The sequence below is a fragment of the Onychomys torridus genome, chromosome 1 (genome assembly GCF_903995425.1).
Source record: "Onychomys torridus chromosome 1, mOncTor1.1, whole genome shotgun sequence".
NCBI lineage: Eukaryota > Metazoa > Chordata > Mammalia > Rodentia > Cricetidae > Onychomys > Onychomys torridus.
In genome coordinates, this window is record NC_050443.1 from 123,897,664 (window position 1) to 124,032,250 (window position 134,587).

The window sequence follows — 134,587 nt, forward strand, 5'->3', positions numbered from 1 at the left end:
TCAGCCTACTCTCTCAGTAAATTCTTCAGCTTTGCCATGATCTCTGGCCACCAAATCCAGCACCTGCCCAACCCACAAACAGACAGACCCACAGTTCACTGCTGTCCCCTGTCATAGATCCAGTATTGGTGGCTCCTCTCCGTCCCTCCCCCTTCTTCACTAGGGATGCACCCCACAAGCCAAGCTCATTACCACGTCCTGTTCCCAGCGCCACCTCCCACTGTACTCCTCTTCATGCCAAGGCTCATCTCAGAGCTGGGCTCAGGGCAGCAACTTCAAATACCCAGAGAACTGGGAGAGGCGACACACACCTTGGCAGCCAGATCCCTGAGCCCTGAGTTCGAGGCCTTCCTGGTCTACAGAGCGAGCTCTAGGACAGCCAGGACTACAGAGAGACCCTGTCTCCAAAAATAAAAACAAATCCCCACGGGGAGCTACCTTGTTATGAAATATTAGTTGAAGATGTGTTACATTTGTTTATGCTGAGGAACATTTGTTTAATGATGCAAAGATGTATTGCACTTTTTTTTTTCTAGTTTTTCGAGACAAGGTTTCCCTGTGTAGCTTTGCACCTTTCCTGGAACTCGCTTTGTAGCCCAGGCTGGCCTCCAACTCACAGAGATCCACCTGGCTCTGCCTCCCGAGTGCTGGGATTAAAGGTGTGCGCCACCACTGCCCGGCTTTGTGTTGCATTCTTTTATGTTGCATTTGTTTGACTCTGTGAAGCTGTGTTGCTTTGCCTGCCTAAAACACCTGATTGGTCTAATAAAGAGCTGAACAGCCAATAGCTGGTCAGGAGAGAGAAATAGGTGGGGCTGCCAGGCAGAGAGAATAAATAGGAAGAGAAATTTAGACTCAGGAAAAAAATAAGAGGGAGGAGCGAGAAAAGGAGAGAGGAGGGCGCAGAGGCCAGTCACCCAGCCACAGGGTGAGAAGGGAAGAAAGATACACAGAATAAAGAAAGGTAAAAACCCAGAGGCAAAACATAGTTAAAGAGAACCAGGATAATTTAAGTTAGAAAAGCTGGCTAGAAACAAGCGAAGCTAAGGCCGAGTATTCATAAGTAAGAATACATCTCTATGTGTTTATTTGGGAGCTGGGTGGTAAGCCCCCAAAAAGTAAAAAAAAAAAAACAAACAAAAAACCAACAACACTACCTGGTACTTTGATTCACCTATTATCACCTACTCAGGAAGCTGAGGCTAGAGGACCATTTGAGTCCAGGAGTTCAGCAGCATCTTGGGTAGTACAGAGTTCCAAAACAACAAAACAAAACAAAAATCAGGGGCTTGGGGAGATGGCTTACAAGGTAAAGTGTAAGCACGTGCATTTAGATCCCCAGAACCCATGTAAAAGCTGAGTGTGAGTCCTAGTGTGCCCAAAACACTGGGAAATAGAGACAGGTGTATCCCTGGAGTTCCCAAGCCAATCTAGAGCACCCATACAAAACACACACACACACACACACACACACACACACACACACACACACACACACACACGGAAGATAGGAACAGAAAGACTTAACCTAGAACTCTTCCCTTAGAAAGGATGCAGGGGTGTTGGAATTCACATAATGGACTCCCCCCACTACCCTCTGCTCTCTGCATATGGTGGGCTGCTGGGCAGATAGATATTCACATGCAGATGTTTCTGGACATAGAGCTCTGAGTTGGCTCCATTTGGAAACAAGAGATAAGAAAAAAGCCAATTCCCATAGTGTTAGGTGCAACCAAACAGAAGACCAGACCTTGACCATACAGGGTATAAGGGTAGGAGGACCCAAAGGAGCAGTTCAAGAAAACCCCTAGCAGTCAGGGGGACTTTCCCAGGGATGATTACAGGAACTGGTTTTGAAGTGGGAGGGAGGGTCCTGGCTACAGGAAATGAATGAAAAGTAAGGGCAAGGGGTTGTATATGAGGAGACATTAGCAAGGACCAGGCTCCAAAGGGACATGTAAACAGCCACATTATGCTCCATCCTAATAGTGACCAAGAGCCACAGAAGCGTCAAGTAATGGGTCCTATGGGCCATTAGTACTTAAGAATGAGTTCTCTGGGGCTAGAGGGATGGCTCAGCAGTTAAGAGCACTGATTGCTCTTCTAGAGGACCCAGGTCCCATTCCCAGCACCCATATGGCATCACACAACTGTCTGTAACTTCATTCAGTTCCAGGGGACCTGACACACTCACACACACATATGTGCAGGCAAAACACCAATGCACATAAAATAAAAATAAATAACTTATTCTTTTTTAAAAAAAAAAAAAAAAAAGGAGAAGTGTGAAGTAATGGGTCCTATGGGCCATTTGCACTTAAGAATGAGTTCCCTAAGACTGGAGAGATGGCTGGCTACCATCTTCCAAAGATCCTTTGCTCAATTCTCAGCAACCACATGGTAGCTCACAACCATCTGTAATGAGATCTGGTGCCCTCTTCTGGCCTGCAGGCATACATCATAGTAAATAAATGAATCTTACAAAAAAAAAAAAAAAAAAAAGAGTTCCCTGGCTGGAGTCTAGTTCATGGACAGGAAAAGACAGAGCAGTGGCCAGGATGCAAGTCAGGAGACTGGTAGCAGTTTGGAGAGAGTGCTGTGATTAAAGGTGTGTGCCACTACCTCCCAGCTTAGTCTGGAGCGGCTAAGCCAGGGCAGGGGCCATAGGGCATGGCCAGACAAATGCCACAGACCCCAGGACTGATACCTTGACATCACAGAGGAACTGGGCGATCTCCCCTTCACGCATGGTGCACACGATGGTCTCCCACACAGGCAACTTGAACTTCTTGCCAATGATGAGCTCCATGGGCTTGCCACGTGTTCGGCTGTCGTCTAGAATGGAGCCTTCATCGTCGCTGTGCAGCGTCCGAAAGTGGAATGTGGCCTGTGGGGCCACATGGGATATAAAGCTCAGCAAGGTCAAATCTAGCTTCTAAAGATGTGGCAAGGGACAAAGCAGCTCTTGGGCCACCAGCTGGCTTTACCCCATCTCAGTGAGAGCTGGGCCACAGGCAGAGAAGTGGCCCAGGGCACATGGCTGCTGGGTGACAGGGCTGAGACAAGAGCCTGTTTCCAATCATGCTTTCAACAAGGATTTACTGAGCTCCTACTATATGCCGACACTCTGTGCAGGGCACAAAAACCCAGCAGCCAACCACACGGAAGCCCCAGACCCATCGAGCTCTTGCTGTCTTTCTGGAACACAGGAAGGAAAGTCAGACAAAACCTTATGCTATGATGGACGAAGGTGATTTCCTTCTTTCCTTTTTCTTCTTTTCTTTTTTCTTTTTCTTTTTCTTTCTTTTTTAGCATTTTTAGCAAATTAAATATTAAACAGAACTGGGGGTTTGGTGGGGATGGGGCTCTCCAAGGAAGCAAACTTTAAGCAGAGATCTGAGAGGAATTGAAAGGAATAAAGAAAAGAGTGAACTAGGCAAGGAACTAAGTAGGGACGTTCTAGACCAAAGGAATGACAGGTACAAAAGCCACCCCGTGGGGCAACACGCAGGGTGCCCAAATGCAGCAAGGCCAGTACCACAGGGCGGAGTGAACACTGAGTGCAGACTCCATGGAGTCCCAGGGATGACAGAGATGAACTCCACGGGGCACATAGGCTTTGGTAAGGACCTGAGTTTTTACTCTGAGATGAGAGCCACTGGGCTTCTTCACCTAGCAGAAGTGGAACATGATCCAACTGAGGTTCTGTGGCTGTGATGTGGTCACTTTCAAGAGGGACAAGGCTAGGAGGAGGGGCAAGATGGACGGTTTCTGTAAGTAGTGCTACAGCTGGGCATGGAGGTAAACACCTTTAATCCCAGCACTTGAGAGACAGAGGCAGGGGGATCTCTGTGAGTTCGAGGCCAACCTGGACTACAGAGAGAGTCCCAGGACAGCCAGAGCTACACAGAGAAATCCTGTCTCGAAAAACCAAACCAAACCAACAAACAAAAAGACTGCAACGCCATTCCAACACCACGGTCAGTGGGGCAATGAGATGTGAGCGTAATCTGAGCAAGAGGCCCTTTCAAAAAGCTGACTCTAGATAAGATCATGTCAGAGTGAGGCAGACAGAAAAGGGCTTGACGCTGACATCTCAACAGGATATGGTTCGCTGAGCCCACGCTACAAGGCTGTGCTGCCTCTCTGAAGTCAGTTTCCACATCAGTAAAACTGAATCAACAGTATCTGTCTAACATCGTGGGAGATAAACCTATGAACATGTACCATGCTCACTGCTAGCTGGGCTTTCCCCCCTTTCCTTCTGCTGGGGATGAAATACAAGGCCTCTATGTCTTGGATAAGTACCACTAAGTCACATCCCTAATGTTTCAATTACATTTATTTATTCGTTTGGGGGCACATATGTGCCACAGTGCCCGTATGAGGTCAAGGGACAGCATGCAGAAGTCACTTCTCTCCTTCTACCATCGGGTCCTAGGGACCCAACTCAGGTCATTGCCAGTCTTGGCAGCAAGTGCCTTTACCCGCTGAGCTAACTCACCAGCAGGAGATTGCCCCCACTTCCGAACCCCTCATGACTGTTTAATCCTGCCTGTTCCTGTACTGGGTGCCCCTGCTCACAGATTTCTCCGCCCTTACATTACTTTATCCTAGTCTGTTCCCCTTGTCAGGCTTCTTCCAAAGCCTGCTTTCTACCTCTACCTACTTTTTAAGACAGGTTGCATTGCCCAGGCTGGCCTGGACCTCATGCTGTAGCCCAGGTTGGTCTTCAACTTTCAATCCAGCTACCTGAGCTTCTCAAGTAGCTGAGAGTCTGAGCCTGTGTCACCAGGCCCAGAATAAAGGCCCCTTTTTTATGACCAGCTGATCACTACCACCAAATGCCTGCTAGCATTTATCCCTCACCACACCAGGCTTAACACTACTGGTCAGGGGGCACACATTCATTCACGTAATTCTTGCTTTTGGCTTCACTGCTCTCAACTCACAACAGTGATTAGAGATCTATAGCAACCGAGCAGGGAAGCCTCGGGATATGGAGTGTTTCGTAGAGGGGGGACCTGAATTTGGTGCCTGGATATCAAAGCAATGCGACTACCAGAAAGTCGACAAAGAGGTTTGGTCTGGAAAACTAAATCTCCGGGACCCTTCTCTGGGTTTTCAAGTTCCAGGGCCTGTTTTCTCATCCAAACTACAAGAGTTGCTCTGGATGGTTTCAAAAGGGCCTTCACTCATAAACTGCCTGAACTTTGAACCTCCTGGTCCCAGTAACAGCACTGAGGTCACACCCACCCCCAAACCAGTTTGAGATGACTGACACCCACCCCTGTCCAATGCAGTACTAAAACAAAGCCAAGGGGCGGGGTGGACATATCTGAATTTACTCCCACTTAAATCCAAACCAATCAGCGTCGAGCTCGGCATGCGGGAGGTAGGGTGACTGGCGGCTGCTCTCTGGGCATGCGCAACCTCTCACCTACGGCCTCCTCCCGCCTCGCATGCGCACCGCGCCTCAGAAGAGAGACGGGGGGAAGGGAGGAGAGGATCGACACAAACCTTTGTGCCATCCTGAAAGTCAGGCAACTCTCCTTGGCCCTCCTGTATCACACGCTTTTGGATCCCGTCCTCCCGAAGTCTTGCGATGAGATCCGCCATCCTCCTTCCCCGCTGCTCTCTTTCGGCAACTTCCGGACTCGCTCGGTAGCTTCCGGACCTGCTTCGGCAACTCCTATAACCTCGGCAGCTTCTGAGCAAGCGCCATTTTGGCTGAGGGCAGAAGCCGAAAAGGGAGGAAATGAAGGAAAGAGCCGTGATTGGCTCTCTGTGCAGCGGCTGTAACGCGGCGCCGGGGGCGGGGCCTGAATCTGCCTAGGGGCGGGGCTTGGTTGGCCAGTGGGGCGCGGCCGGGACCTCCCCCAGCAATTGTGCTGTTGCCTTTATTGGCACTGGAACTCCCATGGCTGTGTGCCACTCCATTTAAGTTACATATGCCCTATTAATAGCATTCCAGTTAGGAAAATTAAAATCGAAAAAAGTCATTCACCCGTGTATTCCCTTTTGGCCCTTTTATTTTGCGTACTTAGCATAAATTATGATTTATATAGATTCTGGCCTTTTGTCTTCAGAAAAAGGGCAGGAAGCCTGGTGTGGTGACACACACACTTAAAATCCCAGCGCTCCGAGGATGGCAAGCAGAAGAATCAGGAGTTCAGGGTCATCCTTGGTTATAGGTAGGGGAACATGGGGTATATAAAACCCTGTCTTTAAAAAAAAAAAAAATTAAGAAAAGGACTGGGTTAGGATGTAGCTCAGTGGTAGACCGCTTGCTTGGACATACTTGGCAGTCCCCTCCCCAATCCCACTTCTTTTTTTTTTTGAGCTGAGGATCGAACCCAGAGCCTTGTGCTTGCTAGGCAAGCGCTCTACCACTGAGCTAAATCCACAACCCCAATCCCACTTCTTAAAAGCGAGTTGAGGGTCATGAGGACCCAAACACCTTGGAAGTTGGGTGAGTCTATGGGTGCTTTTGCATAATAGGTGCACGTAAATATCAGGGGAAAGATGGATGATAGGAAAGAGCTACTTTAGGGGAGGAAATGGTTTTTCTCTCCTCCTGGGAGTCTAGCTGTAAACAACAGCTGTGAGACTTTCCTGCTCTCACAAGGTAACAGGAGTCTCCAGGCCTCTGCGGTGCCTTCATCCTGTCCTCATAACCCAGAGGATTATCGTCTTTCCCATGAGTCCCAGGTGCTAAGTGCTTCACATATTCAGACTGGTTTACTTTCCAGTAAGAAGTCCTCAGAGAGGGGCAGGACTTCTGAAGGGAAGGGGAAACATGCTTGGTTTTGTTTTTTACCAACACAGAGAGTTTGCAAGCTATACCTAATTTTAATAAAAAGTACTCTGCTGTACTCATGTTCCAGAAAGTACAGCAGGAGGGAAAGCTGACCAACATGGCTGATTTACTTTGATCCATGAACCAGATATGCCACAGCAGGAAAGAGGAATATAAATTAAAAAAAAATTAATCCAGGGCCTGAGGGTGTAGCTCCATATTAAACACTTGCCTAGCATGTGAGAGGCCCTGGGTTCTTTCTCCAGCATGCATACCCGCAAGTTAAGATAACTAAATACACTACTTTGCATAAACCTATCAGTGATCTCAGTGAAATATCAGTTGTGAAAAAATACTGTATGGGCGGGAGTGATGGCTCAGCAGGTAAGAGTACTGGCTTCTTTTTCAGAGGGCACAGGTTTGATTCTCAGCATCCAGACAGCAGTTCATAACCTGTAAATCCAGTTCCAGAGGATTGGACATGCTCTTCTGGCCTCTGTACACACCAGACATGTGTAATGTGCATACATACATGTAGGCAAACATACACATTTAAAAATACTGTATCACCGGGTGATGGTGGTGGCGGTGGCAGCGGCAGCGGCGGACGTCTTTAATCCCAGCACTCAGGAGGCAGAGCCTGGCGGATCTCTGTGAGTTCGAGGCCAGCCTGGGCTACAGAACGAGATCCAGGAAAGGCGCAAAGCTACACAGAGAAACCCTGTCTCAAAAAACAAAAAAACAACAACAACAATATATATATATATATATATATATATATATATATATATATATATATAGTATGATCAGTATTACTGAGGTGTCTGAATAACCAGTTTGTAGAGACAGAGAGCAGAATTGTGGGATGGGAATGGGGAAGTTGTTTTTTAAATAAGTACTGAGTTTCTATTTTGCAAAATTAAAAAGCTCTAGAGACTTGCTGCACAATAGTGTGAATACACAACAGAATTGTACAGTTTGAAACTATGAGGATGGCAAGTTGATGTTTTATATATATATATATATATATATAGTTTTATATATATACATATATAATACATATATATATATATATACATAAAATACAACATTTTGTTTCATACACAAAACAATGCATGATGATAAATACAAAGTAAAGATCAAGTTGGATTTTCCCCAGCAATGGAAGACTGGATTAACATGAGAGGTATTTATTGCTAAGGCCAGTGAGATACATCAATGGAAAAAGCACTTGAGACAGGAAAAAGAGATGGCTCTGAGGTTAAGAGCACTTGCTGCCTTTCCAGAAGACTGGAGTTTGGTTACCAGCACCTACACGGACACTCACAACCACCGATAACTTCAGTTCCAGGGGATCTGATCCCCTCTACAGACACCATGCACACATGTGATGCACAGGCATACATGCAGGCAAAACACTAATACACATAAATATAAATCCCAAAAAGAAGAAGGGGGAGGGAGAGAAGGGAGGATCAGGGAAAGGCATCTGGAACAGAGCCTGACAATTCAAGTTAGATACCCCCCACCCACCCACACAGTCGACAAAAAATCCTACTCCCATTAAGTTCTCTGACCTACATGTGTGCCAATGCTTGTGTGCACAAGCACAATAAATAAGCAAATAAATGAATAAGGAAGTGTTAGAATATGCCATACACATATTTTTAATCTTACTAGAGATATTGTACTTATACCATTCATTTAACAATGTAATGCAATTTGCTAATCCTTGAATGTTATTATTACCAACTATTAGGATATATAGAAATGAAAGTTAGTGGTTAGACATTACAGTTGAACTTGTAGTCATATTAGGTGTGTTTTCAAGATCGAACAGATATATTTTAGATAGACAGGTCATCTTCAAACCCTTCAGAGAGCTACAGAATATGGCATTTAAAATGTTTTAATAACTTAGGAATTTTTCTTTTTTGCTATGACTATGAGACATGTCGGCTCCTGGCAGTCTACTTCAGAGAAAATATGGGCATTGAAGAAACTGCATATGGAGTTAACTTTCATTGTGGCAAAAGTAAGCCACTGGACAACAAAGTATCCTCGAATCAACTGCTGACAAACAGGACAGACAGGACATGAAACCAAGGACTACCAATTCTTGCAAAAACAAGTGTGCTTGTGGCTTTAACAAAAGGCATCTTCTGAAGCCAGGACAATATGGCACCATCCCTGAAGTGAATGGCCTTTGCAATCTGGAAAAGGTACCATGCCCTTTTCTTCGAAGGCAGCTGAACAGGGAGTGGGCCAATGGCTTCAGTGGAACAGCAGATGAAACAGTTATTCTTGAAGAATAACTAAGCTCACCCCTCTGAATAGTAGACTGGCATTTAACAGAGGGATGTGGAGAAGAACAGGATGCCAAGATGAAGCCACAAATACACAGCCAAGAAAAATAGACAGCTGAAATTAAAAAAAAAAAAATTCAACAATTTCCAGAATTTAAAATCCTGAATCATAACATAACATTAATGGAATTCAGGTGTTTCTGGTACATGGACTGCTCTTACAAAATGTGAGGTCAAACTGTTGACCTTGTATACATCCTACTTCACAAATGAGTCTGTCAGATATGCTAAGCCTATAGGCTGAAGATGATGCCCCAACACTTCAGAGAAACCTAAGGTGACTGTCCAGGCAGCTGGCTGTTTCTGTCAACTCACATTTTTTTTTTTGAAGCTGCTTGCATGCACTTCCTGTTTTTATTTTTTATTAGGTAGTATTATTTCCTTCTTGGGTTTCTGAGGGAGTTGAAGGTCAGTTAGTTATAGTTATAATTATCATTGTTAAGGATTTCAGAAAAACTCACTAAGAGCTGTAAGTGTATAAATTTGAAAGACGTTATAAGACAGTTCCATTAGTAATATAAGTTAGGATAGAAAGTGAATCAGGTACATTTTGGATTTACCAAAATAGGATAGATAATGGAATTATTTTCTCTGAATTTGTCAAATACAAATGGACTAGACATTTTAGTTATAACTTTTTTCCTTTATTAAAATAGAAAAGGGGGGCCAGGCGATGGTGGCGCACGCCTTTAATCCCAGCACTTGGGAGGCAGAGCCAGGCGGATCTCCGTGAGTTCGAGGCCAACCTGGGCTACCACGTGAGCTCCAGAAAAGGCTCAAAGCTACACAGAGAAACCCTGTCTCGAAAAACAACAACAACAACAACAACAAAAAAAAAAAAAATAGAAAAGGGGAAATGTGGTGATACTATATTTGTAAAATGTGATTTTATTTGTATGCTAATAAAGTTGCCAAAGCAGAAGCTGGGCGGTGGTGGCGCATGCCTTTGATCCCAGCACTTGGGAGGCAGAGCTAGGTAGATCTCTGTGTGTTCAAGGACACAGCCAGCATGGCGACACACGCCTTTAATCTCAATACCAACCATAGAAGACCTGGAGGTTTGTACAAACAGGCAGTGACAAGGAGGCCATGTGGCTGGGTTTACAACCAATGAGAAAGCAGAACAGAAAATCTATAAAAAGAAAAAAACACAGAAGTAGCTCTCTTTCGGAGAGGAAAGACAGCAGAAGGAGTGAAGGGTAAGGTTTACAGCTCTTGCTCTGACCTCGTGGCTTTTAACTCTGTAATTGGTTATGTTTCTTATTTAACAAGACAGTTACATCTACAATGAAGAGCAAGAGAGAGGAGAAAAGGGAACAGGAAAGAAGGGTGTGACAGGGAAGGAAGAAAGGAATAAAACGAAGTGTAGTGACGGAGGTCTATAATCCCAGAGAGGCTGAGGCAGGAGCTGCAGCATTGTCCACACAGTAAGCTCTGGCCCAGGGAGGGCTACACAGAAGACACCAGTGTCAAACAAACAACAACAACCGAAGGAACTTATGGGAAGGGGTGAAGTACTGCTTGTACTCATCAGGCCTGCCAGCCCTTAGGACACTAGATGACACCAGGCACTGGACAAAGCCAGAAGCCTCAGGACAGATGCCAATTCTCCACAACTCAGGGGAGCATCTGCAAGCTCTGTGCAGCCACCCGGGTCTATGCCCTACGGCCTGGACATCCACCTGCTGGAAGAGGAGTCCCCCACCTTTTGTGGGAGACAACAGTGATGCGTACACGAGGCCAACCTGAGTGGGCTCCCTGTGGGGCTGAGGGCTGGAAGTCCAACTGGTGTGGTGCCTACAACTAGTAGAAAGAGCATACAAGATGCATGTGGAAACCATTGTCACTGAGTGGAAAAACAGAAAAATGTGAACACCAAAATGAGCTTGATACGTGACACCATGTTTGTAAATTGCAAACACATCCACACAGAAGACAATACCATATGTGGGATGGGACAGGCAGGGTCTGCTGAAGCACAGTAAGGCGAGGTCTCAGGAGTGGAGAGCAGAAAAAGTGGGAGGTGGTGAGGGAAAATGAATCACCATAACTGGATCGGAGCGGAGCCTCTTTCACAGTAGGAAGGTGCCATAAACAGAGAAATGGAGTCGACTAAGTTCCTTATGTGAGATCATAAAATGAGATGTGGGTTCAAATCCCAGATGCACCACTTTGGCAACCTGCCCACTCGGTCCTGCCACAGATATTTACTGAGCATGTATTCAGTTCCAAACACTCCTGGGCACTGAAGAGGGAAGAGTGAGCAAAATAATGCCAAAAACTAGGGCATAGAGAAATGGTTTGGGAAATAAGAACAAGTATGGCTCTTGCAGAGGACCTGTGTTCAATTCCCAGCACCCACATCAAGCAGTTCACAACGCCTATAACTCCAGCTCTAGGGAATCCTGTCTTCTGGAGTATGCTGGTACTCACTTGTGCACATTGCACCACACACATAGCCTCATTAACACAGTGTTGGGAAGATGAGGCAGGAGTATTGAAAGCCTGAGGCCAGCCCGGGATAAACAGTGAAACCCTGGAACACACACACACACACACACACACACACACACACACACACACACGCCTAGGATTCACTGGGCCCTAGGTTCAATTGCCACCATAGAATAAACTAGGCATGTTGGTACAAGGTGGAAGCAGCACCAGGAAAAGTTCCACTACATATTGAGATCAGCTGCACTATTGAAATCTTGTTTTCACACACAAACACACACACACAGAGAGAGGGGGGGGGGAGAAAACAACGAGAGAACAACATGGTGGCTGGTGTATGCCTGTAATCACAGTACTAGAGAAGCTGAGGCTGAAAGATTGAGAGTTTCAGGCCAGTTTGAGCTACATAGACACACCCTCTCCCAAGAAAAATAAAAGACAGAAGGGAGTGCAGACGCGGTGAAGCCATGTAAGGTCTGAGCCTCAGTTTCCATAGCTGCAAAATGACAAGAACACCCCTCCACCGGAAGCCGTGGTGAGTAGGATGGAGTAACAGATCCGAAAGTCTCGATGGCACAGGAGTGCACACTGCTAGTCAGGCCACCTCTTGAGGTCTGAGCCTCTGGGCAAGAGAACTCCTTCTCCCTCCTACTCGCCCCTGCAAGCACGAGCCTAAACTGCGCCTGATCGCAGTCCGGGATGTCGCTCACCAAGGCAGCCTCTTGGTGGCGCCGCGGGACCCGCTACCCGCGAGACGCTGACGCGATCCCGAATCCACTCGGCAATCCGCAGCTCGGGCCTGTGGAGGACGAGCGGACAGGGCGGGGCCGTTGTAGGGGGCAGGACTTCTCTCCTAGGGAGACGGGGCGGGGCCTGCGCGGGGGCGGGACCTGTTTAGTGGGCGGGGCCGTGGCGGGCTCAGATGGCGGCAGCGCTGGGCGCCTAGGCGGGCGGGGGCCATGAGCGCCACCCGACCCCAGTTCAGTATCGATGATGCCTTCGAGCTGACCCTGGAGGACGCAGGGCCTGGGCCTGAGTCCAGCGGGGTCGCCCGCTTCGGGCCGCTGCACTTCGAGCGCCGGGCCAGGTTCGAGGTGGCTGATGAAGACAAGCAATCCCGGCTGCGCTACCAGGTGAACGGCCCGGCCCATCTCACCCTCTTGTCCGGGATAGGGCGGGACCCCAGGCCGGCCCCGGAGAACCCTAATTCCGGAGACTCTGCCTAGAGACCCCAGTAGAGTGGGAAACTTTCCCCCAGACGTGTCTGCTCGCCCAGAATTATATCCTTGCCCTCTGAACTCCGAGTTCGGTCCCCATGCAGCTTTGGAGAGCCGCAAGCCGGGACCAGGAACTCAGACCTCAGCATCAGTGCAGAGCCCACCCATCCTGGATACTGACATCCCATTACCACCCCTCCGGACTTGGAGAGCACTTTGTAACTAAACTAGACCTTGCGGGTCCTTCCAGCATCCCTTGACCCCAGGCCACATGACCTATGGAGAATCTGCATCCTGACTGTTTTGAGAATCACCCTAGCAGTGGAGGTCCCACACACATGTGTTTGCCCATCTCTTGACTCCTCCAACTACGCCATAAATCATTGTCCCAGATAGCCGCCCCCAACCCTAGCGTTCTTTGAGACACAGGAACTAGAGAACTGAGGTCTGCTACACCAAATCCAGAGCCTCTCTATGTTGGGCTCCAGTAAAATCCTAAGAGCCCCATTTGGTTGGTTGGTCACCTGTTCCTGGGATCCATGCTGAGAGCCCGCCACCCACTCCTGCTGACTTCTGTGCCAAAGCCCCCAGTAGCCACCTACTTCCTACCTGGGTTTCAGTTTCTGAATCATCAAACCGGTTGTGCTGGGAGGGCAGGGAGAGCAGAGAGCAGCTGGCAGGCATGCCAGGCAGAAGCCGTCTGGCTGCTTTTCTCCTCTCCCCAGAGGGGAGTAAAAAGGCCCCAAATCCAGCAACCTCTCTGAACCCTGTGTTCTGGAACAGAACCTGGAAAATGATGAGGATGGAGCCCAGGCCTCTCCAGAGCCCGATGGGGGAGTCAGCACCAGGTCAGGGCCAGGTGGGGACCCACCCTGCATCCTAAGACCCACGTCTCCGGCTCCTGTCTGCAGGAACCTGCCCAGTCCCCTCCCTACTGCACTCAGCTGTCCTATAAGGGTCCTAGCCCTCCTTCCCTCCTAGAATCTCCTGTCCAGCTGGGTCGCCTCACCTTAGTTCCCAGTGCCTGCAGCTTACTACTGCGAGGCTTTTTATCTCCTAGGAATCTTCAGTTTAACTCGGCCCCCATCTTCCCTTTTTCATTTCCCTTAACACACACCCCACTCTATAATTTACTCTCTCCCCCAACCTTGCCCCCTTTTGGCGCCCTCTATCCTGTAGGGTTTAGCCTCAGTCCCTACTCGCACCCTCATTTTATCTTGACTCTCCTCTTCCTCTCCCCGTCTCCCCTCACCACCCTTCTGTCCTTCAGGGATTCTGGGCACACGTCCATGCGTAGCTCTCAGTGGTCCTTCAGCACCATCAGCAGCACCACCCAGCGCTCCTACAATGCCTGCTGCAGGTGAGAGCCTCTCACTTGGAGGTCAGCTTCTGTCTGCCAGCTAGCCCTGGCTCCCCATCGCCTCACCTCCTGGACTTGTGTCCATCTCTCTTGCCATCCAGCTGGACCCAACATCCTTTGATCCAGAAAAACAGACGGGTAGTTCTGGCCTCCTTTCTGCTCCTGCTGCTGGGGCTAGGTGAGTGTCCTGATGGCCTATCTTCCCTCCCTCCTATAAGCAGGCTCTGTAGCCACTTGGCATTTTGGGCCTTCCTGTTAAAACTCAGCAACTGGGGCTATGAGAGGGTTAGGTCCTGATCATCTGTCCAGAGAGCACCAACCGTGAGACTGGAACCTGATTCAGTGCTTTTTAAATTACTATTTCCTGTTTTTAAAAACTTTTTTAAAGCCATTTTTATTTTATTTTTTATTTTTTTAGTTTTTCCAGACAGGGTTTCTCTGTGTAGCTTTGCGCCTTTCCTGGAACTTACTTGGTAGCCCAGGCTGGCTTCGAACTCACAGAGATCCGCCTGGCTCTGCCTCCCGAGTGCTGGGATTAAAGGCGTGCGCCACCACTGCCTGGCTAAAGCCATTTTTAATATTTATTATTTATGTATATGGACCATGTGCTTGCAGTCTCCAGTGAAGTCAGAGGAGGGAACTGGATGCCCTGGAACTGGAGTTGTAGAGGGTTGTGAGCCAGTGTGTGGGTGTTAACCAAACCTGGGTCCTCTGCAAGAGCAGTAAGTGCTCTTAACTGAGCCATCTCTCCAGCTCCCCTACCCCTTTTAAGTTTTTTGAGACAGGGTCTCATGTAACCCCAAAGTGAAGTATGTTCTTGAACATTTGATCATGCTGCCCCTACCTCCCATATTCTGGGTTCACAGGTAGGCATCACTACGCCCAGCTTGCTTCATTTTATTTATTTATGTAATTATGTATGTATGTATGCATGTATGTATGTACGTATGTGTGTATCTATCTATTTATCGTGTTTGTTTGTTTGTTTGTTTTTTGAGACAGAGTTTGTCTGTGTAGCCCTGGCTGTACTGGAACTTGCTCTGTAGACCAGGGTGGCCTCAAACTCAGAGATCCTGCCTCTGATTCCTGAGTGCTGGGACTAAAGGCATGCATCACCCCCCTCCCACACCCTACCCCACCTCCTGGCTACTTCTTTCCTTTTTAAATTTAATCTGTTTAATCTACCATAGGATCAGAGAATATAGAGGTAACAGCTTCCATTTACTCTGTGTTGACTACTGGCAGGTCCATCTCCCCCGCCCCCCTTACAGAGGTAGCAAGTAAGAGGCAGGGGCCAGAGCCTGTGTGTGAAGGCAGGTCCAGTGCTCAGGACACCAGTGTCCTGAGGCCAGGTATTGGGCCTGCTGCTTCTTCTCTGGGGTCTGTGATCTGACCAGGACCTTTTTCTACCTCACATTGTTCAGTAGGGAAACTGAGGCCCAGCACAGGCAGGTTTCACAGCCAGATATTTCTGACTCCTTTACGGGACAGAGATGCAAAGTCCCCAGAACATCCAGGGTTGAGATCAACAGGGGGTCATAGGGAAGTACCAACTGTGGCTGCCACCCTAGCTCTCCTTCCCTTCCTTCTCCAGGAAGGTCAAAGGCCCCAGCCAGCTAGGTCTCCTGGCCAGAAATCCAATCTTCACCTCTAGGTGTTTGAGTGCAAGGGACAGAGCTGCCACTTGCCAGCACTACTGCAGGCCAGGCACTGGTGACACCTACTGCCAGCTTCTCCTCAACCCAGCAAGGCCAAGCATTGATAGCGTCCTGGTTTTGGAAGTAAGGACACGGGCTCGGGCTGGAGAGGGCTTCCTCAGGTTGCAGCTGGGAGGAAGATGAGCTGGGATTTAGACCCACACCTGTGACTGCCAAGGCTCAGAGAGATCACTAGAGAGCCACCAAGGGCTCTAGGGAATTAGAAAAAGATGTTTACTCTAACAGCAGAACCTGAAGCAGGGAGTGAGTGTGAACCTCCTTCTGAGGTGCTCTTTGTAAAACATGACATCTACAGAAGTCCTTGGTGGGGGCTGGAGAGATGGCTCAGAGGTTAAGAGCACTGGCTGCTCTTCCAGGGGTCCTGAGTTCAATTCTCAGCAACCACAAGGCTCACAGCCATCTATAATGAGATCTGGTGCCCTCTTCTGGCATTCAGCATACATGAAAGCAGAATACTGTATACATTAAAAAAAAAAAAAAAAAAAAGGCCATGGTGGCCCCGCAGGCCCCCTGGCTCCACCCTACCCCAAGAGCCCTCAAGGACAGATATGAAAAGTGGGTGCAGGTATGACCTGTCCACCAAAGGCCACATCCCTGCTTGAGACAGCAGGCCATCCCAGACTTCTCCAGCCCAGGTTCTTCTGTTCAGTCTCATCAAGTGCTGGTGGCTCTTATAAAGCCTTGGGTTCCCTCCAGACTCTGAGTTCTCTCCTGAATTCTTTCTCTGCCTGGATGGCAGCCACACACCGCTTCTCCTGTGTCCCGCTGGGCCGTGGTTTCGTGTATCAAGGCATTGCATAGAATGCTTAGCTCGGGGGGCCTGGCAGTGCTGTTAACTGCTCCCTGGACTGACTGGAGGCAGCTGCATCAAGCTCCCACAGACCTCTTCCCACACATGGATCATTAGCTTTCAGGATCTTCTTGGCCCCTCCAGTAAGAAGGGCTGTGAGACAAGGATCTTCTGCCTTTCTGTTACATTTATTTTTTCATTTGTGTGTTTGCGGGAGTTGAAGGGGGATGCATGCCACAGCCCAAGTGGGGTCAGAGAATTATGGCAAGATTCAGTTCTCTGCTTCCACCTTGTGGGCACAAGGCGTTGAGGTCAAGCAGCTGGGCTTTATGGCAAGCTCCTTACCCACTGGGCCATCTTGTTGTCATCCCCCATCTGCATTTCTTTTTCTTTTTTCTGGGGGAAACAGGGTCTCTTTTTATAGCCCCAGTTGTCCTGGAACTCACTCCGTAGACCAGCTTGGTCTCACAGAGATCTTTCCGCCTCTCCCTCCTGAGTGCTGGGATTAGAGGTATGCACTGCCATGCCAGGTCCCTATCTGCCTTTTATGGTGGAATTCTTGGTACCAGGCATGCCAGAGGGTGTTCCATAAGTGTCTGTTGAGTGACTGAAAGGTCACACCAAACAGCAGTAAAAACTCCCACTTCATAGCTATTTCCCAGGGCCTGCCGACACAGCTGGATGAGCATCCTGGGGAGGTATGCTGCCCAGTGGACAGCAGTTTAGGTGGCAGATGCATCATCAGGTGGGAGCCAGGCTGAGAGTCAGGTGTGGAATAACCTGCCCTCACTCCGCCTGTCCTCCCCTCCACAACCCCATGTGTGTGCAGTGCTTATCCTGGTCGGCGTGGGACTGGAGGTGGCCCCCTCTCCAGGTGAGCGCCCCTCCTGCCTGGGTCCTCGGCAAACCCTCCCAACTCCCAGCACGAATCAGCCGCCTTCCAGGAGAGAGGGAGGCCTTCCCGGGCAGCCATCGCCCCAGGACCCCCTAGTCCTGAGCTGTCCGTTTCTTCCTATCACAGGTGTCTCCAGCGCCATCTTCTTTGTGCCAGGCGCCCTGCTGTTAGTCCCCGGAGGTGAGAGTGACGTGAAATGGGGCGGGGCATGGGTGGGGAGGGGCCAGGCCCCTTACTGACCGACACCGCCCCGTAGTCTACCACGTGATCTTCATCTACTGTGCTGTCAAGGGCCACCGGGGCTTCCAATTCTTCTACCTGCCCTACTTTGAGAAGTGAGCTGCAGCCGGCCAATGGGATACCAGAGATCCAAGGCCTCAGGCCACCTCCACGTGTCCACAGGGCGGACCTCCAACCTGCGCCCACTTCTGTCCCTTTCACCTGGAAAGAAAAGGCCCTCTGGGACCCTCATGACCACCAGCCCTCTCTGGATTTGCTCAGGAAGTTTGGGGTATGCCAGCCTGGGGATGTTGTGCCTTCACCTGATGTGTGCCTTAGTTTATTCCTGGGCCCTGGAATCCTGGGTTGGTGTAATTTTGTGCTAATAAAAGTGTAATTATTCCCAGCAGGGACAGTCACTTTTCTGTCCCACAGGCCCGGCCCAGCCCACTAACAAGCACAGCTGTCTTCTACAAAGGTTTAGTAAAGGACTCAGCTGGGGCTGTGGAGGACCACCAACTTCTCCCGGCATCTAGGACAACCTGGTGATCTCAGCTGTACCCAAGGTCACCATCTTGTCGGGGCAGAGCTGGATGAAGAAGTGGTCCCAGCCTCCCCGCCTTCCACTATGAGGAGATTCAACTGTCTTCTCTGTGTAACAGACCAGCACCCGTCCTGGTGGCCTTATCAAAGGGCTCTGAGAGATGACGCAGGCCTGGAGTCTGGAGGCTGGTATCCTGGTTCCAGCCGGGCTCTAGGGCCCTAGGCTGCCAGAGCCATCTCTAAATGTGGGTCGTGTGGGACAGGAGTGCTCCTCCACCCACTGCCCTACTTCCTAGGCCCAGAGATTGGGATCACAGCAGAGCAGAGGGTGGGGGGGGGGCACTTCTCAGCAGAGCAGACTTTAAGAGCCACCAAACATTTGAAACACCATCTTAGACTTTTGGAAAATCTGGGCCTCTAATAATGTCTGAAACTTAAACAAAAACTAAAGAAACAAAAAACCCCAAACTGTAAGGAAACCTGAGTTCACGGTAGTTCTCATGAAACAAGCTGTGCCAGACACTTCCCCAAATCAAGCCTGAGACTCCTTACTGCCTCAGTCCCATTTCATAGGCCCCCAGTTTACAAGTGAGGACCAACTCACCAAGGACAAAACACAACCCAAGCCCCTTCTAAAACTCAGGTAGAGGGGAAAAAAATGGAACAAAGCTGGTGTCCTCTGCAGGCCACCAAAAGACTAGCTGAGTGGGTGTTCTATCTTCCAAACCAAAGCATGAGTGTCCACACAACAGGATGCTGCACACCTGAGTCCATGCCTTTATTGAAGGAGTGGACACCTAGTCTTTTTTTGTTTGTTTGTTTTTCAAGGCAGAGTTTCTCCGTGTAATTTTGGTGCCTCTCCTGGATCTTACTCTGTAGACCAGGCTGGCCTTGAACTCAGAGATCCACCTGGCTCTGCCTCCCGATTAAAGGTGTGTGCCACCACTGCCAGACTTGGACACCTAGTCTTTTGGCCCGCCCCTCTCCTGACCCACCCAGACCTTCCACCCTCAGACCTTCAGTCAGAACACCTTAAGTAACTTGCCACTCTGCAGCTAGGTCTAGTGAGACAGCCAAGCGTTGAGGTACTTGCTGCCGAGCCTGGCAGCCTGAGTTCACTCCCTGAGACCCACGTGATGGAAAGAGGACAAGCTCTTTTCTGACCTCTGCATATGCTCCTTGGGACACAAGGATGCACGCTCGCACACAGTAAACAGAGAACTGAGGGCTGGGAGGTGAGGCAGTAGAGCGAATACTTGCTGTGCGATTGTGAGGATCTGAGTCCGAATCCGGAACACACATAAAGCCAGACACAGCAGTGAATGTGTCACCCCAGCTCCTACAGAGAAGGGATATGGAGGCAGGAGAATGCCTGGAAGATTGCAGGCCTGGTATCTGAAGTTCCAAGACAGCAAGAGCTACACCTTTCTCAAAGTGGAAGGTGAGGACCAGCTGAGGTTTTCTTCTGATCTCCATGTCTGTGCCATGGCATCCTCATGCCCCACGCCCAGATTCTTTTAATTTTAGATTTATTACTTTTTTTTTTTTTTTTTAAATTTTGTGTGACTGAGTGTTTTGCCTGCATGCATGTATGCGTGGTACCCATGGAGGTAGTGAGCCTCCATGTGGAGACTGGGAATTAAACCCAGGTCGTTTGCAAGAACCTCTGCACCAACTCTCCAACCTTATTTGGTTTTTAACTAGCAAAGTGAAAAAGAAAAAATCCAAGCCCACAGTTTGTATTATCAGCACACTCACACAGTTATAGTCCAATAATCACAATGAGAACAAGGACAACAAAGGAAAATTTCAAAACTGCTCACCAAAGCTGGCAAGATGGTTCATTGGGTAAAAGCATTATTACACATTCCTAACAGCCTGAATCCAGTCCCCAGATCTACTGCTGAAGAGAACTGACCCCCTCCCAATTGTCCTCCACATGGGCACCCACTTGTACTCACAAACAATAATAATGGTTTTTTTTAAAGACAGTTTCTCTGTGTACCCTGCCAGCCTGGAGCTTGCTACCACAGAGATCTACCTGCCTCTGTCTCCCCAGGGCTGGGATTAAAGATATGTACCACCATGGCTAAAAAGAATTATTAAGTGAGTAGACTCAATTGCAATTCCATTCTTTGACCCAGTATGCATCACTTAAAATTGTATTGTAACCAGTGAGCTTTCTTCTTTTGTTAAAACTGCATTACTTATTTGGGAGTAGAGGTTTACACATGCAACATGCTGTGTGTGTGTACAGGTCAGAGGACAACTGTGCCTGTCAGTTCTCTCCTTCCGTGTGCGGATCCCAGGGCCTGAACTCCGTCTTCAGACTTGGCACCTTTACCTCCTGAGCCGCCTCACTAAGGCCTTCTTTTTCATTCTTGCCTTTTTTAGTGATGCACTCAAGCCCAGGACCAATGCTAGGCAGGCACTGTGCCATCAAGTCACACTCCAACCCAGAGCTTCCTTTTATTGGTTAACCGATCTAACCCAGAAGGCGCTGGCCACGACACTTCTCAAAGAATGCTGGAGACCTAAACTCTAGACACTATAAACAGTGTTTCTTTATCGTGAAGCACACTGGTAGGAGGCATAAATAATTTCTTAGTGGCTGTGGGTGGCTGGTGCATGCCTTTACTCCCAGCATTTCGGGGCAGGACAGAGGCAAGGGGGTCTCTGTGAGTTCCAGGCCTGCCAGGCTCCCCTGTCTCAAAGGAGAAAGGAAAAACAAACAAACAAACAAACAAACAAACAAAACCAACAAAAAAAAAACCTTTCCCCTAGGCTTCTAGTGTAAATCAAAATTCTTCATTTTCCTCCTTGCCTCCTCTGTTGGATTTTTGAATGGTATATTCTGTGTCTGTTATCTTCCAGGCTAACCTTAAGTTAAGTCCACCATCAATCAGTAACTTTATCCTTCTCTCTGAGCCCTGTAGAAAAGGCCCAAGTCACATCTTCCCTTTGTGTTACTTTTGTCTCTGCAGAAACTTTTTTCCACTCAAGGCCCTGACCACCCTCAGCATGGTGTTTTCTCACACTTGAGTCCTCTTTTCTGGGTTGTAAGTAGGTGGTTCATACCTTCCCCCTTGGACTCACATGAGTGTCCGTCACTGCCGAGTGTGAGAGCCCAGGCCTGCAGGTGTCAGTCCCCCCAAGGCCCCACATATAGCTCCCCAAGCTTTGGAGACCTCAGAGCAGCCCCTCCTTTCCAGTTCTTTCATTGTTGGACCGTCTAACCCTCTTGCCTTGGCCTCCTCTACAGAGATTACTAGCATGTCCTGCCACACCCAAATTCACATTCACTTTTCATTCATGACAGAGGGTGGTGTGGGGGTGGGGGTAGTGGACAGAGCATTCACATGCCAAAGAACAACTTTGTGAACTTGGTTCTCTCCTTCCATCATGTGAATTTATTTGTTTGTTTGTTTGTTTGTTTGTTTGTTTGTTTTACAGGGTTTCTTTGTAGTCCTGGCTGTCCTGAATCTCACTCTGTAGACCAGGCTGGCCTCGAACTCATAGAGATCCACCTGCCTCTGTCTCCCAAATGCTAGGGTTAAAGGAAGGCACCACCACCGTCCAGCCCTCAAGGATCCAATTCAGGCTTGGTGGCAAGAGCTTTTATCTACTGAGCCATTTTACCTGGCCCAAGTTCATTTTTCAAAGTAGCACTTTATACACATAAGTAGTGGGAAATGATCTGGTCACCCTCTCAATCTACCATGTCCTAGGAATTCCCCCACAGCACACTAGGCCTGATTTATTGGAATGCAGCCAGTGCTGGGGAACTCCCTATCTCTCCAGGATCTGGAGAGATTCAAATCTTGTTCTCTGCTGAGAACTGCAACCAGCTGCGATTTTTCCCTTGACAGCTTAGGAGTGGGAGAAAAAGACAACACGCAGACACTGGAGTCAGGTGGGTGTGGTTACAGTAGAAGCAGCCTACAGTTGGGGAGGATCTCTCCATCCTGGGGCAGGGTGTGGTCGTCTGGTTCCTGCTGGTATCTGGGCCTCAGGGGCAGTAGGTTGTCCCTGCAGGTGCCTCAGCCAGTAGACAGCATCATTACAAACTCTGTGGGAGAGACGGGTCAGGAAGGCCAACCCAGGTCAGGGACTGAGGAGGTTCAAAGTGCTCAGGCATGGGAGGGGCGTCTGCGAGGGTGACTCACCATCGAAGTCTATGGTGCCATCCCCGTTGAGGTCCATCTCTCGCAGCATCTCATCCAGCTCAGTGCCCTCTAGTGGCTCCCCCAGCAGAGCTGGTGCTGCCTGCCGCAGCTCTGCCACCGTGATCCGTCCGTCCCTGTCCTTGTCAAACTGTCAAGACAGAGTCTGAGCAGGGCTCCTACCCACGTTGTCTCCATGTATGGCTCTACTCTTGTTTCCTTCCTTTCTTTGTTTATTTGGGGTAGGGTCTCACTATGTCATCCTGCCCAGGCTGGTCTCAAACTCAGTTTCTCTTGCCCCTGCCTCCCAAGTGCTGGGATTAAAAGCGTGGCCCACATACTTGGCCTTCTTGGGTGGGTTTAGTGGTTGGTTTATATAGTTGAGACAATGTTTCATGAAGACCAGGCTGGTCTCAAACTCACTCTGTAGCAGAGTATAGCCTTGAACTCCTTAGCCTCCTGCCTTCGCCATCTCCCAAATCTTTGCATTACGTGTGTACCGCCACACTCTGGTTTTGTTTGTCACTAAGGACTGAACCCAGGGCTTTGTGCATACTAAGTATTCACTTTACCAAATGAACTATACCCTATTCTTGGCTCTGTTCCTGCCACTGCCTGATCCAGGGCAATGATGCTTCCCACCAGGTATCTAACCTTCCCCATGCTCAGGAGTCAGGACTGTCTCCTAGAGGAGGATTCTCTGATCGAAGACCTCATGGGAATAAGCCAAGCCCTCTCTACCGGTCCCCAGACCCTAGTCTTGCCTCTCTGGGTCTTCTCCAATAAGGATGAAGTCCATGCTTGCCGCCATGTGCACCCCTTACCTCTCGGAAGGCGATGCGGAGCTCTCGTATACCCAACATGTGAGCTGTCTCCTCCCTCAGCTTTGGGCTTATCAGCTCCACAAACTCTTCAAAATCCACAAAGCCACCCACTGTGGACCCAAGCAGAGCATCACAATCGGCTCAGTGAGATGCTACGTTCTCTGTCTTCCCACCAGGGCTCTGAGCTCAGGGAGGCTCACCTAGGTCCTTGCTCAAAGAGGGGTTTCTTGGCTATTGTGGGGTCAGGGATGCTCCTGTTCTCCATGAAGCCCTAGTGGTCCAGAAAGAGACCTGGCTTCAGAGAAGGCAGCTCAACTTCAAACCCTGTTGCTGTTTGAGGTCTTGGGTGGCTTACCAACCCTCTTGTTCTCACCCTGGAATGGGCCTTAAGAAGGTACTCCACAGAGCAGTGCTCTAGCTGAGTAGATCTAAGCAGGAAGCTCTAAATTGTTGTGAGATATTTTGTACACTGTGAATAGGTGTCGCTGTGATTGGTTTAATAAAGAGATGAATGGCCAATAGCTAGGCAGGAAGAGGTTAGGCAGGACTTCCAGAGACAGAGAGGACTCTGGGAAAAAGAAAGGCGGAGTCACCCGTCAGACACAGAGGAAGCACCATGGACATGGAGAGATGAGATAGCGAGCCATGTGACAGAACAAAGATTACAATAAATGGGTTAATTTAAGTTATAAGAGCTAGTGGGGCAAGCCTAAGCTAAGACCACACTTTCACAACTAATAAGAAGTCTGCGCCATTATTTAGGGCTGGCAGCAGAAAAGAACATCTACACACCAAATACCTTCTAAAAGCACTGTCCTCCAGTGTCAGAACCTCAGTTCTAAATGTCATTAGGCCCCTGCAACTCCAAGGGACAAGTGAGAACTTCAGGGGGAAAGAGATGCATGGCCCTAGAATGTGCATTGTGCTTTTTGAGGCATGGTCTCTATTCAGTCTTCACTGGCCTAGAGCTCACTCTGTAGACCAGGCTGGCCTTGAACTCACAGAGATCCTCCTGCCTCTGCTTCCCCAGAAGCATTATTAAAGGTATGCGCCACCAAGCCTGGCTCTGGTTAATTTTTTTTGTGTGTGTGTGTGTGTCAACTTGACATAAGCTAGGGTCATTTAGGAAGAAAAATTTCCGTTGAGGAAATGCCTCCATCAGAGTGGCCCATAGGCAAGTCTGTGGGGACATTTGCTTGATTAATGATTGATGTGAGAGGGCCCAGTCCATCATGAGTGGTACCGCTCCTGGGAAGGTGGGCCTGGGAGGTATAAGAAAGGTAACTGAACAGGCGCCTGGAGAGCAAGCCAGTAAGCAGCATTTCTCCATGGTTTCTGTTTCAGTTCCTGCCTCCAGGTTCCTGACTTGAGTTCCTGCTCTGACTTCCCTCAGTGATAGATTGTAAGATGTAATACAAATAAACCCTTTTCTCTCCGAGTTGCTTTTGGTCATGGTATTGATCACCGCAACAGAAAGCAAGACAGGATGTACATCGATGGCAAATCCCATGCTCATTTTGGAAATTGTTGTAAAATGAAAGAAAGAACCAGGTTGGGAATTTAGCTCAGTGGTAGAGCGCTTGCCTAGCAAGTGCAAGGCTCTGGGTTCAATCCTCAGCTAAAAAAAAAAAAAAAAAGAAGAAGAAGAAAAGAAAAGAAAAGAAAGAACCAAGAGCAGCAGATGGCTCCAAGGAATAAAGATGTCTGTCACCAAACCTGATGGCCCGAGTGTGCGTAGCTCTCTGGGACCCACATGGTAGAAGAACTCACTCCCAACAGCTAGCTCTATTCTGACCTCCACATGCACACTATGGCACAGACATCCCCCACTAATAATAACTGAAATTAAAAATAACAGGACTGTGGCCCACCCACCCTCTAGGTAACCAGGCTGGCTCCCAAACCAATCACCCAGCAGGGTTCCATCACTGACTGCGCATCTTCACATGCTGTGACACTTCTAGGAGCTCCATCTCCGTGGGCATGTAGCCCAGCGTCCGCATGCAGTCACCCAGCTCCCGGTAGCCGATGTAGCCATCCCGGTCAGTGTCGAACTCCTCAAAAGCAGCCTGAAGCTCTGTAGGAGTTAGCAGAAGTCAGACCAGGAAGCCAGACCCAGGGTCTCCTTCCACCTCCCAGCAACAGTGAGAGACACTCACCCTCCAACTCCTCAGGGCCCAGTTCACGATCCTGTATAGGAATAAGCCAACATGTCCCCGTTTACACAGCTCCTCCAGCCCCCCCCCCCCCAAGTGCACCAAAGCAGCTGAAAGATGGCCAAAATCGAGCAGCGCAGTGCTGGCACACGCCTTTGATCCCAGCACTTGGGAGGCAGAGGCAGGCGATCTCTCTGAGTCTACAGAGCAAGATCCAGGACAGGCACCAAAACTACAGAGAGAAACCCTGTCTCAAAAAACAACAACAAAACAAACAAAAACCAGCTAAAATCCAAGAGATTTTCCCATGCTCTGGGAGCTTCAAATGAATTCTCCAAGATGCCTGGTGTGAGGTCTTCTGGCCACTATACCAGCAGGCCCAAAGCCAATCTTGTCCTGCATTCCCCATCGCCCCATGTCTGGGGTACAAGAAGCCACAACTCTGCCCTGTCCTGTCTTTCCCAATCTGGCACAAAAAGCAGGAGGCCTGGACATGTAGGGATAAAGATAAGGGAAGTTAGCCTCAATCCCCCACCCCTATACCCCCTGACCTTTCCAAAGATGCGGTTTAGCAGGGGCCCATAAGTCCTTTGGGCAGCGTCCTGCTGGGGGTCAGGTCGATGTCGGTGGGACTGTCGGTGAGAGGCTTGCCCAGGCGGTGCTGAAGATGGCTCATCCTGCCCTGCTTTGGTCTTTGGTGGGTTCTTGCTGCTTCCTGAGGCTTCAGAGCCCTGGCCAGAGGACTGCTTTCCAGAACTGGCCTTCTGGGACCCTGGCAGCCGCCTCTCCTTCTTGCTCCTTCTCCTGGTCAAGGTGGGGCCCTCAGCAGCACTCCCAGGAGATACAACTCCTTCGGGGGTCTTCTGGGGGTCAGGAACCAGCTGTGAGCCATGCTCTGTTGCCATGTAGAGGATAACAGGACTCAGCAATGCAGCTCTCTGGATTGCCCTTGGTTCTCAGGGCCCAGAAAGCTGCTTATAGCCCCCCAGGCTTGAGTGGATCACCTGGGATCCACAGTGAGGGGGATTAGGGTAAATGAGTCAGGCAGGCAGCCTAATCCCTGCCCTCTGCCCCAGAGTGGCCTGGCAGCACCAGACGGGTCTTGAAAACTGTTCTCAGGAGTGAGGGTGCCAGGACACAGCATCTATAGTGAGCTTGTACTTAAGCTCAGCCATTTATCTAGTAGAAGCAGCCGATTCATCCATCCATGTCTCAGTTTATCCATCTGTGAAATGGGGGCACACTGCTGCAGAGTTAAGCACTCATCCCAGAGTGCGACATGGCTGAACTTAGTGTAGCAAAGACCAGCAAAGGCCCCTTTGGCAGGAGGAGCAGTACTGGAAATGGCTGAGTTGTCACCTTGGGTCTCCCATGGAGTGACATCCTAGTTGGGGCAGAGGGCATATGGAACTTTAGAAAAGAGGCCTTGGGTGCTGACAGAGGCGTGGGGATGACACAGCATGCCCTGGGCCTTAGGAGCTCCTGCAAAGGGTCCCCATTATCTAACCGTGTTGGGATGGGGGGCCCTGGCTGGTGACTTAGCCCTACGGGGCCACGGTTAGGGTTTCCCAGAGAGCAGACCCATGAATGATTGATGCTCTCTCAGCTTGGGTTTCCTGCCTGTCTGCCTTCATACTGCCACTGGGCGCCATGCGGCAGGCCCCACCGTGGAGCTGGTTGATGGCTGGACTTTGGGCAAGCAGGCAGCACCCTGCTCCTTCTACCTGGCCTGCACCTCCCAGGTAAGCCAGGGCATGCTACAGGCCCTGAGGGAGGGGCATCCAGGCTCTGAGGCCATCAGAAATAGAACTCATAGAGGAGACTCTGCCAAGAAAGATGTGGGGGTGGGGAGCCGTGGGGATAGTGGCTACAACCATAGGTCCAGGTGTGATCCAGATGTGTTCCATAGGTAGCTGGGAGCCAGGCCCTCTCCACCCTCAAAGGGGTGCTTTCTTCCCTCCACCAGCTGGGGGAGGTAGAGTAAGGGCAGCAGAAGGCGCTTGGGACTCCTGCCTGGGTGTGTGCCTCTTCCCCCACTTCATTGTGACCATCCTGTGGAGCCCACGGCCTCCTCCACACTGCAGCCCACTGCCTCCCCTACACTGCAGCCCACGGCCTCCACTACACTGCAGCCCACTGCCTCCACTACACTGCAGCCCACGGCCTCCCCTACACTGCAGCCCACTGCCTCCACTACACTGCAGCCCACGGCCTCCTCTACACTGCAGCCCACTGCCTCCACTACACTGCAGCCCACGGCCTCCACTACACTGCAGCCCACTGCCTCCACTACACTGCAGCCCACGGCTTCCACTACACTGCAGCCCACTGCCTCCACTACACTGCAGCCCACTGCCTCCACTACACTGCAGCCCACTGCCTCCACTACACTGCAGCCCACGGCCTCCCCTACACTGCAGCCCACGGCCTCCACTACACTGCAGCCCACTGCCTCCACTACACTGCAGCCCACGGCCTCCCCTACACTGCAGCCCACGGCTTCCACTACACTGCAGCCCACGGCCTCCTCTACACTGCAGCCCACTGCCTCCTCTACACTGCAGCCCACGGCCTCCACTACACTGCAGCCCACTGCCTCCACTACACTGCAGCCCACGGCCTCCACTACACTGCAGCCCACTGCCTCCACTACACTGCAGCCCACGGCCTCCACTACACTGCAGCCCACTGCCTCCACTACACTGCAGCCCACGGCCTCCACTACACTGCAGCCCACTGCCTCCACTACACTGCAGCCCACTGCCTCCTCTACACTGCAGCCCACGGCCTCCTCTACACTGCAGCCCACTGCCTCCACTACACTGCAGCCCATGGCCTCTTCTACACTGCAGCCCACTGCCTCCCCTACACAGCAGCTCAAAGGGACAAACGGCTCCTCTGTCAAACTCTGAGCTTCAGGAAAGGAACACAGGTGCCATCGCCAGGCCCAGAAGAGTCCCAGGCTGCTCTCAGGACCCTCCCCCAGCCAGCCTGCCAGGGCCTGGAGGCTCAGACCTCACCTGGCATCCTGAGGAGGGTACTATTGGCACTTTCCCTCCTGGAATTGGAAATCCCAGTGTATCAGGATCTTGTGAAGGGATAATCCTGTAGTTTTCTTTCTTTTTCCTTCTTCCTGTTTTAAGATAATGTCTCATGTATCCCAGGCTGGCTTCAAAAGCCCAGGTATCAAAGGCTAGCCTTGAACTCCTGACCCTCTTGCTGCACTCTCCAATGCTGAAGTTTCAGATGTGCACCAGTTGTTGCTCTTGTTTGAGAGAAGGTTTTAAAACCCTGTGGTCTAGGCTGACCTTGAACCTATGGCAATTCCCCTGCCTCCACCACCCAAGTATTGATATTACCAACATTGCTACTTTTAAATGGTTTTCAACCCTGTCTTCTGGAACACTGTGGAGGGGGGGGGGTGCTCCCACACCTTTAATTCAGAGCACCCCCTCTCCATTCACATAGATGGTCCTATCTAGAACTTTATCTTAAAACAAGACTTGAAACTGCGGGGGGGGGGGGGGGGGGGGGGGGGAGCTGAAGTTGGGCATGATGGTGCACTCCTTATATTTCCCACACTCAGGAAGCAGAGGCAGGAGCATCATTTAAACTTTGAGACCGGCCTGGTCTACATCATGACACTGTCTCAAGGAAACAAAAGGCAGGGGATGTGGCTACATTGGCAGAATGCTTCCTAGGCATGCACCAGGCCTCGGGTTCAATCCTCTCAGTACTGCAGAAGCTGAGTGGTCCACGGCTATAATCCCAGCACTGAGGAGGTGAATATGGGAGGCCCAGGAGTTCAAGGCCATCCTCCTCTCTGTAATGAGCCTGAGGCTAGTTTGAGCTACATGAGATCTTGTCTCAAAAATGTAAAAACCGGGCAGGCTGGAGAGAAGCGATGGCTCGGCTGTGAAAGCATTTGTTGCTCTTGCAGAGGAACCAGGTTCAGGTCCCAGCACCTACACAGTATCTCTCAACTACCATGTACTTCCAGTTCTAGGGGGTCCAACACCCCTTTCTGGGCTCCACAGGTACCAGCACACACAACGTATATATACATGCAGACAAACACTCATACCCATAAAATAATAAATTTTTTTTTGAGACTGTCTCACTATGTAGCCCTTGGCTGGCCTGGAACTTGCTATGTAGACTAGGCTAGCCCCAAACTCAGACTCCTCTGCTTCTGTGTGTTGTAAGTGCCAGAATTAAAGGCATTTGCTACCATGCCTGCCCGCCCCCCCAAAAAAACAACCTTAAAAAAAAAAAAAAAGATACCGAGCAGTGGTGGTACATGCCTTTAATCCCAGCACTCAGGAGGCAGAGCCAGGCGGATCTCTGTGAATTCAAGGCCAGCCTGGTCTACAGAGAGAGATCCAGGCCAGGCACCAAAACTACCCAGAGAAACCTCGTCTCTTGGGCGCGTGGATTCCATGCGGCAGGATGGTTAAGTCTAGTTTGAGTTGCCGACCGTATCTGTAACCTTCACCAAGTCACAGAGTTAGTGGGCAATCCTCTCCAAACTGGTAAAATTGACTATCAGGGGACCACATGAAGTTATCTATTTAAGTGCCTGGCACAGGCTCATCACTGGCCCCAAGAGGAACAGTGACTGGCCAGAGGTGCCATTTCTCTCACACCAAGCCATCACACATTTGTTGATTCAGCAGACTGGCAGTCCATGTCCAGCGCTACTCTGAGGACCCAGGATGGACACTGCCATGGAAGCCAACCTGGGCGCTGCTGGCCACGGTCCCCGCACAGAGCCTGATGACGGGGGCTACTACCCTCAGGGCAGCTGGGACACAGTCTTTCTGGTAGCCTTGCTGCTCCTGGGACTGCCAGCCAATGGGCTGATGGCATGGCTGGCTGGCTCGCAGGCCCGGCATGGGGCTGGCACGAGACTGGCCCTGCTCCTGCTCAGCCTGGCCCTCTCTGACTTCTTATTCCTGGCAGCAGCAACTTTCCAAATCCTGGAGATCCAGCATGGAGGGCACTGGCCGTTGGGCACGGCCGCCTGCCGCTTCTACTACTTCCTGTGGGGCGTGTCCTACTCTTCTGGCCTCTTCCTATTGACAGCCCTCAGCCTGGACCGATGCTTGCTGGCGCTGTGCCCACGCTGGTACCCAGGGCGCCGCCCAGCCCGCCTGCCCCTCTGGGTGTGCTCTGGGGTCTGGGTGCTGGCCACACTCTTCAGTGTGCCCTGGTTGGTCTTCCCCGAGGCTGCTGTCTGGTGGTATGACCTGGTCATCTGTCTGGACTTCTGGGACAGCGAGGAGCTACCTCTGCGGATGCTTGAGATCTTGGGGGGCTTCCTGCCCTTCCTCTTGCTGATGGTCTGCCACGTGCTTACCCAAGCCACTGCTTGCAGGACCTGTTGTGGGCACCAGCCTAGGCCTATGGCCTGCCACGGCTTTGCCCGTGTGGCCAAAACCATTCTGTCAGCCTATGTTGTTCTGAGGCTGCCCTACCAGCTCGCACAGTTGCTCTATCTGGCTTTCTTATGGGATGTCTACCCTGGGTACCTGCTCTGGGAAGCCCTGGTCTATTCTGACTACCTGATCCTGCTCAACAGCTGCCTGAGCCCCTTCCTGTGCCTGGCAGCCAGTGCTGATCTCCGAGCCCTGCTGCGTGCTGTGCTTTCATCCTTTGCAGCTGCTGCCTGTGAGGAACGGCCTGGTAGCTTCACACCAGCTGAGCCACAGACCCAGGTGGCCTCTGTGGGCTTGACTCTGCCAGAACCAACAGCTGAAGGCCAGCCACGGTTGGATCCCTTGGTCCAGCCTCAGATGGATCCCTCTGTCCAGCCACAGTCAGACTCTGTGGTCCAGCCTGAGGTTGACTCCCTGATCCAGTCACCACTGGAGCCTGTAGTTCAGCTTGAGGTGACCCCTTCTACCCGGTCACCATTGGATCCCATGGCACAACCTCAAGTGAACCCTTCAGCTCAACCACAGTCAAATTCTGTGGTCGAGACTCAAGTGGACTCCCTGACCCAGCCACAGATGGATCCTGAGGCCCAGCCACAGTCAAGCACAGAGGCCCAGACCCCTGCCTGTGGGGTTGAGTCAGTCTCTAATCCTGGTGAGGAGAGGTCCCCCAGCCCATCCCCAGATCCCACTCCTGGGGCCCCTGAGAACCTAGATAGACCAGCTGTTCCTGAGGAAGAAAGTCCTAGCAGTGTCCTGCCAAAGGAGGCCGCCAGCACCAGCCCTCCTTGAGTGACTGGGAAGCCCAGGCCTGCCAGGGCAGTAGGAGCGTCAGAGAGAGCCAAGGAAGCAGCTAGGCAGTGTGGTAGTGGCAGAAGAGACAATGGAACAGGAGAAACAACCCCACTGATCCCCTCCAGCCTGCCTGGAGGGCTGGAGAAGTGAAACCAGTCGGCCGAAAGTCCCAGCCAGGCTGCTGTGAGCGTCTCCACCCTGGTCTCACCAGGCTTTTCCGTTTCTACCCCAAACACACACAGCCACCCAACATCCTTGAGCCGCTGAGGATGGTCCTGCTGGGTTCTAGCCCCCAGTGCCCCCAGGGCCCCAGTCCATGCTTTCCCCCTTATTGCCTCCATCCTGGTGGAGGAAGACAGCCGGGGATACTTCCTCTGGGCTTGATCTGATGGCCCTCTGACCTTTCCCTCACTTTCCCCATTCCTGTCTGGGTCTCTGGCTTGGGCACCAAATAGAAAAGTTCCTGTAGAGAGGGGAGGCTTCCAGGAGCCCACAGCCTAAAGCAGGAGGCAGGTGGTCCACGGAGCCAAGCTGTCTGAGACATTCACCTGCACACAGAGCCTGGGACAGGATTTCCCTAGCAAGGTGCAACCAAGAGTCGAGAGCAGCCAGACAAAAGTGAGGAGCAGTCAAGCCTGGATTCAAATCCAGCTCTGCCACACCCTGGCTTGGTAACTGGCCATGCTTTGAGGGGCATTTGAGGATTAAATGAGAAAGTGAGTGTGGCACCTGCAGGAGCTAGGCACACAGTGAAACTCTGGAGCAGACCTTTCCCTTCACTGACCTTTCCCTTCCCTGACATACAATAATGGCCCTTCAGGGGCTGGGACTGGAGGGCAGGAGGACAGCGCCACCCTCTGCCTGGAGCACCTGAGACCCTCTGATTGCTTAGTTTGCAGACAAGCCACGTCTGCGCCTTGAGGGTGGGAGACTCAGAAATCTTCAAGGTCTGACTCACTCCACTCAAGAGCAGAACTAACGTCACCGCCAGCCCTCAGGGAGGGTGGGGCAGGACCTGGGGAAGCTGCAGGTGCAGAGTGCGCTGGAATTTAAACCCCAGGACACAGACAGAAGGCTGCCCGGAGGCAGAGAACCCTGGGCACCATGGTCCCAGGAAGGGCAAAAGCTCCGGAAGTCACAGCGCTGAGCCAGTTCTTCCCCTCCAGCTGCAGATGCTGCAAGGGAAAAACAAAACAGGAAGTGCTGGAAATTGCTTCCCACACACTTCTTCACCCCCTCTTCACCCAAACAAGGGTTCTCCTGCCAGCCTCTGCTGTTCTCGGACCAGGGCTCCCTCCCTTCCCCGAACCATCCTTTCCCGTTTGTGAGTGGCTGAGGGTATGCCCTCAGCAGCAGGGGTCCATGACAGGGGTACTTTATGTGAAGCTTTTGCCTGGGAAACTTGCATCATAAAAAGGCAAGGTGGCAGGCTGTACAGGCAGCTGGGAGGTGTGCAGTCAGATCTGCATGTTTATTGCAAACTCCTTCTTCAAGTCCATTTTTCTGATCTGTGAGATGAGGGTAATGGGCTGGGTGTGGCTAACTCTGTAATCCTAGCACTCCAGATGCCAGGACAGGAGTCACATAAGTTCAAGGTCAGCCTGGGCTATGTAGTGAGACTCTGGGTCAAAAAAGCAAGGGCTGGTGGGACTAGAGAGATGGCTCAGCAGCTAAGAGCATATAATATTCTTGTAAAGGACCAAAGTTGGTTCTCAACACCCGCATGTGGCAACTTACACACATGAAACTCCAGCTCCAGGGGACCCAGTGGCCCCTCTGGTTTCCATGGACACCTATACATATGTGTGCACATAATCACATGCAAACAGATACACATATAAATTGAATTAAATAAATCTAAAGAAAAGAAAAAAAGGAGGGGTTAGAAATATGACTCAATAATAGGGTGCTTGCCTAAAACATTCAAAGTCCTGGGCTCAGTTCCCAGCACTGCAAAATAATGGATGTTATGTTCTCTTGCTGGTGATTATAAGTATGGGGTACACACATGAGAAGGCCACAGAGTGGCCATGGCAGTTTCCGAGCATAATGGTAGCCTGATGGGGTGACAGGCACCGTCTTAGTCACTGTTCTATTTTATGAAGAGACACTATGACCAAGGCAACTCTCAGAAAATAAAATAACTGGGAGCCAAGTGGCAGTGGCACACATCTGTAATCCCAGCACTCGGGAGGCAGAGGCAGGCAGATCTCTGTGAGTTCGAGGCCAGCCTGGGCTACAGAGCGAGATCCAGGACAGGCACCAAAACTACATGGAGCTTGCTTGCAGTTTCAGAGGCTTACTCCAGCATCATCATGGCAGCAGGCATGGCAGGCATGGTGCTGGGGAAGTAGTTGAGAGCTACATCCTGATCTTCAGGCAGAGAGAGTGAACTTGGTTTAGCATGGGCTTTTTAAACCTCAAAGCCCACCCCAGTGACACACTTCTTCCAACAAGACCGTATCTTCAACAAGGCCATACCTCCTAATCCTTCTCATCCCAGAGTTCCTCTCCCTGGTGACCAAGCATTCAAATATCTGAGCCTATGGGGACCAATCTCATTCAAACAGCCACAGGCAGCAAAGCCACTGGGAGAGATATTTCTGAAGTATTTGTTGAATTAATTCCTCTAACAAATTTTATATATATATATATGTGTGTGTGTGTGTGTGTGTGTGTGTGTGTGTGTGTGTATTTGGGTTTTTTTTGAGGCAGGGTTTCTCTGTGTGTAGTCCTGGCTGTCCTGGAACTCATTTTGTGGACCAGGCTGACCTTGAACTCAAGAGATCTGCCAGGGTCTGCCTAAAGGCATGAGTCACCACCACCTGCTCTAACAAATATTTAACGATCATTTACCAGATAGCTTTCTGACCAGCCTTCCATTTTAGAGACACACGTTTAGGGTTCAGAGTGTCTCTACGGGTTATTGGGCTCTGGCTCCCTCCACCATTTATTCACTGAGTAGCCTTCAACGAAGTTCTTAGACTTTTTGGGCCTTGCTTTGCCCATTTGTAAAACAGGTACTGTAATGATTGTCCTCTCCGCTTGGCTCTTTGGTAGAGAGTAAGTCTTCAGTCACCCAACAGCCATGAATATGATATGCTAATGGACACCCTGAGACCAAATGAGGCCTGGGTCAGTCAGAGCCCTCCTGGCAGGTAGCCTGGGCACCCATTATCTGCCTTCTTACACTGCTGTGGTGCCTCCTCCACAGGAAAGGTCCACCTTCCCCTTGTCCCTGCCCATTTGCTGGAGTTCACAGTCTCCAAGGGCAGAGCCTGGATTTCTGTCTCCCTTGGGACACTCCACGGTGACCTTCTCCCTTCTCCTGACAGGGGTCCCAAAGCCTCCTCAACATCAGGTCAGAGAATAAAACCTCTCTGCCATCAACTGTGACCCACCCCACAAGTGCTACCTCTTAGGGAGTGAGCCAGCCCCACCTCCAAGGTCCCTAAGGGGAGTCTCATCCATATGGGAGAATTGCTACTCAGAAGAGCTGCACCCTGGGAAGTTGACAGGATAAAGAGCAGTTTTCCTAGTGGCCCACAGAACAGGTTTGTGTTAGAGAACATGGAGACCTGAGTCCCCAGCATCCAGCTCAGGAACACACCCCAGGGGACTCGTTGCCTTCTGGGGAACTCCATCTTCCAGGTGAGATCCCTGTTTTTGTTTGTTTGTTTGTTTTTTCCAAAGGAACCAGATGTTGGATCTGAGGACTGTGAATATGAATATTTCAAAATTCTATATTCAGGCTTACTGCTCATTTATTCATCCAGGACCAAGTGGCTTTAAGCAGGGTGCTGGGTGGGGTCTCCTTCTGGGCACCAGAAGGACAGGGAGGGTCACGACAAAGTCCCTGTTTGCTGACAGGAATCTTAGCAGGGTGCCAACTAATTACACAGTGTAGCATCTGGGTCTAAGAACAAAGGATGGGAATAAGGAAAACCAGACAGTCACTGGGTGAGAGGGGAGCCTGAAAGGGCCCTCAGAGGAGGTGACACTTGAGCAGGGGTCTGGAGTCACTGAAGGATGAGGCCTTCTCAAGGCCAGGAAGAGCTTCCAGAACGAGAAAGAGGACAGGGTGTGCTAGCCTGAGGTGTCATTAGGACACATGCTGAGGATAGTGGTTGGTGTCCTGGGATGGGTGGCAGGGGTCAGACAGGAATTCTAGGAGCGGAACATGGGAACTGTGGATTTTATTTGAAGTGGGGTGATGTAGGAGGGGGAATATGGAACTGTAGCCACCTGGCCTGATGTGGGCTTCCTAAAGAACCCCTGCTACCCAGTCAAGCTACACTCCTGCCTGCCTGGGTCCAGGGTTTATGAACAGTGAGAAGTCCAAAGTCTTTGGAAATAACAAACTAAGACTGAATCCCAGCTGGGAGGCCTCAATCAAGCACATGTCCCCTCTCGGACAGTTTCTTCAGAGTGTGGTGAGCACTGAAAAGGGACACAAGCCCACCTACCCTCCTACACACAGTGGGGGCTTCATGCCCACTAAACAGAAGCACTTCTTACCTCTGCTCTGGCCTCCTCCCATGTCCCTGTTCTCTTTCTGGGAAAGACATCACCACTGGTCACTCAGGGAGGTGGGCACAGAGGAAGGAATGCTACCTTGTGGGTCCTAAGGGGGCACCTAAGTACTCCAGGATGAAACAAGATAGGGTGAATCTGAGGAGGCAAATCCAGGCTCTGAAAAGACGGAGAAAGAAAGGAAGGTGCATGGGATCCACAGGTCATCTTCTATATCGATTTTTACTAAGCCCAAGCAGGAACCACGGGTGTCCATCAGGATGTATGATGGACTTCCACGTCTTCAATTTATATAGTTGACTGACACCATGCACTCCCAACCTTGAAACTGGAACCTATGGCTGGGTGTGATGGCACTTGCCTTTAATCGCAGCACTTGGGAGGCAAATGCAGGTAGGCAGATCTTTGAGTACTGTGCCAGTTCCAGGCCAGCCAAGTGTGCATAGTAAGATCCTGTCTCAAACACAAAACAAAAAACACGTGAAAATGTTGGAGGCGGAGCGAGAGGATCCTGGCCAGCAGCACTGGGTAGGGAAATGGGAGGGCAATTTCACTCTACCCCAGGAGACTCACGGCTGTACCTGTGCACCTGTGCCGTAGTTCCTACCAGGTCCTCCCGGTGCAACGCTGCTGGCTGAGGGCCGAGCGCCCAGGCCTCGCCCCGTGGGCGGGCCATAACAAACCCCGCCTTCCGCGCGTGACCTGCCCCGCCCCCGCCCCACTCCTCTGTCACTTCCTGATTCCCGCTTCCTGCTTCCCAGAGGCCGGGATCCGGAGCCGCCCGAGGTCGCCGCCGTACTCCCCGGCGCCCCTGGCGAGCGGTGAGCGGTGAGCAATGAGAGCTGCAGGGCCGAAATAGGGGCGCAGACGTGGGCCTGGGGCGGGGGGCGTGATCCCGAAGAGCGCGTTCCCTCTGCGGCGCCCCACCCTCATTCCCAAACACCCCCCCCCCCAGTCGCCTATCTCTCCTTTCCTGGGCAGGAATCTTTGGAAGTTGGGTCCCTGGTTCTCCTTGGACAGTGCTCCGAGGCCACTTTGAGGACCTGGCAGCATCCCCGCGACCCCTGTTCTGCCAGGGTCCCCAGGCCAGACTCCTGCAGCTCTTTGCATATTGCCTGGGACTCAGCTGCGGCCTAGTAGGAAAACCAAGCCCCATTTGCTGCCTCTTCTTCCCATCACTCAGCCTCCAAACTCTTGTCATGTAAAGCTGCTTGGAACCAATTAGGACTTACAGGAGATCTAAGCTCTATCTTCCTTTCAGCAGCGTGTCCCCCCCCCCACACACACACACCCAGAGCCACGGAGGGGCTTGCGGGGAAGAGTCTGTTGGTCTCCCGGTGTCATCATGACCAATTCCTTGGTGACATGGCTCTGTGTGTCTCTTCGGAGGGCCAGAGCTGATCCAGGTGCCTCTGCCTTGCAGACATGTCCTTCCGAAAAGTGGTACGACAGAGCAAATTCCGGCATGTGTTCGGACAGCCAGTCAAGAATGACCAGTGCTATGAGGACATTCGAGTGTCCCGGGTGACCTGGGACAGTACCTTCTGCGCGGTCAACCCCAAGTTCCTGGCGGTGATTGTGGAAGCCAGTGGTGGGGGTGCATTTATGGTGCTCCCTCTAAGCAAGGTGGGCCTCTGTGGGTTAGGGTAGAGAGAGGAATGAGGACATGCTGGCCACACCTGTGGGCAGGGCAGTTTGTGCCATTTCTTGGCCCGTGGCTACTGCTGGACAGGTCATAATCCATATTTACTGCCCAGAAGGTGTTGGTGTTTATTGCCACCAAGTCTGGGTAGGAGGCTGCAGGCGTTTCCTGCACACATTCACATCTGGGCCGCCAGGAACCAGGGGAGTCACATCATGCTTACACCGTGGAGGGGTCACAGACGCTGGGAGGAATAGAGACTGGGGCTTTTGGTTCTCCTCACTGTACCTTAATGCCTACAGACAGGCCGTATTGACAAGGCCTACCCGACAGTGTGTGGGCACACGGGACCTGTCCTGGACATTGACTGGTGTCCCCACAATGATGAAGTCATTGCCAGTGGCTCAGAGGACTGCACAGTCATGGTGAGCATAGGACGCAAATGAGGGTCTTGGGTGGGGCTGACGGATGCTGGCAGCGGGGCAGGCCTGACCCCTTCCTCCCTCTCTGCACCACAGGTATGGCAGATTCCAGAGAATGGGCTGACCTCCCCTCTGACTGAGCCAGTGGTAGTGCTTGAGGGGCACACCAAGCGTGTGGGCATCATCACCTGGCACCCCACAGCCCGAAACGTGCTTCTCAGTGCAGGTCTGCACCACTCCCTGCCCCTTCTTACCCTCTCACAGGCTGAGCTAACAGATGGGGAAACTGAGACCTACAAAGAGGGAGACTCAGTTTCGTGCCAGAGGAGTGGGCAGAGTGGGGCTAGTGGGCTGATGACCCCATCATCATGCATGCCTGGGCCTGGCAGAGCTGATGGTCGCTTGCCCACCAGGTTGTGACAATGTGGTGCTCATCTGGAATGTGGGCACTGCAGAGGAGCTGTACCGTCTAGATAGCTTGCACCCTGACCTCATCTACAACGTGAGCTGGAATCGCAATGGGAGCCTCTTCTGCTCAGCTTGCAAGGACAAGAGTGTCCGCATCATCGATCCCAGGCGGGGCACCCTGGTGGCAGTAGGTATCCCCAGAGGGCAAGGATGGCAATGTATAGGCCTAGGGTCTTCACCTGCACTGCACTGACTACCTGTCCATCCTACAGGAGCGGGAGAAGGCTCATGAAGGGGCCCGGCCCATGCGGGCCATCTTTCTGGCCGATGGCAAGGTGTTCACCACCGGTTTCAGCCGCATGAGTGAACGGCAGCTGGCACTCTGGGACCCAGTGAGTGATGTAGCCAGCCTAAGGCAGGCAGGCTTGAGACCTGGGCCAGGCAGACAGAGATCAGCATGGAGGAGAAGCCTGCACTGCTTAGATCCTCAGCCTGGCCCTTGAGACTTCAGGACCTTGCCAGCCCCTCCCTTCCCTGTCTCCAGCTCTCTGGCACTCCCTGACACTCCTCCAGTGCCTCCCACATTCTTCTCTCTGCTTGCACAAACCATAAAGGTACCCTCCTCCCGGGAGCCCCCAGTCCCTGCCCTGCTACACTCCATCTCTCAGCAAAGTGAACTCCAAGGCCCCTTTGAGGCCTGGGCTGGAACCATCTGGGGCCCTCAGCCTTCCTATAACCAGACTTTCTCAGCACTTGCCTCTCTGTTTGGGAATAGTCTTAAGGCCTGGAGAAGGCTGGGAAGGTGGGACCTAGTAATGGAGAAAACCATTAGCATGTTGGGGAGTGTTGCTGTCTACTGTGTGAGACTGGCTGAGGCCAGTCCTGGAGTGTTTGGAAGGAGAAGATTCTGACTTGGCCCAATTGTCCCCCATGTGCTTAGGAAAATCTTGAGGAACCCATGGCCCTGCAGGAGCTGGATTCCAGCAATGGTGCTCTGCTGCCCTTCTATGACCCAGACACCAGTGTAGTCTATGTCTGTGGCAAGGTAAGGCTGGGTAGGGCAACAGACTGGGGCTGAGAGGCAGGGAAGGGGTCTGGTCAAGTGCTGAACTTCCTTACTCCCACAGGGTGACTCCAGCATCCGGTACTTTGAGATCACAAATGAGCCCCCCTACATCCACTTCCTGAATACATTCACCAGCAAAGAACCCCAGAGGGGTATGGGTAGCATGCCTAAGAGGGGCTTGGAGGTCAGCAAGTGTGAAATTGCCCGGTAAGGAGGTCCTCGGAGGCAGCTGACTATAGGCAGAGTTTATTTGAGGACCCAGCCAGGATGGGGGGTGGGAGGAGTCAGACTGAACAAGGCCAGGCCATCAGCATCCACAGTAAGAGTTGAGATTGTGGAGGCTAAGTTGGGCATGGTGCCATATACCTGTTACCCCAACATTTGGGAGTTAGGACTGCAAGTACAGAGGCCAGCCTGGGCTGCATAGTGAGTTCAGGGTCAGTCTGAGCTATATAGCAAGACCCTGTCTCAAACAAAAACCAAGGAAAGGGCTGGGATGCAGCTCAGTTGGTGGAGTGCCTAACATAAAGCCCAGGGTTTCACCGCAGCTCTGTAACACAAAATCTCTGGCTCATCCCTGTAATTTACTCAGGAGGTGGAGCTGGGAGAAGTTCATAGTCATCCTTAGCTCTATAGTGAGTTCGAGGCCAGCCTGGGGTACAAGAAACCATGTTTCAAAAAATAAAGGGAATAGCACAGGCCTTTAATCCCAGATTCTTGCAGAGGCAGGCTGATCTCCACGAGTTTGAAGACTTCTAAGGCTACACAATGAGACCCTGTCTCCAAAAAAAAAGCAAAGAAAAATCACAATCACAAAGTTGCCTAGGGTCACTCGAGAGGAACCCTTGAAATAGGGAGGCCACAAGCACCAGTCACGTACGTGGGGTGTCAGGCCAGCATGTGGAAATGTCCAGGTGAGGAAACTGGAGAGCTGTAGGGGATTCCACTGTGGCTCTCCTTCCTTTTGCAGGTTTTACAAACTGCATGAGCGCAAGTGTGAACCCATAGTCATGACCGTGCCAAGAAAGGTGAGGCTGCTGAAACCCGTCTACCCACTCTTCCCTAGCACAAGGGCCACACCAGGGCAATGGGAGAGGCTGGTAAATGAGTTGTAGGGATGACACAGGGTGAGCTGAGGCCCTGCAGTGACAGAGGCCAGGCACATAAGAGCAGGGTGCCAGGGATAGAGGGCCTCCCAAAGGAGGCAGGACTACAGTAGGTTTGCGATGGTGCTCTGTGGGGGTGGGGCTAGACGGACAGGGGCCCTGGCCATGAATCTCATGGGAGGGGCCTGGCCACATATGGCTTGGCCTCAGATGCCCAGCCAGGAGCCTGGAACACATTCCCACTGTCCTCCAGTTGCTGTTCACAGACTTAGTGTGCCAGGCATGCCCTGGAATAAAGCCCACAGTCCATCTGAGGGGCACAGATGTGGCTCACAGGACTCACAAAGCCATATAACTGGCCCTTGTGGTCTGCTAGAGAGGGTGCCAGCAAGGGTTGTGCCAAGCAAGATCAGGCAAGACTTCAGTGGGAACATTCAGAAAGTGAAAAGGGAGATTTGAACTCGGAAGATCCCTGGGGATCAGGCCTTTGGAGGATGGGTTGATGGTACACACCTTTAATCCCAGCACTCAGGAGGCAGAGGCAGGCAGATCTCTATGAGTTTGAGGCCAGCCTGGTCTGCAGAGTGTGTTCTAGGACAGCCAGAGCTACACAAAGAGACCCTGTCTCAAAACAAAAACAAGCAAACAAAAGAGTACAAATCAGGAGGATGTGGAGGATGCAGCCACCCAGAGACTAGAGGTGAGACCCCTGGTAGGGCCCTCAACAGATTCTGACCTCCCCTACCTGGTGCGCAGTCTGACCTCTTCCAGGATGATCTGTACCCTGATACAGCCGGACCTGAGGCTGCTCTTGAGGCAGAGGATTGGGTGAGCGGGCAGGATGCTGATCCGATCCTGATCTCACTACGGGAAGCCTATGTGCCCAGTAAACAGCGGGACCTGAAGGTCAGCCGGCGAAATGTGCTATCGGACAGCCGGCCTGCCAGTTCCAGCCGCCCTGGACCCTCCACAGCTACCACAATTACTGATGTTCCCAGTGGCATCTTTGCTGGGGCTGGTGTATGTGTCCTACATTTCGGGGTGCTACCCAATTGCCTGGGCCTCGGGCCTCTACCATAGGGGTGAGTTGTGGTTGGTGGCCCTGACTTCCACGTGTCCTTACAGGAACCTGGGAAACTGGAAGAGGTGATGAGAGAGCTCCGGGCGCTCCGGGTGCTGGTCAAGGAACAGGGGGAGCGCATCAGCCGCCTGGAGGAGCAGCTGGGCCGCATGGAGAATGGGGATACATAGGACCACCGGGGACCTGCTCCCGACACTGCTTCCCCCTCCTCCTCTACCCCTTCCCACCTAGCTTCTGTGGCCAGGCCGCACCAGGCAGTTTGCTGCTCAGTGCCTCTTGGGCAGGTCATGACCAGTTTGCACCTCTCCACAGCCTGGGGCCCGGTGGGAAGCACCACCTGGCTTTTGGAAGATTTTTGTACCAAGGCAAACTCCCAAGTACTTCAAGGGACCATCTTCTTACCTGCCCAGCCCACTGCCCCCTCCTCAGAGAAAGCAGAGATGGTTCTATATTTTCATTCCAAATAAAATGCTCTTTCTAAAGCCAGGTTTGACCTGCTGCTGTGGAGGGTCGGGGGTGGGGTGCTACCAGGAATGGAAGCAGCCAACTGTGGAAAGTAGCCCCGCGTACCTGAACTTCACCACGCAGAGAAACTAAGGCAAAAAGGCTAGGGACGCATGTGAGAGATGGGTTTAGTAGATAAAATTACTCGCTAAGCAAGCCTTATGGCCTGAATTTGATCCCTGGAACCCACAGCAGAGAGGTAGCTGACCCCCATCTATACCCACATGTGCACAGTTGGCTTTTTTTTCTTTTTTTTTTTGGTTTTTTGAGACAGGGTTTCTCTGTAGCTTTGCGCCTTTCCTGGAACTCGATTTGTAGCCCAGGCTGACCTCGAACTCACAGAGATCCGCCTGGCTCTGCCTCTCGAGTGCTGGGATTACAGGCGTGCGCCACCACTGCCCGGCTCCACAGTTGGCTTTTGTTTGAAACACGGTTCCCTCTGTGTAGCCCTGGCCATTCTGGAACTCACTCTAGACCAAGGTGGCCTGAACTCAGAGGTTTACTTGCTTCTGACTCCAGAGTGCTGGGATTAAAGGCGTGCTCCACCACTGCCTGGCTTAGTATTTTGTTTTGGTTTTTGGAGACAAGGTTTGTCTGTGTGACAGCTTTGGCTTGTCCAGGCTGGTCTTGAACTCAGATATCTGCCTGCCTCTGCCTCTTTTTTTTTTTTTGAGTTTTTCGAGGGAGGGTTTCTCTGTGTAGCTTTGCACCTTTCCTGGACTAGCTCTGTAGATCAGGCTGGCCTCGAACTCAGAGATCCACCTGCTTCTGCCTCCTGAGTGCTGGGATTACAGGCATGCGCCACCACCACCCGGCATATATTTTATTTTTATGTGCATTTGTGTTTTGCCATGGGTGTCGGGTTTCCCCTGAAACTGGAGTTAGACAGGTGTGAGCTGCCATGTGGGTGCTGGGAATTGAACTCTGGGTCATCTGGAAGAAGAGTCAGCACTCTTAACCCCTGAGCCGTTTCTCCAGCCCTAGTTTGTTTTTTTAAAGGCTAGCCGGGTACACAGCTTTGGTCCCAGCATTCCAGAGATAGAAACAGGAGGATCTCCTTGAGTTCCAAGCCAGCCAGAGCTCCACAGTACATAGGTGGATGTCCTGCTTTGAGTCAGATGTACACTTCCTCTCTTTGGAGTTGTGGTCCCAGATCCTGTGGCCACCTCACCTAGAGAGGCTTGGGAAGATTTGGTATGGGTCTGGATGACGCTGAGAGGCCAAGACCCCATGAGGGTCCTGTGACAGGCAAGAGTGGGTAGGGTGTTTCTGGCAGGAAACGGAAGTGCCAGTAACTTCTACACTAGTTAGTATACTTGAGAGCTCCGGGGCTCACTTCTCACTCAACACAGCCAGGGTCAGAGGTGGGTGCCTGCGCAAAGGCCGTCCGATCAATGGTAAGCTGTAGAGCCCTCTGGGTTCTTGGGGCACAGTGGGCTGGAGATGGATTATTGAGGTTCCAGGAGCTAAGGAAGGGTCCTGTCACAAGAGACCTGGGGTAGCAAGGCCCAGGACTAACATGGGGCAAAACCTAGCCCTCACCTCAGAGCTGGGCTCTCTGGAATTCAGGGCAGGCCTTGCAGTACCTCACTCCAGGTCTGGCCTTGCTCTAAGAACCTTGGGATGATCCCTCATCTGGTCCCTTCATGAGGTGAGTTTGGGTTAACTCCTTCCCTGGAGTATGGTAGGCTAGGGGAGGCTTGTACCCAGCACCCTTCCCCCACCCCATGCTACCACACCTCCCACCTGCTTTGTTCCAACCGCAGGCTTCCTCTGATAGCTACACATGCTACCCCAAACTGTGTCATGGCCCTGCATGCCTGAGGCCCTCCAGGGCAGAATGGGGAGCTGAACGGAAACCCTGCAGTTGGGGCAGCCCCGTGGTTGGGAGGAGGGGCTTCAAAGATCTCATCCATCCTAGGACCAGCCATCCTCCAAGTTGGTCTAGATATTCCCATCATGGACTCCAGAGAGCCACCTGCCTCTCATGCCCTTCAGCTCCCTCCACTGCCCAGGCAGGCCATTTACCACACCCAGCTAATGCCCGTTGGGCATCTGTGCCATCACGGTTCTGGGTGCTGCCACTTCTCCAGCCCCATCATCCAGGAGCTTATTCTGGTGGGAAAGGCAACGGAACAAATAATAGAGTTTTCTCTGCTGGGATTTGGTGGGAAGAGTAAATAAGGGCCCTGAGTCATGGACCAGGTAGTACAGAGCTCTGGTAGGGCCTCATCAGCAAGGCCTAGGCCATGGCAAGCAGGTAGCCCTGAGGCTGTGAGAGCACAGCATCTGAGCAGAGGGCCAGCCAGGGCACAGGCCTCAGGCGGCGGCAGGCCAGGGCCATGAGAAGTGGATTACAGGGTTGAGATGAAGTGATCTCACTAGGGCAAGGCCTTGACCAAATAAGGGCTGGGGACTTTCTGCTTGACTGTCCCTGTTTTGCCTAAGGCAACTTAGGAGAGTCAGATGAGAGACGCTGGGCTCATGGGTAACAACTCCTCCTACTGTCCCCACAGGCTCTGTCTGGTCCCCTCCGATGTAGGATGCTGTTAGTCCTGCCAGGGGCCTTGGCCTCGGGGGTAGGCACTGAGGACGACGGTGCAGGCTCCAGTGCCGTCACCATCATCCTGCTGTTCCTGCTCCTGCTGCTGCTTGTCACTGCCCTGGCCTTGGCCTGGCACCGCCTCAGCCGGGTCTCAGGGGGCTACTACCACCCAGCTCGCCTGGGCGCTGCGTTGTGGGGCCACACCCGGCGCCTGCTCTGGGCCAGCCCTGCAGGCCGCTGGCTCCGGGCCCGCACTGAGCTGGGATCCTCAGAGGAACCAGAGCAGCGAGAGGATGAACAGGATGCCGAAGAGGATTTCACGATAGATGGTGGCCCCGAGGAGGCTGGTCCCCAGGAAGAGGAGCAGCGGTGTGAGGCGGGAGCTGAAGCAAAGCAGGGCCCAGAAGCACACGACACAGACAGTGAAGGGGGCCTGGACCTCAGCTCTCAAGTTCCTGTGGGCTCAGGCAGCAGCGCTGAGGCTCTTCTCAGCGACCTGCATGCCTTTTCAGGCAGTGCAGCCTGGGATGACAGTGCCAGGAAGGCAGGGGGCCAGGGCCTCCATGTCACCGCACTGTAGGAACCAGCCTGTGGTCCTGTCCCGGCCCCAGCCCCCAACTATCTCTTTTCCCATGCTGTCCTGATGAAACACAAACTGCCCCGACCTTCATCATCCCATCCTCACCTGCAGCTTCTCAGACTGCCACCTGACCGTTTCCCAGAGTGTGCCCCTCCACACACACACCGGGCAGACCCTGAAAATAAAACTTCTCAAGTCCTGAGATCTGTAGTCCTTTAGCATCCCCTCCTCTCCCTAAACAGGTCATTCTTGTGTCCTGGAGTCCGGCGAAAGCCACTGAGCCATGATTCAGTCCTTTAATTCCTTCTATAAGGGCATGGGGAAATCCCTTCTGATGGAATGGCACTGGGATCTGCTGCAGTGGCTGCAAGCTGCAGCCTTCCACATACATGATTGTAGGGCTCAACCACCCCAAAAAAGACACTGTCATCTCCCAAATCTAGCCAGCTTGGAGACAGCCAGGTTCTCACAGCCGGCGGGAACCAGCCTCAGTGCCGCCCTCTTCCTCTAGTCTTAGCGCCCTGGGCGCCCGCGGCCCTTCTTGGATTTCTTGGTCCCTGAGGGGGGACGGATGGGAAGAGGGGCAGTGCTTGTGGGTGGTGGCGGCGACGGTGGTGGCAGGAGTGGAGGTAGAGATGGCTCCATGGGCTCTGGTGGGCCAGGGCTGGGCCGGAACCCCTCAAAGGGAGAGAACTTGAGGGGGCTGCAGGAGAAACCAAGGCAGAGTTTGAGCCTCCTAAGCTTAGTCAGGAACTTGCGGTAGGCCCACACTGCCGCTTTAGCAGCCCTGGTGCAGATGTGCAGGGGTCCCATGGTGGGCTAGCTCTAAAGAAGAGCTTGGCCAGAGTAGCCAAAGGTACTGGTCTATACTAGAGAGCCCCTCCCCGGCCACATGCCCGCCCTCTCACGGGGTACCTGATGGGAGTGCGGGGACTGCTGTTAAGACGCCTGGGGGACCGCAGCTTGGGCTGGAAAGAGAAGCCCTCCTTGATGCTGTCCAGGACAGAAGGTGCCACATATGTGAAGCCCTGTGGGGAAAGGCCAGGCGATGCTTGACATTCCAGCCCCTAGCTATAATCCCTGCTCTGGTCCCCATCACCCCCAGGCCCTCACCAGGAAGGCTTGGTTGGCACTCTCGCTGAGGGCTGTGTCGTCAGGACTATCTACCGGCGTCTGTCGTGTGAAGCGTGTATCAAACTGGCTCACATCCTCTTCTGACTGCTGTGGGAAGATCCATGTGAGGAGTTAGGGGGATCCGAAGTGCAGGGTCTCCACCTGCCATGGAGCCAGAAGGATGCCCAGACACTCACCAGACTCGGCCTGAAGGGGGGGTCCACACGGCGGGCCAAGAGGTCATCCCAATTGATGTGCCGGAAGAAGGGGTGCCTCTGAGGGTAGAGGGTGCCCAGGAACATGTCAGTGATTCACCTTGCCCAGCTCCTTGCTGTAGCCCACTTCATCCTCTGGCCCCAACTCCTTATGATAATCCTAGACTCACCTGCACCTCAGCAGCATCTCCTGGGCCACCCCCAATTCGTTGAATGGGATTCCGCTTCAGAAACTGCAGAAGCAGAGAAAAGGTGAGGATGGGGAGCAATTGATGGTGTGTGCCCAGCCTCCAGAATGGGGAGAAGGCAAGCAGAAAACAAGGTGTAGGCTCTGGAATATGGGCTCTGCCCACTGAATCCTCAATCCTTTCAGAGCTTGGTTGAGTGCCCTCTTCATGAAGCCTTGGCAAACTCCTGCTCACGTCCATCTCTTTAGAGGGCTTAGGATCGATGTGACTCTCCTCCCCCCTTAACAGGCTGCTGCTGGCATTTCTGATGGAACAGGGCTGGTTCACAAGAACACCCTTCTGATGAAGACACAGACCCAGGGCTGCTCAGGCTCTCAGAGCCCAGGCCTGAACTAATAAAGGTCTTGAACCCCAAAGCCAGCATTCCTATCATTCCCAAAGGCAAACTGCACAGGATAGGGGGGCCCCAGCCTTCCCCAGGGCCTAGGGACAGTCAAGCATATGTACAGAATTGCTGACAGGGCTTGGGGGAAAGAGATGGGAGCCTGTCCCTGGACAAGAGGGAGCCCCACCTTTTTGGCAAGATCCCGAGCATCCGGGGTGAGGTAGGGGGGCAGTACCAGCTTCCCTTTCATGATTTTATCCATAGTTTTCTTTCGGTTCTCTGCGGTGAAGGGCGGCTGGAGGAGGCAGAAGGTGAGAGCAGCCTAGGGGGTCTTCCCACCAAGTCCTGCCCCAGCCTGGAAGGGGGGGTTCTCCCCAACACCCACCCTCCTCCCAAGGAGCTGGACTTGCCGATCCAGTGAGCATGTCGTACATCAGGGCCCCCAGGCTCCACCAGTCCACTGCCCGGTTGTGGCCACTGCGCACTAAAATCTCTGGGGCCCTGGGAGGCAGGTGAACTGTCAGGAAGGGCAGGGCCTCTCCAGTTAGTCTCTCAGACCCAGGACCGGCTGGTGCTACTTACATGTACTCAATGGTGCCACAGAAGGTGTGAGTGATAGCTCCCTCATGAATGGACTCTTTGCAGAGTCCGAAGTCTGTCAGTTTGATGTGGCCTGAGGAAGAACGTCAAAGGGTGACATGGGATGAAATATGGCCTAGACACACTTGTGGGCTCCTCAGTCCTGCCGCAGACCCGCCAAGACAGGGGATGCAGGGGTAGGCATGCATGCATGCAACATGCTCACCTTGGCTGTTGAGCATGATGTTCTCAGGCTTGAGATCCCGGTAGATGATGCCTTGGGAATGGAGATGGCCCAGGGCCAGTGTGATCTCAGCCAGGTAGAAACTGCAGACAGGACAAGGTAAAGGCTGGGCAAAGATGGGGGGAAGGCAAGGACAAGCACCCCCAGACACCCACCAGGCTGTGTCTTCCAAGAAGATGCCTTCTCGCTCAAGATGTGTGAAGAGCTCACCACCTGCAACACAAAGCATGTTAGCAGCCAGGGGCTCAGCCCAGCCCGTTGCTGGCCGAGTGTCAGTTTCTTCTAGAGAAAAATGGGACTTGTAGATCCCACCCTACCTGCCTCCCAGAGCTGCCGTGGGGACTCAATTCAATCAGCAAACATCTACCGTCGCCTACTCACTCGGTGCCTGGCCCTGTGCTGGGTGAAGCTGGGACAAAGTTGAGGAGACCCAGCCATTGCCCTCAGGATGCTCAGTCTAATGGGGAGACAGACATGCGCACACTGCTCTAGGATCCAGGTAAGAGCTCTGAGAACTTCACCACAGAGGCCCGTGGTAGAGGCCATAGGAAGCTAATCTCAACACACTGATGGAAAACGGGCAGTGAAGGAAGGTGTGGTGTTCAGGGCGTTGATATAGTGAAGAGGGCTACCGAGCATGCACGTAGAAGCTTGTAGGGCCCAGCAGGTACTGGCGCAGCAGGTAGAAAGCATGGGCCTCAATCACCCCGGTAAGCAGTGGCGTGACCAAAAAGGCCAAGGCTTTCTTTGGGTAGTGAGAGAAGCATGCTCCAGGAGGATGTTTGCAATCAGTGGAGGACATACAAGAAGCCAGGTGAGCTAGACCCTCAAAGCTAGTTTAGAAACAGACCTGCCTGGTGTGGTAGCACACACTTTTAATCCCAGACAGGGGCAGGGGTGTCTTTGAGTTCTGGGTTGTAAGTTCCAGGTCAGCCAGTGCTATATAGTGAGACCCTGTCTCAAAAAAAGACAAAACAAGTAGGTGTAGTGGCACATGCTTTTAACCCCAGCACTCAGCACGCAGAGACAGCCATATTTCCCGGTTTGAGGATCTGGATTCAAGGTGAATCTCCTGAGTTCAGGGCCAGCATGGTCTACATAGTGAGTTCCAGGCAGGCCATGGCTACACATAAGCAGATCCTGTCTCAAAAAAACCAAAAAATTAAGCCGGGTGGTGGTGGCACACGCCTTTAATCCCAGGGCCAGGCGGATCTCTGTGAGTTTGAGGCCAGCCTGGGCTACCAAGTGAGTTCCGGGAAAGGCGCAAAGCTACACAGAGAAACCCTGTCTTGAAAACCCAAAAAAAAAACCCCAAAAAATAAAAAAATAGATCTTATAGAAACAGTAACTATTCATGAGACTTCCAAGATGAAGGATGCAGTTAGATAGGGACCTGACTGGGTGTCTGGCACACAGGTAACAGGCAGAAAAGGTAGCGAAACTGGATGAAATTTCCCTCTGGACATCAGCACAAACTCCCAGCAGCCCCACACACCCCACAAACACTAGGCACTGGATGGATGTTTGCTGAATGAATGAACAAATGAAGGGACAGACAGATGGACATGGCCAGGCATGGTGTGTGAGCCTCTTAGCCGTCCTCTACAACCGTCTCCCTCAGGACTCCCTAATCCCCCCGCGACCCCAGGCTGGCCCTCTGCCACCCACTACTCAGCCTAGCCCACACACCTACCACTGAGGCACTCCAGGATGAGGTAGAGTTTGCCACCTGTCTGGAAAGCGTAGGCCAGTTCCACAATGAAGGGATGCTTCACGGATTCTAGAATGTTCCGCTCAGCCCGGGTATGTGCTGTGTCCTTGGCATTGCGTACAATCTTGGCCTAGAGATGCAGGAGTGGCTTAGAAGGTGAGGTACCCAGAGTGCTTTCCTTTTCACTCGGTGGTTTGATTGTCTTGTATTCAACCATGCAAAAGGGGAGCTAGTGTTCTAGTGAGTACATGAATACAAGTTAAGACTCTTGTTTTTTTGTTTTTGTTTTTCCAGACAGGGTTTCCTTGTGTAGCTTTGGTGCCTGTCCTGGATCTCACTCTGCAGACCGGGCTGGCCTTGAACTCAGAGATCCGCCTGCCTCTGCCTCCCAAGTGCTGGGATTAAAGGCGTGTGCCGCCACTACCACCCAGCTAAGTCAAGACTCTTGTTTCAAAAATATATTGAGCCGGGTGGTGGTGGTGGTGGTGGTGGCAGCGGCGGCGGCGGCGGCGGCTGCTCGCCTTTAATCCCAGCACTCAGCACGCAGAGACAGCCATATCTCCCGAGTTTGAGGATCTGGATTCAAGGTGAATCTCCTGAGTTCAGGGCCAGCATGGTCTACATAGTGAGTTCCAGGCAGGCCAGGGCTACACATAAGCAGATCCTGTCTCAAAAAAACCAAAAAATTAAGCCGGGCGGTGGTGGTGCATGCCTTTAATCCCAGCACTCGTGAGGCATAGCCAGGTGGATCTCTGTGAGTTCAAGGCCAGCCTGGTCTCCAAAGCGAGTTCCAGGAAAGGCGCAAAGCTACACAGAGAAACCCTGTCTCGAAAAACCAAAAAGAAAAATTGAAACACAACTTGGTTATATAAACGTCTAGACTCTAGGTCTGTGTAGACCATGGACACCCAGCGATATCATGATCTCCCGATCAGTAACCAACCCACAGAATCAGGGTGCCAATGGTGGAACATGATCACGATGAACCCTTTTTCTAGAGGCTTCTCCAGTTGCCCTCCACAAGACCTGGTCAGGACAAAGATGATTGGAGGACTGGGAACAAGACTCACATATTGAAAGTGCATGCTACGCAAGCATGGAGATCTGAGTTCAAATCCCCAAGTACCCATATCAAAGCCAAGGATGGCTGAAGTGTGAGTGTGTGCGTGTGAGTTTGTGTATGAGTGTGTGTGAGTGTGTGCACGTGTGCGTGTGAGTATGTACGCATGTGCATGTGTGTGTGAGTGTGTGCACATGTGCATGTGAGTGTGTTTGTGTGTGAGAGTGTGTGTGTGTGTGTGTGTGTGTGTGTGTGTGTGTGTGTGTGCCTGTAACCTCAGCACTGAGGTGGAGACAGAAGGATCACTGGGGCTTGCTGGCCACCAGTGAGAGACCCTGTCACATAAGATAGGAAAATGATAAAGTAGGGAATCCTATACTCTCCCCTGGCCTCTATACATGTATAAATCACCTGATGCCCCCCCCCCAGTTAGTTTAAGATGATTACTTTGTGAAAGATCCTTAGTTAGTTACAGTCGACCCCCACCCCACATCTGTCTTTTTCTAGCTTCTCAGCCATGACCCTTCTGCCATCTTTTGTCATTTGAATTTCTCTGTAATTCTGCTGCTGTGAGCAGTAAACCTTTTCAGGAACTGGTTTATCCTCTCAGTTTCTCAACCCTGACACTTTGTTATTCAAAACAAGGTATCATTATGTAGCCTAGGCTGTCCTAGAACAACTCAGATCCTCCTCCTGCTTCATCCCTTCAAGTTCTGAGACTACAGGTGTATCCTACCAAATTCAGCTGAACTTGACACAACTGACACACCAAGCCAGGCCATTCCTTGTGGGTTCCTGTTTATCTGCACCTCTGCCTTATTATAGTCACTGAATGTCAACACACTCCCCCAACTAGCCCTGACAATCAAAACTGCCCATGTCCCCTAGCAGGCAAGCTGCCTTAAGAACTACTACAAATAGTATATATGACAATAGACACTAAGCTAGCAAGTGCCAAGATAGCGACTGTCCCCATCACATTCACAGTTGTCCTTCCTGGCGCAGGTTGCTGGGGATGGTAGCTACTCGGTATTTGCTGGCTAAGCAAATGACTCACCTTTCTCAAGACTTTCATGGCATATATTTTGCCCAAGTTGGTGCCTTGCACTTTTCTCACCTGGAACACCTGTAGGGCAGGGGAGACAGGATCAACTTCCCTCACCCATCCTATTTTCAAGGCGCCCCACCCTAAAGCTCCAGTACTGGGACCAAAAGGCCTAAGCTCAGCTCAAGGGTGGAGCTGTAAAGATCTCTATCTGCCCTTCCCTCCCTCCGGTTTCCAGCCTTTTGGGTGTGAGGGATGGCATGCTGCCTCAGGCTAGAGCTGGGGTCACAAGGGGAAGGGGTGCTAGTACCTTGCCATAGCCCCCCTTGCCCAGTACACTCAGGAGCTCAAAGCAATGGGGGCCGATGCGTTCAGGGCTCTGGTTCACGCTGCTCTCTGTCAGCTCCACCTCCTCATAGTGTCCCACCGTCCTAAAGACACATTAATGAGGGCAAGGTTCTAGTGTACCCCAAGTCCCATCCCCTACTCCGTGCCCCCATCCCCCAGAGAGACCCTCACTCACTCCAGGCCAGCAGCCCTCAACTCGCCAAGGGGACACACCTCCTGTGAGAAACCGAGGGGTAAGAACCATGGGAGGTACCAGAGTATCTCCTTCCAACCCAGACTGAACTGCTTGGCCCGGTGGAAAGGACTACGGATAGGAGAGAGCAGGGATGGGGAAAGGCTGGGGAAGAGGGACCAAGGACAGAAAAGGGAAGATCGGGTCCAGGGGCTGGAAGAATCGGGGTTTGTAGGGGTCAGAGCCCACTCAGAGTAGGGAGTGCCGTGCCTTTGGTTAACTGGCTAGGCTCCCGGGTCCATTGGCGCCCGGCGGGAAACACTCACCGCAGGGCTGAACTCGGGTTCGCCCTCGCCCTCGCTGCCTTCCTCGGTCTCCAAGTCTATATCAAACACGGCGGCCATAGCTCCGCCGGCCCCGCGGGCCCCTCGGCCCGGACCAGGCGGAGCTCTGACTGACAGGCTCAGGTTTGGGATCTGCGTTATCTCTCCGCGACGGCTGCTGCGCGCGCTACTGACGCAAAGTAGCTTCGCCCACTCTCCGGTAAGCCCTTTAGCCAGGTGGGAAGGAAAGATGGCGGCTGTCGCAAAGCCTCTCGGGAGTTGTAGTTCCCGAGATCTGGACCACTCATCCTGCAGCCTTCTGAACCGAGTTTACCAGACCTCTTCTTTCCAATAGGGCTCTTCTGTGTTCGCACCCGACACGAGCAACGCAGAGCCTCCCGTTTTGGCTCTGGGGCAAATTCGAGATTGAATGGGCAGAATCACAGGTGCATGCAGGTTTGAGTTTGAATGGCAAATCGTCAGCCCTTTTTGGAGCTGTGAGCTGCCAGGCAAGTCATGTCTGTTCGACTGTATTAGGGACACTCCCCACAAATCTCCCTGAAGCTCTTAGACCCTGCAGGTCTGACATTTGCTGGGTGATTGCCTCAGCACACTTTAAGCATATTAAGTATTCCTGCTGCCTGGTTCATAGTAGGTACTTTAATAGAAGGTTTGAAAGGCCGGACGGTGGTGGCCTTTAATCTCAGCACTCGGGAGGTGGAGGCTGGAGAATCTCTGAGTTCGAGGTCAGCCTGGTCTATAGAGCGAGTTCCAGGACAGCCAGGGCAACATAGTGAAATACTATCTGTTCCCTCATCTGTGGCATGGGGACACTAGTGTCTGCCTGGAGGTATGAAGGGAGATGGTTATTCCTACTGCTCATCGCAGGCCAACGGACACAGTGAAGCACTGCTAGGCATTTCCAGCAGGCTTCATGACTATCATGGACTTTGCATAAAGACAGGAACACTGATCTCAGTTTCTATGGCTTTGCCCAAGGCCAGAGGTCCACATAGGTTCCCTTCCCCCACCTCTTTTTTTGTTTGTTTGTTTGTTTGTTTGTTTTTCGAGACAGGGTTTCTCTGTGTAGCTTTGCGCCTTTCCCGGAACTCACTTGGTAGCCCAGGCTGGCCTCGAACTCACAGAGATCCGCTTGGCTTTGCCTCCCAAGTGCTGGGATTAAAGGCATGTGCCACCACCCCCCGGTGGTTCCCTCCTCTTATAGGTGACACAAAGAGACAGATCTGGAGGGGTGGAGGAGGGCCTGGGTTTGGACCCACTCCCATCTGGACTGGGCGTGACAGTACGGAGATGAAGCTACTCTGTTAGTTCCTTAAAGGCCAGTGTGGTGATATATTGTGTACCCTAATAAAGCTTGCCTGAGGATCAGAGGACAGAGCCAGCCACTAGATTAGACAAAGAGGCCAGACAGTGGTGACACACACCCTTAATCCTATCACTCAACAGGCTAAACTGTCCCAGGCTTTTTCTTTTAGGTCACCAACCAGCTCCAAAATCATGACACAAAGTCTTCTTATTAGTTATGAATGCTTGGCCATAGCTTAGGCTTGTTTCTTGCTAGCTCTTATAATTTAACCTTCTCTTCAGCTATGAATTATCTTGGGGCTTTTTACTCTTCTTTCTCTCTCTCTCTCTTTCTTTCTTTCTTTCTTCCTTCCTTCCTTCCTTCCTTTCTTTCTCTCTCTCTTTCTTTCTTTCTTTCTTTCTTCTTTCTTTCTTTCTTCCTTTCTTCCTTTCTTCCTTTCACTGCTACTCATGTCTGGCTGGCTGGCATCTGCCTGGCTTCTGGCCCCAGGTGTGTTCTTCTCGTTCTCCCTTCTTCTCTTCTCCCTCTTCTCTCTCAAGCCTAGAGCTCTCCTCCTACTTACTCTCTCTGCCCACCAGCCCTGCCTATCCCTCTCCTGCCTAGCTATTGGCCATTTGTTTTTTTATTAGACCAATCAGGTGCCTTAGGCAGGCAAGGTGAGACAAATACAGCACAAACAAATGTCACATCTTTACATCATTAACAAGGGCAGCAGAAACAAATGTAACACACCTTCACATAGTTAAAGTAATATTCCACAACATAAATACATGTAACACAGCTTTGCCTAGTTAAAGTGATATTCCACAGCACTAGAGTCCTGGGGATACCTGGGACTAGATGAAGGCTTTTGGGAAGGCAAGAGGACCTAGAAATGTCCAGATACTTATTTTATGGTCCTTGAGTCCAGAAGGCTATGATGTCAAAATGGCTGTACTGCTTTGGAATAGACCTGAGGCAGAGTAGTGTGCTGAACTAGGTTTTGGGCAAGGTGATAGAAAGAGGGAGGGGCGGGAAAACAGAGCTCCACAACCCTCCCCCTAGCACTTAATCCTCGCTATTTGAAATGAGACAGGAAATGGGCAACTGGGTAGTTGGGCCTGTCAATGCCCAAGCCCTGACAAATGCCCAGCAGGCGGAGACGGGCCTCAGCGGGGCTGGACCCAGCACAGGCCACATTGCAGTAAGGCTCCTCATACTGGCCAGGTATCAGGGCCTCCTCCAGCAGGTTGAGTCGCAATAGACCCTGGTCATGGAGGGCCTGCAGAGTCTCTCGACTGCTAGGGGAGCTCAGCAGCTCTATGTGCTGGGACACCAGGCACATGATGCCCACCAGGTAGCCACGGGCACGAGGGTGGGCAGGCAGGGCGGGCTGCAGGCCACAGGCTACCATGGTCGAAGCCAACAGCAAATCCACACCATAGAGCTCCAGGATCCAGTCTCGGAGGTAGAATCCTCCCATTCGAGGGTTGATCTCGATGAGCTTTGGCCCAGCCCCAGTCATCTTGAGCTCCACATTGAAAACCCCATCCAGCAACCCACAGCCTAGACAGCAGCGAAAAGCTGCCTGCACCATCTGGGCCTCCTGCTCTGGTGCTAGCCCAGTGGGCATGCAGGCTGCAGTCTCTGTGAAACCAGGTAGCCTTGTGGGTCCATTATCAGAGACAAAAGCAGCCAGCAACCGTCCACCAAACACCACCAGGTCCACATCATGTTCTGTGCCCTCGACAAATTCCATCAGCAGCATGGCATTGCCCCAGCCCAGTCCAATGCCCGGGTGGTCAGCTTCACCCTGCAAGTCATGGAGGATCCGGGAAAAGTGCTCATGGCACTGTGGCCCATCCTTCACCAGCTGTACGCCCACTGCTCCTGACCCAAATTCCAGTTTCATCACACCTGGCAGGGGGACCTGGTAGATGGCTCTCTCCACATCAGCCTCACTCTCCAATGGACAGCAGGCCACAGCATGGAGGGAAGTTGCAGGCCAGGGTGGGCCCTGGCAACGCAGCAGGTGTAGTTGGGTACGGCTCTTCTGCTTGGCCAGGCACATGGCAGCTGGGGGGCTGCAGGGCAGACCCAGCTCACGGCAGAGCAGAGCAGTAAGCACCAAGCAGTCATCCCAGAAGGAGAAGCAGCCATCTAGCTTCAGGTTGCGTGTCCGTACCAGCTCAGCCAGCAGCTGTGCGTTCTCCTCATCTCTCCGGTGCTCAGTCACATCGAAGTGGATGAAGGTCTGCACCAGCTGGGATGCAAAGTGGTTGGGGTCCGATTCCACCAGGTGCAGCTGCAGAAACATAAGCAAGCAGGAGGGACATCATGTCACAGGTGTTGGGTCATGGAAGAGACAGGATGGTGTCCCACAGGGGACACTGAACCATAAACACCAGGTGCTAAATATATGTGTATTGATGATTTGTTGGATAAATGGGAAGTGCAGAGGTGAGACATCTTCACCCTGGAGGGGAGGGAAGGCAGAAGGAAAAGCTTGCTTCGGGAGGAAAGGGCAGAACACCAGAGGGCTCACTAGGACTTGCTCCCGAGCAGCTTCCCCGCAGGGCTTGGAGACCGGCCATCAGGGCTGGGGCTGGAGACAGGTGGCTTGGTCCATCATTCATTCCGAATATTCTAACACTGTAATGTGATGTGCAGGATTCCTGAGGGGCCCTGTGTCTCCAAAGCTTTGGCTTGCTGGGGGAAGCACAGACACAGGGCAGCTGATACTCGGGACAGAAGGGATGAGGGAGGGGAAGTGGCTGTCTGTAAGGCAACTTGGCATCAGGAGTCTTTCAGAACTTCAACTGGCACACACACTATCAGGTAGGGACTGTGGTGCCAAGGCTGCTGGGAATTCCTCAGGGACCATGCCTGGTGGGGGGAAAGACAAGGAGGCCACTGTGGTGGACTGGGGCCAGCCTGAGAGAGCCTCAGCTTTCCTAGCTGTTTCAAGAGGACTGAGAATGTCTATTCCTGGTTAGCTCCAGATCCTACCATGTGAGCCCCTGCCTCCTTCCAAGAGTAGATTTGACTTGAGATCTGTGAACTGCTCTTTTGTCCCTGGAAGACCCCATGTGCCAAGCTGCAGGAATTCAGCTCCAAAAACCTTTCCCCAAGACAGAGCTAGACTCCTTACCCAGCTGTTCCAGACCTAGGAACGACAAGATTTGGCAGTACATGCTTATAATTCCAGCATTTAGGAGGCTGAAGCCAGGAGAATTGTGTTACAAGAACCAAGTCTGAGCTACATAGTGAAATCATTTCAGAGAGAGAGAGAGAGAGAGAGAGAGAGAAATCCTAGCTAGCATAGGGAGACAGAGGCTGGAGACTCTCAGAAAGATCAAGGCCAGCCTGATTTTCCTATTAAGTTTCAGGCCAGCCTGAGCCACAGAGTTAGACCCCGTCTGACATAAATAAACAACCATTGAAATAAACAAAAATATGAAAATAAAATAACATGTGTGAAATTCCAGAATCTAGAGTTAGAAGTAGGAGGATCAATTCAAAGCCAGCTTCAGCTATATTAGGAGTTTGAGGCCATCAAGAGTTATGTGAGAACCTATCTCAAAGATCCCAAATTATTGAGGGCTGGAGGGATGATGGTTCAGCCATTAAGAGCACTTGCTGCTTTTGCAGAGACCTGGAGTTCAGTGCCTAGCCCCCCACATCAGGTGGCTCTGGGTCTAATGACACCCTTTTCTGGACTCCACTGACGCCTGCACACATTTGCGTGTGTGTGTGTGTGTGTGTGTGTGTGTGTGTGTGTGTGTGTGTGTGTATGTGTGTGTATGTGTGTGTGTGTGTATGTGTGTGTATATTATACATATACATATATACATACATCAGGCCCACACACATATGCAACATATAAAACATAACACACACACACATATATAAAACATAAATTTTTAAAAGTAAAATAAATCAGGGCTGGAGCGATGGATGGCTCAGCAGTGAAGAGCACCAGCTTCTCTTCCACAGGACCAGGTTGATTCTCAGCACCCACATGGCAGCTCACAACTGCCTGTAACTTCGGTTCTAGGGGATTGATGTCCTTTTCTGGTCTCTGAGGGCACCAAGCACCACCTGGTGCACAGACAGACAGACATGCAGGCAAACACCCATACACATAAAATAAAATGAAATCTGGGGCTCTAGCTCAATGATACAGTGCTTGCTCCAATAGAATATGCAAGACCCTGAACTCAATTTCTAAAACAGCAAGGAAAAACAAAGCAAAACAACAAAAACAGCTGGGCATGGCGGTTCAGTTCAGACTTTAATCTCAGCACTAGGGTGGAAGAGGCAGGAGGCAGAGCCAGGCAGATCTCAGTGAGTTCGAGGCCAGCCTGGTCTACAGAGCGAGATCCAGGACAGGCACCAAAACTACACAGAGAAACCCTGTCTCGAAAAACCAAAAAAATAAACTAAAATAAAATAAAGAAAAAAAAAATAGAGATCTGGCTCGGCTGCTGGACCTGAAGTACCGCATGCCTCTGGCACATTCCAACCTCCTCTTTTCCTCCTTTGCCCTCTCGGAGGGGCCACTCACAGCAGCCGGCCCCGCCCCCGCGAGGAGGCCCCGCCCCCGCGAGGAGGCCCCGCCCCCGGAGTGACAGCCTTCGCCTGAAGGACTAGCCCCGCCCATTCAGACCCCTCCTCCGCCAATCAGGCCGCGATTTGGGGCCTCGCCCCGCCCACCTTCAATCCGTAGTCGCGCGCAGCCGCCCACACGAACTTCTTGCTGACGCCGCCGGCGCCGATCACCAGCAGCTGCTTCCCGTCCATGAGGCGGCGCCCCGAGCGCCGTAGCATGGTCTCCACCAGCGGTGCTGCCGCCGCCTCCTCCACTGAGCGTCCCAGGCGCGGTGCGGCCCACAGCCCCTCAAGCGCGCCGCACGCCTCCAGGCACCGGCCACTGTTCAGCTTAAGCACCGTGGGGGTCAGCGTGCGGCCCGCCACTGTGAGAACGAAGTCCACGCCTGGGCCGGGCGAGGATGCACGGACTGAGCATCCCCCAACCCGGTCCCCGCGCCGCCCAGGACGAGCCGCGCCTCCAGTGCTCACCGAGGAAGTCGATGTGCACTTGGCGCCCACCACGCTGCTCAGCACTCAACCCGGCCTCCAGGGCCAGCACTGCGGCCATCGCGGCTTCAGCTGTTCCTTTGATGCGCTGTTCCAGAAGCGCCACCTGCGCCGCCTCTTCGAGGCCGCACTGGGCCAGCGCCACCCCCAGTGTCCTCGGCAGGGTGTTGTGATGCTGCAGGAGCTGGTCCCCACGGCCCACGCCGCACACCACCTGACCACAGTGCAGCTGAGAAGGGGCAGGCCCAGGAGAAGGCCTGCCAGGGCTCACCTTTCTAAGTACCCCTTCGACGCCTGAGCATCTTCCCTGCACCAAGATAGATACAGGCCCCACCTTCCCTGCGCTTCCAGAACCCCCTTCTTCCATCAAGACTTAAACTTTATAAATCACTCTTGGCCTCACTGGCCATCTGGTCCCCAGATCCCTTGGGGTTACGCTGGCTTTCAGGCCCAGCTCGAAGATTCCAAGCATGCTTGCTCCTACATGCTATAGCCACCCTGGTTTTTCCTAGCCTTAGGGTGTCTCTTGAAGAACTTCAGCATCTCCCCTGCAGTTCTGCTGAGTACCCAAGAGGTCCCCCAAGCCTTTCTAGGTTCCCCAGCTTGGAGCCCTTCCTGTGGGATTGACCCTAAATTAGTTTTTTTCTGTGAGGAGGAACATGCTGCAAAAGGAATCAGGCCCCTCGTCCTGAGCATGAGTTGAACACAAGGGTCCGGGGCTCCTGATATAGAAGGTTCAGGAGGGTTAAAGAGGAAGAAGTGTCAACCCCAAGAGTCCCCTCAGAAATAGCCAGAATCCCCCCTCCCCAAAGATCATGTCCTCTGCATTAGGGCCTCATCAGATCAGTGGGGATGGGCAGAGCTGGGGTGGACAGTGCCATGTCCTGTTCCTGGGCCATTCTCACCTTGCTTAGTAGGGGTCTATCACCCTGAATCCGACACACCACTGCACAGATACGCACAGCCAGCTCAGGGCCTGCCGCAGGACTGCCTGGGGGAACATGGAGAAGTTTAAGCCCAGAGAGGTCTAGGAGGCCAGTTTTGCTCCCAATTCCTGGCTAGCACAGACAAGAACCTGGTAAGGGCAGCCGGGCAGGTGGGCACATGGCCTCCACGAGGACACTCTCCTCTTCCTCCAGCTTCTCCAGCAATGCCATCACTGTGTTCACCACTTCAGATGGCTCCACCCGCAGGTGCAGATGCAATGCCTGCTGTCCCCGCCAGCGCCAGCCACTGAGCCTCACAGCCACCTGCAGCAGAAAGGGGAAAGGACCCTCCTCACCACCACCTCATGGGCCTGGAATGTAGGATGCTCATGCTACAGATGCAGTAGGTAAACTGAGGTAGGAAGGCACAGGGCACTGCTATGGAGAAGTGAGACATTGGCAGCTAAGAGTTTGGGGTCGTTTCCCAGCAGGACTTGGAAATCATAGCACAGGTTCCCTCCTTTGGGTACCCGCAGAGACCGCAGTGCACAGAGGGACCTGTCGTTACCTGTGACGCATCACCCAAGGCCTCGGAGTGCACAAAGGCCTCTACTTCCTCCTTCACCAGTGTTTGCTGGCCCTCTTTCCCACTCAGCTCCACTAGCCGTAGTCCAGGGCTGGCATCCCCTCCCTGAAGCAACCCCGGAGGCCTGTACATGAAAGCCAGGGTAGCTGGCACAGCCACGCCACTCTGCTGGGACAGCAACCACCTCATCAACAGCCGGTCCTCCAGCAGTCCTGCCAGCTCTGCTGAGGCTCCTGTGGGGCAAGTGAGGTTCCGAGCCAGCTCTGCTGCCTCCTTGCCATGGCCAGATTCTGGCCCCAGGCCTGCCAGGAAGTAGGTGGCATGCCGAGGGGGAACAAAATCATCCAGGAATGTCAGGCCCCCTGGATAGAAGCTCACAGCCTTGGAGACCAGCAGAGATGCCTCACCCTCTTGGCCTGGATCAGCCACCTTCATCAGCCAGGCGGGGGACAAGCAAAGGAGCATGTTTCCTGTGGGCAAAGAGAAGAGGGTGGCTGGCCAGGGGATGCTTATGTGATGCCCAAACCCTCGGCCTCAGCCTCGGCTTCTGTGTCATGGGGGTCATGATTCCCAGAACCCACCCCTACTCAGAGCAGCTGGTCTTGTGGAATGCAGGCAGCTGCCAAGTTTGGTGGGTATTTTGGGATATAGCTGGGCTAGGGCGGGGCTGCCCTTTCTGTAGGAGAGGGTAGGGAACTTAGGCACACACTCACCAGGGCTCTGGACCCCACCCTCCAGCAACAGAGATAGGAAGGCGCTGGGGGAACCCAGAATGCACAAGGTCACCTCTGCCCCAGGGCAGCCTGGGGGAAGAGAACATGGCCATGTTTACCAAGAGTCCTCTCACTGCCCTTCGGCCCACTGCCCGTGACCTCCCCATTCCCACCCTCACTCTTAGGCCTCCCAGGTCCTTCTTAGGGGTCAGATGAGAAGAAGGTGGAGGACAGAAGGAACTGAACACGAAGGGGGAGATGTCTGCTGTCCTGCCTTGAGACTGCCTCTCTTTTATCTGCATCTGTTCAGAAGGCACTGGAGGATGAGTCTAACCTGAGATTGGATTTTGCTTGTGACCTCAGAAGGGCCACTGTTTCTCTAAGCCTCAGTTTTCCGGTCTGTGTGATGGGCACAAGTCTGTGATTCTCTTGTACTCTAGCTACAGCTCATTTGGTCCACACAAAATGATTCATGACCCACCTGATCTATGAAACAAGGAGGCATCTTGGGATCGCAACTGCTCAGCTGCCTCCATAGCATCTCCTAAGACATTGCTCTAGAAGTTTCAGCTCCACAGAATATGCAAATGATATCGTGGATTTCCAGGGAGCAGGGTGGGGTAGAGTGGGACATGGTGGGGAGCCCTGACCTGATGTCCTTGGAGACAATACCTGCTTGCCTTAGGCCCTCTTTGCCTTTAGAGCCTAGGGGAGGAACCAGCCTGAACAGACAGAGGGAAACAACTGGACTGAAGGTCCCTCCCTGTCTCTGGGAGACCCCTTTGTGGAATCCTGAAGCACCTGTACGAGGTGCCTGGCTGCGATCCTGGGTCTCAGGAAGGCCAGCTTGCTGCAGACAGCTCTGAAGGAGGCCATAGTAGTACACAGTCCAGGCCCGAGCCTCAGGCTCTTCTGGGGAGCCCTTGCAGTCCAGGCTAACATTCTGGCGCCAGGGCCCGGGGAAGCAGCCTGCAGGTGGCAGGCCAGTGCCTCCATTCCATGGTCCTTCCTTTCCATCCAGGTCCTTGGATCCCAGGGGATTGTCCCACTCCGTACTCAGTGGATCCAGGCGGAGCTGAGCAGGGAGCAGAAACAGTACATCTTGGGCAGGGTTGGCAAGGGAGCGTTTTAAGTCACATAATGGAATAAACCCGCTTCCCAACCTTCCCACCTAGCTCAAGTTCAAAGGACCAGAAGAGGAAGGGGTTAGGTGGAGGGAAGGCTTACCCAGTGGGAAGTGGGGCTAGGTGTGGTGTCCTGAGAATGGGAAGGGAAGTCCTCCTGACGGGTCTGATGAGCCCTGTCCCACACTAGGGTCCATTCTAGCTGGGTTTGCAGGGTCCCAGGTTTGGTTCTTTTCAACAATGCAATCCCAGCTGCACACAGTGCCTGACACACAGTAACTGCATCACAGCTGGTTACTGACTGAAATATCTCAACCATTGTCCAGTTCTGTTCTCTCTGGGTCTCAGTGACTCATCTACTGTCACGGACTTTGCTGACACCTATTAGGTGAATTTATTTTCTGTTCCTCACCCCCATGCAGTGCCTCTGGGTGAGGGCTGGTATCCCTTTTACCTTTCTTTTTTTTTTTTTTTTTTTCTGACAGGGTTTCTTCATATAGGTCAGGCTGGCATCAAGCTTGTATGTAGAGGAGGATGGCCTTGAACCTCTGATCCATCTGTCTCTACCTCCTGAGTGCTGGGATTACAGGCATGTGCCACCATGCCAGATTTCCATGACCTCCTGGATACTGAACCAGCCAGCATTCTACCAACTGCCTTGCAACCTCAGTCCCTCCCTACCCTCCTCCTCCTCCTCCTTCACTTTTCCCTTTTCTATTTTAGAGATGGGGTTTTGCTCCTTCTTTTTTTTTTTTAATGTGGAGCTGAGGATTGAACCCAGGGCCTTGCGCTTGCTAGGCAAGCGCTCTACCACTGAGCTAAATCCCCGACCCCGGGTTTTGCTCTTTAGACCAGGCTGAGAACTCAAGGCACTCCACTTCCCAAGTGGAGGGATTACAGATGTGCAGCACTACATCTGGTTTCCTAGGGAGCTGGGGAGTAAACTCAGGGTCCCCACATGCCAGGCAAGCATTTCTCTAAACAAATGACACCTTAACCCTGTTTTGCTCTTGTTTTTGCTATGTGACCCATGCTGGCCTTGAGTTGGCAATCCCACCACACCTAGCTAAACATCTCTACAGGTGTATGGTGTCCTGGCACTGTTTTCTTTGCAGGAAGTCTGACACCCCTGCCCCTTCTCTGAGGCTGGAGGTCTCAACGTGATAGAAATGGAGACATTATTCCTTGCAGTGCCTTGGCCTATCCAAGCCTGGCAGCTGGGCCTGTCTTTCAGGAGACAGGCTGAGCCACCTTGGACAGGTTGGTAGCTCTTTCTGGTTTGGTGGCTGCCTGTGTCTGCCTTATCCCCACCTCATGGGTTCGGAAGTGATATCTGGCCTGGGGGAATCATCTGTTGGCTCAGAAACTGTAAGCGGTGGCCCAGACATCCAAGGTCTTCACTTGCATCTCAGGACACCAGAGCTGAATTCTTTGAGCCCTTTCCTAGGGAAGTACTCTGGTGTCATGGACTGTAGGCTCATTGCTATGTCCCCAGACCCAGACCAGTGCTGGGCACATGGGTGGTAGTCGGTAGGTGCTGTTGGAATGAGCGACTATCACTGGGGTGACAGCATCTACCTCCTGGGGATAATGTGGCAGAGGCGAGTGCCTGGTACACTGGGTAGGGGTCCAGGGGTGGAGTTGGTTATGGGGTGGGAACTGTCAGAAGCAGGACTCTCTGGGTGCCAGTCCTTGCCCTCCCTCTATCCAGGGACTCGGGCCTTTGTGGGAAGGGCCCACAAGAGACTCACCATCGTGGAGGTGGAGAGGCTGAGAGACTAAGGACAGAGAGACAAAGCAGGGATCAGGGCAGCCAGGTCCCTAACTGACCTTTCAGCCCTTAAGACTTCAAAGAGCCCAGACACCCTCTGTCCTATCCCTGCTCCACCCCCACCCTTAAGGAAAAAGAAACTTCTGCTCCATGGACCCCAAGAGCATGCATCTCTAAGTCCTCCAGTCTCCACCCCCATGACCCTAGCTATACTGGGGTGTTGGCTCAGCCCCTGCAGTGGTGATGGTGGGGCTCCCAGGGTCCCCGGGAGTGTGTAAGGTTAGTGTCCAGCTCTACAGGTTTTCAGGGTCCCCAACCTGCATTCCTACTGATTCCTGCTCCCTGGCTCCCCTGGGGGTAGGGCAGGAACCGGGGTACCTGCTGGTAGCAGCAACTGGACCAAGCTGGGCAGTCGAGCAGCTGGGCAAAGACCAAGGGAGTGCTGCAGTGGTGGCGGCACCCTTGCAAGTGGTGTGCCCTTATATAGTGAGCCTGGCCATGCCTGGGGCGGGGCAGCCCGGACTCATGCCAGGGCCCCGCCTCCCGCTTTCCCTTGTGACTCCCCCACTCCGCACCTCAGGCTTCGGAAAGGGACTAGTGGGAAGGAGGGTGTTGGGATCCGATGACTGAAGGAGGCAGTCCACAGAACAAAGGGGTGTCCTCAGACACACAACCCAAGGCCAGGACTATCCAGACACACATAGATCTACAGTGAGGCCCACCGGGAGAAGAGAGGGAGAGCCATAGACAGTGTAGGGAGCCTGAGCCTAGCCTGTTACTGGAGCTGCCCGCCTGGGGTCAGGCGGAGGCTGAAGCCTGTCCTTAGCTGGAGCAGAGCTCCTGGTGCTCCCAGCCAGGCAGCTGTCAATCCTAGTCAGGAGTCCCTGGCCACAGGGCACACTCACTCACAGTGTCTCCTGAGCCAGGGTCTCTGCCTATTAGGTAGCATGAGGACAGCCCAATAAAATGCTGGTGTGAAGCCAGCAATATATACTCCTTGCCATGGCAGGGCCAACAGCCAGGAGTAGAGCTTCCAGAGGCCTGCATACCTGATCCATGTACCTGCAGTTACACCCACAATCTCCCTAAGAACCCACAATTATACCCGAAGGCTCATGCGGTCAATTTGCTGGTATGTATCACACTAATCTTAGCTCTGGGCTGCAAGGATCTGGACATCTACACTTTTAGTACTTGAAGTTCACTTTCCTTCTGCCCCTAGATCTACCATAGGGTCTAGCCCCATATGCCTCTGCTTGCCCCCAAACACTCTGACCCTCTCTCCCCCTGCTTGGCCCCAGGACCTGCATTGTTCTCAAAAGCATCTGGACAAGGGGAGTACTAAGGAACCAGCAGTACTCCTCGAGGACAGAGGTAGCAGTCTTTGTTGTTTCCCAGGAAGTACGTACATAGTAGGCTGACAGGACCACCCTGTCTCTACCACTCAGAAAGGAAGGTGGATTTATCCAGGGCTCCCTAGCCCCCCCCCCCTCCACCATTGGACTTTCCAGACTGCTACGAGATACGCTGCTCTAGGTCCATATGTGTCCCCAGATGTCACCACTCTGATTCCCATGATAGGGGCAGCCACCCCAGGAGCCCCACTTCCTTGCTATGTGCCTAGAGGGGTCCCACTGTGAGGACAAGGTGGAGTACAGATGGGTTATGCAGCCTCTGGAGACTCAATTTCTCACTTTCAAATGGGAGTCACTGTGCATTCTTTACAAGTCTAGCTGAGGAGGGGGCTCTAGATACTAGGTGAGCTTGTGATTTCAGCAAGTGACTCTCTCTCTCTCTCTCTCTCTCTCTCTCTCTCTCTCTCTCTCTCTCCCTCTTATAGTTCTGACTGTCCTGGAACTCACTCTGCAGACCAAGTTGTGAAAGCTGTTATGACCCTGCCCTCATGCATAGGGAAGCAAGGCTCACTCACAGAGAGGTGGTGTGATCTGTCCAAGGTCATTCAGCTAGTAAGAAGCCAGCCAGCTGGGATCTTTCCTGTGATCTAATGCGTACATGCTGCTCAGGGAAGAGCATGGTGCTGTCCCACACCCTGGCAAGCCTGGCTGGGCATCAGGTCACTTGTGTTCGCCTAGCAGGTGGGAAAAGAAATTCTGAGATGTCTTAAATTTATTTACAAATAGTGGAGGAGAGGGACAATAACAGAAGCAAACCAGCTAGCAGCCTCCTAAATGTATGTTGAAAGACTGGTCCACACTCCAGGAGCTGGGCCATGAGGGTGCCATTATTATTACAATCCAACCAGTTTAGAAGCAATATTGCAGCCCGGTGATGGTGGTGCACACCTTTAATCCCAGCACTCAGGAGGCAGAGGCAGATGGATCTCTGCAAGTCTGAGGCCAGCCTGGTCTACAGAATGAGTTCTAGGACAGTCAGGGCTACACAGAGAAACCCCATCTGGAAAAACCTTAAAAACAAAACAAAACAAAAAAAGCAATATTGCCAGGCATGATGCTGCAGCTTATAAATCCAAGCACTAGGAAGGAAGGAAAATTGCTGTGAATTCCAGGCTAACCTTGGCTACTTAGTGAGACACTATCTTAAAAAAAAAAAAAATCGCCGGGCAGTAATCCCAGCACTGGAGGCAGAGGCAGGCAGATCTCTGTGAGTTCGAGGCCAGCCTGGTCTACAGAGCTAGTCCAGGACAGGCTCCAAAGCTACAGAGAAACCCTGTCTCGAAAAACCAAAAAAAAAACCCAAACAAACAAACAACAACAACAAAAAAATACTAAAACTGGGCTGGGTGTCACAGGCCTGTCATCCCAGATACTTGAAAGTTTGAAGCAGGAGGATGACAAGTTTACACCTGACTGGGCTACAAAGCAAGCTCAAGGCCAGCATGGGTCACTTTATAAGACCTTGTTTCAAAATGAAAAATCAGAAGGAAGACTGGGGGTGTGCCTCAATAGCAGAGCTTGCTTGGCAAGAGTGAGGGTGTAGGTTCAACTCTGTCACCTCAAACAAAACAAGACAGCACTTGGGAAGCAGAGGCAGGCAGATCTCTGAGTTCGAGGCCAGCCTGGTCTACATAGTGAGTTCTAGTACAGCCAGGGCTACACAGAGAATTGAAGGCTAGCCTGGGCAACATAGAAAGACATACAGGCAAAACACTCATACACATAAATAAAAATAACTGATAAGATGGTTCTGTGGATGCTGCCAAGGCGGAAACCTGAGTGCAATCCTTGGAAGCCATAGAGCCAGCCCTCTGCAGGCTGTCCTCTGACCTCTATACACATGCTATGGCGCACACATAAACAACAAAAAAACGTGAGCCTATGTCTCTTTGCATTTGACCTCCCTTACCCCAACCTTTGCCCAGTCTGTATAGCCCAGTCCTTTTATCCATGGTCAATGTAAATCATATACTTTCTTTCCCCCGGTTGTCATGATAAAGATGCTCTGGCTTTGTAGACTCTGGAGCCATCTTTCCAGCTGCTACCCAGCCTTGCTGCTGGGCAGCACCAGATCTGCTTGTCTTCTGGCCAGTATCATTGTGATAGTTCAATAAGCCATATTATTTCAGGGAAATCTCTGTCTCAAGAGTTATGAAAGGGGTGACCAATCCAAGTTGGGCAACTTCAGTCTGGTCTTAGGGCACTGAGGGCATGTGGTTCAGGCATGTGGGAGGAGCTGTCTCAATGTCTTTGCCAGGGAAGAGGTGATGTCACCCAAGGCTGAGCTGGGCAGGGTTGGGATAGAGTAAGATAGTGACTCTGCCCAGCTGTCATTATGAGAATAAATGGACAGGGAACCAAGAGGGATGCTGGAATGGGAGTGGTAATCTACCCATTATCTGTAGGGGAAAACTGAGGCTCAGGAAGATCCTGAACGTCTTTCCTATTCAAGAATTTGGCAGGAGGTCTAAATCTCAGCTCTGAATCTGGGAGGCTTCAGGGATGGGAGACTTTTGTAGTGGGTGAAAGTACAAGATGGAGGTCAGGTGACCTCTAGAGTGTGGATTCACTTGGCCTTCCACTCACCTGTGAGCCCTGCTCCTGTCCCAGTCCATATCTTTGTGATGACACAGGTTGGCAGCCCCCTCTGGGTGTCATCCCAGTTCATCTCCACAGCTGAAGACCCCAGGTGTGCTTCCTAACTCAGCCCCTTCCCAGACAGTTATTGGTTTTGTTTTATTTGTCTTTGGGTTTTTGAGACAGGGTCTCTCTGTGTAGCTCTGGCTGTCCTGGAACTCACTCTGTAGACCAGGCTGGCCTCAAACTCACAGAGCTTGCCTGCCTCTGCCTCCCGAGTGCTGGGATTAAAGGCGTGCGCCACCACACCTGGCTTCCAGGCAGTTTGTAAAGGAGCTGCTAGGTTCATAGAAAATGGTTGATCAGGTTGCTCCTTGCATAAAAGCACCTTGCTAAGGAGTCATGGCCACTGTCTCATTCAATATATCCCGACAACACTGCATGGGTCCATGTTGCCTGGAGTACGATGTCTTTTTCCAGCTAGTGAGAAGTGTTGGAAGGGTTGAAACTGCTTTCTGAAGGACACATCAGAATGTGTGAATACAAGTGTTCACGTTAAAGCTGGACATGGTGACACATGCCTTTGATCCCAACAGAGGCAGACCTGAGGATCTCTGTAAGTTCGAGGCCAGCCTGGTCTACATAGTGAGTTTTGAGGCCAGTCTGGTCTACCTAGTGAGTTCCAGGACAGTCAGAGCTACACAGTGAGACTCTGTCTCAAAACAAAACAAACAAAAAAAGTTCACATAAACCAGGCATGATTGTAATCCCAGTGCTTGGGAGGTAGAGTCAGGCAGATCACCACCAGGTTGAGTCCAACCTGGTGTACATAGTGAGCTCGAGGCCAGACAGGGTTGTATAGTGAGAAACTCCCACAAAACAAAACAATGGTGCTTGCTCAAGGAGGAACCTATTTCTCTTCTCCGACTTCTCAGGGCTGCCATTGAGATGGCGGGCAACAGGACCTGCTCAAGTGCTGCCCAGAAGATGCTTCCCAGAGGAGGAAGGACAGTGACGCTGCCCCACCCAGGGCCCTGCTGGAGTATCTCCTACTAGAGTCTGTGTCCAGTAAGCCACTGCAAAGGTTGTCCCCCCGCTTGGTGTCCTAGAGCAGCTGTTCTGCAGACGGGAAGGAGCAGGTGGCCTGCAAGCCTGACAGCCCCACTTCTGCTGTCGTTGTTGTTTTTGGTTTTGAGTCAGGGTTTCCCTGTGTAGCCTTGGCTGTCCTGGAACTCACTCTGTAGCCCAGCTAGCCTCAAACTCAGAGATCCACCTGCCTCTGCCTCCCGAGTGCTGGGATCAAAGGTGTGCGCCGCCACTGCCCGGCCACTCCTGATCCTCTTACCTCCACTTCCTAGGTGCTGGGATTACAGATGTGCATCACCTGGCTCAGCTCACAGGATGCATTTCTATATCCCCGTCACTAGAACAGTCCAGATCCAGATTCTGACAGGGGACCACACCGAAGTCCCAGCACAGCTGGTAGGAAACCTCCTGCCCCTAACCAGTGATCCACACCTATTACCCCTAATAATAACTACCCTAATAAGTGTGTATGCTGGTATGTGGCTTCCCATTTGCACATCTGCTCTTTTCTCATACAAGGAACTGATACCAGGAACTTTGTCATGGCCAGGGTAGTGCCACCATACTTCCAAGGACACACTTTTATCTATCTATCTATCTATCTATCTATCTATCTATCTATCTATCTATTTATTTTAATTTTTATTTATTTGTTTATTTAATTATTATGTATACAGCATGTATGCCTGCAGGCCAGAAGAAGGTACCAGATCTCATTATGGATGGTTGTGAGCCACCATGTGGGTGCTGGGAATTGAACTCAGGACCTCTGGAAGAGCAGTCGGTGCCCTTAACCTCTGAGCCATCTCTCCAGCCCCAACTTTCTTTTTTTTTTTTTCTTTTTAGTTTTTCAAGACAGCTGGATCTCACTCTGTAGACCAGGCTGGCCTTGAACTCACAGAGATCCGCCCGCCTCTGCCTCTTGAGTGCTGGGATTAAAGGCGTGCGCCACCACTGCCACCTGGCACATACTGACTTCTAATCCAAATCTTACACAGGAGAAAAACTCATTTATAAAAACAAAATGGCACACTCCTGAGCCATGAAAGATTATCAGCTCTCAGCCCATTGCCTCCTAAGATTTGTCTCTTCCTTTGTTTGGGGTGGGGTGGATTGCTGGTCTCCCCCTGAATCCACACTGTCGCTCTCTCCTTGAGTGGAACAGGTCTCTCTCTGCTCAGTCTCAATACTGTTGCTCCCACCGCAGCCACAGGATGGTTTCCCATGGGAAGGAGGGTCTCCAAACCCGCCTCCCCAGCTCCTCCTGCCTGGCTCCCACCTTCAGTGTGCTGGGAAGTTGCCCAGGGAGCCAGAGAGCCAGAGCAACTGGGACCAGGCTTTCGTGGAGACAAGAAGCCAGCACCAGAACCAGCCCTGTTGTCTTGACAGTGGCTCATGTCTCAGGCACCCTCGGCACCCACAGGGGCAATTAGTGAGTGTGGGAGAGGGTTTCCATGGCGGCAGTCCCAAGGGGCACACCAGGGCTTAGGGAAGAACAAGGGCTGGCGGGACCTTTCTCCTTTGTCCCAAGCACACTAGGTCTTTGTTCTTGCCTGGCTCTCTTTGACAGATGGGACCAGGAGCGTGGCTGGGGAGGCCAACATGGCTTAGAGTCCCCCACCCAAGGGAGGCCTGAGCCATCTAGGGGGGTGGGCAAAGAGAGGCTGGAGTGCCCCTCTGGGGCCCAGCTGTCATTGGGGACCTTCTTCTTGTGGAGAAGCCTGACCTGTACCCTGGAGGCTGCTGCACACTGGCTCAGTATTGGCTCCTTCCCCCCCCACCGTAAACAACTTACCCAGCAGCCAATGGGCAACCTTGGTGTGTCCCCATGTGGGACTATGACAGAAAGCAGGGACGTGGGCAGGAGGAAACATGGCAATAAGTCCAGAGTGGAGAGTTGAGGAATATCTGATCCAGCTCTATCCAAGTATCTTCTCAGTCAGGCTTTATTTGAGTCCTCCAACAAGAAGCCAATGGGGGTACTCTATCCCAGCCAGACACTTCACCCCCACATTCCTTCAGTGCTGGCTTTGATGCTGGAAATGGCAGGCACCAGATAGCTCCCCACAAGCTACACTCAGTGACCTTCCTTTATCTTTGTGCCTGACACAGTCCTCAAAGTGGGGAGATACTCCCCTCCTTTTGGTGGTCCTTGCTGGGAACAGTGAGTCACACAGCTCAGAAGTAAAGTGCAATACACATTTCTGGGGCTGACATGGCTGCTCAGATGATTGAGATATGACCGCACGAAATGCACTGTACACTCAGAAGCGAGTGTCCAGGAAAGAGGCGGAGCCTCGGTGGGACCTGGAGGAACCCTCAATAGGGGGTCCCCGGGCCCTTGTCAGGAGCCCATGGAAAGTCTTGCCACGGGTCTGTGGCTTGCGCCGTGGTGGCCTTGGCTCCTCTGGGGGCTGCACCACTATTCGGGGTATCTCAGGTTTGGTGCTTCCTCGAACCCCTGCCAGCTGCTGGGACTCAAAAATGGCTTGGGCCCCAGGAAGGCGGGCCTGTGGCAGAGGTGCTGGCCCAGATGATGACTTGGGCAGCTGGGCCAGCTGGATCCTGATTTCCCGTTGCAGATCTCGCTCAGACAGGGCTACACTGTGTACCTGTGAGGAACAGTTGATGCTGACTTTGCCTGGACTGGGATGGCAGGGAGCAGGAAGCCTTGAGGTCCCCATGGGGCAGGCAGTACACCACCCCAGGAAGTGGCTGAGGGCTGAGACACAACTTTGCTGGGGCCCGAAGAAGACAGTAGAGGCCTGGGGTTCTCCCATGTGCTGCAGCTCAGAGCACAGGAACTGTACCTTTCTCTCCCCTGGGCTCAGTCTTCCCAGCATGGGCAAGACCTGTGAGGATGACTAGCTGAGGGAGACACCCACCTGGGACATGAAGGCCTCTTCCTGCAGCTGGGTGGGGGGGATGGCTCGAAGGGCCCCCAGTGTCTCCAAGAGCCCTGGGCATGCTGTGCGCTGCTCCACGGTACCCAGTGCCAGGCGCATCAATGTCAGCCCCACACGGAATAGGACCTTGGCACCTGCAGGGAAGGGAGTTGCTCACCCCCAGGAAAGCAGTCTGCCCCACTCAGTTCTTCGGCTGAATTAGCCCTCAGACATGCGCCTTCTACCTCACTGCAGCTCACTTCACTCAGCTCAGGCCAGGAAAACAGCCAAAGGCTACAGCTGGTTTCTTTGCTGAGACAGGGTCTCGTGGAACCAGGCCTCCGAGATGACCTTGACCTTCTGAGCCTCCTGTCTCTTCCTCTAGAGAGCTGGATTACAGGCTCACCACACAAGTGCTCAGTTTTTTGTCTTGTTTTTTGAGATAGTCTTACTTTGCTGGCTGGAACTTACTATGTAGCCAAGGTTGGCCTCCTCCTCACAATGATCCACAGCCTCTGCTTTCTAATTGCTCAGATTAAAGGTATGTGCTCCCATGATCAATTTGTTTTGTTTTGTTAAGACAGGGTTTCACTGTGTAGCTCAGGCTGGCCTGGAATTCATTATGCAGCCCGGACTTGCCTTGAATTTGCAGCAATTCTCCTTCCTCGGCCTCCTGGATACTGGAATTACAGGTGTGTGCCACCGCACCTGACTATGTATTTGTGTGTGTGTGTGTGTGTGTGTGACTGCCACATCACATGTGTGAAGGTCAAAGAATCCCTTGTAGAAGTCAATTCTTATAAGGCAGTGGTATCGTACACCAATAATCCCAGCACTTGGTAGGCAGAGGCAGGCAGATCTCTGTGAGTTTGAGATCAGCATGATCTACAAAGTGAATTCTAGGACAGCAAACCCTTGAGAAACTCAGAGAAACCCTGTCTTGAAAAAGAAGTCAATTCTTTTCTTCTCGAGTGTGAGACCTGGAGATCAAACTCAAGTCACCAGGTTTGGTGGCAGTCACCCTTACCCACAGAGCCATCTCAGCTCACACATCTGGCTTTTTGTTTTCTTGAGATAAAGTCTCACTCTGTAGGCCATGCTAGCCTAGAACTATGTGACCCAGCCTCACCTTGAACTCACAGCAATCCTCCTGCCTCAGTCTCTGAGCTGGGATTCTAAGTGTGAATTATGATGCCTAAAAGGACGACTACAATTTGAGGACACAGGACCCTGCAGGGAGCAAGCCAGTCTCAGGACACTAGACACTTCCAGGCAGGGCAGCCAGCCAGGAGCCAGGGGCTGCTAACAAGCGCATGCCAAGCCTTTTCAGAGTGTCGGTACCCTGTCTCCTCAAGGAGCAGCTGGGTTGGTGCCTATTAAGGACTTTTCATCTTGAATCTGCCACCTTCTGATTCGAGGAGGGTTCTGGGCAGAACTTCATTTCTTCCTAAATGAAGAACATAGCACTGATGTGTACAGACACACACACACACACACACACACACACACACACACACACACACACGAGAGAGAGAGAGAGAGAGAGAGAGAGAGAGAGAGAGAGAGAAACACTGGCCAGTCCCAGGGCCTCACCATCCCTTTCTTGCACCCTCTGAACCACTCAGAGCTGATAGGATGCCAGGGAGACCTAGTGACAGCTGCTACTTACAAAGGAACAGTTGCTACTGACAACATCATCACTGCTATTAAAGGGACCTGTGCAGTGTTTGTCCCAGGTACAGGGAACAGGGGTCAGTTGAACCACCACGATCAGCCCTGCTTCTTAAGGTTAGAGGCTAGAGGAGAGGTGAGACATGTGTTCTGGGTACCTAGGTCATGATTTTTGTTTGTTTGTTTTTTTAAGATTTGGAGATAAGAGTTTCGTATAACCCAAGTTGGCCTCAAACTCACTTTCCAAGGAGGATCTTGAACTTCTGATTCTCTTGTTACTACCTCCCAAGTGCTGTGATTACAGGCATATGCCACAATGCTGGAAATTGGGCCAGGGGCTTATTAGCATACTAGGCAAGCACTCTACCAACTGAGCTAGCTACATTACCAGCCCAAACTTGAGCCTGACTATGGGAGAAATCTCTAGACAAATGGGGCAGCGTAAAGCAGAGCCCTAAAGACCCAGAGTCCAACTTGGCTCTGCTCCGATGCCCCTTCCACTCTTGGTCCCCAGGCTGTGACTGGGTCTCCCTGCCTGTGGTGTGGCCTTCCTGGCTTCTAACCTCCACCTGCTTGCCTTCCAGTTTACCGCCTTCACAAGAGCAGCCAGAACCATCTTTAAAAACAGCAACCACCTCCTGCTGCTCTCCTGACACCCTGTCACATCCCTGGATTTATTTTCTTCATGGCACTTATGACATTCTATAAATATCTTCTTAATTTGGGTACTGTCACCTCGTAGCCCCACCCCCACCAAAATGAAAGTTTCATAAGCGAGCTGTCAGAACCAGCTTGCCGGGCCACTCAGGAAGAGCTGTGGACACACGGCCCCAAGGAGCATCTCCTGTTGTTGTGAACCGTGACTCAGCCTTGCACATCCTGACCCACTCACATCCCACAACATGTGCCTAACAGACCCCAGGCCCCCATCCCCATCAGAGACGGACCTATCTATCCTTGTACTCAGCCTCCTGCTGTGGTCCTTGTGATGAAGTAGAGGCTCTCATTCATGACTCTGAGATCATGTAAGTGAGGTGGGTTATTTTCTCCACAGACACACTCAGGTCCAAAAGGGATGAGGGTGGGTGGGCGCCACAAGCACAGCAAATTCAGAGACGTGAGATAGCCCCCCAAGGCCCCACTCACCCTCACTAAGGAAGGCATCCCAGATGCGCAGTACCGTGGGGAAGGGCAGCGAGCGGGTGAAGAGGCACAGGAACCACTCAGGCAGGTAGAGCAGGGGCCCAACGCCTACCTGCTGCAGGTGCTTGTACACACGTGGAAGCAGCCGCCGCAGAAGAGCCATGAACACTTCAGCATCCAGCTGCACTGCTTCCTACAGCCGGGCTCCTCATCAGTCTGGCTAGCCAGTGCTACAAACCTCCACACCCAAACCCCAGGCTTCTGATCCCTCACTCCCAGGATCCTCACTTTCCATTTTCATACCCCTTCCCAGCTTCTCACCATGTGGGGCCCATAGTAGCCCGGGAGGTAGACCTCGCAGATCTGCACCAAGCACCAGAAGGCTTCCTGAGGGCAGGGCACAGGCCTGTCAGTCCTCATTAAGGCAGGGTCCACAGAGGGGAAGGAGAGGTAGGGAGCAGGCCCAGGGGCATGGATTCATGCCACTCCTACCCTGCTCAGAGCCTGCCCTGTCCTGGGGGTGAGGGGTTGGAAATCACAGGCCTAGGGTTCTGTATTTGAGGGCCATAGGCCCTTTGGGAAAATTTTGGGAAGTTCTCAGAGTCTATGTCCCAGAATCCTGAGGTCACTGGGGTCCCCCCAGGGCCAAGGTCATGGTGCTCCAGACTCAGTTCAGTTTCACAAATGATAAGCTAGAGAGAGCCAGTGTGAGTGGATGCTCCTGGCAAGCCTGGGCATGGTACAGAATTCAGAATGCCAAAGGGAAGTTTTTCCAGACTCCTAGATCAATAGGATAAAGGTCAGGATCAAAGGTCCCAGGTGTAGAAGTCAAGGTTGATAGACTTAAACCTTCCTGAGACTGGTGGACACAAGGCTTTGGTCACTAGAAGAGGGCCTGGAAGGAAAGGACCACAGGATCCTGAGGTCTGAGTACTGGGGTTGGAGGTTGGAGGTCTAAAAGCTCAGGGTCCCTGGGGGCACAGGTGAGTAGGGATTGGGGGTCTCAGAGCCGGGTCAAGGTCACTCACCTCTGGGGGCAGATGCATAAGCAGTACAGCAGCTACAGGGCCCTGAGCCTGGCAATAGCCCTGTTCCGGCCGGTACAGGGTGTAGGCCTTGAGAACCTGCAGCAGCCCCTGCTGCCTGTGCCAGAAAATCTCATTAGGCCTAGCCTCCTAGGCCTGCATCCCTTCCCTGCCCTCTGTGGCCTCCACCCAGGTCATAGTCTCCCTCAGCCAAGGATGGAAATCTGAAGCAGGGAACTGGCCTGAAGCATCTTGCATGAGGACTTGGGGTCACTGGGTATCCCTGGCCTCGTACCCGTGTCCCTGGGGTGACACAAACATCTCGTGCAGAGGGAACTGGCGGTGCAGGTCCCTGCCAATGGTCTCCATCCACTGCGGGTCTCCAGGGGCCACTGCCAACTCCTACACGTGGTAAAAGGTGGACGTGAGGGTTCGGGGTGGCAAGGAGCTCTGAGAAGAGGAGGTAAAGAGTCTGCCAACTTCCTCACCTGATAGGTGCCAGGGTTGTTCTTCTGGCACATCTGGGCCCCACATAACAGGGGCCAACACCGGGCCCGCAGGGCTGAGGGGATGCCCTTTCGGCACTGTATCTTGACCTGTGGGTGAGGTCCAATTGTCATGTTAGGTCTACTTCTCACAGCTTTTCATTGGCCAAGGGACCACTGGGGTGGCAGAGGCAGGGGGATTAAAAGCCCATGGGGACCAGTATACATGGAGCCCTCTTTCCTCACCTTCTTGTATCGTCGAGACATGGTCTTCTCCCAGTGTGAGGTCATCTCCACCCACTTCATCTCCCGCTGGCGGATGAGGTCTGCAGGGGGGTGACCAGGCCTGGAGGCACAGGACACAGCAGTCCTTGGAACATATATCTTCCCATTCCAGGCTATCAGAGAGACCCCCAGCTCCTGGCCTGGGGATCACTGAGGAGTCCTGGAAGGGGATCTGTGGCCCAGAAACTGCCAATGGTTGTCACAGTTAAAGTGTATGGTGTGTGGGGGGGGGAGATTTGGCCTTAACAGGGAGAGAAGCAGGAGAGACTGAAGGGGTGAGGAGGTGAGTATTGAGGGAGGGTCTGTTTGACTGTCATCCACAACAGAGACACAGACAATTCACTGGGGATGCTGGGTGGACAGTGCCCTGGCCTGGAAGCCAGAAGTCCTGGGTTTGAATCTGCTTCTCTTTATCATCTGCTGTGTGATGTGGGGCAAGTTTCTGTCTGTCTCTGGGCCTGTTTAACTGTGTAAGGTAAACCTGAAGAAGAGAATGAAAGAGGTGCCAATTTCCATCTGGAGTTCTTGGGTTAGAGATTAAAAGGGGAAAGGTGGTGGCACACGCCTTTAATCCTAGCACTTGGGAGGCAGAGCCAGGCCTATCGAGGCCAGCCTGGTCTACAGAGTGAGATCCTGGACAGGTACCAAAACTACACAGAGAAACCCTTAAAAATAAATAAATAAATAAACAAAAGGGGGGGATGCAGCAATAAACAAGGGAGCGTTCATAAAGATAAAAGATAAAAGAGACACAAGAACATTACCTCCACTTCCCTCCTTACCTTAGAATTCCACCTGGGACCTGAGGAGTAACACTGGCTGAGTTCTGGGCTAGTCTCTACAGCCAGAGCCCTGAAACCGGGCCTGACTCCAGAATGCAGTTCTCAGTTTCTGTACCCAATCTCCCTACCCAGGCCTCACTTACCCCGGTTCTGCTGAGTTGCCCCCAATGAAGCCATAGCGGTCGGCCTGGCGATATGGACTAGGCCCACTCAGCTCTGAGTCAGACCCTAGAGAGCTAGAATCATCCTGTAGTTCTGCGGGCAGCACCAGCTCTTCCCCCAGGGCTTGGGCCATTGTGCCCTAGACCCCAGTGTCACAGGCTGCAAGACATACAGGAGTTGTCAAACTGAGGCTGGGGATTCCAGTCACCAGTCCTCAGCCACAGGGGACTAAGCCTCCTCTTTTACTGGGGTACCAGAGGCCAAGCCCCAGGTACAGCCCCAGCCCCAGGCCTGACCCTGGCCCCAGCAGACCAGCTCACCTCCTTGCTGCACCTCACCTCCTCCTCTCACTTCCTCCTCAGTCTCAGCTTCAGCAGCCTGTTGGGGGCCCCTCCCAGGTGGGGGGGGACTCCCCCCTTCCTCTATGAGGCTCTTCCTGCTTGCCCTAGTGCCCGGGCCATGATCTCCTCCCATCCACAGGATGCTGGTGTGATGAGTTCCCTTGGCTTGCCAGAGATGAAGATGACAGGCCACCATCACTTTTGAGGTCACTAGCATGTGAAACCCAATTCAAGGTTCCAATAAATATTATGCTTTACTGTTTTCGTACCCCTGCATCTTTCTTTTTGGGGAGTGAGGGGGTACTGTCTGGGAACAAGGGTCTCATGTAGCCCAGGCAGGAGATGAACTCTCTGTATAGTTGAGCATGACCTTGAACTTCTGATCCTCCTGTCTCCAGACTCCTGAGTGTTGGGATTTCAGACCCTGGAACTGCAGGTTTATGACACCATGCCTACTTCAATGCTTTAGTGTTTAAAATAATACCGTTTTTCTTTTCTTTTTGCTTCCAGAACCGGAGATGGAACCTAAGGCTTTGCACATGCTAGGCAAGTCCGAATACTCCACAAAGTACTTACAACATGAACTTGGTGCAATACTATTACATCACTCACAGAAGAAAAAAACATTGACGTAGCAGGCACTAAGGCAACCTGGACCAAAATATGCTCAGAGTTCAGTAGCAGGTGTCCGTGGGTTTGGCACAAAGACCGAGGTGAATGTGAGGCCTGGTCTGGAGCCCACTCTCAATATCATAAAGCCTTAGCTTGAGAAGTCAGCGACTAACGTGCTCACACCACAATCTCACACAGGGCTGGGGTGAGAAGAGACTTTTGAGAGAGGAAAAACAATTCCCACAGTACTTCCGGCCCTAACTCCTCTGAACGGGGCAGGGCGATTCCGCCAGGGTGGAGCCAACTCGGCCCCGCCCCACCAAGCCCCGCCCACCACCCAGCTCGGCTCCGCCCGGCCTCCCGAGGCCCTCCGGGCTGCGGCGCTCGCCGTCCAGCAGAGGCGCTAGAGAGCAGGGAACTGCGGGCGCGGCGCGGCGGGGCGGGGCGCGGCGGGGCGGGCAGCCGAGAAGGCGGGGCGGCGGGCTGGGGGCGGGCTGGGGCGGGCGGAAGGAGAGACAGGCCGGAAGGAGGCTGCGAGAGGGCGGGAGGCAGGAGAGGGCCCGGAGCTGCTGGGCAGGAGCGGCGGCGCCGCCATGTCCGACAGCGAGAAGCTCAACCTGGACTCCATCATCGGGCGCCTGCTGGAAGGTAGGCGGGGGTAGAGAGGGTGCGCGCCTGCCGAGCCCGGGCCCCGCGCCGTCCGGAAGTGGCGCGCGGGCGGGCCTGCGGCTCCCGGGGGCCAGCGTCGCTTGGGCGGGGACAGGCCGTGAGGTCCTGTGGCCACGGCCACCTCCCCGTCCGCGCGCCCCGGCGCCGGGGGACACACGCGCGGCCCGGACTCAGGGTGAGAAGCCTGCGAAGCCGGCTAGGAAGAGGTCCCGGAGCGAGGACCTGCGGTTGACAGGGTCTTGGGAACCGGCGTCTGTCTCGGGCCTCCGGGGTGGCTGACGGGGGTCGGGTCTTGCCGTCCGAGGCCTGAGGCAGAGGTTTCGGGGCGGCTCCCTGGCAACAGTTGCCCGTGTTGGGGAGGCATGACACCTGTCCTCATGCCGTGTGCGAGGCCAGGGTCCTAAGACCTCTTCCCGTACCCAGTGCAGGGCTCACGGCCTGGAAAGAATGTGCAGCTAACCGAGAACGAGATCCGTGGTCTGTGCCTCAAATCCCGGGAGATTTTCCTGAGCCAGCCTATTCTTCTGGAGCTTGAGGCGCCTCTCAAGATCTGCGGTGAGCCCTTGCTCAGAACCCCTTAGCGTCCTGGAAATAGCCCCCACGGCCGCCTCACTGCCTGGTTCTCTCCTCCCTTTAGCCCATTGCTGGCCCCGGGTTCAAGTTTAGGTCTTGCACCTATCTAGTCTTCTCTGCTTCCTAGGTGACATCCATGGCCAATACTATGACCTTCTAAGGCTGTTTGAGTATGGTGGCTTCCCTCCAGAGAGCAACTACCTCTTCTTGGGGGATTATGTGGACCGTGGCAAGCAGTCTTTGGAGACCATCTGCCTGCTGCTGGCCTATAAGATCAAATACCCTGAGAATTTCTTTCTGCTTCGTGGGAACCATGAGTGTGCCAGCATCAACCGTATCTACGGCTTCTATGATGAATGTGAGTGTTGTAAATGTTGCTGGCTGCCCAGAACTACATTCCCTGCTCTTCCTGGGAACCTTATATTGGTCTGGTTCCAAAAGACCCGCGATGTACTTATGCATGAACCCTGTAAGGTCCCATCATATGCTGTCACCCCTGACACTCGGGAAAGACCTGGTGAATGGAGGTTCCTGGATCCCTGCCTGATGGCACTCCCTCTATCACATCCCTACTTACATGTCGAGTATCTGTGAATAAACCAGACCTGCCTTGGGTTTGGCCTGATTCATGGGACCAGAGTGGGTGCCAACATCGATGTTGGGCCAGACTAGAGTTCAGGCTGTTGTGGACCCAGGTGTTAGAATTCTGGAAGGCAGATGAAGATAATGCAGGGAGACTTAAGCTTTCCTTGCCTTCCAGTCTTCTCCCAGCTATGCCAGAGTAACCCACAAGATACCCTGGAGTGCACATAAACTAGGCTGAGGGTTGCGTGAGGGGGGTGGTCTTCCCTATGAGTCATCTCCTCCTCCTGTGCAGGCAAGAGACGGTACAACATCAAACTGTGGAAAACCTTCACAGACTGCTTCAACTGCCTGCCCATTGCCGCCATTGTAGATGAGAAGATCTTCTGCTGCCATGGGGGTAAGAGTGGTGGTGGACCACATCCTCGGGGCCTTGGGAAGTTGTCAGCCGAGCTCTGCTTCCTGGAATAGCTCCTCTTGATTTCTCATCTTGGATGTCACTTCTTGTAGGAAGTCACTTGCACCCCAGTTTGGCTGCATGTTTCCTTTTGTGCCATTTGGCATCCTGTAGGCAACTCACTCATCCCCTTCCCCATGGGGGGGTCTGCTCTTTGCACTTATAAAAGCTGAGCAATGAGTTCTACCTCCTTGGACTTCCAAGAGCCGATAGATGAACCCATTGTGGGAGGAGATGGGATGGGACGGGACGGGACGGGAGGGCAGGGCTGATTCCCAAGAGCTTCTGGTTTAAGGAATGGTGCCCATTCCTTCCAGGCCTGTCTCCAGACTTGCAATCCATGGAGCAGATTAGGCGTATTATGCGGCCTACAGATGTGCCTGACCAGGGCCTATTGTGTGATCTCCTGTGGTCTGACCCTGACAAGGATGTTCAAGGCTGGGGCGAGAATGACCGTGGTGTCTCCTTTACCTTTGGGGCTGAGGTGGTAGCCAAGTTCCTGCACAAGCATGATTTGGACCTCATCTGCCGGGCACATCAGGTAGGCTGGTGGCCCTGGGGTAGACTGGCCAGCTGGTGACTCGTGGACCGAGCAGTTCCTGTCCCTGCCCAGGTTGTAGAAGATGGTTACGAGTTCTTCGCTAAGAGGCAGCTGGTGACTCTCTTCTCGGCTCCCAACTACTGTGGCGAGTTTGACAATGCAGGTGCCATGATGAGCGTGGATGAGACTCTGATGTGCTCCTTCCAGGTGGGTGTGGGGAAAAAGGCTGGGGGACCACCTGGCTCAGCACCAGGAGCCTGACAGCCTTTTCTCTTTCAGATCCTCAAGCCCGCTGATAAGAACAAGGGGAAGTATGGGCAGTTCAGTGGCCTGAACCCTGGAGGCCGTCCCATCACCCCACCACGCAACTCTGCCAAAGCCAAGAAATAGCCTCCATGTGCTGCCCTTCTGCCCCAGATGATGGATTATTTGTACAGAAATCATGCTGCCATGGGTCACTGGCCCCCCAGGCCCACCCGTCACGGGGAACACACAGCGCTAAGTGTCTTTTCCTTTCTTTTTTAATGAATCAATAGCAGCATCTAATCCCCCAGGGCTCCCTCCCACCAGCACCTGTGGTGGCTGCAAGTGGAATCCTGGGGCCAAGGCTGCAGCTCAGGGCAATGGCAGACCAGATTGTGGGTCTCCAGCCTTGCACGGCTGGCAGCCAGATCCTGGGGCAACCCATCTGGTCTCTTGAATAAAGGTCAAAGCTGGATTCTCACCATGGCCTCTGTCTCACTTGTCCCCGACAGCAGGCCAGCAGCCCTTTGGTACAAAGCCACCTGGGAGGGCAGACTGACTGGCTGGACATGGGCCTGGCCAGGGCAAACCCCCAGGGCACACTTGGGTCCAGAGGCTATTAGGATTCCAAGCCAAGGCCCAAGTGTTGGGAAAGAAAGAGAAATAGTCCCTACCAACCATGGCCCAAGGATTGATAGGGAGTTCATGATTGGCAGAGGGTAATCAGCACTGTGATTTTTTTTTTTTTTTTTTTTTTTTAAGAGGCAGGCAAGCCTGAGGAAGGTATGTTTCTAGCTCTAGCCAGATACCTAGGGCCTGGCCTGTGGCTCTACAGTGAGAAAGAGGTGAGGAACCTGTCAGTGGCAGCTGGGCACCAGAAAAAGACATGATTGATACAGGTTGAGTGAAACACGGTCCAAACATGGTTGCCTAGGCAGCTCTGCAGCGGATAGCCCCTTTCCCATGCCCAGGGACTGAGTTCCAGCCCTGCCAGTGGCTGGGCATGCTTCTGGTCCATGGGCCTTTGGACACAAGCTTCAGTTTCTCAAGTTCAGCCTTCACCATCACTGTCTTCAGCCAGAACAGGGCTGGGACCCTGGGGGGAGTGTACAGGGGCCAGGATGGAACCAAAGAAAAGTGAACGAAACTGCAAAGAGAACAGAATAGAAAAGGCCCAGTTAGTCTGGGAGTTGCTTTCCTTCTCCTCACAGTTCCTACCCCAGCCTCCAGCTCCTACCTTCTTGGGTGGGGGAGTCCCAGGCACTGTACTGGGCTCAGCTTCCTCCTCCTCCTCTGAGGGAGGGGTGAGGTCATGGGAGGGCTGGGAGACGGGTGGGAGGGAAGTGGAAGGCTGTGCCCGGGAGCCCTCGCTGCCCACGGTGGTTTCCATGGCAATCATGTAACAGTCGATGTCATCATTGGTGAAGTCATCTAAGTGGGGCATGCTGTAGGCAGAGACAATATCAGCAAGGAACAGGGAAAGAGGGATACAGAGGCAGGCCCCACTTTGGAGGGTTTGAGGCCTCAAGACTGCTGGTGAGCTTTTGATTTTATTACTTCCTGATTTGGCTGGGAGGAAAGGATGCAGGGGTTAAGTGGGAGCTTCCTGGAGGGGGTGGAACTGGAACCCCTTTGATCAGAGTTCAGGTAGGGGCCTGAGGGAGGCATCCTGGGGGCCAACTTAGCTTAGCTGGGGGAGGAAAGCAACAAGTCCTGTGAACAGGGCCACATGGGGCCCAATCCTTCACCTTCCCAACGGATAGGAGCTGGAGAGCACCAGAGCCCAGGGACATGCTGGGCTGTGGGCCAGACCAAACTTCCTCTGCTTCCACGACACTGAGCCCATCCTCCCCAGCCCACCTGCCCTTCCAGCCACCTGCTTCCCCTACACCAGGCAGCTCCCTGCCTCCCTCTCCCTCTTAGCCTGGGAGGAGGCTCAGAGGGGAGGCCTCGGCCAGAGAAGGAAGCCAGCAGGACCTTGGGGATGCCTCTTTGGATGGGAGGGGTCTCAGTACAGCTGACCATGAAGGCTGGAAGCCCTGTAGAGGCTGGGGCCTGACAGGAAGGAAGTATGTACTGGGGGAGGTGCACAAGCTAGTAGTGGCAGGCCCAGCCTGAGGTGTAAAGAGACAGGGAGAGCTGGGTGGTGGGTGTCTTTACCTCTGAGCCTGCTTTTGAGGCACTGGCTGGCGAGGCTTTGGGGAGCATGGGTCCTGGGAACGTGGGTCTTGTTCTAAGAGTGTGGCCAAGACAAAGTGGCCATCCAGCAAAGAATCCTCAATGGTAAAGATGACTGGCCTGGATAAAGGAATGGGGGTGAGCTAGGTCATCCATCCTGCTCTGCTCTGAGCATCCCAGAGCCCTACCTCCTCCCCAGCCTACAAGCCTAGAATTACCTGCCTGGAACATCAAAGTGGATGGTAAGAGGCAAGTTGGCTGACTCTGCGAAGTTCAGGAGCCCCTGGGATGGAGGAAGCAGGCAGTGAGAGCCTGTGTGGGGCTGAAAGACCAGGTGATGGTGCCAGTGAACTCACCCGAAATTCCTTGAGGCAGAAGGTAACAGCTATCCCCTCTGGGGCATGCAGCTGCTGGAAGTCCTCCTCTCCAATGCTAGTCTCAGTAACCATGGCTTTGTTGGTACTATCTACAGGGCAGGCACAAGGAATTAAAAGTCCTTGAGTTCTGGCCTCACCCCAGCTCTGTTCCCTTTGGGGGCAGATCTAATTCCCTCACCTGCCTCCTCCTCCTGGTAACTGCGAAGAATGACCCGTCTGCCATGGCCAATGCCCAGTGTCACCTCAGTGAGCGCAGGGGGAAAGGAAAGAGCAGCCTCTGCCAGAACCCTGTGGTAAGGGAAACAGTAGATGTGCACAAAGCACTCTGTCCACTCCTGAGGGTGGAGAGGGAGGAGTAAGGTATGCTACCTGCCTGGTCAGAAGCTTAGCCGGTGGGAGCACACACTAAATACACATACAGCCTAGACACAGCAGGAGGATGGGCGGGCAGCTCTGGGTGGTGCAGGAACCAAGGGCTACTTGCTAAAGGGATGTCAAACCCTTGACTAGCAGGGTAAAGGCCTGGTGCACCCCTAGTACAAAAGGGGGAAAATGGAAAGCTGGGTAGAGAGCACACTGCTGTCAGTTACTTTGGGTGGGGTTGTTCAGTGTGACTGCAGTTATGCTGAGGTCTTTGATCCACTTGGTCTTAAGTTTTGTGTATGGCAATAGATACCATTCTATTTGCAATCTTCTACATGTTGACATCCAGTTATGCCAGCACCATTTATTGAAGATGCTTTCTTTTTTCCATTGTACAGTTTTGGCTTCTTTGTTGAAAATCAGGTGTTCATAGGTGTGTGGATTAATGTCAGAGTCTTCAATTCGATTCCATTGGTCCACATGTTGGTTATTGTGGGGTGGGGTTGTTTAAAAACAGGTTTTTGGGCTGGAGAGATGGCTCAGAGGTTAAGAGCACCAACTGCTCTTCCAGAGGTCCTTAGTTCAATTCCCAGCATCGACATGGTGGCTCACAACCATCTGTAATGAGATCTGGCGCCCTCTTCTGTATACATAATAAATAAGTCTTAAAAAAAAAAAAAAAAAAAAAGGGGCCGGGTGGTGGTGGTGCACACTTTTAATCCCAGCGCTTGGGAGGCAGAGCCAGGCAGATCTCTGTGAATTCAAGGCCAGCCTGGTCTACAAAGCGAGTTCCAGGAAAGGCGCAAAGCTACACAGAGAAACTCCGTCCCAGAAAAACCAAAAACAAACAAAACAAACAAAAAACCAGGTTCTCTTTAGGTAGCCCTGGCTGACCTCAAACCTGGAGCAATCCACCTGTCCTCTTGATTCTTTTTTTTTTTTTTTTTAAAGATTTATTTATTTACTATGTATACAGTATTCTGCTTGCATGTGTCCCCCTGCATGCCAGAAGAGAGCACCAGATCTCATTATAAGTGGTTGTGAGCCACCATGTGGTTGCTGGGAATTGAACTCAGGACCTCTGGAAGAACAGTCGGTGCTCTTAACCTCTGAGCCATCTCTCCAGCCCTTGACTCTTCTTAAAGAGCTGGGATCACAAGTATACACCCATACCCAATCCAGCTACTGAACCCAGGAGCTCAAGAACAGCTTGTATAAAACAGCAACATCCTGTACACATACACAACAATGGAAAAGAGGATAGATCCTTTTTTTGGTTTGGTCTTTTTGAGACAGGCTCGGGTTGGCCTGGAACTCAGAGATCTGCCTACCTCTGCCTCCCAAGTAATGGGATTAAAGGTGTGCGCCACTACACCAGGCCTTGGCTCCCATCTTCTAAGGATACATATTGCTGAATGTTTGCAGAAGAGTAACACCTAGATTTGCTTCAAGACAACTTCGGGAGCTGGAAATATAGTAGAATGTACAGTCTTTGGGTTACAGCCCTAGCACTGGGCTGGGGGAGAGCGCCTGGCATCTATATTGGAACTTTTTAACAATTATTCTGTGTGAGTGTGAATGTACTGTAGAGGGAAGAGAAGCTCAGCTGCACATGGGAGGTCAGAACAACTCACAGAACAACTCACAGGAGTCAGTTCTTCCACCGTGCAGGTTTTGGGGATTTGAAATCTAACTATTCAAGTTGTCAGGCTTAAAGCAACGGCCTTAACTGCTGAGCCAGCTTACTGGCTTCTATATTTGAAATTTTGTGAGAAAGAGAAGCAGTTGGGGGTTGAGAACTTAGCTCCATGGTAAAGAGTACCTAACAAGCACAAGATCCTAGGTTCTGTTGTCAGTATTGAGGGGGAAAAAAAATCAGACAAAATTGCAATTGCTAATTTTTAGTAAGAAACAGCCCTTAGTGCCTTTTTTTTTTTCCCTCCAAAAAGGAACTCCATCACTATTAACAGACACTAAGGAAGCTGACATTGGGTCCTGAAGGGACTTTCAGTCACTCTGAGAAAGAAAGAAATGGAACCTTGGGCTAGGTGAATGAAAACAATGTCTAGTGCAGGCAGGGGAGAGTCCACTGTGCTTTGGGCTGGTCTTCAGGGACCTTCACCTCTCCTGGAGCCCACATTCTCCTTGCCCTTGAATGTTGACTGAATTTGCTCAGCAGCCCTCCTAGACTCCAGCTTCCTTGCCCAGGGCCTTCCCCTGGCTCAGAGCCTAGAGCCCTGGCAATTACGAAGCAGATGCTTTAAGAGACACTACGAGAAGAATGAGCAGGTCAGAGGGCTCTGAAGCTGTGACACAGGTCAAGGACAGACCTTCAAGGTTATTGAGGACAAGGCAAGTCACCGATACTTTCTAGAAAAGTGGTCAAAGCCTGAGCAGCAGAGAGCCACGCCAGGCCTCTGGGATACAGAAGATAGGACCCCACTGTCAGTAGAAATGGAGAGAGGCAGCAGCCTGGTTTTGTAGGGCCAGGTAAGGGACCAAATGTGCACTGAGCTGAGTGGTCTTGACACAGAAACCTCATAAAGAGGTGCCTTTATGTATGTTCTGTATGAATGCACACAAGCAGAAGCCAGACTACCTTGGGTGGTGGTTCTTCTCAGGGCTGTCCTTGTTTATTTGAGACAGGGTCTCTCACTGGCCTGGGGCTGTGAGCCCCAGGAATCCTGTTTCTACCCCCTATCCACCAGGGTGAGAAATACAGGAGGACACCACACATTTTTATGAGCTCTGGAACTGAAAACCAGGTCTTCATGCATGCACATCATTTTACCAAGTTGTCTCCCTAGCACACACACACATCCTTTTTTGAGACAGTCTCATATTCTCTAGGCTAGTCTAGAAACTCACTGGCCTTGAAACTCCTGATCCTCCCACCTCCATCTAAGAACTGCTGGGATGGCAAGCACAAGCTAACCATGCCTGTTGACAGTGGTACATTCCCAGAAGGGCACCTAAAAGCCCCAGAGATGGGAGAGACTAAGGCTAAGCTTGAAGCACAGTGTACTCACCGTGCTGGGGCACGGAGCAAGTGGGGGCACGAGGCTGGGTCGAAGACAGCCTGCAGGGATTCACAGTCCTGGAAGGAGAGGTTGTGTGTTTTCCTGACCCCTGGATAAGGAGAAAGGGTCTCAGTGGGCTTGACAGCCTTCACTCCCCGCACCCGCAGAGGGAACTCTGCTGGCTCACCATGCTTGCAGTGGAGCTGGACCACCAGGTGGCTGTGGCTGCCACTGAGGGAGATGCAGCATTTTTCCACAGTCTTCTCCACCATCGCCAGAGAGCGGAAGACCGACAGGAAGGACTGGGCAGGGTAGGACATCAGCCTGGTACTGTGCCTCTATGGACCAGATCTACATCCCATGTAGGTCCTGGTCCATCACTGGCCCAACATAGCTTTAAATGGGGATCCCATTATATGCAGGACATCTGCACATTTCCAGGCCTTGTCCAGGCTGTTCCCTTTGCAGGGAAGGGCTACTAACTTTTTCTTGACCAACTCGAATGTCACCACCTTCTCCACTGCTCTTATAACCCTCTAAAGTCTAGACATCTTTACCTCACTGCATTTTGCATGGAATGGCTCCCATATGAGGTTAACTCTCTAGTAATTATTTACTGAGTACTCTGGCACAAAGGCACAGCTGTGGAGATGCTTCGGATGGTCCTCACCTTCATTAGGATCTTACAGCGCAGCAGGTCCTGACCTGGGGAGGCCGCCTGGTACAGCTGGAAGAAGGGTGGGGCAAAGAGGAAGCAGGCATAGGCAGAACGGGAAGAGTTCACCGTACGCAGGGAGAGCTGAGACACAAAAAGCACGGAAGATAGAGTCAGGGGCAACGGCTGGCCCACTCCAATGGCCTGCTTTTTCACCCTATGGCCGTCCTCTTCAACGCTTACTGAAACTCTCCTCCCTTCCGTGTAGCAAGATCTTCTGCATGCGGACCTCCTGGTCTTCCACGGCCCATGGTCTGCCACGCTTGCTTTCCCCCTAAATTACTGCAGTCCTACCCTGCCTGCCACTTGGCGCTTTAGGGAGGGCAAGCGGCCCCTGTACACACATGCAGCCTTAGAAGACAGGGTCCAAGATGATGCCCCAACAACCCAAGAGGAAAATGCGCCAAAATACCTGCCCGCCATCACCATGTAAGGCCGAGAGCGAGTGCCAAGTCTAGGCTCCCCACTCCCCATAGAATCCGCCCCCACCCTTGAGGCCCAGTCTCTTACCCCGTCCTTCAAGGGTTCCAGATAGAGCTCGTCCCCGATTCGGGAGAGCGAATGGACAGCCTTGCCCAGCACTGCAGGGAGTAGAGTAGGAAGAAATTAGGAGGACTCCTCGGGCTTGCTCACGTGTCCCGCCGCCAAGCACATCCAAACTCACCCTTCACGTTGCCGCCGGCGATCAGGCACTTCATGGTTCACCAGCACTGAATTCGAGGCTAATGTGCAAGCATACCTGGACGGATACGACCTACAGCGAGTCCCAGCAGCCACTACGGACGACTTGAGTTCCCTTCCCGCGCACCGTCCCCGACCCCCGCGCCAGCCCGGCCTCTGCATCCTTATTGGTCCATCCCAGGCACCTCCGTCACGTGAGAAAAACGTTCCCTAGCTCGGGTGTCACGTGACCCAGTCAGTTCCCGGGGTGGGGCCTTTGTCACGTGACTCCAGAATGCGAGCTCCTGAGTCATTCATCAGGTCTGGGTCTCCCTACCCAGCCCTAACCTTCCACGCCTTGCAGAGCCCTGCAGCTGCCCTGGGCTCCTCTGGGCACACGAGATGAAAGCCACATAGACGGAGCTCCGAGGAGCAAGGTGCTCGCACTAAGGATCAAGCCCTGGACCAGAGTCCAAACTTGGGAGGAGTAGACCCTCCTGGGTCGTTAACTTAAAGTGAAAGGGGATACAGGGTTAAAGCAAGACAGCCCGCGCTCAATGGGGAATCTGTCGTGGCTGCAACCACCAGCTCCCCTCAGAAGTTAACGTAACTTTCTTCAAGAGCCGGGAGGAGAGCCGGGCGGTGGTGGCGCATGCCTTTAATCCCAGCACTCGGGAGGCAGAGGCAAACAGATGTCTGTGAGTTCGAGGCCAGCCTGGTCTACAGAGTGAGTTTCAGGACAGGCTCCAAAGCGACACAGAGAAACCTTGTATCGAAAAAACCAAACCAAACAAAACAAAGAGCCAGGAGGAGGAAGGGGCTGTTTATTCTGGTTTCGAGGTCCTTCATTGATCTCCATAAATACACGGAAAGAGCAGGAGGAGCATTAGCAGAGGTGAAATGGGGCGTGTGGGTAGGTGGGGTGTCCTGAGCCTTGCAGGAGGTTGGGGCTGAATCGATGAACTGGGAAGCCCGGAAAGGCTTAAGCACTCACTACACATGGTTTGTGTGCATTTACCAGTTCCTTCAGACAGTGTGAAAGGATGAGGGTTATCAGCTGGAAGTCATTCACTTTGCTCTGGATTAGTGCCTTCAAGTGTTGAAGGGACTGCCTGGAACATCACCTGCCCATCACCCCTGCGGCCCTGTGGGTAAGGAATGGGGAGGCTCTGTTTGTTACCCAGACCCTCTGTTTTTCCGCGCTCCTCCCGGTCTTCAGCTCTTGGTCCTTTCTGAAGGCCTCCTGGGAGGAGGTTGCTTTCCCTTTCCACATCCAAGCAACCAGTGTAAATGTAGAAGCCTTCAGCTCATTAGACTAGGAGTTAGCCGACACAGCCCTCCCCTCTCCTCCGGTTCATTTCTTCAGTAGATCCTGACTGCTTCATCTCCAGAACAGATGGCACTAGGTCCCCCTTCCATCTCCACTGCCCGCCTTTCACCTGGCAGAACACAGTCCCCAGTGATCTGCCTTTACCCCTTTAACTGTCCTGGCCAGAGTCCGGTCTCTAGATCTTGAACTTGCAGGATTCCAGGCCCCACCCATGTCTCCCACCTGTGCTCACCTATCTCCAAAGCCCTGTCCCGCCCTTTGATTGCCAGGTCAGCTGCTGCCAAGGCTGTGGCCTGCCTCTCTCATGCTGGCTTCTCTTCCTGGTCAGCAGCAATGGTTCACTTTGTAGCCAGGGTGCTTAGCAGTTTTCCTATGTGCTTAATGTTTGTGTTCCCTGCTTCTGTGGCAGCCGCTTTTGGGCAGGGACTGCTTCCGTTCTGTTTATTACTCTGTACCTCAGACACAGCCTAGGATTAATAGGTGTTAAGCCGTGTATGCTGGGTCATATTAAGCCCTACCACTAGGGAGACTGAGAATTGAGAGGTCAACCTGGGCTACATAGCAAGACTCTGTCAAAAAACAAAACAAAACAAAAAGTTAAATATGTGTCACAGCTAGGCCAGGTTGCTCCAAATCACTCTGAGTGGTAAGAAAAAAAAATCTAGCTTCTAACCTCTGCACATAGTGCCCGCTTTCCTTGTAACTACTCTCCCCATACTCAGCTCCCCAAAACGTAGTTATAGGACCAGGCTTGGTGGCACAGGTTTGTAATCTCAGCATCTTGGGAGGCTGAGGCAGAAAGATCAAATTCAAAGCCCATCGAGATTACATAGAGAGGTCAAAGTCAGCCCCTGGCAACTTAGTGGGAAAGGGCCGGTGGCCAGGGAGATGTGGGGTGAAGTGTTCGCTGTGCAAGTCTGACAGCATGAGTTCACCCCCAGAAGCCACTATGGAAGGGGAGGGCTGACTTCCACAGTCGCTCTGTGGCATGCAAGTGCCACACTCTCAAAGACACTGATAATAGATGAAGGAAGAAATAAGGACTGGAATATATCTCTGAGAGAGCACCTGCCTAATATTCAAAAAGCCCTGGGTTAAGCCAGGCATGGTGGTGGAGCATGCCTTTCATCCCAGAAATCGGGAAGCAGAGGCAGGTGGAGGTCAGCCTGATCTACAGAGTGAGTTCCTGGGCAGCCAGAGCTACACAGAGAAACCCTGTCTTGAAAACAAACAAAAACCCTGGGTTCCATCCCTAGTACACTACACTGACACAGAATTAGCTGTTGATTTCCTGTTTCTTCCTCCCAAAATATCCTCCCACCCTATCCAGGATTGGGTAAGTGTGGTCCTCAAACATTCTGTACTTCCTCCCCTGCCCCCTGCCTAAGCAACCAGACTCAACTGGAGGCAGACCCCGAGGCTCCCTGGAGGCGAAGGAGAAGGCTGCCAACAGACACATTGAACGGGAAGATACTGTTGACCTGAGGTCATATGCACTAGGGAAAGGAGACAGGAGACACTTTGGAGTGGCCACCCTCCCACTCCCCGGCTCAATATCGGAAACCATCTGGACCTTCTGCTGTACACTAGCCTGGGGAAGACAAGGAACACAGGATGCTCACTCTGACCCCTTCCGACCTAACACTTAGATCCTGGAAGACCTCCCTGTGCTGTATTCCTGGGAGACAAGCTACTCCTGGGATCTGCTTCCCCATCCCATGCCTGAGGTGTGAGTCTAGTAGAAAGCTTTCCAATCCACCTCTCTGTCTTGCAGTTGGCACGTCCAGTCATGCACTTTTGCCCCAGAAGCACAGTGGGAGAGGGGGAGGTGGACCTATAGAAACCTTGTCATACTGGGTGGGAGATGGATCACCCCAAAAGGACTTGGGTCCATCCTGAAAGTTAAGAGAGCAAAGTGTGACTCCAGCTCTATTCATAGATGGCCTGGAGCAAATCAAGACCATTTCTCCCTCAAATGCAATTGGATGAGATGATCTCTCAGGGTTCAACCCCCAGACTTACAGTATTCACCTTACCCACGATAGCGGTGGCTTCCTACAAGTACGTACATCTGTGTAGATGCAGGTGTATCTGGGGACAGTGATGAAGACTGGCTATCATTCCAAACCTTTGAAATCATTATCTGTCAGGGATTCCTTCCCTTCAGTTGCCACCTCTCACTCAGCTGGTTAGGGCTGAGTCATAGGAAGCCTAAAACTGGGGCTTGGTGCTCAGCCATTCACTAGTTCAGCCCATACTAGGTGTGATTTTCCAAGTATGGGACAGACACGACAAAGCTCCCTGCTCTTGGAGTGAGAGGTGCTGTGGGGGAATGGCAGAGGGGTGCTGATGGAGGAGCCTCTGGAGCATGGCCGGGTTAGACATTTGCCTGAAGCCCTGAGGGAGTGAACTGTACCCGTGAGAGGCAAAGCTCTGGGCTGGTGTGGGACTGAGACTAAGGGACACAGCTGACAAAGAACAGAGTCTCACCAAAGCCAGCACTCGGAGAAGGCCAGGAATCTGTGGTTCTGGGAGCATGCTGTCAGCCAGATCAGGCACATCAAGAAGGCTGCCCCTCCATGCTGTGTCCTATGCAGTCCTGCTATAGACAACAGCTGGGGTGGCTCTGGGAGTTTTGCTAGACTGGAGGAATTAAAAAGCAGAAGGGCAAAGAAGTTTGGGGAGTTGGGGTTCACTTGGGTTTGTCTTGATCGAGGCTGTACATACCAGATATGGCATTTGCGAAGTTACTCTGGGCTAACCAACTGGATGGGGAAGTTCCGACTGCTGGGCATTACAAAGGGAGAACACTTGGCCTGCTCATGATACGTGTGTGGCATCCCAGGTGCTGCCAGCCCCCACTGCCAAGTCCTGCCCAGGCTTTCTTGTTTCCTGGCATTCGTCCCAGCAATCAGAACAATGTTTGGCAGGTAGCATTGGTCTGATACATTTATGATGAATAACTGAAGAGCAAAGATTCAGAATCTTTGCAAGCCTTGAAGGTTGTCTGCTGAGACACAGGATGAGGTCTAGGTGCCAAGCCTGCCTGGGTTTGAATCCTGGCTCCATCAAAGTTGTGTGAAAATGGCCGTGTGGCTGGTGTTCTTAAAGTCTGAATTTTCTAATATGTGGACTGGAGGTACTCAGGGTCACTCTTTCCAGGAGCTACTGTGTCAAACTCTTCCCATCTGCTATTGCAGTGATGATGGTATCCTACCTCCTCTATCTGTGTAGTCCATCCTTACTGCAGCCTAAGCATCAGAGAGGGCAACAGAGAATGTCAGTTTAGATACAGGATGAGGCACACAGGAATCCTGGAGGAAAGTCTCCCCAGTGAAATGGCATAGAGAAAGGTGTGGAACCCACACACTGGCGAACCTTCTGAGGGCAATGGGTCGGGTAGAAGGAAGAATCAGCCTTGAGGGCAGTTAAGAAAGCAGGCTGCTCCTGCTGTTGCTTTGAGCCACCACATGGGCCCTTCAGTTCTGGGCTTTTGCTGGTCCTTCTCCTCCGGAGCAGGAAAAATGGGAATGCTTATGGCTTTCAAAAACTCCCCAAGATGTCCGGGTGGTGGCAGCGCACGCCTTTAACCCCAGCACTCAGGAGGCAGAGCCAGGTGGATCTCTGTGAGTTTGAGGTCAGCCTGGTCTACAGAGGGAGTTCCAGGAAAGGCTCCAAAGCTACACAGAGGGAAAAAAAAGCCTGTCTTGAAAAAAAACCAAAAAACCAACAAAAAACCCAACAACAACAAAAACACAACTCCCCAAGGCTCCCATGAGGTAAAGATGTGGCCATGCTCCAGATGCACAGACATGGTGCACACATGAGGGACCAGGTCTTTTCAGTCTGTGTGCATGGCTGGAAGTGGAAGGGAGAGGGAATGGAATTTTTCAAACCCACAGAGGGATGGAAAGGGGAAGCTCAGCTTGTTCACCAAAACCTGGCATGCTGGAGTTACAGGGCCCCCTTGGAGTGCAAGTGAGGTAAGTTTAGGGCAAATCAAAGACAGCATGCTTCACCCAGCAGGGGAGGACACCGATGGAACTCATTACCCCAAGATGTGGTCCCGGTTGGAAATATAAATAGCTTCACAAAAGGTTTAGATAAATCCATGGATGACAGCTCCATTCATGAGCTAGAAGGAGAAAGAGGCTGTTTGGGGCCCCCCTGGGCAGTCATCAGGAGGCAACCTGACCTCCCTAAAGACCACCCCTTGGCAGTCTTGTTAAAGACAAGCCTCTGGCCACAGGGACCCCAGAAGGTGATCCTGGTGTTTCTGTGCATCAGGGTGTGGCCCGAGTCCTTCAATTGATTCCTCAACTCCGCCCCCTGCCCCCTACCAGCCTCTGCCTGGGAGACCAGTGCATCAACCAGCTTTGAGGACAGCTGTTCAGCTAGGCTGTCCCCTATGGGACCAGCAGAGGGAGACAGACACCGTATCCAGTCCTAGCTCTCAGGGCAAGGCTAGGGTGGCTGGCCAGACAGGGTCAAGCATGCATCTGTGGGTGCCAGTCTTGGGCCCAGCCTTATGATAGGCCTCAGCACGGGGGGGGGGACAGGGGACAGGGAAGGAATCCTCCTAGGGCTTGCTTGTAGACATGAAGATGAGAAGGGGCTTTCAGGGACATAGGGGCAGCATGGAGAAGGGGTCACTGGTTAAAAGTAGGTTGGCCATAGAGCCAAGTTGACTGCCTCTATTACCTTGAGCAAGTTGTACAATTGTGCCTTGTATTTCACATGGTGGGATGGGAAGTGCAGAAGCACCTGCCTCAAGAGGACTGTGTGCATCGTGTGTGGGGAGTATTCAGATTTTTTTCCCACTGCCAGGCAGATAGTGTTCAGTAAACAGTAGCTACATACATGGGTGGGAGACCAGAAGTCTCTTGGGTCTCCTTAGAGCTTAGCAACTCTGAGGATTCTGTGAAGTTGAAAGAGTCAATTGTAGTCGGTAGATCTGGGCCTCCACTCTACCTCCAGTGGGGGGGGGATAGAACTCAGGGACTTACACATGCTCAGCCATGGAAAATTCTAGTCTGGAATTTCTGATACACACACACACACACACACACACACACACACACACACACACACACATACACATACACACACGGATCTGTCTAGAGTTCCTTGTGAGTCTGAAGTTGAGGAAGAGCCAGCTCCAAGTGCCCTGGGCTACACTGAGCCTCATAGCAAGCTGCCCACATCACTGGCCAGTACTAAAGTCACCTTTCCATAATGGCCCTGGAAGGCAGGTTGTCTCTAGGTCCACACTGGCAGCAAGGCATACACAGCAGCTGTTTTGGGAGGTAACAGGACAGCTAAGACATGGGTACCAGCTCCTTCCAGATCTCCCTGTTCTTCTGTTTGAGTGCATTTTTTCTGACCTCTCAGGGAGGTCTTCCCTGACATCGCTGAACTCCATAGTCCTCCATGTACCGTAATTTCCTATTTCATTATCATTGCTCTGTTCTGAAGCAGGAGCTCACTAGCTGTGGATAACCTAGAACCCACAAGGATCTGTCTGCCTTTACCTCCTTAGTGTTAGGATGAACTGTGCGCTCCTCATAATTTTGTTGGTGGTGCTGTTCATTCATCTGCCGTGCTGGGGATCAAACTCGGTGCCTTATGTGTGCTAGACAAGCACTCTGCCATTGAGCTACAACCTCGGCAGGCCCAGTTCCTATTGTACTTAATTAACAAATTTGGCAAGTTGACTCTGACACAAATTTATGATAACACTCTTTTTTTTGGTTATTTGTTTTTGTTTGTTTCTTTGTTTGTTTTTTTCAAGACAGGGTTTCTCTGTGTAGCTTTGCGCCTTTCCTGGATCTCTCTCTGTAGACCAGCCTGGCCTTGAACTCACAGAGATTTGCCTGGCTCTGCCTCCCGAGTGCTGGGATTAAAGGTGTGCGCCACCACTGCCCGGCTATGCCAACACTCTTTTAAGGACCACAAGAAAGGTGCCAGTGCCCTATTACCACTATCCCTGTCTTGGAGAGAGGACACCTGGGAGTAGAGGGGATAGTGACTTGCCCAAGGACACTTAGAGGAGGGTCATGTTCTCTCCTCTCCTGCCTGCCACTAAGCCTCCTCATCTGTCAGCACATCATCGATGGCCTCAGGAAAGGGAGCGACCTCTGACCCTAGGTCTGGACAGCCTGGAGAGGCCTGAAAAGAGCGGAGGGAGAAGGGCGGAGACAGGGCGGGAGGAGCCAGCAGTGACTCAGCAGGGGAGGATAAGGATCTCCCAGCCCAGGGAGAGGTAACCCCACTCCTCTGCCAGGGGAGACAGAGTCACAGAGCCTGCGGCATGGGTTGGCCAAGGCAATGGAACATCCTGGGAGAATGGCAAGGACAACTCCTGGCAGGCAAAGGAGGAGTCAGGTACCTGGGGGTATCCCTTCCGCCTTGGCCTCTGCCCACACCCATCACCCAGACACCCTGACGGATGACAGAAAAGGCCACGGTAGGCCAGAGGGGAGACAGCCTCAGAACCACAGAGCTGAGAGCCTCTCAGCTCCCCTCCAGCCTCACAGGGGAAGAAGGGTGGGGTGTCCTTTGGGGAGTCCTGCGTTGGGCCAGGTACGGGTGGGGGAGCCAGGGTAGGGCAGCGAAGTTGCTGAGGTAAGAGGAACCCTCTGCCCCTGGGGTTTGCACTGACATTAGGGCCAGCTCAGGGTGAGGCAGGGCCCTCCAGGCTGGAGTGTGCTGAGGGAAAGGAAAGGGCCCACTCTCCTACCTCTCCTATCCGCAGCTTCCTCACAACACTGCGGTTGTTTGTACACCCTGCAGAACACTCCAAAGGGTGTCTGGGGTTGGGCCCCTGAACCCTATCTAGGGACTCACTCTGTGAACCAGGATGGAGGGAAGCCCGTGTCTTGCTGCTTTGGTGGACATCTTCTAATTCTACTTGAATGCTCATTGCATGCCTCCAAACTCCCTGCTAGTGGAATCCAGAATCTAGCTGTGGTCTCCAGTGCTCTTAGGATCCGGGCTCTCTTGGATACAGGAGAGTGATGTTAAGCCACTTGGGCCAGCTTACAGGAATCCTCAAGTCCTGGAATAAGTTCTACACGTCTCAAGGAACACCTCCATATCTTGAAGGACACCCTGTGCCCATAGCCACAGGCCCCATAGCCAGGGGACTCAAAAAATTTTTGCAACACCAAAACTTGCTCTCAGACTCAGTCTCTTTTATCCAGAATCCTCACCTCAAGGCAGCCCCCAGATTGGTCCCTGCACAGTGCAGTCAAAAGGACATGGTCTCTGAGGTCAGACAATACCGGATTTCCATGGTGTTCTAGTTTAGTGTAGTATGATGAAGAGACATAATTGGCTAATCACCTGCTTCATCATTGAAAAACAGAAGGGGCCGGCCAGTGGAGGCGCACACCTTTAATCCCAGGACTCGGAAGGCAGAGGCAGGCAGATCTCTGAGTTCGAGGTCAGCCTGATCTACAAAGTGAGTTTTAGAACAGCAAGGACTAAACAGAGAAACTCTGTCTTGAAAAACCAAACAATCAACAAAAACAAAAAGAAGGAGGTAGTATCGTCTCAGAGTTCACTCAAAGGTATGATGAAATGGACAAAAATGGACCTAAAGCCAGGCAGTGGTGGTGCACGCCTTTAATCCCAGCACTGGGAAGGCTGAGGCAGGCGGATCTCTGTGAGTTTGAGGCCAGCCTGGTTTACAGAGTGAGTTCCAGGACAGCTAAGGCTGTTACTATAAACCCTGTCTCCGAGGAGGAGGAGGAGGAGGAGGAGGAGGAGGAGGAGGAGGAGGAGGAGGAAGAAGAAGAAGAAGAAGAAGAAGAAGAAGAAGAAGAAGAAGAAGAAGAAGAAGAAGAAGAAGAAAGGACCTGAAGAGGACTACTGTTGTTGGGTGGTGGTAGTGGTGGTGTAAAAAAGCTATTATAATTTTTAAGCCAAATAACCCCCAGAAAAGAAGAATTAGCACTTGGGAGGCAGAAGCAGGTGGATCTGGATCTCTGCATTCCAGAAACAGCCAGGGCTACACAGAGAAACCTGTCTCAAAAAACAAAACAGAAGAAAGCTGGGAGGTGGCGGTGGTGGCACACTCCTTTTATCCCAGCGCTCAGGAGTCATAGGCAGGTGTATCTCTGTGAGTTCGAGGCCAACCTGGTCTACAGAGTGAGTTCTAGGATAGCCAGGGCTACACAGAGAAATCTGTCTTGAAAAACAGACAAACAGAAAGAAAAATAATTAAAAAGGGGGGTGAATTACGGGCCTGGCCCCAGGCTGAGGAGGAGTCACTTTGTGGCTCCTGCCTTTCTCATCTACACACAGGTCAGCATCTACCCTCCCACCCCATAGCCCCTTAAGGCTCCTCTTTTTCCCTGGCAACTGGCATGGAGGAGGTCCTCAGGAAATGTCTGGTGACACATGAATCAGAGAATGTCCCCACACCCTCTGTGGGCTCATCCAAGCCCTCCCTTGACCACCTGTCAAGAGGAGACCAATTTAGAGGTTTCTCTAGTTCAAGAATTGGAACTTCTGTGGGCCAGGATCCCTTCAATGGCGATAGCCTTGCCAGATACAGTATTTTGGGGTACCTGGAGAGCTCCCTCCCATGACAGTTATGGGACAAAAGAGGAAAGGGAGAACAGAGAAGGGGGAAGGGTAGGACTACAGCCAGTCCCTGAGCCAACACCCAGTCATTTGTTTGTTTGTTTGTTTTTCGAGACAGGGGTTCTCTGTGTAGTTTTGGAGCCTGTCCTGGATCTCGCTCTGTAGCCCAGGCTGGCCTCGAACTCACAAAGATCCACCTGGCTTTGCCTCTCCCTAGTGCTGGGATTAAAGGCGTGTGCCTCCACTGCCTGTCACCCAGTCATTTTTAACCCTTGGAGGGCAGCCTGGTCATCACCATTGCCAGCTCTGCCCCTCACCCATCACCCATCTTGGGTCTACCTACCACCCACCTGTGGCCTGCTGTCTGGAAGGTCAGAAGAGGTGGCAAACTAGCATCCTAATCCAGCATTAACCCACTGAATACTCTCAACATCCAGGAGAGAGGAGGGTGGAGGTGGTCAAACCTATTACACACCGACCAGTTGGAACTCAAGTATCCTGTCCTGGCCTCACTCTGCGCCCTGCCTGGGGTTGCTGGGAGCTGTATGGCTGGTGCCCAGTGGACCCTCTATAAGCTCCTCCCAACTTCCTGGGACCCTGAAAGCCATTCCTACCACTACGGCTAGTGATGGCATTTAATAAGTGCCCCCAAACTGAAATTCTTGAAGGCAATGTTGGGATTTTCTCTTCTTCCGTTACAAGACCAAGCATCCCAAAAGAAGCTGAAAAAGCACCCTCCCAGGATCCCACTGGTTCTCTCTACCAAGAGTGCTTATCTGGAGCTGGGGGAGAAGCCCGGTTTTTTCCGGCCTCTACTCCCCCCCCCCACACACACACACCTACACTGGCAGAGTGCTGGAGTTGGAAGGCCCTGACCAGCTTCTGAGAGCCACCACCTGTCCTGCCCCACCCTGATCCACAGACACCCTGGGGAGCTCTCCTGAGTCACTTTCCTCTTTCCCTTCTCCCCCAAACTCCAGCAGCCCACCCCTAGTGGGGATTTGGCAGGAGGCAAAGTCTCTACTCCAGCCCCCACCCCACCCCAACTGGCAGCTTCTAGCTTGCTGCCTTTGCCCAGACATGGCAGAGGGGCACTGGCAGCTTAGAGATGGAGTTGATTTTCCCTTTGGCACTGCAGGAGTTGGGGGGTGGCCCCCACTGGGTGAGGGGAGAGGGCAGGAAGGCAAGTCCAGACACGGGGCTAAGGGAGAATCTGACTTTCCTAAAATGTGGGGGTCACTACACTAAGAATCAAAACAGGGGCCCCACAAGCCATGTATGAACCCAGTTGTCCTGCTCCCCACTGGCCTGATCTGCTAGGAACTGCCCAGGGTTCCTGCAAGCCAATGCCTTGGGGATGCCTTGCTGTGGCTGGGTGGGGTAACCTGTAGAACCTTCTCCCCAGCTTTACTAAAAGGCTACTGCTCTTCATCCCGAGTCTTCTCCTTCCCTCCACAACTGCAGCTCTCCTCATTGTCACTGTCTCCTTTCTCCTTTCCCAGGTCCCTTCTCCTTCCCCCTTCCTCCTCTCTCCCCCTCAGCCCTCTTCCTTCTCTTTCTCAGCCCTCTTCCTTCTCTCTCCATTGAGGCTGCTTTCCCCCTGACTCAGCAAGGTGCTTTATAAGGTGCTGAGGGGCTCAGCCAAATCCAAACCACATTGTCTGCCAAGCCTTTCCACCAGGGGTGAGCTGTGGAGCCGCACAGCCCGAGCTGGCCTTTCAAGCTGCTCCCCCTCCCCTTCCTGGCTCCCTCCCTCAGAAGAAGTAGGAGATGCTAGGTGGACCTCCTGGTCCACTCTGGGCCACTTACCGGTGGGCATCTGCCTTCTAGACCTTGGCATGAGCATCAAGAGATGGTTAGGCTCACTGGCCAAGAATGTCATTGAAACTCCAGAGCCCTGGCTGGTGGGGGGTGGGGAGGAGGTGGGGGAGGGAGGCCCCAGCGCTTTTCACAAGGCCCCTCCAAGGTTCTTTTCATCAGAGCGGCTACTGATGCTCTAGAGTCCCCTGCCCCCACCCCAGACCAGCTCTCCATTCTTAGCTTTTTCTTCTTGTTCAGGGGGGGAAAAAAAAGAGGGGGGGGGTGAGGGAGAGAGAAAGGAAGGGAGAGAGAAAAAAAATAGAAAGAAACAACCCAACAACAAAGTCTGTCCCACTCCAGTGAGGTAATTGAAAACAAACTTCTTCCCCCCCCCCCCCCCCCCCCACCCCAGTTCTCCAGTGCAGAAAAGGGAAGTGCTGCCCTGAGAAACCAGCACTGGCCATGACTGATGCCTGCTCTGACCCACAGGCCCGAGGGGCTGAGCTAGACTGGCAGAGAGTGCCCTCCTTCCCCAGGGGCACCAGCAGAAGTGGGGGATGAATGTCTCATGCCACTCCAGACACGGGCATCACGTCCAGGTCTGGCTGCCACCCGTATCTGCCCCTGTCGAGAGTACAGATAAACAACACAGCAACTTAGTATCAAATGGCTTCATTGGTGCTGTGCTTCCACAAGCACCCAACACTTGGGGACCAAATGACTGAACCCCAAGAAAAATCACAAAGTGAGGCTGTCTCCCAGCCCCAGATGACAGCTGTTTCCTCTGCACTAGCTCTCTTGCTCACTCACTCTCCCTGGCAGCCCTTTGGAGAGGGAGGAAGGGGGAGGAAGGGAGACCCTCCTGGGAAGGTCTAGGCTTATGGGTCCCCTAGGTCTCCCACTCAGCAAGTCCCAACCCAGGCCTGAGGGGAAGGAGGTATAAGAGTGCTCATTGCCAAACCACCCCTACCTCACCACCGGAAAAACCAACAACCCAAAACCCCAAAGGGAAGAGGATGCCAAATGTCTCGATGGGGAAGCATTTCACAAACGGGATGCTGGGTCTGGTCTGTTCATGGCCTTGAATCTGCGCGTTCCCGCTGAGTCACCCGTGAAGCCTCTGGTGTTGAAACTGGTCCGGTGCCTTGTGCTGATTAATGAATTACAAATCCCCCACCCATGTGCACTCTCCCTGGTCACTGGGAAGAATGAAAACCCTTGTGAACTTGAGGGAGAAGCAGGGCCCTGGTGCCCTCTCCCCTCCTCAGGGGGGCATTAGGAGCTGGTTAGTCACCTGCCTCAGCCGCTGGCGCCTCACTTAGCTCTAGCTTTTGGAAAGGGGACAAGCACAAGCGGCGGGACAATAGGCCAGGGGGGCGGTCAGCCCAGACAAAGGGCAGCAGGAAAAACACCATCACTTGCTTGGAGGCCAGTTTGCTGGCATTTGAGAGAATGTGTCATTGCATTTACTCCAGTGGGAGGGGGAGGGAAGGTTAGAAATGAAGAGGCAGAGGTAGGGTGGGCACCGGGACCCTCAACCCAGCAGGGAACAGGAGGAGGCCAGCGTGCCCTGGCCGACGCACCAAGGAAGAAGCCCACACCAAGGCCAGCTCCCTCTCCAAGCTCTCAAGGGTTTGCAGAGGGACGATGCCCTCCCTGCCCCCTCCCCCAGGAGGCCTAGGGTGGTACCGTCGCAGCCTTGCCTCACCTCACCCCCCCTCAGTGTTGTGGGAGGGAGAGGAGCCCCAGAAGCCCTCCCTTCCCTCCTCCCCCCTCTCCCCCCCACCCCGGGGAGGGCCTGCTACAATTTGTGGTTACAGCTTTACACGTCAGAAAAAAAAAAGTTTGCAGAATGTCCCACACCGAAAAAAAAAATGCGAAACCGAGAGAAAAAAACCTGCGAGTGGGCCTGGCGGATGGGATTATTAAAGCTTCGCCGGAGCCGCGGCTCGCCCTCCCACTCCGCCAGCCTCTGGGAGAGGAGCCGCGCCCGGCCGGCCCGGCCCCCAGCCCCATGGACCTCCGAGCAGGTAGGAGCCAGGCGTCCGAGGCCTCGGCCTCCGCCCCCGCCCAGCAGCAGTGAGATCCGGTTCCCGTCCTCCTCCCCACCCCCGGAGCCCCACGCCGGGGCCCGGCCGGGGAGCAGAGCTCGGGCTGGGGAGGTACGGCCGGGAGCCCTCGAGAGGGGCCGGGTGGGGACGCGGCATTCCTGGAGTCCGCTCGGCGGAGCCGGGAGGTGGCCGAGAGCGCGGCGGGGAGCCTGGACACCCCTCCGACCTGGACGGGCGGCCACCTGGAGCCACGGCGAGGCGGGGTCCCGGAGAACCCGAGGACACCGAGCCCCGCGCCAGAGTCGGGGCGAGCGACTCGGAGGCGGGCAGCGAGGGTGCGGGGGTGGGGGGGACGGGACGCGGCGCGAGGGAGGAGGGGGCCAGGAGAGGAAGAGGGAGGGAGGGAGGGAGGCAGAGGGGGAGCCCGCGGCCGAGCAGCGGGAGGCGAGGGAGGCCGACACCTCGGGCCGCGCCGAACTCCTTCCTCGGCCGGCGGGGAGGGGAGGAGGGCGCGCGAGCGGAGGGAGGGAGGGAGGGAGGGAGGGAGGGAGGGCAGAGCGAGCCTGGCTGGGCCGGGCGGCCGGGCCGCGGGGCTCCCGGCTACTAGGCTGCGCGCGGCGTGGCCGGAGCCCTCCATGCTGCCCACCGCCCCGGAGCCCGCGGCAGGTAGGGGCGGCGCGGCGGGGCGGCCGGGGCCCCGGGCCCGCGGTGGCCTGGGAGTGATTACTGCGGGAGGGGGTGGGGGGAGACGCAGCCCGGCCGGACCCAGCAGGGAAAAGTCCGTCGGCGGCCCGGGAGCGTCGAGAGCCGCCGGCAGCCCCTCGAGCTTGGCCCGGCGGCCCGTGGCAGGAGGGCGGGCAGGGCAGGGAGTGGACGCGCCGGAGCGGGCAGCGGCTCAGCCGAGCCCCGCAGCCCGGCGCCCGGACCCCGCCTCCGCCCCCGCCGCCGCTGGGAAGGAGCGGACGGGGGGGCGGGGCCGGGGGCGCCGGGGCCACACAAGGGGAAGGCGCCACCGCCGCCGGGAGGGCTCCGGGACGAGAGGTCACGGTCGAGGAGGTAGGGCCAGCGAACTGCCAACCCCTACCGCCCGAGTTCTCAGGGCTGAGCCCCTCAAGCAAAGTCCGCGCAGCTTTCTCCGAAGTCCCCACACCCATGTTCTCACCTACCTATTACACTGGGTTCCAGGAGACCCCCCAATCTCTGTGTTCTCCAGAGCCTAGGGGCAGGAGGAACCTGCCAAAGAGGAAGAAGGGCAGACACTGGAAGCATGGTAGCGGCAGACGGAATCCTAGAGAAAGGCTAGAGGTGGGAGCATCAGGCGCACCCCTGTCTCCCCCCCGAATCTGACTGACCTAGGGACGTCTCTGGCGTTCATTGTCCATGACAGGCATCCGTCTCAAGCCAGGACACACTTGCCATGCCGTCTGCCCCGCCGCCACGGAACACAAGTTCTAAGTTCCCTAACAGACAAGGCGCACCCCTCTAGCCCTAGTGTCCCGTACCCACACTTCAGAGGTAGAGGAGGAACACCTAGAAGTGGCAGCCACTGTCCCCGGCCAGTCCCAGAAGTGTCTGCTGACTGGAGTCACGGGCTCCCGGGCTGCACATTGCAGTGTCCAATTCACACTTCTGCAGGCCACCCCTACTTACACACTAGCTACTGATTTCCTGACACTTCACATTCTTCCCCATAATCCCACCTGCCTGTTCACACCCTGGCTCCTGCACTCTGCAGCCTCTCCCACCCCCTCCTCCTGCACACTCTTGACCACAACACCCTTTCCAGTTCACCCACACACTTGCTCTGAACCGTTCCCTTCACTGCTTTTTCGGCGGCTTCTGGCCTCAGTGGGCTGCTCAGCCTATGGCTGTGGGCTTCTCTCATCTCCCAGAGTTCTTCAAGAGCCCTCTTGTGGCACGTGGGAGAGCTTTCCCCTCAGCCCCAGCGCAACTCCGGGACTGACTGACTTCCCAAGGACTGATTAGCCTTGCCTCTGCTTCTTCCCCTGACCCTGGGTGCTTCTGTCTTCTGGACTGGAAAGGAAGAGGATGAGAAAGATGGGAATGTTGGAAAGGAGACAGGAACGGAGCCCACATGATTCAGCCGAGAGGAACTTTAGCAAGCACAGTGCAGGCTCCTTATGGAAGCCCACTGTCCCCAGATGGGGTCATGGCAGAGCTAGGTCTCCTGATCTCCAGGTCTACCTTCCCACCATCGCACCCGTTCCTCAGCAGCCTTGGGGGAAAGGAACCTGAGAAGGCAGAAGCGAAGGAAGGAAAAAAAAAAAAATAGAAGGGGGCAGCCAGTCTTGAGGATGGAAAGGCCTTTCCCTGGGTAGGACCCGTGGATCTCACATCCCTTCTTAGGCTACTCCCTCCAGCTCTCCTCAGTGGACTTCTCCATGGTCACCCAGATGCTGGTGATGATCTGGACTGAGGGCAGGACCTTTCCTCTGGCTCCCATATTCAGCCTAGACTATAGAGAACTTCTGGACCCAGCTCTAGCACTTACAGCTGTTAGCCCTAGTCCCAGGTGCAGTCTCCGCCATCAACCTTGGACATCTGCACTGCTGAGCCCCCCACCCTCACTGAGGGTGGTCAGCCTATGAGATGGGCCAGGAGCTGAGGGGGGGGTTGGCTAAAGGCCTGCCTGTGTAGCATGTGGGGGTGGCCCTTGGGCTTGATGGGGCTAAGGCAGTGCGTGTATGTGTTCATGAGGGGGGCCTTGTTTCCCAGGGCCCAGGGATCTGGATAGAATTAGGGGCTGGCCCTGGCAGGGGCCAGGATGGGGAGTGTAGGGGTGCCGCAGCAGGAAACGTGAGCTGCACTCATTAGCTCCTCACGTGCTCAGCCGGATTTATAAACACAAGGAGAAGGGGATGTAAACAATCAGTGGGCAGCAGCCAGAGGCAGGGCTGGGGCTGGGGACCAGGCTGGGGGAGGGGCTGGGATGCAGCCTGGTGGTGGGGTCCACCTGCATACCATGAGCTAGAGAGGGAAGCAGAGAGCTGGGCTCTACCAGACCTGCCCCTGGGCACTGGGAGCCCCTGGCTCAGTGCCCACACTAAGCTCAGGTGTTCTCTGTCCAGGCCTTCCAGCTTGGCTGCCGGAGAATCGAGCACATCTTGCCGAGATCAGAGCTGTCACAGGACAGCAGAGTCCTGTACTTCACCTGTCCTTTCTCCTCTGCTGGCTTCCACTCTGGTTCCTACGACTCCTGCTTCTTTCTGCTTCTCTCCAGGACTGGTCAGTAGGCTCCTTCTGCTCTCCGGTGTCCCCCACCCCCAGCCTGCAGTGATACAGTTACCTCAGAACTGAAATATTCCTGGAAACACCGGCCTCGTCTGGTTAATTTCACGAGCCGTTTTTCTGCCCAGATGACTTAGCTGTTGTTTATCCAAAGGCTTCTCCTCCTGTTGCCCCCTGTGTAAGGAGCTGTTTTCCCCAGGGATGTCCCACAGGGCCCAGGAAGGGAGGGGAGACGGCTCCAGGCTGGACTCCTGTCTATACCTCCAGTTACGGAGCAGATAGCCTAGTCCAGGATTCTGGATGACAGGGCTGTCTTTGGCAGGGAGGGGAGAAAAGGCCAGCCAAGCCTCCAGTTTCTGCTTTGGCAGGACTTTGGCAATGCCACTAACTTCCAGCAAAACCATACTTCATCCTAAAATCTGTCTCAGAGCTGGAAGGACTGCTGCTCAGCTCATGATGGTTCCAGTCTCCAAAACTAACCCTACAAGATATGCACAGGATCCTACAGGAGACTTCACCAGATGCCCAGGGCTTGGTACAGAGGAGGAGGACTTGGACGTATTTGGGGATTTGGTAATCAGGGACTAGAAAAGAAAACAGAGCTAGGTAAGAACTAGGGATGGAAGGGACCAAGGAAGGACCAAGGCTACACATATGGGAGAGGAAAGTGGAGCCTGTTTGTCCAGTTAAGTGTCTGATCCTGCTGTCTGAAAACACATGTGAACAAACCGGGCGGTGGTGGCACACGCCTTTAATCCCAGCACTCGGGAGGCACAGGCAGGTGGAACTTTGTGAGTTAGAGGCCAGCCTGGGCTACAGAGCAAGATCCAGGAAATGTGCAAAGCTACACAGAGAAACCCTGTCTCAAAACAAAACAAAACAAAAAACAAACACGTGAACTTGCACACATACACACACACACACACACACACACACACACACACACACACACTCAAGCTAAGACGCTTTCATGCCTGTGATGGGATGGATACGCACTCCTCCCATGCTCCACCTGCAAAGCTGACTTAGTCAAGCACCTGAGAGTCTGTACTGAGTACCTGTGCCACAGCTGAAGCTCTCAGCTGCCTCCTGTATTCTCTATGTGACAGAGTCCCAACAGTGACTTCTGTAGGCTTAGCATATGACAGACTCTAACCTTAATCTCGTCTTCATGGCTTCTTACATCAAACCCTGTCCCGAGTCTGAATACAGGCAAATTGTTAAGCCTATCCACTTGTTTCTAAGAAACGTGTCATTATAGAAAAATCTGGAAGTATAAAATGTAAACTAGAGTAAAGAAACCACTTGACCTCATACCTATCCAAGCTGAAAACCCAAACTATCCCTGCTTTTTGTGACTTGCCAAACACCATTCTATCTGATGTGTAAAGCAACAAATTCACAGATCTTAGTCCCAACTAACCTTCCGCCTGCCCAAATGTAACCACATCCCCTTCCTGGACTCAAATCTCAACCACGCTCACTCAGCCAAATCCCAAGTCTAAATTCATCGGAAATGTTAAGACTAACCTAGCCCTTAAGCCTAACCTAGCCCACAGCTACTTACATTCCCACCCTATCTTAGCCCAGATGGGTACTGATTTTGATCTTTGGATCACCTAAAAAGCCCTTTAGGAAAGTGTTTCCCACCTGACCTGGCCCTTCTCCAAGCCTCAGCTGCTGGTTTCTGGGACACAAGTCCTCCATTGTCGTCTGTGGACCAGCCTGCCTCTTTAAACTCACGTCTTTCCCCTTGATGTCCCTCCTCCAACACTCCATATAAAGACAGGGCAGACATTGGCAGGGTCTGCTAGTACAGGCCTATAATCACAGCTACTCAGGAGGCTGAGGCAGAAAGATCCTAAGTTCACAAGTAGGGAACTTAGGGAGAACCTGTCTCAAAAAATAGAGAGGAGCTGGGGCTATAATTCAGTGGTAGAGCACTTGCCTGTATGTACAGGCCCTGTGTTTAATTCTAGCACTACCGGAAAAAAAAGCGGGGGGTGGGGGAAAGTATCAAACTTCTACATTGCTACTAAGGGGAGCACTACATCTCCTTCAGATAACGCCATCAGACCCTCATCACACCCAGGAGCTGTGCTCTAGTGTCTACCCACCACTTCTCACTCCACAAACTATCTTGGACCCTTCAGGCGGACCTTGGCTGCGGAACCCTGCTGCTGCTGCTGCTGCCTCTCTGCACTGTTCCACAGGGCTCATGCTCACAGCTTGCCAGAACAAACCTATGCCATATTCCCATCCCTTAGTTCCTGCTACAGTGTGACTGGGAGACATGAGAAGAGGCTGGGACACACTGACATACAGTCCCTAACGCCGGGCCTGCCCCTCTCAGTACACACATGCACACAATCCTGGCACACAGTGGCAAACATGCCAAAGACTTTGAGCTGACAGATGCCGTCAAGTATCTACTGATAGACACAAATACCAGGACTTCGTCCTTGCACACATACCTCCACATCCACTCTTGGACCAAAAGTGGTTCCCTTCCTCCATCCCCCCCCCCCCCCCCATCTGGTCTCTCACCCTCACCCCCCCTTCCTAGCCCAAGGTGGGGACAGACACCTGAGGGGCTGCCAATTGTTTCCCCGCTTGGGCCTGGGCCCACCCTCATACTTCTTGCCCATCCTCTCCACAGGGGACTCGTGGGGGATGTTAGCTTGCCTATGCACGGTGCTCTGGCACCTCCCTGCAGTGCCAGCTCTTAATCGCACAGGAGATCCAGGGCCTGGCCCCTCCATCCAGAAAACCTATGACCTCACCCGCTACCTGGAGCACCAACTCCGCAACTTGGCTGGGACCTATGTGAGTATCCCGTTTATTTTGGGCACTGGGTAGAGGGAGCAGAGGCTTTTGGGAAGAGAGCAGGGGTCCTGGTGAATGATGGGGTGATGAGAGAGGCCCTTTGGGTCCACACAGTTTCTTCGTCTATCTCCTGCCCTTCCCTCTCAGGTGCCCCCCCCCCATCCTGGCTCCAGGACTAGGCATGTGGGCAGGCCTCGAACCCGCCTTGGCCCATTGCCCCATTGGCTGCCAGCCCAGCTGCCTGCCTCCCCCTGGGGGCTGGGGAAGTCTCCTCTGTTTACACCGTGTTGTGGTGTCTCTTGCAAGGGCGGGGCTGGGTGGGGATGGAGAGGCCCACCTTCTATGCTTGTGTTCCAGCTTGACTCTACCCCCAGACCTGGGGCCCTGCTGTTCTAGACCCATGGGCCTCCCTCTGTCTGCCTCTCCCATCCTTCACAGGCCTCTTAGGGGGTGTCGGAGGAGGGGTCTACAAAGAGTCCAGGGCAGTTACAACAAGGGGTTCAGGGTGTGGAGGCTGGTTATACCCTAAGAATCTGAGGGTAGTCCAGAGAACTTCATAGAGCCCAGGAGAGAAGGGAAGAGGCGCTGAGGACCATGGGGAACAGGCCCCTCTTCCCGTGTTCCTCTTCCACATCCCAGACCCTACTCCTGAGCCAGGGAAGAAAAGGGGAGGAGGGTGGCGGGGGAGCTGGCTCCAGCCCCAGGATACACCGAGGAAATTAGTTTGTCTCTGTGCTTGTCAGCGTGCGAACCTCCCCCTGGGCCCTCGCCTCTCCCAGGCCTCGCCCCTCTTCTCTCTCCTTCCCAGTTGCACATCTCCCACATCCCCTTCCCTGGGCCTCAGGCCGATCCCCCGAGGCATTGGCAACGGCTTTGCCCTCTTCCCTGTACTCCACTGCCTTGCATGCCCCTCTCTTATCCCTCTTGAGATGTCCTTAGCTCCTTGCTTTACAGCTCTGCTCCTAGCAACCGAATCCTCTTCTGGGGTGCTGGTGAGTATCCCCTATCCCTTGACCCTGTGGCTTGAGGAACTGGGCCTGTCGAAGAGAAGAGGAGTTTCGGTGCCACCAGACCCCTCGGCCTTCGATACAGACTCCTCTGGCTGGTTTCCCTGCGCAGAAAACCTCGGCTTGAGTCTGCTACCCTCTCTAGTTCCCGACCCTTTCTCTCCTGACTTTCTCTGCCAAATTTCTTCAAGGAGTCGTCTACACCCTCTGCCTCCACTTCCTCTCCACCCACTCATTCCTTAACCCCCTGCGATCTGGCTTCCAGGCCACAGCCACCGTCTCTCCCAGGTCATCAAGCATCTCCTCACCAAACCCGACAGCATTCTCTGAGACTCCCTCTCATGTTCTCCAACTGCCCTGCGGAGCTTTTCCCTGGCCTGTACTTTCAGAGGCCACCTTCTGCCTCTCCAGCCTGGCTTCCAGGCTCCTCGGGGTCTTCTTCCTCTCTGCCCTGCCCTGTGGTGGGCACTCTCCGCCCAGCCAATCAGCACGTCCTTCCTGAGCAGCTCCTTGGTATCTTCTCTTTCTACAGCTCTCCATAGGAGAGCTCATCACCCCACTGCTTCACCTGTCACCTCCATGCAAGTGACACATTGGCTAGAAAAACTCAGGAGGTCTATGAACAGAGGCCTACCATGTTTGGGAGGAAGTATCCCTCTGGTGGCAGGCTGGCAGCTCTGCTCTCCTCCTTCCCCATCGCCCTCTCCTTTTCGCAGCTGAACTACCTGGGGCCCCCTTTCAACGAGCCTGACTTCAATCCTCCTCGGTTGGGGGCCGAGACCCTGCCCAAGGCCACTGTCAACTTGGAAGTGTGGCGAAGCCTCAGTGACAAGCTGCGGCTGACCCAGAACTATGAGGCCTACAGCCACCTCCTGTGTTACTTGCGTGGCCTCAACCGGCAAGCTGCCACAGCCGAACTCCGGCGCAGTCTGGCCCATTTCTGTACCAGTCTCCAGGGCCTGCTGGGCAGTATCGCAGGTGTCATGGCAGCTCTTGGCTACCCACTGCCCCAGCCTCTGCCAGGGACTGAGCCAGCCTGGGCCCCTGGCCCTGCCCACAGTGACTTCCTCCAGAAGATGGATGACTTCTGGCTTCTGAAGGAGCTGCAGACCTGGCTGTGGCGTTCAGCCAAGGACTTCAACCGGCTTAAGAAGAAGATGCAACCTCCGACAGCTTCAGTCACCCTGCACTTGGAGGCCCGTGGCTTCTGATTTCTGACCCTTAACTCCCCCAATCCCCTGCCCCAGTCAGCTGTGTTTCCATTCTGGGGTGGGAAAAAAACAAAAACAAAAAAACAAAAAAACACACCTGTATACCAACATTTGTTGAGCCAGGAAACAGACAGTGGGAACTCTGTCCTCCTCTGCCTTGGATGGGGAGTGTAACTTGATAAGCCCTGTCCCCTGACCAGCTCCTAGAGTCCTAGGGTCTGGGGAAAAGGTGAAGTGGGCATTATCCTGTTTCCACAGAGGTAACGCTTGAGGGAGTCAGTGGCTCAGGTGGGTATAAAGGTGCTCCCTGCCTCCTGCTTTCTGCCTGCCACTTGCCAGTGCCCACTCAGTTCCTCGTGTGGCACCTGCAGAAGCACACCTGGAGGGCATGGGTGGGGGTCGCTGTAGCTTGTGCCTTTCTGGGGTAAAGCCCCCGGCTCCTTTCCCTCTCCTTGGATGGGTGTTGCTCCCCTACCCCAATAACTACATATCCAGTTCAGGAAACAAGGTGGCCAGTCTAAAGAAGGGTCTGATAGAAAGTGAGGAGGTAGGGTCTGTGCTGGAGGTGGTCTAGAAACCAGAAGATGTAATACTAAGAGAGAAGGGCAGGGACAGACCAGGCCCAGCAGTCGCCAAGGCCGTTGGTGGCACAGGGCCGAAAACAAAAGCCATGTGGAGCATCAGGACCTCGCCTTGAATTGTCTTGCCGGCATCTCGGTGCCTCCTTCCTCCCCACCCCTTTCCCAGGGTATCTGTGGTTGCCTGGGCTGGGGAGGGCAGCCACAGCCACAGGGGTTCCTGAAAGTTTACATTGCAGTAGCATTGTGGGGTGAGGGGGATGGCTCCCCCAGGCCCTATCCCCAGCCCCCACCCACTCATGACTCTTAAGTTTGTTGTATTAATATTTATTTATTTGGAGATGTTATTTATTAGATGATATTTATTGCAGAATTTCTATTCTTGTATTAACAAATAAAATGCTTTCCCCAGAACTTGGATGCTGCCTGGCCTGACAGTCTTTCTGGGGCACATTTCTGGTGACCCTAACCCCGCTTGCCAATTCCCATTGTTTCCTTCTACCTAGAGGTATACAGAGCTTGGGGTGCAGGCTCTTTCTGCTGGCTCTGGTGCAACACAGGCTCCTGGAACCCATCCATCCTTTGCCACACCTGAAATGCCTTGGTCTTCCCCAAAGCTGTGTGGGTAACAGGTTTGCCAGTCTCCCTTGTCTCTGGACTGCTCCACTGGTCCCCCAGGTCTGTCTGGCCTTGAATTTCTCCACTCTTGTTCAACCTACACATAGTGGGGAGAGCTGTTACGTCCCTCTCTGACTCTTGCTAATCGCTAACCCTGAAATTCAGTCCCAAACTTCCCCAGGCTCCCATGAGTGGCTGCCTTCGTGGGGCCCTCACCCACTCTTCTCCTAGGGAGGGTGATGGACACTAGCCAAGTCGGTGTTCTTTGCTATGGATCTGTTCTTTCCCATGCAATGTAAACCCTATTTGGAGGAAGAGAATGTTTATTGGATTGCAAGCGAATGGAATGGATGGGAGGGATAATCTAAGCTCCAATACCATTTTATAGCCTGCTAGCTGGATAGCCTTAGACAAAGTTTTCTTGTCTTCAGTTTCCCCATCTGTGAAATGGGGATAATTAAATATGCTTATGCAATTGTTAGAAATATTAAAGGTACTTGGCTATAGCAGCAACCATTGTAGTAATTACTGATTAGTTGAAACACATCCTTATGCCATGACATTCTAGCTATGAACTACTGGATAAATTAATGGGTTAATTGCTCCCAGGAAACACATGGATATTTTATGAGAAGAACCTCCTGAAGATAATGCCTTAAGCGAGGAAGTAACAGACGATGGTAGTGGCAGTCCGCTGACAGATACTTTAAAGACCTAATTACCTGCCCTCCACTCTGCTGGCTCCTGCCTTTGTGAAACTTGCAATCTACTTGGGAGAAAGACCAGCTTCCCTGAAATAACGAGGTGCAGAAGCACATTTGTGTGATGTAGTGGGTAAGGCAAGTGCATGACCCCTAGAAAAGGGTGAAAGGAGGGTGACCGTGGAGGAGCTTCTGACCGCCCATGGGCTAGCCAACCTCCATGCATGTCCTAGAGTCATCTGGCCGGAGTGGAACAGGCCCTGCTTCTATGGACTGAGACACTGTCCAGACACTCACAAGACTCTGCCTCTGCTGAGACACTAGAAAGGGCATCGGGACTTTGTCTACACACAGGTGAAAAGCACCTTGGCTTGTGACATGGAAGTGTCACACGGGCTAGGAGAAAGGCAGTAAGGAAAGCAAAGGTTCTTCGAGGATTCACGAGGCTCCAAGTCTTTCTCTTTAGTGTCCCCCCTCCTCGGTTCCTTCTTTCCTTGTCTCTCCCTCCTCGCTTCCTCCCTCTCCTCTTCTTCCTCTCCCCTCTCTCTCCCTCCTTTTCGTCCCCCATCTTTTTTCCCACTTGGCGGCCTAGGCTGCCTTTGGACTGGAAGTTCTGCCCTCACCCCTGCAGAGCTGGGCTAACAAGCATACACCACTGTGTTCTGCTCTTCTCCCCTCTGTGCTAACACCCAGCTCAGACCCCAGCCTACAGGTGTATTCTGTAAGGTGGAACGAAACAATTTAGAAAAGGGACGATCTCCCGGGAATGCTAGGATGCCTCGAGGCAGATTTGCTTAAATGGAGAAAGACCTAGGCAATGGGCGGGCCAGCGAGATGGCTCAGTGGGTAAGGACGTTTATGGCCAAGCCAAACAGCTTGAAGTTTATCCCTGGAACCCACATATTTTGAAAAAGAGAACCAGTAAATATTAAGAAGGGTAGGAAGTCAAGCAGGCAGAGCCATGCAAAAGTAAGTCTAGGACAGAGGACTGTACCCAATAGGGTGAAGGGTCTAGCCTGTGGCACTTGGGAAGGGAGCAGTACCTGAAGCCATTGATGTATTTAGAGTGCCTGGCACAGCAAGAGCCCAATGCACCCTTTGCAAACAGCACAGGGTAGAATTCAAAACCATTCTTAGAAGGTGGGAAAATTTTGGACAGGTGGATGAGACAGGGCAGGACGCAAGTGAGTCTCCTTCTCAGGCAGACAGCATTTTGAGGGTAGGCTCCAGGACTGCTTAGCCATACATCCAGACAGTGTTTTAGTATATTTCCTGACATGGAAGTCCTTGGTAATTTGATTTAAACTGATATAAAGCCTGTCCAAAACAAGAGTGTTTTAGAAGTTGAGAGCCCATCAGCAGTCTGGTGCTCCAGAGAAACTGAGAGAAGGAAGTGGAGGTTTCTCTGACTGTCCCAGCTGGAAAGTGATTAAGCGTGGCTTCCCTCAATGTGGCAGTTTGGGGGGTCAGCACTGTACACACACAAACACATCCTGAAAGCTCCTCTCCCCAGTGTAAGTGGGTCACATGGAGAGTGCCAGGTAGAGCTGAGAAGATGGGGCACAGAGAAGAGAGGAAAAGCAGCTGCCCAGGGCTCAGTGGGATGGAGGGACACCCCATTTCTATCCCTCTCTTTAACCCCACCCCTTCCTCGGGCCCTGCCACTCACTCTGAGCTGGAGATCAGTCCAGCTCAGGGGATTCTAGGCAGCCAGATGAACACCCCTGAAAACACACTAAGGCAGTTAGGAAACTACAGGCAATTTGTTTGGTTTTGGATATAGGGAGCTATGTAGACTAGGCTCACTTAAAATTCATAGTGATCCTCCTGCTTCAGTGTCCTGAGTCTGGATGATTGGCATGTGCCACATGCCCACCCATAGGAACCCTTGAAATAGCAGGTGAGAGGCGGACACCAAAATGTGAGTCCAAGAAAGATACAGTGTGAAGGACGCAGAGGTGAGTACATATCCTCAGTGTCCTGTCATCAAGGGACAGCATCAAGGGAGGCTTATTGTTTGTTTTAAAGAGAAGAGATCTAAACACGCTCTTGCCAAATGTGGGGATGGTAGCTGAAGAATGGAGAGATTTGGGGTACGAACTGAAGAGACAAAAAGGAGAGAATTCAGGTGCTTGCTGGGAAGAACCAAGTGACCTGAGCAGACACATTTTCCTTGTGAGCCCCATTCCTGGCATTTCCTACTAAGCCAGGAACAGCTCGCCCCTACCCAGAGCCTCCTCAGTGCTGGCTCAGCCTCCAGGAAGCTGCCTTTTCTCCTAGGTGCGGGTTTTGTCTCCCATGCATCTTCTCGGACACAGGTGCATCTCCAGGTACTTAAGACGACAGTGAGGTTTCCAATACACATGTGTTCTCTGGAGACAAGGAGGGTGTCAACCCCTTTCTTCTCCACCCTGCTCCCCCAACCAAGGACATAGGGCTTCTGGAGACAGTGCCCTCCCTCTATGACACCGAAGGGTCCAGGTAGACTTGTGTGTTGGTTTCTCAGTACCTGGACTTCTGACTCTAAAGACCACATGTAAGAGTTGTAACCTGCCAGGCAGTGTTGTGCACACCTTTAATCCCAGCACACAGGAGGCAGAGGCAAGTGGATCTCAGAGTTCAAGGCCAGCCTTTGTTTACATAGTAAGTTCAAAGTCAGCCTGAGCTACAAGAGACTGTCTTGAAAAACCAGAAAGAGAGGAGAGAGAGAGAGAGAGAGAGAGAGCGCTAAAGCTCTGAAATGCTCTCTGAACCTGTTCTCACCCGTGGCTACTGCAAGCCCACACTAGCTTTCTGTACGTGGGAACCCCAGAGCTCCCCACATGAAGCGTCTCTTCTGGTCCACTCTTGTCACTTCTGCTGTCACTCTGCTGTCGTGTGTGGCACAACGGCTCTCAACTGCTCAACAACCCACTGCTGGTGCCCTGGGGTCCCTCATGTCCCGACTTTGCCAATCCTGTCTTGCTGGTCCTTAGTCTTGAAAAGTGCCCCCTCTTACTCTGCCCCCACTTTTTGCCTAGATGTGCTGTCTCCAGAAGCTTTATGTCCTTGGGAGGAGGGAAGAGCAGGAGTGGAGAAGAAAGGGGTTGACACCCTCCTTGTCTCCAGAGAACACGTGTGTATTGGAAACCTCACTGTCGTCTTAAGTGCCTGGAGATGCACCTGTGTCCGAGAAGATGCATGGGAGACAAAACCCGCACCTAGGAGAAAAGGCAGCTTCCTGGAGGCTGAGCCAGCACTGAGGAGGCTCTGGGTCCAGGTGACTCATCCAAGCTCTCCCAGAGATGACAAGCAGCCAGGACACAGGGACCCCTCAGCAGCGAGGGAACTCATCCAGGCACTTCTCTTACACATTCACCAGCTGCCACTGCCACAGCTACCCAAGATGGAGAAGGCAGGGGGCGGGCGGTCCTCTGTTCCCTTAGCCTCCAGCACAAAGGTCAGCGACTCAGGCCTGGCTGCATATTCTGACGGTTGTTTCCTCTGAGCTCTCCCTTCTTCTCTGGAGCCGTAATTATCCCTGCCTTTGTCCTCAGGATTCTTGAGCTCCCTGACTCAGTCTGGTATCCAAATTCCCTAGTAGGAGGGGACAAAGCCCTTGCGGCAGAGCAGCGACCGAGGTAGTGAGGGGGTGATTGTGAGAGCTGTGGGTCTGGGTTCCAGTCCTTTTCATCTTAACCTTCAGGGTCCGTAGCCTGGCTAGTTCACAGGTAACTTGGAGGTCCCTCCCCAACTTGCCTGACCTCTAGGACGTGGCTCTTAGGGTCTAGCTAGGACCTCTTTCCTTCTGGACAAAGTCTGACACCTGGTGGCCATAGTGAGGATTGATCAGAAGGGCGCTTTTTCAAATCTTCTCCAGAACTTCTTCTGAGCTGTTGGTTGACCCAGGTGAAAGGGGAGCTGATCAGAGTGGGTATAGGGAGTTCCTGGGTAGGGCAGAAAGGACCAGATACCCAGAGAAGCCTTCCTACTCCCCAAGATTCACAATCTTTAAATCCATGAACCTCAGAACCTAGCAGGCTAAGGAGCTGTGTCTGAGCGGGTAGACAGGGAAGGGGCTGCCGAGGGATGGTGTCACATGGTAAGGGAATGAAGGGAGGGATGAGTAAGAAGCTTTTGGGGTGTTCATCTGGCTGCCTAGAATCCCCTGAGCTGGACTGATCTCGGGCCCGAGGAAGGGGTGGGGTTAAAGAGAGGGATAGAAATGGGGTGTCCCTCCATCCCATTGAGCCCTGGGCAGCTGCTTTTCCTCTCTTCTCTGTGCCCCATCTTCTCAGCTCTACCTGGCACTCTCCATGTGACCCACTTACACTGGGGAGAGGAGCTTTCAGGATGTGTTTGTGTGTGTACAGTGCTGACCCCCCAAACTGCCACACTGAAGGAAGCCACGCTTAATCTGCCTTCCGGCTGGAACAGTCGACATTGAGTCTCAGCCCCAAAAGGGTGCTGGGTTTCTCTGTTCACGTTATTTGTTTTCCTGGTCTCCCCAGGACTTTGACCTTGGACATGACAAGGTTTTAGGTATTTTCCAAGGTGTAAGAGTTAACTGCTTCTAGCTCCATCACCGGCTGGGGCGGGGGGGGGGGGGGGCGGGGAGGTCAGTGCCGACCAAGGGTGCTTTGCATACAAGACAGAACTGAGCCCCAACTCAGACTACCAACCTGGTCTCCAATCTGAGAACTGAACAGCAGTTTGAGGGATGGGCCCAGGAAGCTGCCTGAGGGGGGGGGGGGGGGTGTTCCAGGTAGGAGAAAAGGATGAGATTAGGAAAGAATAGAGGAAAACATCCAAAGATAGAAGGCCAAGGGCTAGTCATTTCCCCAAACACCTCAGAGAACCATCTGAGGCTGAGCAGGCCAGGATGGTCTCAGTGCTGACTGGGAAAAAGAGCATGCTTCCTAGGGAGAGCTGCCTCACCCCAGGCCAGAAGGCCAGTCCTAGGGTCCCTGCATTCAGGTGAACACTTTGGACCTCTCTCTGGGGCTGAGGGAAGCTAAAACCCATGGGAGATATCTTTCCAGACAATGTGGGAGAGGCTAGCTGGGTCTGAGCCAAGCAGAGCTGGGAGGGGAACAGGTAGGGATGGCCCTCCACAGAGCAGGTTGGGGTGGGGGGGGGCTGCCAAAGGAGAGAGGGGAATGGGCCCAGGCAGCAGTGGGAGCTGCTGTGGCCGCCCAGCGGCACACCCCATTTCACGCTCCCTGGGCGGTGGCAGGCCCCACGGCTATCAGCTTTCAGGGGTGGGAGGGACCAGGAATGAGGAGGGGTCTGCCCCACCCATGGCTCCCTGCTCCCTCAGGGCTTTGTGGACTCAGGAAGTGGGTGCCACATACCTTTGGGAACAGTCCCAGAGTCCCTTTCTGAGGCCCTTCTAGGGAGGAGTGGTCAGTCCCACAGAGCCTAGGAGCTAGCCAACTATAGAACACTCAGCCTGACCAGACCTAACACCTATGCCCTTCCCTTCCTGGTAGAGAATCCTCCCTGTCACCCTCCCCAACTCTGCAGGGTCCCTTCTCACTGGATGTGGGCCCCACTTGTCCAAGAGACAGATGGGGGATCAGACCTGGGCCAATCCAAACAATGGGGCAGAGAAGGGCCTTCCAGGTCTTTGCAGTGTGCCTACAGTCCCTCCTCCTCAAGAAGCTGATGGGGAAGGCCAGGCAAGGGGAGGCCCCTGGAGACACAGCCTTCGCCTCCCCACTAGTGATCTCCTCACTAGAGATCTTCTTCTCTGTTGCCACACACATGAGAGGCCCAGCGCTTGCCAAGCCAGATCTCAGAGCTTCAGAGAAGGAGGGCACAGGCCTCCAAGCAGCCATCATTAGACCTTGTGCCCCTGGAAGGAAGAACTGGATGGGATCTCCAGAGAGTGATTAGTGCTGGGTCAGTCCAGTGCTGGTTCCCAGACTCCCACTGGCCAGCACTTTCACCCGCTGCCAGGAAGTTGGTGAGGGGGAGGTGGCAGTCAGGGTGAGTCAGCGATGAGAGGATCCCCAAGACAAAGGTCATGGCTGGAGAATTGAGAGACACTGTTTACAGCAGGCGACCTCCTGCAGGCCTTCTCCCCATGCCTACCATCCTCCTCTAGCTCTGAGGAGTTCTTTCTTCTGCTCTCCCATCCAGAACTGACAATTGGATGCCCCTCTACCCTGCAAGCCTGCGAGCTTCTGGAGCACAGGGAGGGTAGTTATACAGGGTTACTAAGAACCCTGATCACAGTTTACCTGCACCCACTTACAAAACTTTTTTCTTTTTCTTTTCTTTTCCTTCTTTCCTTCTTTCTTTTTTTTTTTTTTTTTTTTTCAAGACACGGTTTCTCTGTGTAGTTTTGGTGCCTATTCTGGATCTCGCTCTGTAGCCCAGGCTGGCCTCGAACTCACAGAGATCCTCCTGGCTTTGCCTCCCAAGTGCTGGGATTACAGGCTTGAGCCACTGCTGCCCGGCACAAAACTCTTTTGATGTCTATTTTGAGTTAGTATGTGGTAAACGCTTGGAACATGGCAAGTCCAATACGAGGGTAAGGTTTATGATATTATTTTCTGCCCATATACACATTCATAAGAAACAGAGCAGGTCTGTCAATTAAGAACTGGGGATCTGTGCTGGGTGGTGGTGGCGCATACCTTTAATACCAACACTCGGAAGGCAGAGGCAAGCAGATCTCTGAGAGGCAATCTGTGAGTCTGAGGCCAGTCTGGTCTTCAGAGTAAGTTCCAGGACTGCCAGGGCTACATAGAGAAACCTTGCCTTGAAAAACCAAAGAGGAAAAAAAAACAGCCTGGGGATCTGAACCCATGGGACTAGACTTTTGGCATACTGCTTGGAATGGAATCTTCCTGACTAGCAAAGTGGACAGTGGCAGGCTGTCGGGCCTGATAGTGGACACAGCAACCGCATGCCTGGGCTGGGTGGACAGTGTTTCTGCCAGCAGACTGTGAGAAAGGAGCCTTCTGAGCCCATGGGCTTCTCCAGCCAGGTCTCCTGGGGCCGGTAGGAGCAGGGAAGGGCCCGGATTAGTCCAAACTCTCTTTGGACCTACAGATCTGATCCCACAGCGCTCTGGGGCCAACCGGCAGGAGCAAAAGGTTCCAGCCGGGCTCAGGGGACTTACAAACTGGCCACGGGGATTAGTGAGGCTGAAAAGAACATTTGCCTAGGAAGGAAAAACGGGAAGTGAGAGGCCGAGGATAACTCTCTATATGTCCCTGGGGACCCGAGTGGACCAATGAGGGACCAGGGGAGGTGGTGAAGTCTGGGGCATCTTGACAGGTCCTTGGTTCCGCCTAAGCTCTCCTCGCTGCGAACGCAGCAGCAGCTGCCCCGCCCCCTGCTCTCTGCCAATTGCCATTGGCTAGAGGTAGGGCCCCGCCCCACAAAGGCCGCTTGCCATTTGCTTAGGTCTCTGATGTTTGCGTGCTTGTGGGGGCGGAAGACAGGCGTCATTCTCTGGAACCTAGGGACTTCCTCTCTCTGCTTGTCTGGGTCAACTTGTCTGTCCATCGCTGGCCCATCTCTCTCTGGCCCTCTCTCACTCTCAGCAGCTGTCTCTCACAGGCCCGCTGCCCTGCCTTTTCTTTCCCGCTATTGCCTCCTGCTCCGCCTGCCTGGGTGGCCGCCATGGGCCGGAAGCGGTTCATCACTGACTCCTACCCTGTTGTGAAGAAGAGGGAGGGGCCCCCTGGGCACAGCAAGGGGGAGCTGGCACCAGAGCTAGGTCTCTGAAATGTGGGAGTGGCAGGAAGAGTGGACAAGCAAGGACCAGAAAGGAGTGTGTGTGTGTGTGTGTGTGTGTGTGTGTGTGTGTGTGTGTGTGTTGGCTAGAAGGGGAAGCTAGCATGTTTCGCACTTCCGATGAGCTGTCTGGCTGCAGGATGGCAAAGGCAAATGAGTGAGGATATAGCCAGGACACAGTGGCACAGCTGTAATTCCAGGGTAGGGCAAAGGCCTGGATGGCCCTGAGGAGCCCCATGTTATTGCAGGAGAAGACACCCAGTCCCTCAGCCAGGAGGAAGCAGAGCTGGAGTTGCTGAGGCAGTTTGACCTGGCCTGGCAGTATGGGCCTTGCACAGGTGAGAACCCCACCTCCAGCCCATCAGGCACATCTCTGAACCAGTTCTGTCACGATGTGTCTCAGAAATAATCCAAGTACCTGCCTAACTCTTGGACACTGTCTCCGGAGACTGACGTGTGTGATGCTCAAGAAGCTGCCCTCTGCATTCTCTAGCCTGAACTCTTCTGCCCATGCTGAGTCCTCTTTCTACCCTGGCAGGTATCACACGGTTACAGCGCTGGCATCGGGCAGAGCAGATGGGCTTGAAGCCCCCCCTAGAGGTGCACCAGGTGCTGAAGACACACCCTGAAGACCCCCGCTTCCAATGCAGGTCAGGACAGACTGGTCAGCTTTCAGGGGAACTAGGGCCTTCTCCAGGAGTTACCACCCTCTGGTCTGCGTAGGGGCTGCCCTGACTAGGAGACAGGGTACAGACTTAGGGGTCCCTCCTGACAAGCAAGAAGCATCTTCCAGGTGCCTGGCTCCAGATAGACCCCTTTAGTGATCCTTACCTTATGAGCTGATGGTGGGGGAAGAGTATATATAGGGCCCATGGGCCTATCTGTGAGTGCCGAGGGGTTCTCCAAAGCCACAGAACGAGGCAGTTATTAGGAACTGCTGAGGTCCATCAGGGAATAGAACTGATTCTACTCCTCCTACCCTGTCGTCCACAGCCTCTGGCATCTCTACCCACTCTGAGGTACCACCTAGGTGTCCTTAACACCTCCTAGCCACCAAGAACTTCAGGAGAGAATTCATGGCCGGTAGATGCTGCTCTGCTCAGCTCAACTCTGAAGAAACAGTCAGCAGGCTGACTGTGGAGGTCTTCCTGGTTCAGCCTCTTCTCTGTCTAAGCAACAAGCCCCTGATGCTCCCAAGACCTGTGTAGCTGAAGTCAAACACCTCCAGAGCCTAATCATGACCACCAGATGCTTGTGGTGCGGTAAATCCAGCACAGCATGGCACAAAGCCAGATGTTGGCAGATGAGAATCAAGGAATCTACTAATGCTTACAATAAAGTATATTAAGCCTGAAATCCTGACCTTTACTCCTTTAATATGGCTCTACTCTATCTGGCAGTTCCCAAATGGGAAGTAGGCAGGGCAGGAGAGCTAGCTATAGGCTCTTGTGTTACCTGCTTTTTTTGTGTGTGTGTGGGTTGGGTTGGGGTTTTTTGGTTTTTTTTTGTTTGTTTGTTTGTTTTGTTTTGTTTTTGGTTGTTCAAGACAAGGTTTCTCTGTGTGGTCCTGGCTGTCCTGGAAGTCACTCTGTAGCCCAGGCTGGCCTCGAACCCAGAGATCCACCTGCCTCTGCCTCCCGAGTGCTGGGATAAAAGGCTTGTGTCACTACACCACTGCCTGGCTATATCTGTCTATCTAAGGCAGTCTTTTCAAGAGCTGAGCAGCCTCGGTATCCCCGGTAATACTTAGAAAAGCACTCTGAGTCACGTTCCCTGACAAGACAGCAAAAATCCTGCCTGACGTGCCCAGCTTATGAGCAACTGTTAAGTTCCTGGCACCATAGGTCTCCATGGGTGTTACTGCCACTGAAATATAACAAAACGAGCATGGAAATTAGTTCTGCCATGTGCTGGTCAACATTAAGTAGAATTAGGGTCAGAGAATGCTGAGGTGATATTTGGGAGAAGGGGGACAGGAAGGGCCCCATAGTGAGCTAGCGTTGGAGAAGAGACACGAAGGAAGGAGGGAGAGGCTCGTACCTGTGTAAATGTTCCAGACAGAAGGGATGACAAGAAGAAAGGCTCAGCGGCAGGAACATTTCCAGCCTATCCGCACAAGAATGTGAAGGTCAGAACACGGGGCACAAGGGGAAGACAGCCGGGAATGAGGCCGGACAGGTAGCAGGCCAGTCCCAGTAGACACTGTAGACCATGATAAGAAACCCGGATGTTTACAGTGAGTGAGAGGAGATGCTGGGCGGCTTTACGGAATGACATCATTGAACTTATGTTTTGAAAATATGACTGCAGCTGTGGGTGGAAACAGTCTGTGGAGTTGGGGAAGCAGACAGGTGGTGAAAGCATTCTGCTCAGCAGGCTAATGAAGTCTGTCTGGAAAGGGGGACAGTGATGTGATTTGGAGCAGGGTGGGGAGATGGAGCTGGCAAGAAGGGGCCAGATTTGATTTTGAGGGGACAACTGACCACTAGGGGCTGCTGATCTTGACTGGATTTGAGGAACTGGAGCCAAGAATAACTCCTCAGGAAGACCAGATATCCCATAGTAGATAGGGAGCACTGTGGCAGGGAGCACTGTGGCAGGGAGCACTGTGGCAGGGAGCACTGTGGCAGGGAGGACTGTGGCAGGGAGCACCATGGCAGGGAGGACTGTAGGAAGAGGAGAGTAGGAAGGGAACCAAGACATTTTGGCTTTGGGGGAGTGCTGTGGGTGGAACCTGGGGTCTTGCCTATAATAAGCAAGTGCTCTATGACTGAGCTACACCCCCAGTCAATATGTTACATTTGAAGTGTTTGCAATGCATCCCAGTGAAGATGGGGTGTAGGCTGAAGTTATGGTAAATCTGGAAGTCTGGAGAGGTCTTAGATTTGAGATCTAACTTTGGGGAACTTTCAGACGGCATTTAAGGTCACAAGAATGAGCTGAGCACAGTGGTGCTCATGGTAACCCCAATACTTTAGAACCCGATTCAGGACTCAAGTTTCAAAGCCATCTGGCAACACAGCAAGACTTTTCTCCAAAAACTCAAGATCTCTGTGAGTTCAAGGTCAGCATGGTTTATGTTGAGAATATCAGGACAGTTAGGACTACAGAGACGGACCCTAAAAAGTCTAAAGAAAAATCCACCAATCAGTCTATCAATATATTAAGCATATAGAGAGCTGGGTGGTGGTGATGCACACCTTTAATCCAGACTCGGGAGGCAGAGGCAGGGGGATTTCTATGAGTTCCAGGCCAGAGTGAGTTCCAGGACAGCCAAGGCTACACAATGAAACCCTATCTCTGGGGGGGCGGGGAAGGTAAGGGTATAGAGAGAAGAGGGATCCACAGACAACCTAGCCCTACACTTAGGCCAAAGGATGGGAGAATAAAGCCAAGGAGATGGGGTGGGAGGAGCCTGTAGAGCCAGAGGAAGAACAGTGGAGGGGCTGGAGAGTCTTGGCCGAGGGTCTCAGCCTTTAGGTGTTCCCAGGAAGCTGGGAAAATGCAATCTGAGAGGGTCCTGCTGGATTCAGCCTCACAGAGGTCCCTGGAAACTGGTAAGAACACCTCTGTGTTGTGATGGCAAGAGCCTGCTTGGAGAGCCAGACACAGGGAGCTTGTTGGTTTGGGTTTGTTTTGAAAGGGGGAAAGATTTATTTTGGCTCATGGCTAAAGTCAGTATTATGCTGGGGAAGGGACAGTGGCAGAAGTGGCTTCTGGCTCCACCAGTGGGCTATGAAGAAGAAAGATCTGGGTGCGTCACAGATTCCATGCCAGCCTACATTCCAATGTTAGTGTATGCTGCCCAAGTGAGCACGTGGCAGTTCTTCGAGGAACACTTTCCTGTGAGTGGAGACTGGAGTGGGGGCTGGAAAGCGTATGAGATCAAAGGACAGTTTGCTTTTGTTCTTCGTTTTAGATGGAGCTGCACAGCAGCTTAATTACACAGTGTATACAATCAAGCATGGTGCCCCACGACAGGATGTGTGCAGTTGTATGAGAGAGGTCATTGTTAAGGCAGGGAAGTCTGGAAACTCTAGGTAAATCTACTGTGAAGATGCAGTTGTGGGTGGAGGAGGGGATGCCATGAGGGATGGGGATACTGGAGGAGCAGGTGCTCACTGAGAGTCTGGCAGTGCTGGGCAGGGTGGCAAGTTTGCTAAGTGCTTCCCTTACCTGCTGTGCTGAACACTTCATACATGTTATCAGCTGAGGCCTGAGTGCAAGCTCATTAGATGAGTATTGTCTATGCTTTTCAGATAAAGAAACTGAGGCCCAGAGGGAAAATGTTCTGCACTGCACAGTCAGCAAACAGCAAAGCCAGCGTTCACAGCTGCCCACCAGGCTAGCCAAACACCTGCACTCCAGATGTTTAGGATAGACTTGATGAGATAAGGCCTACATATGGGGACAATTAAAAACAAACAAACAAACAAACAACTCATGTAATATAAGCACTGCCCACAGGCAACCTAGGAGTCTAAAGACACAGAGGTGCCCGTTCCCAGGAAGCGGAGCATCTGGGGTTGGGGCCTAGGGCGACCATCCTGCAGAAGCCTCCAGTGCAGATGACGCCTGCGTGCTGGAGTTACCCTGCTTGCCCTCATATGTCCGGAGCCTTGGGGCTCACAGTGTCCCTGCCTCTTAAACCTTCCACTCGGCACGGATGCACTCCCTGGGTACTCTCAGTCGTTTCTGTGTTTTGTCTTTTTTGGGGGAGTGAGGTAAGGCAGGGTTTCTCTGTGTAGCTTCGGAGGTTTTGTCTTTTTTAAAACCTGCCAATTTTTAAGCCAGGTGTGATGGTGCACACCTTTGATCCCAGCACTCAGGAGGCAGAAGCAGGTGGATCTCTGTGAGTTCGAGGCCAGCCTGGTCTACAGAGTGAGTTCCAGGACAGCAAAGGCTACACAGAGAAACCCTGTCTTGAAAAAAATTAAATAAATAAATGAATGAATGATTGAATAAAATCTGCCAATTTTATATTTGACTTCAGACTCCAATGATACATCTGAAATAGTTGTCTTAACATAAGAATAAATGAAAACCCTTCAGGAAAATGTGTTTGTGTGGTCGAAGGCTGGTTTCATTAGCTCTGACACCTGTCACAGCCTAGGTCAGTCTGAACAGCACTATGTAACAGTAAATAAGTACTCACCTGGAGGAAATGAGAGGTATCCAGTGTTAACATTCTGACCTGCCCCTTGGCGCCATCCTGCATCCTACATAAAAAAGCCTCTTTTTTTTTAATTAAATTAAATTAATTAATTTATTTATTTGAGCGAGGATCGAACCCAGGGCCTTGCATTTGCTAGGGGAGCGCTCTACCACTGAGCTAAATCCCCAACCCGTAAAAGCCTCTTTTTAAGGAAAAATCCCACCCCTTCCTCTCTCTTTTCTGCTTTTTCCTCCCATGAGGTGTGCACCCTTGACTTCTCTCTTTCCTATCTTTCTCTTAATCTCTCTATTATAATAAACTCTCCACGTGGATGCAGCATCTGTGTTGTGCATGCCCTCAGAGCCCTCCGCCCCTGCAATAATTCATAACATCCAGTCCTTGAAGGTAAGCTAGAGCTAGCAAGCAGAGAATGGCATTCTGGGCTGAGCAAACAGAAAGGTGGTGGTGGAACTTTCGGTGGTTTTTGTGAACTTGATGAAAGGGTTTTTTTGCACCCCACAGGCCTCTCAGATGCAACAATCCAGATCAGACTGAATTAGAAAAAGCCCCGTTTTAATGGGTAAAGCATTCCTGGGTGATTCTCCAGCTCCCCAGAGAGGAAACGGGGACAAGAGACCGGATGTTTTCTGGGATGCAGCTTATATACCCTGTGGGAGTGGTACTGAGCATCTCTGGGGAAGGAGCTGTGTTTGGCGGGCTTTGAGGGGGTGGGTTTGGGGAAAGAGATGAGGGAGGGGAGCTGAGGTGGATCTTCCACTAGAACATTCCAGACTCTTTGGGTATATGGATGTCAGCATGCCAGGGGCTGAGGTGGAGTTTCCACCAGAACATTCCAGACTCTTTGGGTATAGAGACACCGGTTCAAGTCTGGCTACTTCCTGTAGGCATGGGGCGACGTGGGCAAGTGGGGAGTGCGGAGTTCATGGGCTCACATTCAGCAGGTGTGAGTGGAGGAGCATCTGGTTAGTTGTCATCCTGGAGACCTCAGGCACCTGTTTCCGAGTTCAATGGAGAGCTTGGTGAGCTGTTGTTTGATGAGTCAGTTGGCCTTCTCACCCTTTCCTGAGGACGGTGAGCGATAGGGAATATGTGGAGTTTCTAGGAGATGTTGAGCGCTTCCTCACTGGGTTGGTGTCCTCAAAGCTGGTGCAGAGGCTGACAGATCTGGAGGCCCCTGTAATTGGGCCTGTGAAACACTCAGGGGACAGTGTGGTGGCCAAGAGTGCAGGTCACCAAGGTGACCTGCAGCGTCACCCTAGGCTCGAAGAGGGCAATGGGAGTCACCAAGTCTAGGCCGCGTCAGTCCTCTACCAGGCTTAGAAGTTCAAATGCCAGAAGAGTCTCTGTTGCCAATGTTGGTGAGGCTGGACCTCCATGGTGTGGCATAGGGGACAAGCCCCCATGGGGGCATTCCTATTTCCAGTGCCCAGGCTGTCAGCAGACAGGGCATGGCCTCCTGGGCAGCTGGGGGTCAGGGCAATACCGTGACCAGTGGCCCTGCTTGCTGCATTTGAAGCAGGTTTCTGGTAAAGTTGACTTGGGCTGAGCTCTGGTGGGATGGGGCCTCCTGGTCAACGTCCCCTGTCCCCCTTGTGGGGGCCCTGGTGGCCTCAGGGCAGCTGCTAAGGGTTGGGCTTGGTGCATTAGCCTTCTGTTGCAGCCTTTTCTGTCAGGTTGACTCGGCCATCTCTTCTCGAGCATTAAAAATGTTAAAAAGCCATTTTTATCAATTCCTATAGGGGAGTTCGGGGATCCTCCTCAGCATTTTAAAATTTCTTTATAATATCTGATGCTGACTGAGAAATGAAACGGGTGGGAAGGCAGAGATGGAGTATGAGAAGAAACCAGGGGAAATTCAGGGGCGTTAGGCCAGTGTGAAAAAGGGAACCAAGATGTAGGTTGAGGCATTGGAAGATGGGGAAGAAGTGGGGAGGGGAGAACAGGAAGGAGGGAGGGTAAGGAGAGGAATTTAGTCTTCAATCTGTGGCCCCTTAGGAGGGGGTTGAGTAGGTAGAGTTTGGGGAAGGGGGGGCAATGTCCCTGGCAGCATTGTCAGATTGGAATTTTCAGGATCCCAGTTCCCAGATAGGCAGGAATCTAGAGGCGCCATGACCCTAGCCAAGACCAGTGCTGTGGGACACTGGCCACTGTAGGAAGGGTGGGAATGCAGAACCCAAAAACCATGGACAGAGGGCAGTTCTGTCCAATTATCTCCAAGCCAACAAAAATTTTCAAGATCACAGAAGATGGGAAATTCTAAGGTTTTCTCAGGAGGCCACCTTGACTGATAATCGAGAGCATACTGTGGCCAGGCCTTAGTGCTCAGAGAAATCAAGTGTTCAGGACAGACAGTATTAGATAGCCCCAATTTGAATAGATTTTGTAAAAGACAGCCCAGGGGCGTTTGGGATTCGGTTTCAAACTGCATGTGCCCATTTCACAAGTGTATGCCGGGACCCAAAACTTAGCAAAATTCATCCACTGTGTTAGGCCTTGGGTCAGAAAATGGAGGTGGGAAAATGGGGGTGGGGTGGAGTGGAAAATTCCCTTCAACAGAACGTCTTCTGGAGAAGGGATCCCGCAGAACAAAGGCAGCCCTTTGTTCCAGAATGGGTTGGGGGCCTGACGCATCTTTGGCAGGACACCCCAAAAATCAGAGGCCCTGGGCCTCCTGGGCAAGGATTTGGAAAGGACCCAGCCGAGAGCCAGTCTTAGTGTGGCAGAGAGCAGGTGTGGGAGAGAGGAGTGTTTTCCCACGACATGGCCCTGGGCTGGTGGTGGGGTGGGTGTGGGGTGGGGTGGGGTGAATCCACCCCCTTCGGTGGAACCTCCAGATGAAAGTTTTTTTTTTTTTTTTTAAGATTTATTTATTTATTATGTATACAGTGTTCTGTCTGCACATATCCCCGCAGGCCAGAAGAGGGCACCAGATGTCATTACAGATGGTTGTGAGCCACCATGTGGTTGCTGGGAATTGAACTCAGGACCTTTGGAAGAGCAAGCAGTGCTCTTAACCTCTGAGCCATCTCTCCAACCCCAGATGAAAGATTTTTGCACCCCAATAGGCCTCTCTGCTAACACAGCAATCCAAATCAGACCCAATTAGAAAAAGCCCTGGTTTAATGGGTAAAGCGTTCCCCGGATGATTCTCCAGCCTCCCAGAGAGGAGATGAGACAAGAGACTGGAAAACCACATGTCTGTTTTCTGGGATGCAGCTTACATACTCTGTGGGAGTGGTCCTGAGCATCTCTGGGGAAGGAGCTGTGTTTGGCCGGCTTTGAGGTAGTGGGTTTGGGGAAAGAGATGGGGGAGGGGAGTTGAGGTGGATCTTCCACTAGAACATTCCAGACTCTTTGGGCATATGGATGCCAGGGTGCTGGGGCTGAGGTGGAGCCCTCACCAGAACACTTGACGCAGAGTAGAGTCATCTGAGAATAAGGAACCTCAGCTGAGGAAATGTCCCCATCAGATTGGCCTGTAAGCAATCCTATAGGGTATTTTCTTGAATCATGATTGATGTGGAGTAGCTCAGCCCAAGGTAGGTGATGCTCAACTGTGTTCATAGCAGCACTATTCGTAATAGCCAGAACCTGAAACAACCTAGATGCCCGTCAACTGAAGAATGGATTAAGAAAATGTGGTTACATACACACAATGGAGGACTACTCAGCAGAGAAAAACAATGACAGCATGAAATTTGCAGGCAAATGGATGGAACTAGAAAATATCATCCTGAGTGAAGTAACCCAAACCCAGAAGGACAAACATGGTATGTACACACTCATAAGTGGATTCTAGATATAAAACAAAGAACAATCAGACTACAACCCACAGAACCAGGGAGGCCACATAGCAGGGGGGACCCTAGGATGACTGTGGCTTATAATAAGTTTTGGTTTTACTCAATTGAAAATTTTGCCTCAGTGAAACATTTTACTATTAGGATAAGAATTTGTACTGTATCAAGCTGATAATAAAAAAAATAAAAGTAAAAAATAAAAAAGGAGAAAGAAGATGCAGCCAGTCAGGGGAAGTCACAGAGGCACAGACAGACCAGAGAGGTGTGATGTCGGCACCACGGCTGGCAGGGCAGTCCGCTGCAGAGCTATCTAGACAGCGCTGTCAGGAAGACCATTTGGAGACAAATCCCAGACCATCTCCGCATCCTCCTCCTGTCTTCTTGCTTTGTGTTTAATTGTGGGTTTTCTCAATGCCATGGCGATGATGAGGACCACAGTGACTCATTCTCACGGATTCAGGTGTGGCAGCTTTCATCCACCCTCAGACCATGCTGCCAGCCAGAGCAAGCCTGATGGGAGGACCCACAGAGGCTGCCTGAGCACTGACAGATGCGCCCACAGCGGAGCTCAAGTGATTGGAGACCATGGGCTAGCTCGGTCCTAGGTCCTTCTTGGACCCAAATTTGGCTCTTTGTAACTTGAAGGAAAAGGCCTCCAACTCCAACTTTGAGGCTACCTCTGACACCACACTACAAGGTGCTGATGCTTTTGCTCTTGATAGTTCTAGACCTTTCTTCACCTGTTTTTCTCTCTGTAAAGCCTTGCCTAAGATGAGCTAAGATCCCTCCTGCTCTCTATGATGGTCTGGTTGTATTTTTTGTTTGTTTTCGAGACAGGGTTTCTCTGTGTAGTTTTGGTGCCTGTCCTGGATCTCGCTCTGTAGCCCAGGCTGGCCTCAAACTCACTGAGATCCTCCTGTCTCTGCCTCCCGAGTGCTGGGATGAAAGGTGTGCGCCGCCCAGCTTGTCTGTTTGTATTTGTTACAGCATGTCACATAGGACAACAATCCATGCATCATCCTTACTGCTACAGGGGATTTGATCTTTGCCTCCCTACAGCAGGGTCAGTTCTATGGCTGACAGGCTTCCCACTTCTTGCTCACATCTGGTTTTGGTCTACATGTCTCACCCAGCTTGTCAAACCATTTATAGTGTGGAGGCTGCTCCTAGGCTTTAGTGAAACCTCGGCTCTACCTAAATCACGCCTCTGTCAAGTTCAGAAGCAGGCGCTTTCCTGTTTCCAAGCCTTGGCCTCCAGTGACCAGGCTCACTGAGGGCTGGAGTGGAGACAAGCTTCATGGTGGGGGCAGTTGTCACTGTTTAGCTTTCTCCATGTGCTCCTAGGTCACCAGCCAGGCTCCCGCCAACTCAGCCCCACACTGCTGAAGTGCAAGTTCATCCAACCCCAAAGATATTTGTTTAGCATCCTTCATTGAAATCATAAATGCAGCTATCCCTTTCCGTCTCTAACTGGAAACCAATCCTGCAGGGCCACTTACATGTGTAAAATGACGTGTCTAAGGTTATTGACTGTAACATTCTTTGTGAGAACAGATCATAAACAGCTTAGAAGCCAGTGGGGCCTGGTGGAGTTTTATAACTGATGGGTATAAAACTGCAGAAGTTACAGACTTCTTCACATACTGGCTTAGTTGACTTAATTCTGAGATGTACAGAGAAGTAAGGAAAAGATTTGCAGAAAAGTATGCATTTGAGCAAAAATATGTATGTATCAGGCTGAGCGTGGGCCTCAGTAGTGAGATACGTGTTTTGTATATGCAAGATCCTGGGTGTGATCCCAGCAACACACACATACAATTTGTTTTATGCATACAGTACCTCTAAAAAGGCAACCAAGAAATTTATGCCATTAGGACTAGCAGGATAGCTCAGTGGTAAAGGCGCTTAGCACCAAACCTGATCATCTGAGTTTGATCCTCATGATACACACACTGGAAAGAGATAACTAATTCTCACAAACTGTCCTCTGACTTCCACACATGCTCCATGGCATGTGCCCCACTACCATAAAAACAAGCAAATATAATTTAAAATAAAAGAAATGTATACTATTAGTTGCCTTTGACAGGAAGGTAATTTGTGCCTTAGAAATCAGGAATAGACAGGGGATGGTGGCGCACATCTTTAATCCCAGCACTTGGGAGACAGAGGCAGGGGGATCTCAGTGAGTTTGAGGCCAGCGTGGTCTATAAAAGTGAGTTCCAGGACAGCCAGAGCTGTTATACACACACACACACACACACACACACACACACACACACACACAGAATAAATCTGGGTATGATGTACAGGACTTTAATCTCAGCAATCAGTTACCTTGTCTTTTGTTTGTTTGGTTGGTTTGGTTTTTGGTTTTGGTCTTTTATTGTTTAGTTTGGTCTTTTTTTTTTTTTCCTCCCCTTACCCCCAGCAATCAGGAAGCTGAGGCATGTGGATCTGTGAGTTCAAAGCCAGCCTAATCTACTTAGTGAGAGTGAGTTCAGGACAGCTAGGGCTAGAATATGAGGCCCTATCTCAAAAAAGAAAAAAAAATGTCATTTGAGTAGTAATTTTGAATTATTTAATTAAATCACCTATTTCAATCAATTTAAAAAAAACCCTTATTACCAGGTTCATGCCTATGTGTTTAGAGAATACTAAAAATACTAGAAATGCCCAGGTGTGATGAAACACACCTTTAATCCCAGCACTTGGGAGGTGGAGGCAGGAGGATCAGGAGTTCAAGGGCATCCTCAGCTGCACAGTGAGTTCGAGGTTGGCATGGGTTCCTTGAGACCTAGTCACAGAAAAACGATGATGGCAGAGGGAGGGGACAATGTCGTGGGGTTAAAGGTCACTGTGCCCCGCACTGCAACATTTCTGCGGCTGTCTGGACTCACAATGCTGCCCTCTCTGTTACATTCACTGGGAGAGAAGGGATCACTACCTGGTCCTGGGGTAGGGGTCCTTTCAAAACGCTCTTCCTAGGGGCTCATTTTCCCTGTTACCTGCAGTGCCCCAACACTGGCACAAGGGGCAACTTGTCAATGAGGGTTTAGCTAAGCTCAAACGTGGTAACTCTAGCATGAACACAAGCCCTTGGGCTGGCTGGTTAGCAAGCACATACAGAGGACACCTGGTGGTGTGGGTAGGGTGCGGAAGGAAGAGCCCCGCCACCCCCACCCCCCATTAAAATATGCTCCGCCTCACTCTAGTAACCTCAGACAGCACCCTCTGCTAGCCAGGTGCGGCGGAAACGGGCAGAAGCCCAAAGTAGCCTGGCTCTGGGAGGAAGGGTCTGAAGGAGGTCTGGCCACAAGCCGTTCATCACTGACTCCACACACAGTCCCAGTGCTACAACTTACCCTGAGGAATCGCTTCAACAGACGCAACAGTGTATGCCCGAGCTGACTCACTGCAGCATTATGTGAGTGGTAGAAAGCTGAAAACCACCTCTGACCCTGTCCACAGGAGCTGATAAATAGTCTGCCCAGTGCCGCACCATAGCTGGAGAAGTGAGGAAGGTTTCCTGATCTGTGTGCAAGCACCGATTTCCCAGACAAATTAAAATGCGTAGTAAACTCCCTTTGTTTTAGGAAAGAAAGAGAAGTAAACGATGTATTTGATTTAAAGACAATACAGGAAGGGTAACACAGAAACATCGGGGTAGGTAGGAATGGATAAAGATGCAAAACCAAGCTTCTCTAAGGACAGTTTATACAGTTTGGCTCTTGAACTATATAACTACGTTAAAGATGGTATATGATTATCCCAGGTGCATGAACTGGCTTTGGAGCCCATTCCCTGCGGTGATACCTTGCTCAGCCTTGATACAACAGGGAGGAGCTAGGCTCTCCAACTTGGTGTGCCAGACTTTGTTGACTACCATGGGAGGCCTTACCCAGTCTGAGGAGTGGATGGGGGCAGAGTGGGAGGGAGGTGAGGAGGCAGGAGAAGGGGAGGGAGGGGGAACTGGGGTTGGTATGTAAAATGGAAAAAATTTTAATAAATAAATATATATTTTTTAAAAAGTTGAACACAGTAGCAAAAAAAAAAAGATGGTATATGAAGAGACTTTTAGAGCCTAAGTTAAAAACAAACATCGCACACCTGTAACCTCAGCACTCGGGAGGCAGAGGCAGGCAGATCTCTGTGAGTTCAAGGCCAGCCTGGTCTACAGAGTGAGTTCCAGGATAGTCTCCTAAGCTCCACAGAGAAACCTTGTCTGGGGCGGGGGGGCGGGCAGAAAAAAAATACACAGAAGTTGGGAAACAGGTCACATGCTGTGAAAAAAAATGGAGAAAAATTATGGAATGGGAAGGTGAGAGAAGACTCTTCCAGGGTAGGATTGGAATTGGAGATAGTAATGTGCGTTTAAAAAAAATCTTTACTGAGGAATAATTTATCTGCAACCACATTACAGTTTTGTGTTTTGTTTTTGGTTTTGGTAGTATTGGATCGAGCCCAGGGCTTTGTGCAAACTAGGCAGGTGGGGTCAGATACATACTCAGCCCCCCAAAGTGGATTTTAAGGGCACATCTCT

The 134,587-nt window shown here is 52.6% G+C and overlaps 13 protein-coding genes across 25 annotated transcripts in view; 7 read left to right on the plus strand and 6 right to left on the minus strand.

Moving 5' to 3' along the window:
• The window catches only part of LOC118592229 (aryl hydrocarbon receptor interacting protein), a 7,764-nt gene extending 1,999 nt beyond the window's left edge, over window positions 1-5,765 (minus strand). The window contains exons 1-2 of the mRNA XM_036201038.1: window positions 5,521-5,765; window positions 2,708-2,887 (exon numbers count right to left, since the gene is read on the minus strand). Coding sequence (XP_036056931.1) covers window positions 2,708-2,887; window positions 5,521-5,619 — 279 coding nt within the window. The 5' untranslated portion in view covers window positions 5,620-5,765. The remainder of the gene's footprint in view (window positions 1-2,707; window positions 2,888-5,520) is intronic.
• Window positions 5,766-12,518: 6,753 nt separating this feature from the next.
• On the plus strand, window positions 12,519-18,893 carry Tmem134 (transmembrane protein 134). Of its 5 annotated transcripts, XR_004944210.1 has the most exons (8): window positions 12,529-12,752; window positions 13,620-13,684; window positions 14,107-14,196; window positions 14,298-14,374; window positions 17,534-17,578; window positions 17,726-17,779; window positions 17,856-18,110; window positions 18,254-18,893. XR_004944210.1 is itself a non-coding variant. In XM_036177097.1 (7 exons), exons 1-7 carry the CDS (start codon window positions 12,579-12,581, stop codon window positions 17,936-17,938), a joined length of 588 nt encoding a protein of 195 aa, XP_036032990.1. In that variant the 5' UTR covers window positions 12,519-12,578; the 3' UTR covers window positions 17,939-18,893. The 5 variants fall into 5 exon arrangements, 3 of the variants coding, with proteins under 3 accessions (XP_036032990.1, XP_036034885.1, XP_036034175.1); XM_036177097.1 differs by having other exon boundaries at window positions 12,519-12,752; window positions 17,856-18,893; XM_036178282.1 differs by lacking the exon at window positions 18,254-18,893 and having other exon boundaries at window positions 17,891-18,224.
• A 3,077-nt stretch (window positions 18,894-21,970) lies between these two features.
• Cabp4 (calcium binding protein 4) lies at window positions 21,971-26,409 on the minus strand. Its single transcript, XM_036206687.1, has 6 exons — window positions 26,056-26,409; window positions 25,508-25,538; window positions 25,282-25,425; window positions 23,349-23,458; window positions 22,528-22,675; window positions 21,971-22,430 (listed from the first exon to the last, which is right to left on the minus strand). The coding sequence occupies exons 1-6, from the start codon at window positions 26,407-26,409 to the stop codon at window positions 22,402-22,404; spliced, it is 816 nt and encodes a 271-aa protein (XP_036062580.1). The 3' UTR covers window positions 21,971-22,401.
• A 248-nt stretch (window positions 26,410-26,657) lies between these two features.
• On the plus strand, window positions 26,658-31,731 carry Gpr152 (G protein-coupled receptor 152). The gene is made up of 2 exons (XM_036178000.1): window positions 26,658-27,246; window positions 30,181-31,731. The coding sequence occupies exon 2, from the start codon at window positions 30,220-30,222 to the stop codon at window positions 31,729-31,731; it is 1,512 nt and encodes a 503-aa protein (XP_036033893.1). The 5' UTR covers window positions 26,658-27,246; window positions 30,181-30,219.
• Window positions 31,732-36,996: 5,265 nt separating this feature from the next.
• Coro1b (coronin 1B) lies at window positions 36,997-42,474 on the plus strand. Of its 2 annotated transcripts, none has more exons than XM_036175208.1 (11): window positions 36,997-37,095; window positions 37,691-37,893; window positions 38,212-38,334; window positions 38,428-38,557; window positions 38,745-38,926; window positions 39,012-39,131; window positions 39,680-39,784; window positions 39,867-40,012; window positions 40,776-40,833; window positions 41,668-41,931; window positions 42,037-42,474. In XM_036175208.1, the coding sequence occupies exons 2-11, from the start codon at window positions 37,693-37,695 to the stop codon at window positions 42,160-42,162; spliced, it is 1,455 nt and encodes a 484-aa protein (XP_036031101.1). In that variant the 5' UTR covers window positions 36,997-37,095; window positions 37,691-37,692; the 3' UTR covers window positions 42,163-42,474. The 2 variants fall into 2 exon arrangements, with proteins under 2 accessions (XP_036031101.1, XP_036031111.1); XM_036175218.1 differs by having other exon boundaries at window positions 36,997-37,088.
• A 993-nt stretch (window positions 42,475-43,467) lies between these two features.
• Window positions 43,468-45,823, plus strand: LOC118596124 (protein tyrosine phosphatase receptor type C associated protein). Its single transcript, XM_036206879.1, has 2 exons — window positions 43,468-43,893; window positions 45,013-45,823. The coding sequence occupies exons 1-2, from the start codon at window positions 43,891-43,893 to the stop codon at window positions 45,619-45,621; spliced, it is 612 nt and encodes a 203-aa protein (XP_036062772.1). The 5' UTR covers window positions 43,468-43,890; the 3' UTR covers window positions 45,622-45,823.
• An 80-nt stretch (window positions 45,824-45,903) lies between these two features.
• On the minus strand, window positions 45,904-53,218 carry Rps6kb2 (ribosomal protein S6 kinase B2). Of its 2 annotated transcripts, none has more exons than XM_036188514.1 (15): window positions 53,008-53,218; window positions 52,685-52,725; window positions 52,472-52,592; window positions 52,174-52,242; window positions 50,039-50,186; window positions 48,501-48,558; window positions 48,328-48,428; window positions 48,105-48,195; window positions 47,933-48,023; window positions 47,710-47,817; window positions 47,120-47,182; window positions 46,932-47,009; window positions 46,735-46,839; window positions 46,537-46,649; window positions 45,904-46,324 (listed from the first exon to the last, which is right to left on the minus strand). In XM_036188514.1, exons 1-15 carry the CDS (start codon window positions 53,083-53,085, stop codon window positions 46,135-46,137), a joined length of 1,455 nt encoding a protein of 484 aa, XP_036044407.1. In that variant the 5' UTR covers window positions 53,086-53,218; the 3' UTR covers window positions 45,904-46,134. The 2 variants fall into 2 exon arrangements, with proteins under 2 accessions (XP_036044407.1, XP_036044399.1); XM_036188506.1 differs by having other exon boundaries at window positions 46,735-46,842; window positions 53,008-53,217.
• Window positions 53,219-55,085: 1,867 nt separating this feature from the next.
• Window positions 55,086-64,993, minus strand: Carns1 (carnosine synthase 1). 4 transcript variants are annotated; one of them, XM_036190247.1, is made up of 10 exons: window positions 64,909-64,993; window positions 64,511-64,537; window positions 62,437-62,710; window positions 61,636-61,725; window positions 60,905-61,392; window positions 60,486-60,660; window positions 60,316-60,401; window positions 59,393-59,624; window positions 59,027-59,307; window positions 55,086-56,615 (listed from the first exon to the last, which is right to left on the minus strand). In XM_036190247.1, the coding sequence occupies exons 2-10, from the start codon at window positions 64,511-64,513 to the stop codon at window positions 55,389-55,391; spliced, it is 2,856 nt and encodes a 951-aa protein (XP_036046140.1). In that variant the 5' UTR covers window positions 64,514-64,537; window positions 64,909-64,993; the 3' UTR covers window positions 55,086-55,388. The 4 variants fall into 4 exon arrangements, with proteins under 4 accessions (XP_036046140.1, XP_036045321.1, XP_036047569.1 ...); XM_036189428.1 differs by having other exon boundaries at window positions 59,393-59,639; XM_036191676.1 differs by lacking the exon at window positions 64,511-64,537 and having other exon boundaries at window positions 59,393-59,639.
• A 6,505-nt stretch (window positions 64,994-71,498) lies between these two features.
• Tbc1d10c (TBC1 domain family member 10C) lies at window positions 71,499-78,395 on the minus strand. Of its 2 annotated transcripts, XM_036166404.1 has the most exons (10): window positions 78,367-78,395; window positions 78,028-78,205; window positions 77,064-77,163; window positions 76,821-76,928; window positions 76,628-76,734; window positions 76,336-76,450; window positions 75,629-75,694; window positions 75,311-75,500; window positions 72,494-72,648; window positions 71,499-72,220 (listed from the first exon to the last, which is right to left on the minus strand). In XM_036166404.1, the coding sequence occupies exons 2-10, from the start codon at window positions 78,177-78,179 to the stop codon at window positions 71,873-71,875; spliced, it is 1,341 nt and encodes a 446-aa protein (XP_036022297.1). In that variant the 5' UTR covers window positions 78,180-78,205; window positions 78,367-78,395; the 3' UTR covers window positions 71,499-71,872. The 2 variants fall into 2 exon arrangements, with proteins under 2 accessions (XP_036022297.1, XP_036022288.1); XM_036166395.1 differs by lacking the exon at window positions 78,367-78,395 and having other exon boundaries at window positions 71,606-72,220; window positions 75,629-75,711; window positions 76,329-76,450; window positions 78,028-78,179.
• Window positions 78,396-79,509: 1,114 nt separating this feature from the next.
• On the plus strand, window positions 79,510-82,545 carry Ppp1ca (protein phosphatase 1 catalytic subunit alpha). The gene is made up of 7 exons (XM_036170204.1): window positions 79,510-79,647; window positions 80,092-80,223; window positions 80,369-80,599; window positions 81,119-81,223; window positions 81,598-81,821; window positions 81,894-82,028; window positions 82,101-82,545. The coding sequence occupies exons 1-7, from the start codon at window positions 79,593-79,595 to the stop codon at window positions 82,209-82,211; spliced, it is 993 nt and encodes a 330-aa protein (XP_036026097.1). The 5' UTR covers window positions 79,510-79,592; the 3' UTR covers window positions 82,212-82,545.
• Rad9a (RAD9 checkpoint clamp component A) lies at window positions 82,104-89,564 on the minus strand. Of its 3 annotated transcripts, none has more exons than XM_036170184.1 (11): window positions 89,382-89,564; window positions 89,228-89,298; window positions 88,673-88,801; window positions 88,190-88,340; window positions 88,012-88,111; window positions 84,798-84,907; window positions 84,599-84,708; window positions 84,461-84,525; window positions 84,225-84,362; window positions 83,302-83,509; window positions 82,104-83,211 (listed from the first exon to the last, which is right to left on the minus strand). In XM_036170184.1, the coding sequence occupies exons 1-11, from the start codon at window positions 89,413-89,415 to the stop codon at window positions 83,116-83,118; spliced, it is 1,212 nt and encodes a 403-aa protein (XP_036026077.1). In that variant the 5' UTR covers window positions 89,416-89,564; the 3' UTR covers window positions 82,104-83,115. The 3 variants fall into 3 exon arrangements, with proteins under 3 accessions (XP_036026077.1, XP_036026084.1, XP_036026090.1); XM_036170191.1 differs by having other exon boundaries at window positions 88,190-88,304; window positions 89,382-89,563; XM_036170197.1 differs by lacking the exon at window positions 88,190-88,340 and having other exon boundaries at window positions 88,012-88,079; window positions 89,382-89,563.
• Window positions 89,565-103,056: 13,492 nt separating this feature from the next.
• Clcf1 (cardiotrophin like cytokine factor 1) lies at window positions 103,057-112,286 on the plus strand. The gene is made up of 3 exons (XM_036174804.1): window positions 103,057-103,126; window positions 109,056-109,222; window positions 110,946-112,286. The coding sequence occupies exons 1-3, from the start codon at window positions 103,111-103,113 to the stop codon at window positions 111,438-111,440; spliced, it is 678 nt and encodes a 225-aa protein (XP_036030697.1). The 5' UTR covers window positions 103,057-103,110; the 3' UTR covers window positions 111,441-112,286.
• Window positions 112,287-120,759: 8,473 nt separating this feature from the next.
• Window positions 120,760-122,414, plus strand: Pold4 (DNA polymerase delta 4, accessory subunit). Its single transcript, XM_036200761.1, has 4 exons — window positions 120,760-121,051; window positions 121,317-121,406; window positions 121,607-121,718; window positions 122,062-122,414. The coding sequence occupies exons 1-4, from the start codon at window positions 120,955-120,957 to the stop codon at window positions 122,084-122,086; spliced, it is 324 nt and encodes a 107-aa protein (XP_036056654.1). The 5' UTR covers window positions 120,760-120,954; the 3' UTR covers window positions 122,087-122,414.
• The last annotated feature ends 12,173 nt before the right edge of the window (window positions 122,415-134,587 follow it).

Excerpts from the sequence above, each read along its gene's own strand:
- Tmem134 (XM_036177097.1), top strand. The coding sequence starts at position 12,579 with ATGAGCGCCACCCGACCCCAGTTCAGTATCGATGATGCCTTCGAGCTG. Across the intron at positions 17,579-17,725 it reads GGAGGTGGCCCCCTCTCCAG|GTGTCTCCAGCGCCATCTTC; the intron begins GTGAGCGCCCCT and ends TTCCTATCACAG. Across the intron at positions 17,780-17,855 it reads CCTGCTGTTAGTCCCCGGAG|TCTACCACGTGATCTTCATC; the intron begins GTGAGAGTGACG and ends ACCGCCCCGTAG.
- Cabp4 (XM_036206687.1), bottom strand. The coding sequence starts at position 26,409 with ATGGCAACAGAGCATGGCTCACAGCTGGTTCCTGACCCCCAGAAGACC. Across the intron at positions 25,426-25,507 it reads GGGCCCTGAGGAGTTGGAGG|AGCTTCAGGCTGCTTTTGAG; the intron begins GTGAGTGTCTCT and ends TAACTCCTACAG. Across the intron at positions 23,459-25,281 it reads ACAGCATGTGAAGATGCGCA|TGGGTGGCTTTGTGGATTTT; the intron begins GTCAGTGATGGA and ends TTGGGTCCACAG.
- Gpr152 (XM_036178000.1), top strand. The coding sequence starts at position 30,220 with ATGGACACTGCCATGGAAGCCAACCTGGGCGCTGCTGGCCACGGTCCC.
- Coro1b (XM_036175208.1), top strand. The coding sequence starts at position 37,693 with ATGTCCTTCCGAAAAGTGGTACGACAGAGCAAATTCCGGCATGTGTTC. Across the intron at positions 37,894-38,211 it reads TGGTGCTCCCTCTAAGCAAG|ACAGGCCGTATTGACAAGGC; the intron begins GTGGGCCTCTGT and ends TAATGCCTACAG. Across the intron at positions 39,132-39,679 it reads AGCTGGCACTCTGGGACCCA|GAAAATCTTGAGGAACCCAT; the intron begins GTGAGTGATGTA and ends CCATGTGCTTAG.
- Rps6kb2 (XM_036188506.1), bottom strand. The coding sequence starts at position 53,085 with ATGGCCGCCGTGTTTGATATAGACTTGGAGACCGAGGAAGGCAGCGAG. Across the intron at positions 50,187-52,173 it reads CCATGAAAGTCTTGAGAAAG|GCCAAGATTGTACGCAATGC; the intron begins GTGAGTCATTTG and ends CTGCATCTCTAG. Across the intron at positions 47,818-47,932 it reads ACGACATGCTCACTGGATCG|CCGCCCTTCACCGCAGAGAA; the intron begins GCAAGTCCAGCT and ends TGCCTCCTCCAG.
- Carns1 (XM_036189428.1), bottom strand. Across the intron at positions 61,393-61,635 it reads GGGTGGGGTCCAGAGCCCTG|GAAACATGCTCCTTTGCTTG; the intron begins GTGAGTGTGTGC and ends CTTTGCCCACAG. Across the intron at positions 60,661-60,904 it reads CCTTGGGTGATGCGTCACAG|GTGGCTGTGAGGCTCAGTGG; the intron begins GTAACGACAGGT and ends TTTCTGCTGCAG.
- Tbc1d10c (XM_036166395.1), bottom strand. The coding sequence starts at position 78,179 with ATGGCCCAAGCCCTGGGGGAAGAGCTGGTGCTGCCCGCAGAACTACAG. Across the intron at positions 76,735-76,820 it reads ACAACCCTGGCACCTATCAG|GAGTTGGCAGTGGCCCCTGG; the intron begins GTGAGGAAGTTG and ends TACCACGTGTAG. Across the intron at positions 72,649-75,310 it reads GGATGCCTTCCTTAGTGAGG|GTGCCAAGGTCCTATTCCGT; the intron begins GTGAGTGGGGCC and ends CCTTCCCTGCAG.
- Ppp1ca (XM_036170204.1), top strand. The coding sequence starts at position 79,593 with ATGTCCGACAGCGAGAAGCTCAACCTGGACTCCATCATCGGGCGCCTG. Across the intron at positions 80,224-80,368 it reads GGCGCCTCTCAAGATCTGCG|GTGACATCCATGGCCAATAC; the intron begins GTGAGCCCTTGC and ends TCTGCTTCCTAG. Across the intron at positions 81,822-81,893 it reads TCATCTGCCGGGCACATCAG|GTTGTAGAAGATGGTTACGA; the intron begins GTAGGCTGGTGG and ends GTCCCTGCCCAG.
- Rad9a (XM_036170184.1), bottom strand. The coding sequence starts at position 89,415 with ATGAAGTGCCTGATCGCCGGCGGCAACGTGAAGG. Across the intron at positions 88,802-89,227 it reads TGGAACCCTTGAAGGACGGG|CTCTCCCTGCGTACGGTGAA; the intron begins GTAAGAGACTGG and ends TTTGTGTCTCAG. Across the intron at positions 88,112-88,189 it reads CCAGCTCCACTGCAAGCATG|GGGTCAGGAAAACACACAAC; the intron begins GTGAGCCAGCAG and ends CTCCTTATCCAG.
- Clcf1 (XM_036174804.1), top strand. Across the intron at positions 109,223-110,945 it reads GCAACTTGGCTGGGACCTAT|CTGAACTACCTGGGGCCCCC; the intron begins GTGAGTATCCCG and ends TCCTTTTCGCAG.
- Pold4 (XM_036200761.1), top strand. The coding sequence starts at position 120,955 with ATGGGCCGGAAGCGGTTCATCACTGACTCCTACCCTGTTGTGAAGAAG. Across the intron at positions 121,407-121,606 it reads GCAGTATGGGCCTTGCACAG|GTATCACACGGTTACAGCGC; the intron begins GTGAGAACCCCA and ends CTACCCTGGCAG. Across the intron at positions 121,719-122,061 it reads GACCCCCGCTTCCAATGCAG|CCTCTGGCATCTCTACCCAC; the intron begins GTCAGGACAGAC and ends TGTCGTCCACAG.